The 144179-nt window shown below is 45.4% G+C and overlaps 3 protein-coding genes across 3 annotated transcripts in view; 2 read left to right on the top strand and 1 right to left on the bottom strand.

Annotated features, from left to right (window-relative positions):
* The first annotated feature begins 50083 nt into the window (after positions 1–50083).
* Positions 50084–101665, top strand: LOC311238570 (uncharacterized protein). Its single transcript, XM_084326669.1, has 14 exons — positions 50084–50135; positions 62636–62881; positions 63122–63388; positions 64997–65314; positions 65987–66174; positions 67338–67393; positions 67519–67742; positions 70789–71048; positions 81853–81981; positions 84026–84197; positions 95241–95294; positions 95970–96071; positions 98733–99017; positions 101272–101665. Exons 1-13 carry the CDS (start codon positions 50126–50128, stop codon positions 99011–99013), a joined length of 2307 nt encoding a protein of 768 aa, XP_084182795.1. The 5' UTR covers positions 50084–50125; the 3' UTR covers positions 99014–99017; positions 101272–101665.
* Positions 101666–112725: 11060 nt separating this feature from the next.
* Positions 112726–115150, top strand: ppp1r3g (protein phosphatase 1 regulatory subunit 3G; the record flags this gene model as incomplete). Its single annotated transcript, XM_084326769.1, is given in 3 exon segments — positions 112726–113438; positions 114866–115106; positions 115109–115150. Coding segments are annotated over 3 exon segments (996 nt in total).
* Positions 115151–136675: 21525 nt separating this feature from the next.
* cyb5a (cytochrome b5 type A (microsomal)) overlaps positions 136676–144179 on the bottom strand; it is a 12453-nt gene continuing 4949 nt past the window's right edge. The window contains exons 2-5 of the mRNA XM_084326681.1: positions 143983–144111; positions 140010–140039; positions 139833–139867; positions 136676–138709 (exon numbers count right to left, since the gene is read on the bottom strand). Of these exons, the coding sequence (XP_084182807.1) occupies positions 138604–138709; positions 139833–139867; positions 140010–140039; positions 143983–144111 (300 nt within the window). The 3' untranslated portion in view covers positions 136676–138603. The remainder of the gene's footprint in view (positions 138710–139832; positions 139868–140009; positions 140040–143982; positions 144112–144179) is intronic.

Genomic DNA, 144179 nt, shown 5'->3' with positions numbered 1-144179 from the left:
GCGGCTGCCGCGCTGCCGCAGGGCGTGTCGCAGCCAATCAGGGAAAACGCGGAAGCACTCGGCAGCACTCTTCCGCTGGGAATAAAGAATAGGCGAGCGGGTCACAAAACACACATCAACCAATCAGCCAGCGACCTCCCCCCAATTATTCCCATTACACAGTTACAGCTGTCTCTGATCATTGCAATCACAGGCATCGTTAACCCTTTCACTACCACACTACCAAAGGGTTAACCCTTTCACTGGTTAACCACCTGTAGTGTGGTGGTGAAAGGTTAACCTTCTGTAGTGTGGTAGTGAAAGGTTAACCTTCTGTAGTGTGGTAGTGAAAGGTTAACCTTCTGTAGTGTGGTAGTGAAAGGTTAACCTTCTGTAGTGTGGTAGTGAAAGGTTAACCGTCTGTAGTGTGGTAGTGAAAGGTTAACCTTCTGTAGTGGGGTACTGAAAGGGTTAATGTTCCTAGTGAGGCCTTCACACAACCTTTAAAAAAACGGTGGTACACACAGTCTTTAGTAAAACAAAATCCGTACCAGGGGAGACTTACGTCTGTATATTTATACCAGGGTGGGCTGTACATATGCACATATTTATATTATTGATATAGTACAGTATATATACACATGTTTCACTTATTCACTCACTCAGAGATCCAGTGCAGATTTCAAGGGAAAGCATCCCTGTTTTACTATATATCTTTATTTTATTATATTTGTATTATTATTATTATCCTAGCTTGTTTACTTTATCTTTATTTTATTATATTTGTATTATTATTATCCTAGCTTGTTTACTTTATCTTTATTTTATTCGATTTGTATTATTATCCTAGCTTATTTACTTTATCTTTATTTTATTCGATTTGTATGATTATTATTATTATTAGCCTAGCTTGTTTACTTTATCTTTATTTTATTATATTTGTATTATTATTATTATTATTATTAGCCTAGCTTGTTTACTTTATCTTTATATTTGATTATATTTGTATTATTATTATCCTAGCTTATTTACTTTATCTTTATTTTATTCGATTTTTACTATTATCCTAGCTTGTTTACTTTTGTATTATTATCCTAGCTTGTTTGGATTCTTATTCTCACCTGTACCTCTCCTGTGCTTCATTCTAAATGTTGCTTGACAGCTGCATTTGCCTGTGGAGATTAATGAAGGTTTGTCTAATCTTATTCACAGGAGGAGCGCACACACAGATGGCCTGGTGTGTTGAGATGTCAGGTTGTTACCCCAACCCCTATTCTCTGTGTCTCTCTCTGTGTCTCGCTCTCTGTCCCCCTCTCTGTGTCTCTCTGTCCCCCTCTCTGTGTCTCTGTCTGTCTCTCTTTCTGTCCCCCTCTCTGTCTCTCTCTGTGTCTCTATCTGTTCCCCTCTCTGTCTCTCTCTCTCTCTCTCTGTTCCCTCTCTTTGTCTCTCTCTGTCCCCCTCTCTGTCTCTCTGTGTCTCCATATTCTGTCCCCTCTCTGTGTCTCTCTCTGTCTCCCTATTCTGTCCCCTCTCTGTGTCTCTCTCTCTGTCTCCCTATTCTGTCCCCTCTCTGTCTCTCTCTGTGTCCCTCTCTCTCTGTGTCTCTCTGTCTCTCTCTGTCTCTCTGCCCCCCTCTCTGTATCCCTCTCTTTGTCTCTCTCTCTGTCTCTCTCTGTTTCTCTCTCTCTCCCTATTATGTCCCCCTCTCTGTCTCTCTGTGTCTGTCTCTGTGTGTCTCTCTCTCACTCTCACATATGGATTAGATGCTCTCCCTTTCTCTCAATCTATATTTGTTTCACGTGCGCGCACACACACACACACACACACACACTGAACAGACATGTCCATCAGATGAGGGCAAGGAGGGTCAGGCTGGGGGGTCAGGCTGAGGGGTCAGGGGGCTTTAGAGGGTTGATCTACAAGGCCCTGCTGGTTCTATTAATAGACGGTTGTATTGGTTTAAGGATGAGCACTGACCCAGTCTCTCTCTCTCTCTCTCTCTCTCTCTCTCACACACACACACACAGGTGTAAAGATCACATTACTCAACTACTGGTAGTTGTTTCGCCAGCTAAACACACACACACACACAGATCTTACCTGCATTTCCCAAAAGCACCATGGGAATTAACTCTATTTCTATTTAGCTTTTCTTGTCTTCTGTCCACAGAGCACTTTACAATTTATGCCTGACAATCACCCAAGTCCCTCACACACCGCTGGTGCTGGAGTCAGCCATGCAGGGTGACAACCTGCTCCTCTCACTTCCAGGAGCACCTGGGATTAAACCGTTACTCTTACGATTACCAGATGAGTACACAGTTTACCAAAATCACTCCTAATCACTCATTTCTGAATGGATCTTTATGAAAATGTGCTACATAAGGCTTCAGGCTATGGCTCCGTCTGGATTTGTAAGCCATACCACCTTCTGGGGAAATACTACCTCTGGACTACTAACTACTACAGAAAAACTTGAGTAACAAGTTCAGACCTATGTTACTCTATTACGTTAGCACTAAAAGTGATTTCTTTTTCTGGAATGAGAAACTTCAGAATGTCATCTTTCAAAAGAGACCAGGCTCATGGATGTGCTATAAGTATAAAGTATGTTGTTTTGGTTTGAAAAAAAAGTATGCAGTCTTCAAGTTCAAGTAAAAAAATTGCCACTTTTCTGCCCGCTTTTAAACCTTGGCAAATCAAACAGACAGATGTGCAAACTGCATCCTACTCAGAGGCCCTGTACTTTGGTCCCTGTGTTATGACTACTGGGCATACAGACAATATAAACAATATAAACAGACAGATAGGTAGGCAGACAGACATCCAGACAGACAGACATCCAGGCAGACAGACAGACAGACAGACTGTTACAGTACATGTTTACATATGAATACTGCATATTCTGGTTAAGGTCTTCGGGTTAAATATCCCTAGGAAAAACATTTAGCACATCACAAGCTTCTGCCATTTGACATATTTCTGAATGAAACAGACCTTTTAAAACATATATATATATATGAAACATTTACAGTTCTTGTACTGGACATTTCTTTTGGTGTTTGCCCTTAAGTGCAGAGTGACGCAAATCACAGATTATACATATAGGTGTGAGAGGTGTGATAGGTGTGAGAGGTGTGATAGGTGGGATCGGTGTGAGAGGTGTGATAGGTGGGATCGGTGTGATAGGTGGGATCAGTGTGAGAGGTGCGATAGGTGGGATCGGTGTGATAGGTGGGATCGGTGTGATAGGTGTGAGAGGTGTGATAGGTGTGAGAGGTGTGATAGGTGGGATAGGTGTGAGAGGTGTGATAGGTGTGAGAGGTGTGATAGGTGTGATATAGTGACCGTCACAGGCCCGGATTGATTGATTGATTGATTGATTGATTGAAAACTTTATTAACAGATTGCAGAATGCAGTACAGCTCAATACACACAATTGTTAAGGGGATGCAGACCATGACTGTTACATTTGTGACATACAGTAAATATATACAAGGGGGAGGGAACTGTACATTTATGATGAATTGAAAATGGGGGACCCTGATGTAAACAAGACGGAAGTCGTTCTCTGGTCTGCATCCCCTTAACAATTGTGTGTATTGAGCTGTACTGCAGATATATTTCAATTGCCTTACTTATTTACATAAGTATTATAGGCCTACAGCAGTATTGTACAGACAGTAACTATAGAGAGTGTGCTGACCTACGGTGTGTCTGTGTGGTTCTCCAGCTGCACAAAGGCAGAGCAAGAGGCTCTACAGAGGGTGGTGAAGGCGGCAGGCAGGATCGTCGGGACTCCTCTACCAAACATCACCTCCGTCTTCACCTCCCGCTGCCTCCACCGCTCCAAGTGTATCATCAGAACAGGAAGGATGTGGAGGCTGACGTCAGAGGAACGAGGCGGCGTGACGTCAGCCTGAAGTGTTCCCACTAGTTCCCATCGCTGGGGAGTTTGTTTTGATTGATTGAAAACTTTATTAACAGATTGCAGAATGGGTACAATACAGACAGTACGGCTCAATACAGACCCCAGGGATGCAGACCAGAGAAAGACGTCCGTCTTGTTTACATCAGGGTCCCCCATTTTCAATCCATGATAACATTTATGACATAGCCTACACAACATACAGATATACAGTACTACTGTTACATCCAGACATTTATGACATACAACATGATACAAGATATACAAATATACAGTACTGTTTATTTACAGACAGAGTTTCTAAAAGAGAATATATACATTTGAGGGGGAGGAAACTGTACATTGGGGGGTGTAACTGAGGGGTACAATTCCCTGACTGTATTGTTAGATATGATACTTACTACCACTACCTCTTGTACTTTAGACTCTGGCCACCCAGTACTAGGTATAAATAATTATGATAAACACTCCCACCTGATGAAACGGATCCAACACAAATGTACCAAGTCGAAAGTCTGCGTTTAATAATAATACATAGCAAAAGGTATGTACAACGATCACTTAATTACATTTATGATTTGAAATAGTATGCACTTTTATGGCAAATGAGTATTCGTAGGTAGATCAATATCGAATGTCCAATCTCTGATTGCGCAGGAAGCAAATATACAACCTGGAATATTTAGGGAACAATAGCAATGATACTTGAATGATTATATAGCTGGATACACTAGGGGAAGGTTCCGACTGCTTGTAGGACAGCTGGAGGGGGGGGGTAGAGTCTGGCTGTATCCCGTCTGGCCGAGGGTATCCTGGGAGAGCCCACAGTCGTGCGACCCGGTGCCCAGCGATCCTCGATCCACAGATGAAAGCAGTTGGACTCTCTGTGGCCGGCGTCCTCCGGTCCACGATGGAGAGACGTGAGGCGACCTCGTCGTGTAGAGCGTCTTCTCACCTGTCGTCCTCTCCGGGGGGGGTATTTCCAACACACCGCAGTGTTGGCCTTTATCCATAGAATAATCAAAGTACTCAAAGCATAATCCAAGCCGGGGAAGGCTAGCCGTCGTCGGTAGAATAATCCAATATACAGGTCCACTCGCTCTTTGGCCTGGAGCTCCTCGGGTGCAGCTTCACGTGGGGTCAACCACCCTGGATAAGCGTCCAGCTGATGCCCGAAATGATGGGGGTGCTGATTATTATAGAACTCTTACCGCACGAGGCACTACATATGAATAGACTATTATTAGCTTAATAGAATACGTCCAACTCGACGATATAGTGCCAAATATGACTATTCAAATATTAATATACACGATGTCTCAATGCCGATACTGGGCCGAATTGGCCTTACTGCCCACACGTGGTTCGCGGGGAGGCTTTTGCGTCTGTCACTCTGTTGGAGGGTAAGGAACTGGACTAAAAGAAAGCTCTACTTTAATAGCGCAGTATATATACGCACTATGAACAAATAGTACCATTAGTGGTGCGGTAGACATATTCCTACGCGGAACTAGGACTTGTCCATACATGTTGAGCGGTACGATTGAACCTGGTCTGAGGGGTATGGCGACCTGGCACCAAGGTCTCGTCCAATGGTAGAATGGAGACTATTATGGGATGTTCAGTAGACTAGAAGGGATATTCAATGCATATTGTACAAGGAATATACAAGGAATATCAGGGGGTATCAGGGGATATACAAATACAATTAAATATATATATATAAATAAATATATATATTCGGTTTAATCTGATCCTTCAGAACAGCCGCCCCCTAATTGGTCCCAACCCAATTAGTTAAGCAGAGACAGATTAACCGCACTGTCTACCACTCAAGGGTTCGCTGTAAGGGTCAGTCAACTCACAAAGTCATAGGGTCATGGTCATCATCGATTGTGTCTGGGAGTCGGGGCAGTTCTATGAGCCTCGCCACAGGACGGGTGTAAATGCGCCCCTGGACGAGTACTTCAGCTGCTCGGACCTTGCCATCGGCACCGGTGATCACTTTGCTTACGCGGCCAACCGGCCACATAGCTCTGGGTAGTGACTGGTCAATAATCATGACGACTGTTCCTTCCGTCAAATTGTCTCTCTCTTTTACCCACTTCTGGCGGGTCTGTAGAGACGGTAGGTAGTGCAGTAGGAAACTGCTCCAAAACTTGTCGGCTAATACTTGGCTGTACCTCCACATTCGTCGGCCGTTCGCTTCTTCAGGCCGGTACATTGTCTGGGGTAACGCGGGATCTAGCCGCCCCATCAGGAGGGTGTTGGGGGTGACTGGGTCGACATCTGCTACATCACTGGAGACGTAACCGAGGGGCTTTGAGTTCAATACTCCCTCAATCTCCGTGAGGACTGTCATTAGGACTTCTTCCGCCACAGTCTGGGCCCCAAGTACTGCGTACAGGGCTGTCTTTATAGAACGTACTTCTCGTTCCCAAGTGCCACCGAAGTGGGGTGCGTTTGGGGGGTTGAATTGGAAGTCAATCTGGGCTGGAGCGAGGTGGGTCTTAAGTTCTGGGCCCATAGCTTGGAAGCTCTCCCTCAGCTCTCTTTCTCCGCCTTTGAAGTTTGTCCCGTGATCGGACAATAATGTAGACGGTTTTCCTTTCCGTGATGTGAATCTTCGGAAGGCCATAAGGAATGAGTCTGCGCTCATGGTCGGAAGGAGCTCGATATGTATCGCTCTGGTGGTCATGCATTTGAATACAATACCCCACCGCTTCTCGGTGCCTCTTCCTTTCTTTATGTGCAGCGGGCCAAAACAGTCCATGCCTGTTGAGTGGAATGGCTTGTCGCCGAGTCGGAGGCGACATGGAGGTAGGTCAGCCATCCGTGGTATGCTGGGCTGCGCGCGCCACTTTCGGCAGTCTAGACAGGTTCGCTGGAAGCGTCGCACCGCCTCTCTTCCTTGAAGTATCCAGTAACGACGTCTGATTTCCGCGAAGACTCTCTCTGCTCCTGCGTGGTGTACATCCTCGTCGTATTTCTTTATAATCAGCTCTGTGACCTTGTGTCGGCTGTTCAATACGATCGGGTACTTAATGTCATCCGGTAAATTGGGGGCTCTCCGCAGGCGACCACCCACTCTGATGAGGGTATGTGTGTCACTCTCGGGGGCCAGATGAATCAATCTGCTGTCTGATGGGACGGGCTTTCCTCCCTGTAGACAGTCTAGTTCATCGGGGAACGAGTCTCTCTGGGCTCGTTGCAGTAGAAGCAGTTCTGCTTCCTCGTAGTCAGCTGCTGACATATCAGCGGGGGACTTAATCTCTGGGTGGTGCCGCAGGAATGTCCGTTGCTGCGCACTCTCTATGGTAATGCAATCGTCTATGTTGGGGTCAGCGGAGACAACAGTGCTCAATCCACAGAACATGGGTTTCTTATTCTCAGCCTCCTCGTCACTTGCTTCCCTCGGGGTGGGCGTGGGCCAATCTCCTTCCGGGAGCTTGAGGAATGCTGGTCCGTCACTGTAGATGTTATGACGGGTTAAGTCATCTAGGGACATTCCCCGGGTGATGACGTCAGCTGGGTTGTGTTTTGTATCAACATAGCGCCAGTTTGCTTCTCCGGTTAACTCTCCGGTTAACTCTTGAATCTCAGTGACTCTGACTCCCACGAAGACTTTGTATTTGCATGAATCCGATTTGATCCAGGCGAGTACTGTCGTGGAATCTGACCACAGGATTGTTCTATGCACCGGAATGGTGAGCTCACGTTGGATGAGCGTGGCTAGATGCGCTCCTGCGAGGGCTGCGCAGAGCTCTAGACGTGGGATAGACTGTTGCTTGCGTGGGGCTATTCTCGAGCGGGCGAGGATGAATGCTGTGTAGATCTCTCCCCCCTCTTCTTGGGCCCGCAAGTAGGCTACTGATCCGTAGGCGACCTCGGAGGCGTCACTGAAGACGTGTAAATCCATTTTACATGTCTCTGGCCTCACCGTGGGTGGGAAGTAGCTTCGGCGTATATTAACGCCTGGGAGTGAGTGGAGTTCCATCTCCCACTCTCTCCAGGTGGATGCGAGGTGTGCGGGAATGGGGTCGTCCCAGCCCTGGTCCTTGTCCCACAATGCTCGTACAATCATCTTTGCCCTGGTGGTGTACGGTAGTATACATCCTAACGGGTCATATTGTCGGGCGAGTGTTCTGTACACACTCCGTCTGGTGGTCGGTATTGCCGTCGACCTTCCCTGCTCCGTGGTCAGGGGTTTGTGTCTATAGTGGAGCGAATCTGTTTTGAAGCGCCACACTAGTCCTAGTGTCATCTCTTGGGCTTCTCCTGGGATTGTGGCCATCCAGGTCTCGCTGCTCGCTGCCTTGTCCTCGGAGGAGAGGCTGCGCAGTACGTGCGGATCGCTGCTGGCCCACTGCCTGAGATCAAAGCCGCCTTTGATCAGAGAGGCGCGGAGTTTATGTAGGAGAGCCTCGGCTTCTTCCTGGGTCGAAACGCTTTGTAGACAGTTATCTACGTAGAAGCTGTTCTTCACACTGTGTCGGACCTCTTCGTCCGCTGCTGGGTCCTCTGCGACATGTCTCTGTAGTGCAAATGTAGCACAGCATGGGCTGCATGTAGTTCCGAAAGGGAGGACTTCCCATTGGTAGATGGCTGGGTGCTCATCTCCTGGCCTCTCTCTCCATAGGAACCGCAACAGGGGCTTGTCCTCCTCTACTAATCTCACCTGCAGGAACATCCCTTTGATATCCCCGCTGATAGCCACCTTGTCCTGGCGGAAGCGGAGTAGTACGCCTAGTAGGGAGGGGCCGAGTGTAGGACCGGGCAATAGCTCTTTATTCAGATTTTGGGATCCGATCTGGTAGCTGCAGTTAAACACGATGCGGTCTTTGCCGTTGTGATGAACCTTGTGGTGGGGCACGTACCACGATTCAGTCGTCTGGTCGGCCTCTTTAATGTCAATCTTTGTGACGTGTCCCGCTGTGATGAGCTTCTCAATCTCAGCGCGGTATACACTTTCTTGGGCGGGGTCCTTGGCTAAGCGCCGCTCTGTGTTTAGTAGGTACCGCTCTGTGGCGTCTTTCTTTGCGTGAAAGGTAGGCATCCCTTCCCGCCGCAGGAGTGGCGTGGCGTATCTCAACACGCCGCTGACTGGGACTCTCTTTGTTCCCGTCTCGAGGAGGTTAATGGCGTAGATGTCGTCTTTAGAGCGAATGTCTTTCTTTTCGTTCTTAAAGGGCATTTGTTCTAAGGTCCATAGCCTCTCTACATGCTGCAGGAGTGCGGTGTCTCCCTCTGTGACTCGGGAGTGGAGACAGCTAGTGGCTGTGGTTCGGTTGAGAGATTTGGCGAGTGGGCCTTGGAGAGTCCATCCTAGGCGGGTCTCGACTGCTGCAGGACAGCCTCTGGGTCCGGTATGAACCCGGTCTATCGGGACAATGAGGTCTGCATGGTCGGAGCCTATCAACAGTGTCGGGGTAGCACCGTCTATGAGTGGGATCGGTAGCTTGCGTAGATGTACATATTTCTCCATCAGCTTGGCTACGGGGTATGTGTACCGCGAGAGTCCTATTTCTTGGCTGGTGAAAGCGTCTGTAATCCTGTACCGTCGCTCGGGCTGGCCGCTTGCTGCGATAGAGAATGAGACATTCTCGCCCTTTATCGTTTTCAAATCTCTTCTTATTGTCCGAATTGTCATTTGGTTTTCGCTCCCCCGCAGCCCTAGCTGGGCCGCAGCGGACGCAAGCAGAAGGGTCTTCTCTGACCCGTCATCAAGGACGGCGTAAGTGTCCATGACTTTATTCTGGTAGCTCAATGTCACACGGACTACCTTTAAGAGCACTCTGGCTCCGCTGCTGCTGGCGGGGTCGATGTACATGACGCTTGCTTTGCTGCTTGATGGTGCGGGTGGAGGCCGCCGTCTGTTACTGTCGTGGAGTATGTCCAGATGGGCTCCATCGCACCGACTGCACTTTTTCTTTAAGCGGCATTCGGCTGCCATGTGTGATCGCGCACAGCGAAAACAGCGTCTGTTGGACTTTATCCATTGACTCGCTTCCTCCGCATTCATCTTGGGGAATGAGTCACATTGTGACAGCCAGTGTTCTTTCTCACAGTAGGGGCACACTATCTTCCACTTCTCCTTTCTTGAGGGGGTACTGTGGCTCCTACTGCTTGGCACTGACTCCGATTGGTGCATGACAGTCACCGATCTTCTTCCATCATTTAGTCTCCTGGTTCCTTCTCTGGAGCCAGGGGTGCTCCGTCCGAATGTATCTAGCCGTAAGCTGCTGACTTCTCTCGCCAGGAAGTCGGCTAGATCGAGGAGGTTCGGTTCGGGGCCATTAGGGTCTCGGTGGTCTCTCTGCCGCCTAAAGCGCTCCTGTCGGGCGGGCGGTAGCTTCTCCAAGATCCTCTCTACATTTGAGTTGGCGTATAGTTCATGCCTACCCTTTTCCCTCTGCGCTCCCAGCATCCCTACCAGGGACTGCACTCTGATGGACAGGTCGTCCAGTGCTCGATTGTCTGTTGCTGGGGGTAGGCGGTCGATGTGCCTAATCTCCTGGATCACGTAATCCCATATACGTCCATATCTCTGGTCCAACGCTACCAGCGCTGCGGTGTATGGGGTCGTGGAAGTGGCGTAGGCGAGCGCTATGTTGTGCGCGCGGGGTACCTTTAAATGCTTCAGTAGTATCGCGTATTTATGGCGTTCATCAATGACATCCACCAACATTGTCTCCAGACACATGCGGAGCTCCGTATACTGGGCCCGGTTCTCCTGGGTGAAGTCTGGTACCATAGGTGTGCCAATGTATGACGCGGATTGTTGATACATCGGCGAGCGTTGGGGGAGAGGCCTCCTAGGCGAGTCTCCTCCTGCTCCTTGGCGTGGGCTGGTACCGGCTGTGTACCATGGCCCGCTGGTCCAGGTGCTGTTCCTCGGTGCGGGTCGTGCGTCGTGCTCACCCGTGAATAGCGTCGGGGGTCTGTAACGCAGCTCCGCGGGGGTATAGCCTGGGCTGTACTGGACCTCCTGGTCCGGTAGAGTACTGTGCTGTCGTCGGGCGTGGTTCTCCTCCTCTTCCTCTTCGTCTTCCGTTAGGTCATCCAGGGCTTGTAGTCTCTGATTTAGCCTCTCCGCAGTGTATGCTGCTCCTTCCCGGTGGCTGGGTCTCGCTTGGACCGGTTGGGGAAGGGGGTCTGCGGGGGGTATAAACCTCGTCTGTTGGTCAAGTTCAGGGTCGCTTACTCGGCTAGGGGATGCCGCCCTGGAGTGATGTCTAGACGAGTTCCTGGAGCCTCTGGTGGAGGGAGGGGGTGTTGTCCTTCTGATCAGCTGTTCTATTAGTTGCGCTTGTGCTCTGTCGCGCTCGGCTTCGCGCTTGGTGAGATCCGATTCTCTCTGGGCACCGGTGGCGGCGCGCTGGGCGTCGGCCCGGTCTCTTGCCATATTCTCTTCCATCTGAATGCGTCTTATTTCCAGGCGTATGTGCTCTTCTTCGCTCCGTTGCTGTATCTGCAATCGATCGCGTTCACCCTGGAGTCTATCGCGTTCAGTAGAGGCTTTCAGGCTGACGAGGAATGCCTGCTGTAGTGTCCTCTCTGCCTCGCTGGGAGAAGACGGTTGTATAGGGGAGCCGTCCCTTGGGGTACTCCGTGCGGAGTCTTGGAGCTCTATCTCCACGGTGCTCTCCTCATCTTCTTCCGTGCCGCGTTCTCTCTCGGTAGTGTTGTCTTCCTCCCGGGACTCGTCAGGGACTACTTCTTCGGTATTGGCGGGGTGTAAAGTCATGTCTGGTTCCCCCTGGTCCCCACCGTGAGCTGGGTCAGTTACGTTAGAACCCATAGGGGCCTCTATGGTCGGGGTAGCCTGGTTGTTAGGGTTAGACATAATTTTACTTTCTAGTTTTACCGCGTTTACTGTTGGTAGAAGACTAGGTTGTTGACTGACAGCGTAAGCCTCTAGGTACTGAGGGAGCTGTCGTTTGCGCCGCGGGCGTTGTTGGTTAGGAGGATCGTTTCGTGGAGTGTTCATCATAGGCCATTTTAATATTAATAACACTATATTAATATTACACTGATTACCATCCGGCTCGAAGGACCAATTGTAACTGAGGGGTACAATTCCCTGACTGTATTGTTAGATATGATACTTACTACCACTACCTCTTGTACTTTAGACTCTGGCCACCCAGTACTAGGTATAAATAATTATGATAAACACTCCCACCTGATGAAACGGATCCAACACAAATGTACCAAGTCGAAAGTCTGCGTTTAATAATAATACATAGCAAAAGGTATGTACAACGATCACTTAATTACATTTATGATTTGAAATAGTATGCACTTTTATGGCAAATGAGTATTTGTAGGTAGATCAATATCGAATGTCCAATCTCTGATTGCGCAGGAAGCAAATATACAACCTGGAATATTTAGGGAACAATAGCAATGATACTTGAATGATTATATAGCTGGATACACTAGGGGAAGGTTCCGACTGCTTGTAGGACAGCTGGAGGGGGGGGGGTAGAGTCTGGCTGTATCCCGTCTGGCCGAGGGTATCCTGGGAGAGCCCACAGTCGTGCGACCCGGTGCCCAGCGATCCTCGATCCACAGATGAAAGCAGTTGGACTCTCTGTGGCCGGCGTCCTCCGGTCCACGATGGAGAGACGTGAGGCGACCTCGTCGTGTAGAGCGTCTTCTCACCTGTCGTCCTCTCCGGGGGGGGTATTTCCAACACACCGCAGTATTGGCCTTTATCCATAGAATAATCAAAGTACTCAAAGCATAATCCAAGCCGGGGAAGGCTAGCCGTCGTCGGTAGAATAATCCAATATACAGGTCCACTCGCTCTTTGGCCTGGAGCTCCTCGGGTGCAGCTTCACGTGGGGTCAACCACCCTGGATAAGCGTCCAGCTGATGCCCGAAACGATGGGGGTGCTGATTACTATAGAACTCTTACCGCACGAGGCACTACATATGAATAGACTATTATTAGCTTAATAGAATACGTCCAACTCGACGATATAGTGCCAAATATGACTATTCAAATATTAATATACACGATGTCTCAATGCCGATACTGGGCCGAATTGGCCTTACTGCCCACACGTGGTTCGCGGGGAGGCTTTTGCGTCTGTCACTCTGTTGGAGGGTAAGGAACTGGACTAAAAGAAAGCTCTACTTTAATAGCGCAGTATATATACGCACTATGAACAAATAGTACCATTAGTGGTGCGGTAGACATATTCCTACGCGGAACTAGGACTTGTCCATACATGTTGAGCGGTACGATTGAACCTGGTCTGAGGGGTATGGCGACCTGGCACCAAGGTCTCGTCCAATGGTAGAATGGAGACTATTATGGGATGTTCAGTAGACTAGAAGGGATATTCAATGCATATTGTACAAGGAATATACAAGGAATATCAGGGGGTATCAGGGGATATACAAATACAATTAAATATATATATATAAATAAATATATATATTCGGTTTAATCTGATCCTTCAGAACAGGGGGGTTGGACATTTACCGGGGCCAGTTTCGAATTGCAGCCTCCCGTAGGTGCTCTTTTAGAGCGGTTTTGAAGGTGGGTATGGTTAGAGTAGACGACAGAGTACAGCAACTTGCAATGGGCCTGGTCTACAAGATACACACCACTAAGATACCCATGTACATGTCGAAAATACTTCCCAAAGGTCAGTGAATTCCACGACCACAACACCAGAGGGAGTTCCACAAATCATGTTCAACCCAGATTCGGCTCAAACAAAGGCCTACACACGTTTCGCAATTATGCCACGCTCTACCCACAGCCGTAAAATTATGTGAATCCCTACCCTCCTTCAAAACCGCTCTTTTTCAGCCGAGAGAGAGAGAGATCATGTTTACACTGACTGATCTTTCCAGCCATGATACTGCTGTTCCAATACATGTAGATACCACATAGGGTGTTTATAATGTAGTATACTATGTTTAATGTAGAGAGAGCGAGAGCGAGAGAGAGAGAGAGAGAGAGAGAGAGAGAGAGAGAGAGAGAGAGAGAGAGAGAGAGAGAGAGAGCGAGAGAGAGCTTTAGAACTGAATCAAACTCACTCAACCACTTCACTTTAGGACCAAAGATGGGTCACATGGGGTATGGAGCCTGGTAGTGCTGGTCCCACAGCCCCCCACATGGCAAGAGTATGTTTTAAAGGAACACACCATATGAGAAATGCATTTACCGTCTTCTCCAGAGTCAGACAAGAAGATAGATACCTGTTACACAAGTTAAATCCCTATCTGACACATAGCTATAGGACTCAAGATCCAATCTACAGATCAACAGAGTTATGTACACACGAGTTTGAGGTTTGCACTCTACTGCAGAGGGTCTCCAAGGCTATGGTTATCATTATGAATTGAAAATGGGGGACCCTGATGTAAACAAGACGAAAGTCTTTCTCTGGTCTGCATCCCCTTAACAATTGTGTGTATTGAGCTGTACTGCATTCTGCAATCTGTTAATAAAGATTTCAATCAATCAATCAATCAATCAATCCGGGCCTGTGACGGTCACTGTATCACACCTATCACACCTATCACACCTATCATACCTCTCACACCTCTCACACCTATCACACCGATCCCACCTATCACACCTATCACACCTCTCACACCTATCACACCTATCACACCGATCCCACCTATCACACCTCTCACATCTATCACACCTATCACACCGATCCCACCTATCACACCTATCACACCTATAACACCTCTCACACCTATCACACCTCTCACACCTATCACACCTATCACACCGATCCCACCTATCACACCGATCCCACCTCTCACACCGATCCCACCTATCACACCTATCACACCGATCCCACCTATCACACCGATCCCACCTATCACACCGATCCCACCTATCACACCTCTCACACCTATCACACCTCTCACACCTATCACACCTATCACACCTCTCACACCTATCACACCTATCACACCAATCCCACCTATCACACCTATCACACCTCTCACACCTATCACATCTATCACACCTATCACACCTCTATACCCATTCTGCAATCTCTTAATAAAGTTTTCAATCAATCAATCAATCAATCAATCCGGGCCTGTGACGTCACTGTACCCATTCTGCAATCTGTTAATAAAGTTTTCAATCAATCAATCAATCAATCAATCGGTCACTGTACCCATTCTACAATCTGTTAATAAAGTTTTCAATCAATCAATCAGATCAATCAATCAATCAATCAATCCGGGCCTGTGACGTCACTGTACCCATTCTGCAATCTGTTAATAAAGTTTTCAATCAATCAATTAATCAATCAATCAATCAATCCGGGCCTGTGACGTCACTGTACCCATTCTGCAATCTGTTAATAAAGTTTTCAATCAATCAATCAATCAATCCGGGCCTGTGACGTCACTGTACCCATTCTGCAATCTGTTAATAAAGTTTTCAATCAATCAATCAATCCATATGGCTTAAAGCCCAACCTCCAGGTTAAACCCTACTGATCAATTATGGGTAGTTTACATCATTGGTATATAATTTCATTATTTATTTTTTTCCATTTGACACCGGAAATGCCACTCTGAAAGAGTTAAAAAGGTCCACGCATGAATAACATGCACGCGCGAATCAAAAAAGCTTATCAAACGCCGACGTCACTACAGGTGCATATTAATGAGCCGAACCTAAAAGCTTATCAGACGCTAGCACGGCCGTGACGTCACTTCAGGAAATGCCTTGCCCGTCCGGGTCATAGTACTAGATCAATGGTGGCCCACTCGGTGCATCACAGTTAGCCTATAGCTCCGCCGTCCCTGCTACAGTCGGGACCACTACACTGACATTAGCCTATGGTTCTCTCCTCTTTGTGTGCCCCCGTCCTCGCGGGTGTCCTGCGGAGGAGCTTGTGGACGCGACAACAGCGGCGGCCGTAGGGTGTTTGAGCCTGTAGCGTTAGTTAGCTCATAGCTATCGTGTACCACTAGCCTTTACGGGCTCGAGCACCCTACAGGCTGCCACCATTGTCGCCGTTGTCGCGTCCATGGGCCCCCCGGCAGGGTACCCGTGGGGACGGGGTGTACAGAGAGGAGAGAACCATTTTGGGTCGGCCGTTCATGCCGGCCAGCGAGCCGGATGTCGGGATATGTTGTTAGCACAATAGCTACCAAGCTAAGCTATGTTAGCTACTAACGTTATAAACACAATATGTGTACAACGACACAATGATTTACATTATTACAAATATGGTAACGTGGTTGTGGCTTTTACAAATAGTGGTTAGCTTTAGAGATGGATGGCTATAATCACGGAGCAATAGTGTTAGGTGAAACAGATACATTTTCATTCGGCTAGTAGTAGCAAGCATATATCTATGGTAGCAAGGCTCTCTGCCTGCAGTGCCTGCCACTAGCTGTGTGTGACTCTCAGCGCCCCCTGGTGAGCCCCCTGGTGCCCTGCACCTGTTGTGACGAGATCATTTCTGTTACAAAGGGTCAGATTAAACCGAATATATATATTTATTGCTTGAGATATATTGTATAATATTTGTATATCGTTTGATATCCCTTGTATATTCTTTGTACATATACACGGAATATCCCTTTACCTAGGTACAGGCCAGACCATAATATTCGTTCTCCTATTGGACAGCGACCCCCTAGGCGCCACGGTCATACCCCCAATGTCTAGTTCAAAGTCACCGCTAAGACATGTCTCAACATGCCCAGGTTTGCGCAGGAATACGAGACAGAAATGAGGTTGGCACTAGATTATTCATCTTACGTATAAATACGTCGCAGGTGGATACAGAAGCACTTAGTCTTAGTTACCCTCAAACGAGTTAACCCAACAAGTTGAAGCCTTCATCACGAGTCAACGACCAAGTGAAGTGAGCAACCTTGCATCTAAATAGAGCACTTATAACCGCGTGCGAATAGGATAGTAAAAGTGTCAGAGCTTAGTGAAATAACGTCAAGTTCGACCTAGTTAAATGTGAAGTACCGTGCACCGGAAAATCTACACCGGTGAATGCAGAGCCTTTTCCGGCTGGATTATTGCTTTGGTACTGTGGCTGCTGGAGCAGAGAACCGTCTACCCCGCTGCTGTGTGGGATTTACCCGTGAGGAGCATCACTCGAGCCCGTCTCTAGGAAGAGGCTGGCTGGCTTTCACCTATGCTGTCGCGCATACTTGGATTATAGCTGCTGCTTTCGTCTGCCGATCAAGGGAGTAATGTACCGCCTCCCGTAGCTGGAGCTTATTGATTCCCCGTTGATCCAGACTTTTGCTCCCGAACATTCCTCTCCCCTGCTGGCTTACAACCGGAGGGAACCCCCTTAGTATCTCCAGCTGACCTACGAGTGTGCCTTATATAATTCTTATGCTACAGGTGGTATTAATTATCCCCTTCGTAATATGCTCATGGACTTACGCTCTTGACCTATTCATGCACATTCTTCGCCTTACAAGCGCAACTCTCAATCTTAATGAATGTAAGATAATCTTGGTGCTCTTCTAATAAATATTATTATAAACAGTACTTTCTTGTTAAGCCGTGTTATTGTGGGGGTGTTCATCACATATACTTGTGTACTGTATGGCCAGTAGTAATGTACATAACGCAGTAGTGGTTTAATGATACCATACTTATTCAATACAGTCAGGGAATTGTACCCCTCAGTTACAATTTCGATTACACACGCACGTTATGAACCATTGAGTGGTGATTGTGTTGGGCAGACAAAATGTTTGATAAAAACGCTAAAACTGGGTCAATTTCAATACTTTTTTTTCCCTTCTTCATGAAAGTCACCGTTGGCCTAGTCCACATTGTTTATTGAACAAAAATACAACGTGAAGGTTGGCCTTTAAAGCCCAACGCTTTCGCAAACGCATCCCTCAACCGCTACTACCACACATCTTCCCCTACAAAAATAATACACAAACCTAAGCAAAAAATTGAGAAGATTGGCATCTTGAATAGGAAAACACAATCCCCACTATGAGAGGGGGGGATTAGTAACCTGTTCTAAACACAAAAAATACACACTATGTATCGTCAACCCAGAACCAGAATTAATCTACAAATTATCCAGCATCACCTAATCCAGTATATAAACAGGAGACACTAACAAACAAATAAACAAGTTCACACCATACCCCTAAGCCACATTTTGTAAAGGCAGCTACTAAAAAGGATAAAAGGAGAGAGACAGAGAGCTTACTGAGTTCCTATCACTGTAAATTCCCATACCTAACCTAGTCTGACCTCAACTGTACACATAACTTGTATGAGCCACTAGGCATACTGAACTCAATCACTGGAGAGGGAGAGAGAGAAGGAGAAGGAAGGGCAAGAATAAGAGTGAGCGTACTACTGTACCTCATTGCACTCCCTAATGTACACCTGTGCTCCTCCAAATTTACCTATCACATCGCTCTAACCACTCTAAACGCAACACAACCAACTTAACAACGCTTGCTCCATTCCCTGAATCAACATCCCCAGTACTCAAACCCGGCCATAACTGCCTAGAACAGATATAGAGCCAAGCCTAAAACCTCAACCATTAACACCAATTTAAAAACAAGAAAAGAGGGGGGGGGGCACTACAAACAAGGAGAAATGAGTGAGAGGTATACCTGGGGCGTGGGGGCAAACACCATCATAGTCAAGTGAATTAAGGGAATTACATTGGGGAGGGGGGGGTAAACAACATTCTGACTAAATGAAGTAACCCCACTTATGGAAGGAGAGAGGGAGGGAGGGAGTGAGCAAGAGGGAGGGAAGAAGGAGGGAGTGAGAGGGAGTAAGAGGGAGGGATGGAGGGAGGGAGTGTGTGAGGGGAGGAAGAGGGAGGTGTAACGGACGTGCTGCCCGTGTATCCTGCTGCGTTGTGTTCTGGTGTGATGCTTAGGGACGAGTCGGCACACGTGGACACTGTTCAATCATTTATTGGATGGTCTGCAATGGAGGCCACCTGCATGAAACGGGTGGTCAATACCACAAAAGGAAACAGCGTCACACAATGTTCACTCGTCAAGTCTCTCACGTTGAGTTCTCGTTGCAAACCTTCGATAAACAATTATATTTGCACAATAAATCACATATTAAGGCACATACCTGCATGAAACGGGTGGTCAATACCACAAAAGGAAACAGCGTCACACAATGTTCACTCGTCAAGTCTGTTGACAGAGAACAATAGTTTACTATATTGCCTCTGTGAAATACACCGACTAAAACCTTCAATTGTGCATATTATATAACCACACCGTTCGTCACAACACTATCGAGTAATTATTATCTATCAACATTCAATTCTTATACAAAATATATATACAACAGTGTGAAACACAATAGTGCGGCGCGCCACAGTAATCACACATACCTCTCACGTTGAGTTCTCGTTGCAAACTGAACTCAAACCGGAAGGTTGCTTCTAACACGCGCGAATATTTGACCCGGAAGTGCTAAACTCTTGAACGTGAACTTTCCAAGTTACGTTCAGATAAAAGTGCCTTTGGTATAAAGAAATAATAAATAATAATAACCACTTGTAAACAATTGTAAACAGGATTTGGTAACATTTCAATCCTTAATAAAATAATAAACAATGTTCAATTGACACTTGTTACATTCACCCCTCCTGAAATTTCACCAACATCCTGTGTCAGCAGAGCAAGAGAGAAATAAAGAAGAGAAAAAAAATAAAAGTAGACAGTCTACCACCAACCTAAACTGGCACAAGAGACAAGGACCTAGTCCCCCAGTCGACTCAAAAGTCACCCCCCATAAGAGGTTCAGAGAATAAAAAAGATTGATCAAGTCTCAGAATTCCCTTAGACCAGCACGACGCCTGATACGCCACACCATTCTTGGCACTTATTAAAGAAACGATAGACATCTACTAAGAAGAAAAAAATCGAACCGGGTCCCTAGTGCTCCAGGCTCTAGCTCCATCCCTCACACTCGTTCCTGAGCCATCACTCCCGTAATAGAAGGTCTCTAGCATCTGAGTGTATCGAGAAAAAACAGAAATCCCCCACTAACACCCACTGGCTCCAAAAAAAAATTATATACTGGGTCTCTAGGCCCGGTCTCTAGCTCAATCCCTCACTCGTCTCTGAGCTATCACCCCTGTACAGGAGATCTTTAGCATCTGAGTATAACGAGAAGAACTAGAAACCCATTACCAACACCCACTGGCTCAAAAAAATGTATCACGAATGTATAATGCTGTACAAATTGAATCCATCATTATATTATCACTATAAATTAACCTGCAATGTCACCGTCACCAATGTCCCCTCTGCCATGCTCCTAACCCTCAAGAGACCTAATACGGTCTGTGCTCCTGCTAGACTGTAGCTTAGCCGTGATGGACTCACCAATCACCTCTGCCAGCTGTGTGATGAGTGCACTTAACCCCAACTGTTCACCTGTTAGCCGCCCACTAACTGGTGGTAGACCTGGCCTGGCACGGTCCACATACTTTGTGAAGGTAAGCTGTGGAGTGTCAAATGTTACTGGATCTGGTCCTGTTGCTTCCGTCTCTGAGAGCCGGTTGTAAAATCCCCCCCCCCCCCATTCAATTCAATATCAACTACTACATCTGTATTCCCCCCTTCTGCCATTGTCCTACTCTCACCCTTAGGTGTTTTGGCTTAACAGAAGAAGAAAAAAAATTTAATAACCTGTTCAGGTCTTTTAAATACTGTAGTAGAAAAAAATTTAAAAAAAATGAATAGGAATGAATTTACATAAGAGATTAACCAATTAAATTAATACCTAAATGTCTTCTACACATTCACTGGCATCATCATCTTCATGTCTTTTTTCTTCTTCACAAGTTCATTGTCCTCTTTAATTGTCTTTATTCACAATTTACAAAACAGTGGCCTGTCCACCTCTCCAGGGCCATTCACTGTCTATTGTGACATACCTTGCACTGTACTGGAGCCACGTAGGGTGAAAAGTTATTTTCACCGGCCACTAGATGGCAGCGTCTCACCACTGATGAGGCTGTGTTGGTTGACTGTGGAGACTGCAGCTCCCCGGTGAACGATTTGATGACGTTCTCCTTTCTTTGATCTTTATCCGGGTCCGGAACGGCACCAATGTAACGGACGTGCTGCCCGTGTATCCTGCTGCGTTGTGTTCTGGTGTGATGCTTAGGGACGAGTCGGCACACGTGGACACTGTTCAATCATTTATTGGATGGTCTGCAATGGAGGCCACCTGCATGAAACGGGTGGTCAATACCACAAAAGGAAACAGCGTCACACAATGTTCACTCGTCAAGTCTCTCACGTTGAGTTCTCGTTGCAAACCTTCGATAAACAATTATATTTGCACAATAAATCACATATTAAGGCACATACCTGCATGAAACGGGTGGTCAAAGGAAACAGCGTCACACAATGTTCACTCGTCAAGTCTGTTGACAGAGAACAATAGTTGACTATATTGCCTCGGTGAAATACACCGACTAAAACCTTCAATTGTGCATATTATATAACCACACCGTTCGTCACAACACTATCGAGTAATTATTATCTATCAACATTCAATTCTTATACAAAATATATATACAACAGTGTGAAACACAATAGTGCGGCGCGCCACAGTAATCACACATACCTCTCACGTTGAGTTCTCGTTGCAAACTGAACTCAAACCGGAAGGTTGCTTCTAACTAGGGATGTCCCGATCCGATCACGTGATCGGAATCGGCGCCGATCACGTGGTTTTCATTGGATCGGGGATCGGAGGGGAAAAATAAAAAAAATCGGCCGTCAAAAAAAAAAAGGGGGTATTATAATTTTTTATTTTTTTTTATTATTATTATTCAACAAACATGACCATGTTCACGTCTTAAACTCATACTGAGGGCTTAGTTTAGGTTTTAAATTACATAATATCATCATTCATTTATTTATTGTCACACACAGCAGAAGAAATGTCCACAACAAACACCTTCCCTTTAATTTACACCGTTGCAAGAGTGACGTATGCCGAATCCCTCAAGATACCTACACGCTCACAACAACAACACGTCGCTCCCGAAACACGTTATCCACGGAGTAGAAAAATGTCAGAGGTTTGGAAGCACTTTAAAGTACAAAGTCAAGCCAATCCATTTGCAACTTGCAATGTTTGCAAGGAGGAGATTCCGCGTGGAGGAAAAAACAGAGCCGCGTTCAACACCACGAATCTAATTCGTCACCTGAAAAAAAGCCACAAACAACAACATGGCGAGTACATCGCTGCAACTACACTCCGACACGTTGTACAACCGACACTTTCAGAGACTTTTAAACGGAAAGATAAACTGCCAGAGCAGGGTGACAGGGCGAAGAAAATAACAGCCAAGATAGCTGAATTCATCGCGTTGGATGACCAGCCGTTATCTGTGATGGAGAACGTGGGGTTTCGCCGTCTCATAGAGCACTTGGAGCCACGTTATCAGCTGCCTTCTCGGCACTACTTCACCGACAAAGCTCTGCCTGCGCTTCACACCAAGCTCCGTGACCACCTGCAAGCCATGTTAAGAGGTGTGCCTGCTTTATCATTTACCACAGACATATGGAGTTCTTCAGTGAGTCCAATGTCACTCATTAGTTTCACCGTTCAGTGGATTGACTCCGAGTTTGAGTTGCATCATGCTACATTGCATACGCAGAACTTCCGAGGATCTCACACGGCAGATCGTGTTAGAGAGGCGCTCCTGGGCATGCTTAACAGTTGGGGAATTGAGAAGTCACGGGTCCATGTTATTTTGCGGGACAACGCGCGAAACATGAAGAAGGCCATGGATGACATGGAAGTAACAAGTGTGGGCTGTCTCGCGCACACGCTCCAACTTGCCGTGCATGAGGGTCTACTGTCTCAGCGCAGCGTCACAGACACACTGGCCACTGCAAGGAAAATCATTGGCCATTTCAAACATTCGCCGTTGGCCTATTCGCGTCTGGAAGATATCCAGAACGACCTGAAGATGGACATCAAGCGTCTACAGCAGGACGTTGCTGTGAGGTGGAACAGCAGCCTCTACATGTTGCAGAGCATCTTGGAGCAGAAGCGGGCTCTCTGTGTGTATGCAGCCGACTACACCCTCCCAACCACCCTGACAGCCAGCCAGTGGACCCTGATGGAGAAGACAGCTGAGGTGTTGGTTCCATTTGAGGAACTCACAAGGGATGTGAGCAACCCCACTGCATCTGCAGCTGATGTAATCCCTGCAATAACAGGTTATTATTATATAATTAAATTAATTAATAATTTGCTATATTTTAATAATTTAATTTTACTATAAAATAAATGTATTTTATATTCTAAATAATAAACCATTCATCCATTTCATTCATCCAAACAGCCCTCAGACGTGTACTCTCTCGAGAGATGACCACTGACCAGGGGGTCAAAACCATGAAGAGCACGCTCCTAGCTGCAGTGGAGACCCGCTTTGCTGAGATAGAGGTGGAGCCACTATACACCATCGCCACTATATTGGATCCAAGATACAAAGACAGGCAAGAATAATCTAAAAAAAAAATTAATGCTAAATAATCTTATCTAAATAAAATGCTGTGTGTTGTCTTGCCATATGTTTGACTGACTTAGTTGTGAACTTGTGGGTAATTGATACATTTATCTACTTTCAGATTCTTCACAAAGTCAGACAACCTGAGGCTTGCCAAGGAGAAGCTCATCCAGGAGGTGGTGAAGATGGAGGACGAGAGGGCTGCCAGAGAGCCAGAGGCCGCAGACGCCAGCGCAGAGCCTAGAAGCAAGACACCACGTCTAGAAGAAGAAGCAAGCACAAGCAGCTGCCTGGGCAGGGTCATGGATGAGATTTTGGGAGAGAATCCGCTCGAGGCCCGGTCTGTGAGCAGTACATCAGCTGAAGTCCAGGTACAGACCTATCTCTCAGAGCAAACCCACCCTAGGAAAAGCAATCCTCTACACTACTGGAAAGCTAATGTCTCACGTTTCCCCTCACTGGCTGCTGTTGCAACCAAGTTTCTCGGTGCCCCCTGCACCTCTGTGGACAGTGAGAGACTCTTTAGTGCAGTGTCCAACGTCCTGGATGAGAAAAGGAATCGGCTCTCAGCTGAGAGGGTAGAGATGCTGGTTTTCTTAAAAAAAAATCTCCACTTAATTGTGATGCCAGACAGTGAGTAAGAATAGAGTGCAGAAAAAAAGAAAAAAAAGCGTGTTGGTTGCAATTTTATATCCCATGTTTAAATTAATATTTTATATCCCATGTTTACATTTTATATTTGAATTGTGAAATACGTAGTTTTTCACATTGCATTGAGCTGCTGCTTAAACTAGACTAGGTCATAGTCTAGAGTACATTCACATTTCAAGGGGTTAGGCTTCCCTTAAAAAATTTTAAAAGTGTGTTGCAATTTTATATCCCATTGTTTACAATTTATATTTGAATATATACATGTTGTTTTTCACATTGCATTGAGCTGCTGCTTAAACTAGACTAGGTCATAGTCTAGAGTACATTCAAATTTCAAGGGGTTAGGCTTCCCTTAAAAAAAATCTCATGTTTACATTTTATATTTGAATTGTGAAATACGTAGTTTTTCACATTGCATTGAGCTGCTGCTTAAACTAGACTAGGTCATAGTCTAGAGTACATTCACATTTCAAGGGGTTAGGCTTCCCTTAAAAAAATTTAAAAGTGTGTTGCAATTTTATATCCCATTGTTTACAATTTATATTTGAATATATACATGTTGTTTTTCACATTGCATTGAGCTGCTGCTTAAACTAGACTAGGTCATAGTCTAGAGTACATTCAAATTTCAAGGGGTTAGGCTTCCCTTAAAAAAAATCTCATGTTTACATTTTATATTTGAATTGTGAAATACGTTGTTTTTCACATTGCATTGAGCTGCTGCTTAAACTAGACTAGGTCATAGTCTAGAGTACATTCAAATTTCAAGGGTTAATTTAAAAGTGTGTTGCAATTTTATATCCCATTGTTTACAATTTATATTTGAATATATACATGTTGTTTGTCACGTTTCATTGAGCTGCTGCTGTTAATTTAATTTTAAAACTAGACTAGTTCATAGTCTAGACTAGAATTATTCTGCACTAAGACAATTTTTATATTTTATTTTATTATTTATGAGTCATTGAGTATGACTGAATGTAAAGTCAAGCTACCTCTGTTACTTGCACTACCAGACCAGTACATTTGTTATTGCTGCACTATTCTTAATTCTGCACTATTTGTTTTACATGGTTATTTTATTTTGTGGTGCACCACTGATATATAACTATACGCTTTATATTTATTTTGTTTGTGCTGCAATAAGTGAATCCTGTTGGATACTGTTAAATAAAAAAATAACAAAAACATTGATTGCATTTTCTTTAGCTGACGTCACGTGCAGTCACCTGGTTTTTACAGACGATGGCGCCATTGCTCTATGTATGTTATTGCCATCTCATGAAGCAACAGGCTGGAGCACATTGTGCTGGGAGGTAGGTAAACTCATACTGAGGCCTTAGTTTTGGTTTTAAATTGCATATCACCATTCATTTATTTATTGTCACAGACTCACAGTCACAGAGCAGAAGAATTTTGCCAAAACAAACTAATAGTATCCAGCTGTAGAACGGCAGACCAGCCACACTCAGACCCAAACGCATTTCCTTTGATTTAATTATACATCAAATGATTTATGTCAAGGATTGCAAATGCAAATGCCTCGCTTGAATGAAGTTAACTTTTCACCTGGATAACGTCAACATTCAGGGTGAATGAAATGTGAGAAATTAAGATAAAAAAAAAAAAAAAAAAAAAAATTATTTTTATTTTTTATTGATCGGATCGGGAATGATCGGGATCGGTAGATACTCAAAATCACATGATCGGGATCGGATCGGGAGCAAAAAAAGGTGATCGGGACATCCCTACTTCTAACACATGCAAATATTTGACCCGGAAGTGCTAAACTCTTGAACGTGAACTTTCCAAGTTACGTTCAGATAAAAGTGCCTTTGGTATAAAGAAATAATAAATAATAATAACCACTTGTAAACAATTGTAAACAGGATTTGGTAACATTTCAATCCTTAATAAAATAATAAACAATGTTCAATTGACACTTGTTACAGAGGGAAGAGGAAAGGAAGGGAGTGAAGGAGAGGGAGGGAGTGAGTAAGAAAAAGGAAGGGATGTGAGAGGGACGTAGAGAAGGGGCGAACGGAGGGAGGGAGATGGAGGGAGAGGGAGGGTGAGGAAAAAGGAAAAGATAGTGACTTAGAACATGAGGCAACATCGCCCTCTGCTGTATTGTCCTAACATCACACTTATCACGCTACCATACCCACAACGTCCTGTAGGAGGTGTCTTCACCATCTTACAACAAGTGCGTCATCACGCAGCCAACTATCACGCAACGTCAAATCTACGTGTTCACCCAACATGAACCCACCATCTCCAGAATCCCCCCACCCCGGGAGACCCTCTCCACACCTCTGTGAGGTCTTGCAGTCAGCCACTTAAAAGCAGCAACATTTATCAAGCACCACTATCACTCCTTAATCTAACCTACTATCAATGTAATATAGTCATCATAACTCAAAAGATAAGACCCCATGAACATAACACAACATGTGAAGAATTGAGTGTAATCTAGAACGGGAGCCTAGGCTATGGCTCTACCGCCCCCTAGTGCATTCCTAACCACATACCATTCTTACTGATCACGGCCTTCATCCTCCACACACATTTCACTCACAACCTAGTACGCATGCGCAGGCCTTTTGTACGGCCCATCAAATAGTCTTAACCATAATCACATTGCCAAACATTGAAAGTACACAATCACACTGCAATACACACACACACGACGCATTAATATCATTGTCATACCCATCCACACAACAATATCACCCATTCACAATATTAGCATTGAATAGTCCCAGCCGCAGGTAGCACCGCTAGGTAGCCTTAGCCACCGTTAGCCATGCTATAGCGTCCGCCATCTAATAACAGTAGTCGCAGTAGCCTATATTAGCTCCCAGCACCGCTCATTAGCTTGCAGCTTAGCTTAGCATTGTAGCCAGCCTAGCCTAACATTAGCTACGAGCGTAAACGGCAGTCTATTCCGTTCACCGAGCACCTATAGCAGACCGCGACGGCAGCGTTACAATGACGTCACCCATTAACTGGACTCTAATCCAACGTAAGCGCTATTTTACAGATTAAAAATATAAAAACATTTAATACGCGAACAACTTCCGGGCCAACCTCTGTTGACACCGGATAAGTGATTGCTAGTTTGAACTCCAAACCTGACCAGTCGTTAGCATCCGCCATTGTTCTAGCTTTTGCTTAGAACGACTTCCGGTTCAATGTCTTTGTTGTCATCCGTTCTCGAAAAGACTATCTTGACCTTTAGCTAGCCGATAGCTCCGCCGTTAGCTCCAGCATTATCCTAGCTTAGCATTAGCATTGCCACGCATTGTTACTTTTTTCAATAGTTTCCCCGCACACATTTCTATCGCGCTAAGAGCGTCCGTATTACAATACACGTAATGAACATTCACATTGTAAACAACCTAAATTAAACGATTGTTGCTAAGAGCTTACTGTACTTGTTTGTCGCGGCGTAAAACAGTGAAACAGACGCCGAAGCGAGCACACCCTATTGGGATTCTTGCCGACCATTGCCTTCTTGAATTAACCTTCTCATGGTTAACAGGCAACCCTGCACCCCCTTAATCAAACCTCAATAACGGATAGATTATGGTTAGGACAGCTGATACCCCCCAGAGAAATTCCCCATCCGTAGAACACCGGCATTCGGCTAGTCTGGTTGGTACTTTATAAGCTTACGTGCTCGCCTCGGAAGGCCCCCTCGTACGTCTATTTTACCACTATCTTAATATTCCCACGACCCAGTAACAAACTTATCATATTGGCGCTTTTCTACATAACCACCTGATCTCGCGATTTGTACAGTGTTGGATTGAAGCCTGGAAGTCCCAATCGCGTCTATGCCGACATACTCTGCACCCGCTTTCTGTCGCTTTGAGATGCGGCAGGCGACGGAGGCTTGATGTTTCACCTGCATTAACACACTCTCATACCCCACTCAGTGCACAACACACGAGAAAAATAACGCATCATACCTATACACCCCTGAAAAGACATGGCCTGTCTGTTGATCCAGGGTGTATACTATCGTACTTCTCAAACGCATAGATGACTTTGGCAACGATCAGGTACCATTCATCAAGCGCAGCACGGTCCCATCAATTACCGAGTGATGTCCTGGACATCCTCGCTTTAAATTGACTCTCCACAATATGACCTATCGAACGTTACGCATCCCCGCTCCCTCATCATCTACCCCACCTCAGACGGACCCCTCCGTCTCGGCGAGATGTTATGAGGTCATCGCGGGGCTTTCCACAACCCCAGTCGAACTGACCGCTTTGCATTTTTTCATTCATCACAGCCCCGTATCCCACTCACCTGATTTTACGTAGATTCGCAGGACGTTGTTGTGATGATCCCGATTTCCAAGCGCCGATTGTCAACGAGCCAACTGCTCGTTTCGTCGAAAAAAATCAAGCATAACAGGAAGGGTCACGTGCACCATTTATCGTAATAAGGAATAAGGATTTTACCTTAAAACCCTCTATCTAAGCTACTCTGCGTTGTGTTCTGTATATATACCTTAAAACCTATTACTAGATAAGACCAACACGGTCTGTAGGACGGCAGCGGAGCAGGAGAATGAAGAGGATTCTATTTCCCAGATCTGTTTTATTTCAAAGTCAAGAAGTACAAGAAATTCTCTGAGTCAAAAATGAATATACCGTGCAATAATATTAATGTATTCAAACACTATGCCGTTTGTCATTAATACTAGACTAAGAGAGTAGATTAAAGAATAATAATCTTCAATGGAGCCTCGATGGTGGAGCCTTGTTGATCTGTTGATTTTCTTTGTTGCCCCTAGAGACAAAGAGATTCGTTTTCTCGTTTCAAAGAGCTTCTTCTTCGTCTGTTCCTCTGCTCTCGTTCGCCGTCCTCTTCCGGTGGGGGTGGTGTGTGTTTTCTGTTTTATTGTGTTTCCCACACCCCCCTTTTATCAATGAGCTGAAAACTCTCAACGTGAGGTCATCAGTGACCTCACACAAATTGTTTCATCCAATCACCAGCATTCACAGTTCAAATCTCAATGGAGGTGGGACTTAGTCCAACTGCTTCATTTTTCATTGTTTCAAATCAAATTAATATAACTAGTTCAAAGTAGACTTAATACTTTTGGTATTAAGTCTCAAAACATTCATGGTTGAATTCTGCTTAATTCCCTAAACACATACATTCTATTTTTGTCTCAAACGCATTTGGTTCTAGATGAGAATCACTGTTTGTCTCATCAGCCTAGTTTTATAGCATTGTAATCATTCCTTTTAGCTTAAGTTAAATAGCCACTAACAGTTATACTTAGTTATCATTTAAAATATGTCCAACTTGATTCAACCAAGGCTTAATTGTATACTTCAATGATTCTTCTCTTATATACAACATTGTTTCATATCATCCCATTCATCTGCCTTTATACAGTCCAACAGTAATATTTGCAGGTTGTTTTACATTAATATAAGTATATTAAACCAGTAAAAATAAGTCTAAGTTACTGAAAGATAGTTTCTCCTTAAAACCTCCTCTGACCAGCTGTCTGTATCTGTGTCACAAGGCAGCTAGATAACATCTACATGATATGTGCTCATCCTTTGTTCCAACATTTGGCCAACACCCTGTAAATAGAGTCTCTGTTGACCTCCCATTGTCTCAGTGCTCACATTCCAAGCCCCCTCACACACACTATCCTGAGAACAGTTCTTAACTACATCATGTTCCCAGTATACTTTACTGTCTCACTTATTAATTATTAACTTTTATAGACTAAAAGTGTATTACAGTCATTTTCCCCCTAGTATAGCTTACTTTAATTAACTGACTATCTATTTCAAAATACCTATTCTCTGCATCCAATATCTGTTTCCCTGTAACTTGAAAAAACCTCTATCACTCTTTGCACTTAATATCTTTTGGGGACAGTTCCACCGTATGTTTTTAGGAGCTATATTTATCAAAATATACGACACAAGTATTAGTGGCCTGGACAAGTATTTGCACTACTGCGCGGATGAGGGGGGGGGGGGGGGGGCTCTCTCGCTCGCTCCCTCTCTCGTTTACGACACATACACAACTTAACTTTCGTCTCGTTTACATCAGGGTCCCCCATTTTCAACTTCACTTTCGTCTCGTTTACATAGATCCCCCATTTTCAACTTCACTTTCGTCTCGTTTACACAGATTCCCCATTTTCAACTTAACTTTCGTCTCGTTTACATAGGTACATAGACAGTAATGTTACATCTAGACATTTATGACATACCAGATCTAGTAATAATAGAGTATATACATTTGAGGGGGAATACATTTACATTTAGTCATTTAGCTGACGCTTTTATCCAAAGCGACTTACAAGTTCTGTACGACAAGCCATCAGGAAGGGCACAACTCTATCAGCTGAGTAACAATGTTCATAAAGAGATGCTGCTCCTGGCTGCCCTTGGGGGGAGGGAGTGCAGAGACTCAAACGCATCAGCGACCCAACTAACTGCGTGTCTGTCTGCATGCCGAATAAAGACTTCTCAAAGTCCAGTTATTATACTGATATCGAATAATTAATTCTGCCCCCTCCCTCCCTCAGGCGTGTGGCACAGGGCATAGATCCTAGACCCTGGACTGAGACGACGGCCTATGATTTGCAGGTGAAAAGCTAATACAGTCATTACTATTATCCCCATGATTTCTGCCATCATTGTTATGTTGTAAGATAACATATGTATAAAGCCCCCATTTTCTTTTCTTCATGGGCATTAATAACTTATTTCATTTCTAGCACATGTTCATTCCAAGACAAACAAATGGAATTGACTGTGGGATTTTTATGCTTATGGTAAGATTGTTTCATATTGGTATACATTGGTTTTACCCTTGAATATATATATATTAAGTCTTCTATTGAAGACGCAGAACATTACATATATTGCACCACGTTTTAGTGGAGTTAGGAAATTAAAAGCTCTCTTCCCCCACCCCTTTTTTCAGTACACCCTTTGCATTGTCGCCAACACCCGGTTCCAGTTCACAGAGGTCTGTATTTCCAACCAAAGTAAAGGGCCTATGTAACACATATTGCACAACTTGCAAGCAGAGATACTTGTGATTGCAATTACTTAAAAATACCACTTCATATCATTCTCATGACATCATGCCATTGCCTACCAATATAGCTCAATTGTACAACTCATTGGCCATTAATGATAATCCCATGTTATTGTTTGTCATGTCTGTGATTTTTAGTTGGACATGAACTCAATTCGTGAGTGGTGGTGTACTCTACTAATGGAGCGCTTCCAAACTGAGGGGTACGTTACAGTATCTTGGAGTATAATTAGTCAACATGTGTTGAAGCAATAATAACTTATAATTGTTTTTCATAATTTGAAAGGCATGGCAAGAGGTTTGCCCACAGGACCAGGGAGTCGAGGTGTCTGCTCCAAGGACTGCTACAACCTGTTTACAGGGTGCCTCGGACTTCAAGGATTACTACCAGTATCCCACAACACCTCCAGGTTGCCATGGACCGCAGTGCTGAACAAAAAAAGCTGGTGGACTTCATCATCACAGCACATCGGACTAAAGAACACCTAAAGGTACAGTATGTTGGCACCTGTTGCCAAATCTGTGTTTACCAAGCCTATCTGACTGTCTACATTGATTTGATCCTGGACGATTCTCTCTCCTTGCTTTTCTGTACTCTCAGGCCGTCGTAAGTGGCAGAGAACCGTCAAACTGGTTGCAGAAGTACATCCAGAGGTCACCAAGCAAGAAGCGGTCATAAATTTGAAATGGCGCTGCCCCGACCGGCTGCCTTTCTGATCGCTCCGTCGAGACTGTGCTTACTTTTGTTAATTTTTATAGTTTTAAGAGTTTTATTTGCACCAACTGTTGGTGCATTATATGTGTATGACCGTCAGTCAATCATTGACATTGGATTAAGGAAAACTTACCGATTGGATTGCTCTCTGGATCGGATTGCTGAACAGCAGCAGTGGCCCGTCGAGATCCTTTGTTGTGGCCGTGGCCAAGGCGACGACGTGGAAGAAGAGCCGGCCCGCCGAGATCCTTTGTTGTGGCCGTGGCCAAGGCGACGACGTGGAAGAAGAGCCGGGGTCCGAAACAGACTGAGGTCCAAACGACACAGAACCACATTGCCCAGCATATTGTTGGCCAATGTGCAATCGATAGGAAATAAACTGGACGACATCAGAGCACGGATCCAATTCCAGAGGGACATTCGGGACTGCAATGTCCTCTGTTTCACAGAAACTTGGCTGTCTACAGATGTCCCGAATCATGCAATAGAACCGGCAGACCACTTCTTCGTTCTCCGCAAGGACCGGACGGCAGAAGAATCACTAAAGACGAGAGGAGGCGGCATTGCCTTCATGATAAACAAGGAGTGGTGCGATATAGGCAACGCAAAGGAATTGGCTAACCACTGCTCCCCAGACCTGGAGTTTATCACGATCAAATGTCGACCCTTCTTTCTCCCGAGGGAGTTAACGTCCATCATCCTCATCGGAGTGTACATTCCACCACACGCAAATACTGGGACCGCACTTTCAAAGTTACACAACGAGGTAAATAAACTCCAGATAGCTAGCGTTGACGCTGCCATTTTGGTTCTGGTCGATTTCAACAGCGCGCATCTTAAAAAGGTGTTGCCGAATTTCTATCAGCATGTGACCTGTCTCGCAATTTAAGAATGGGTACAAGTCACAGGCTCTTAGCCCATTCGGTAAGTCCGATCACACCGCCATTTTTCTTTTGCCAAAGTATAAACAAAGTCTCAAGCGAACGCCGGTAGTATCGCGAGAGGTTAAGCGTTGGATTGTGACGTCAGAGGAGACACTCCAAGCTGCGCTTGAATGCACAGACTGGAGGGTATTCCATGATAACACAGCCAATATTAACGAATACACTGAAACGGTGCTTGACTTTGTCTGTACTCTGGTAGAAGAAACAATCCCCTCTACCACAATTAGAATCTACCCAAATCAAAAGCCCTGGGTAGATAAATCCGTCCGTGAGGCTCTGAAAGTGCGCACATCAGCCTACAACACCGGGCTGGTGACAGGCAACATGGAAGAACACAAGACGGCAAGATACAACGTCAGGAGAGCAGTAATAGAGGCAAAACGGCATTACAGGGATAAAGTTGAACTTCAGTTTGAACAGGCTGACTCTAGAGGAATGTGGCAGGGCCTCAGAACAATGACAGATTACAAAGGCACCTCCCTCAAACTGAACAGTGACATCTCCTTAGCAAATGATCTCAATTCCTTCTATGCGAGGTTTGAGGCTGTGAATTACAACACCAGCCTACAAACCACGGCAATGGGGGGGGGTCTGCTGATGGAGACTCAGTGTTCAGGGTAACAGAGCATGAGGTGAGGCGGATCTTTAAAAAAGTGAATATCAGGAAGGCAGCAGGACCGGACGGCATCCCCGGCCGCGTCCTAAAAGTCTGTGCCGACCAACTGGCCCCGGTATTCACTGACATATTTTTTTTTTTTTTTTTTACTTTATTTTTTAGCGTTTATCGCTTTTTCTGGTCAAGCATGACCGACAGAAACAGGTTGAAATGGGATGTAGAGCAGGGGAAGATTTTTTTTTTTTTTTTATTAATAGTTTGAAACACAAAACAGCTCAACATAAATACAGTACAATACAGACAAAACTAAACTCACAAACAGTACAATACAAATAATGCTAAACTCACAAACAATAAACAATACAATACAATACAGACAAAACAAAACTCACAAACGGTACAATACAGACAAAACATACTAACAAAATGGGGGGGGGGGGTGCAGATCAAACACTCCTGCTTTCAGTCATAAGTATTCTCCAAATATGTCCTTATATAGATCCAGGGACCGTCCTCTCCATGGTCATGTTCAGCGAGCGTTGAGGCTGCTCGTTCCATTGTTAATAGGTCCATGAAATCCCTCATCCAGGTGTCCATGCAGAAACAATTTGGCTTTTGGATCTTCCAGTTCATCATGATAGTACGCTTAACTGACATATGTGCTAGTGTAATGATGCGTTGCGTAAGTGCTGATTGTATACCAACTACCCCTATGCCCAAGAGGCAGACTTTTGGACATAAGGGTATCTTAACACTGATAATAGAGGATAGTCTTAAAATGGCCTTGTGCCAAAAACTCTTCACCGTGGGGCAATGCCACAACATGTGGATGAGTGTTCCTACCTCCCCACATCCATGCCAGCACAAATCTGAAATGGCTTGATCCATTTTTTTTATTTTACATGGTGTAATATAGGCTCGATGAACTACCTTTAATTGTATCATTTTATATCTTACACATTTTGATGATGTTGTTGTATTTTTTAAAACCGTCTCCCATTGTGGAGCAGTCAAGGAGACCTTCAAATCCCTCTCCCACTGCTGTTTAATGGAGGCCAGGCCATCTGATGAGCTAAGTGACAGTAACCTATAGATCTTAGATACTGACCTCCTTTCTGAAGCGATCCTTCTTAGTCTGTCATCCAAATCCTTATGTATCCCCATATCTCTATTTTTCATGGATACTGATCTTACTACAGATCTCAACTGAAAGTACAACATGAATTCACTATCTCTTAAATTATACAGATCTTTCAATTCATTAAAAGGTATCGTCTCTCCATCCTTCACAATCTGTCCTAGTTGATGTATTCCTTTACCCTGCCATGAAGTATTTACTAGTGTGCTGCCCCCAGCCATTAACAGGGGGTTAGACCATATGGGGCATGAAGGTAGAGAGATCCCTTTGAAGGCTAGCCGTTTCTGTAGGGTTTTGATTATCTCACATGAAAATCTTATTATCGGGTTATCCATTTTAAAGTTAGGTTTGGGGTGAAACCATAATGATACCAAGGATACCGTCTTACTAAGTTCTGATAAAATATTCTCCTCAATCCATTTCCAACTGCCTATTTCGGTCTTGCATATGTAACCCCATGACAGGGGGAATCTGGCATTATAAGAGAGATAGTATGAGTAAACATCCGGAATACTAAGTCCACCGCTATTTCTTGGTCTCATCAATTTCTTGTAGCTGATTCTAGGTGTCTTCTCCCTCCATAAGAAACCTGTAAATAGCTTATTCATCTTGTTGTGAAGGGCCAGATTAAACCGAATATATATATTTATTATATATATTTAATTGTATTTGTATATTCTCTAATATTCCTTGATATCCCTTGTATATTCCTTGTACAATATGCATTGAATATCCATTCTAGCCTACTGAACATCCCATAATAGTCTCCATTCTACTATTGGTCGAGACCTTGGTGCCAGGCTGCCATACCCCCCAGACCCAGTTCAAACGTACCGCTCAACATGTACGAACAAGTCCTAGTTCCGCGTAGGAATCTGGCTACCGCACCACTAATGGGACTATTTGTTCATAGTGCGTATATATACTGCGCTACTAAAGTAGGACTTCCTTTTTTCAGTCCAGTTTCTTACCCTCCAATAGAGTCACAGACGTAAAGCCTCCCCGCGACGCCACGTGTGGGAGTAAGGCCAAGTTCGGCCTACCATCGGTATTGAGACATCATGTATATTAATATTTGAATAGTCATATTTGGCACTATATCGTCGAGTTGGACGTAGTCTATTAAGCTAATAATAGTCTGTTAATATATAGTGCTTCGTGCGGTGAGAATACTACCGTAGTCAGTACCCCATCGTTTCGGGCAGAGAACTGGCTGCTTATCCAGGATGATCGACCCCATGTGAGATTGCCCCGAGGAGCCCCAGAGCCGACGAGCGAGTGGACCTGTATACCGGATTATTCTACCGACGACAGCCCGCCTTCCCAGGCACGGATTATGCTTTGTATACGTTGATTATTCCATGGATAAAGACCCCGACACTGCCGTGTGTTGGAACCCCCCCCCTGGAGAGGACGCAAGGTGAGGAGACGCTCTGCAAGACGAGGTCGCTTCACGTCTCTCCTCCGTGGACCGGAGGACGCCGGCCCACAAAGAGTCCATCTGCTTTCATCTGCGGTCCAAGGATCGCCGGCGCATTGAACGGCACTACAGTGGGTTCACCTGGGATACCCTTGGCCGGATGAGGCAGCCGGACTCTACCCCCCCCCCCCTTCCTACTCCTGTCGGCTTACAAGCGACCGGATTAACCCCCCCTAGTGTATCCAGTCTATAATCATTAAAGTATCATTGCTGTTATTCCTTAACTATTCCAGGTCGTATATGTACCACCTGCGCCATCAGAGATTGGACATTCTCTATTGATATACTGACGAATACTCTTGCCATAAAAGTGCATACTAATTCCCATTCATAAATGTGATTGATTTGATTAAGTGCTTGCTCTACACACCATCGCTGTGTAGAAATAAAGACCTATTTCTAATTCGTACATTTGTGTTGGATCCGTTTCATCTACGTGACAGTGTTCATCATAATATATTTATGCCGAGTACTGGGTGGCCGAATATTAAGTACAAAGGTAGTGGTAGTAAGTATCATATCTAGTAATACAGTCAGGGAATTGTACCCCTCAGTTACAATTGGTCCTTCGAGCCGGAGGGTAATTAGTGTAATATTAATATAGTGTTATTAATATTGAAATGGCCTATGATGAACACTCCACGAAACGATCCTCCTAACCAACGCCCGCAGCGCGAACGACGGCTCCCTCAGTACTTAGAGGCTTACGCTGTCAGTCAACAACCTAGTCTTCTACTAACAGTAAACGCGGTAAAACTAGAAAGTAAAAGTATGTCTAACCCCAACGCCCAGACTACCCCGACCATAGAGGCCCCTACGGGTTCTAATGTAACTGACCAAGTTCACGGTGGGGACCAGTGGGAACCAGACATGACTTCACACCCCGCCAGTACTGAAGAAGTAGTCCCCGATGAGTCCCGGGAGGAATACAACGCTACCGAGAGAGAACTCGGCACGGAAGAAGACGGGGAGAGCACCGTGGAGATAGAGCTCCAAGGCTCCGCAAGGAGTACCCCGAGGGAAGGCTCCCCTATACAACCGCCTTCTCCCAGCGAGGCAGAGAGGACCCTACAGCAGGCCTTCCTCATCAGCCTGAACGCCGCTGCTGAACGCGACCGACTGCAGATCCAGCAGCGGAGCGAAGAAGAGCATATACATCTAGAAATAAGACGCATTCAGAGGGAAGAGAATGTGGCCCGAGACCGAGCAGACAGCCAGCGAGCAGCTGCTGGTGCTCTACGGGACGCAGAGCGCGACAGACAGCAAGCGCAACTAATAGAACAGCTGATCAGACGGAGAACACCCTCTCCCTCCGCCAGAGGCTCCAGGAACTCGTCTAGACACACCTCCAGGGCGGCATCCCCTAGCCGAGTAAACAACCCTGAACTTGACCAACAGACGAGGTCTATACCCCCCACAGACCACCTCCCCCCACCGGTCCAAGCGAGACCTAGCAACCGGGAAGGAGCAGCATATCCTGTGGAGAGGCTAAACCAGAGACTACAAGCACTGGATGACCTAACTGAAGACGAAGAGGAAGAGGAGGAGAACCACGCCCGACGACAGCACAGTACTCTACCGGACCAGGAGGTCCGGTACAGCCCAGGCTATACTCCCGCGGAGCTGCGCTACAGACCCCCGACTCTATACCCGGGTGAGCACGACGCACGACCCGCACCGAGGAACAGCACCTGGACAAGTGGGCCATGGTACACTGCCGGTACCAGCCCATACCAAGGAGCGGGAGGAGACTCGCCTAGGAGGCCTCTCCCCCAACGCTCGCCGATGTATCCACAGTCAGCGTCATACATTGGCACGCCTATGGTACCCGACTTCACCCAAGAGAACCGGGCCCAGTATACAGAACTCCGCATGTGTCTGGAGACCATGTTGGTGGATGTATTGGATGAACGCCATAAATACGCCATCCTACTGAAGCACTTAAAGGTACCCCGCGCACATAATATAGCGCTCGCCTACGCGACTTCCACCACCCCATACACAGCAGCGCTGGTAGCATTGGACCAGAGGTATGGGCGCATATGGGATTACGTGATCCAGGAGATCCGACACATCGACCGCTTACCCCCAGCAATAGACAATCGAGCACTGGACGACCTGTCCATCAGAGTGCAGTCCCTGGTAGGGATGTTGGGAGCGCAGAGAGAGAAGGGGAGGCATGAACTTTACGCCAACTCAAATGTGGAAAGGATCTTGGAGAAGCTGCCGCCCGCTCGACAGGAGCGTTTTAGGCGGCAGAGAGACCACCGAGACCCGAATGGCCCCGAACCGAACCTCCTCGATCTAGCAGACTTCCTGGCGAGAGAAGTCAGCAGCCTACGGCTAGATACATTCGGACGGAGCACCCCTGGCTCCAGAGAAGGAACCAGACGACTAAATGATGGAAGAAGATCGGTGACTGTGATGCACCAATCGGAGTCAGTACCGAGCAGCAGGAGCCACAGTACCCCCTCCAGAACGGAGAAGTGGAAGATAGTGTGCCCCTACTGTGAGAAAGAACACTGGCTAGCGCAATGTGACTCCTTCCCCAAGCTGAACGTGGAGGAAGCAAGTCAATGGATAAAGTCCAACAAGCGCTGTTTTCGCTGTGCGCGCTCACACATGGCCGCCGAATGCCGCTTAAAGAAAAGGTGCACCAAGTGCGATGGAGCCCATCTGGACATACTTCACGACAGTAACAGACGGCGCCCTTCACCCGCACCATCCAGCAGCAAAGCGAGCGTCATGTACATCGATCCCGCCAGCAGCAGTGGAGCCCGAGTACTCCTAAAAGTAGTGCGTGTGACACTAAGCTACCAGAATAAAGTCCTGGACACTTACGCCGTCCTCGATGACGGGTCAGAGAAGACCCTTCTGCTCGCCTCCGCTGCGGCCCAGCTAGGGCTGCGGGGAAGCGAAACCCAAATGACAATTCGGACAATAAGACGAGATTTGAAGACGATAAAGGGCGAGAATGTCTCATTCTCTATCGCAGCAAGCGGCCAGCCTGAGCGACGGTACCAGATTACAGACGCTTTCACCAGCCAAGAAATAGGACTGTCGCGGTACACATACCCCGTCGCCAAGCTGATGGAGAAATATGCACATCTGCGCAAGTTACCGATCCCGCTCATAGACAATGCTATGCCGACCCTGTTGATAGGCTCCGACCATGCAGACCTCATTGTCCCGATAGACCGGGTTCATACCGGACCCCGAGGCTGTCCTGCAGCAGTCGAGACCCGTTTGGGATGGACTCTCCAAGGCCCGCTCGCCAAATCTCTCAACCGAAGTACAGCCACTAGATGTCTCCACTCCCGAGTCACGGAGGGAGAAACCGCACTCCTGCAACACGTAGAGCGGCTATGGACCTTGGAACAAATGCCCTTTAAGAACGGAAAGAAAGACATTCGCTCTAAAGATGACATTTACGCCATTCACCTCCTCGAGACAGGGACCAAGAGAGTCCCGGTCAACGGCGTGTTGAGATACGCCACGCCACTCCTGCGGCGAGAAGGAATGCCTACTTTCCACGCCAAGACAGACGCCACAGAACGGTACCTGCTGAACACGGAGCGGCGCTTAGCCAAGAACCCCGCCCAAGAGAGTGTATACCGCGCTGAGATTGAGAAGCTCATCACAGCGGGACACGTCACAAAGATGGACATTAAAGAGGCTGACCAGACCACTGAATCGTGGTACGTACCTCACCACAAGGTCCATCACAACGGTAAAGACCGCATAGTATTTAACTGCAGCTACCAGATCGGATCCCAAAATCTGAATAAAGAGTTACTGCCCGGTCCCACACTCGGCCCCTCCCTACTCGGCGTTCTACTCCGCTTCCGCCAGGAAAAGGTGGCCATCAGCGGGGACATTAAAGGAATGTTCCTGCAGGTGAGATTAGTAGAGGAGGACAAGCCCCTGTTACGGTTCCTATGGAGAGAGAAGCCAGGAGATGAGCACCCAGCCATCTACCAATGGGAAGTCCTCCCCTTCGGAACGACGTGCAGCCCCTGCTGTGCTACATTTGCACTACAGAAACATGTAGCAGAGGACCCAGCAGCGGACGAAGAGGTCCGACACAGCGTAAAGAACAGCTTCTACGTAGACAACTGTCTACAAAGCCTTTCAACCCAGGAAGAAGCCGAGGCTCTCCTGATTAAACTCCGCGCCTCATTGATCAAAGGCGGCTTTGATCTCAGGCAGTGGGCCAGCAGCGATCCGCAAGTACTGCGCAGCCTCTCCTCCGAGGACAAGGCAGCCAGCAGCGAGACCTGGATGGCTACAATCCCGGGAGAATCCCAGGAGATGACCCTGGGATTGGTGTGGCGATTCAAAACAGATTCGCTTCACTACAGACACAAGCCCCTGACTACGGAGCAGGGAAGGCCGGCGGCGGCGCCGACCACCAGACGGAGTGTGTACACAACACTCGCCCGACAATATGACCCGCTAGGATGTATTCTACCGTACACCACCAGGGCAAAAATGATTGTACGAGCATTGTGGGACAAGGACCAGGGCTGGGACGACCCCATTCCCGCACACCTTGCATCCACCTGGAGAGAGTGGGAGATGGAGCTCCACTCACTCCCAGGCGTTAATATGCGCCGAAGCTACTTCCCACCCACGGTGAGGCCAGAGACATGTAAAATGGACTTACCCGTCTTCAGTGACGCCTCAGAGGTCGCATACGGATCAGTAGCCTACTTGCGGGCCCAAGAAAAGGGGGGAGAGATCTACACAGCATTTGTCCTCGCCCGCTCGAGAATAGCCCCACGCAAGCAACAATCTATCCCACGTCTAGAGCTCTGCGCAGCCCTAGCCGGAGCGCACCTAGCCACGCTCATCCAACGTGAGTACTCGCCTGGATCCAATCGGACTCATGCAAGTACAAAGTCTTCGTGGGAGTCAGAGTCACCGAGATTCAAGACTTAACCGAAGAGTTAACCGGAGAAACAGAGTGGCGCTACGTTGATACAAAACAGAACCCAGCTGACGTCATCACCCGGGGGATGCCCCTGGATGACCTCACCCGTCGCAATGTCTACAGTGACGGCCCAGCATTCCTAAAGCTCCCGGAAGGAGAGTGGCCCACGCCTATCCCGAGGGAAGCCAGTCAGGAGGAGGCTGAGAATAAGAAGCCTGTGTTCTGTGGATTGAGCACTGTTATCTCCGCAGACCCCAACACACTCCTGATGGGGCGGCTAGATCCCGCGTTACCCCAGACAATGTACCGGCCTGAAGAAGCGAACGGCCGACGAATGTGGAGGTACAGCCAAGTATTAGCCGACAAGTTTTGGAGCAGTTTCCTACTGCACTACCTACCGTCTCTACAGACCCGCCAGAAGTGGGTAAAGGAGAGAGACAATTTGACAGAAGGAACAGTCGTCATGATTATTGATCAATCACTGCCCAGAGCTATGTGGCCGGCCGGCCGCGTAAGCAAAGTGATCACCGGTGCCGACGGCAAGGTCCGAGCAGCTGAAGTGCTCGTCCAGGGTCGCACTTACACCCGTCCCGTGGCGAGGCTCATAGAACTGCCCCGACTCCCAGACACAATCGATGATGACCATGACCCCATAACCCTATGACTTTGTGAAGTTGACTGACCCCTACAGCAAACCCTTATGTGTAAATAGACAACGCGATTAATCTGTCTCTGCTTAACTGATTAGGTCTGGGACCAATCAGGGGGTGGCTGTTGTGAAGGGCCAGATTAAACCGAATATATATATTTATTATATATATATATTTAATTGTATTTGTATATTCTCTAATATTCCTTGATATCCCTTGTATATTCCTTGTACAATATGCATTGAATATCCATTCTAGCCTACTGAACATCCCATAATAGTCTCCATTCTACTATTGGTCGAGACCTTGGTGCCAGGCTGCCATACCCCCCAGACCCAGTTCAAACGTACCGCTCAACATGTACGAACAAGTCCTAGTTCCGCGTAGGAATCTGGCTACCGCACCACTAATGGGACTATTTGTTCATAGTGCGTATATATACTGCGCTACTAAAGTAGGACTTCCTTTTTTCAGTCCAGTTTCTTACCCTCCAATAGAGTCACAGACGTAAAGCCTCCCCGCGACGCCACGTGTGGGAGTAAGGCCAAGTTCGGCCTACCATCGGTATTGAGACATCGTGTATATTAATATTTGAATAGTCATATTTGGCACTATATCGTCGAGTTGGACGTAGTCTATTAAGCTAATAATAGTCTGTTAATATATAGTGCTTCGTGCGGTGAGAATACTACCGTAGTCAGTACCCCATCGTTTCGGGCAGAGAACTGGCTGCTTATCCAGGATGATCAACCCCATGTGAGATTGCCCCGAGGAGCCCCAGAGCCGACGAGCGAGTGGACCTGTATACCGGATTATTCTACCGACGACAGCCCGCCTTCCCAGGCACGGATTATGCTTTGTATACGTTGATTATTCCATGGATAAAGACCCCGACACTGCCGTGTGTTGGAACCCCCCCCCCTGGAGAGGACGCAAGGTGAGGAGACGCTCTGCAAGACGAGGTCGCTTCACGTCTCTCCTCCGTGGACCGGAGGACGCCGGCCCACAAAGAGTCCATCTGCTTTCATCTGCGGTCCAAGGATCGCCGGCGCATTGAACGGCACTACAGTGGGTTCACCTGGGATACCCTTGGCCGGATGAGGCAGCCGGACTCTACCCCCCCCCTTCCTACTCCTGTCGGCTTACAAGCGACCGGATTAACCCCCCCTAGTGTATCCAGTCTATAATCATTAAAGTATCATTGCTGTTATTCCTTAACTATTCCAGGTCGTATATGTACCACCTGCGCCATCAGAGATTGGACATTCTCTATTGATATACCGACGAATACTCTTGCCATAAAAGTGCATACTAATTCCCATTCATAAATGTGATTGATTTGATTAAGTGCTTGCTCTACACACCATCGCTGTGTAGAAATAAAGACCTATTTCTAATTCGTACATTTGTGTTGGATCCGTTTCATCTACGTGACAGTGTTCATCATAATATATTTATGCCGAGTACTGGGTGGCCGAATATTAAGTACAAAGGTAGTGGTAGTAAGTATCATATCTAGTAATACAGTCAGGGAATTGTACCCCTCAGTTACACATCTCTTTAAACCAATACGAGGGGAATTTGAGTGGAACAGCTGATATTAGAAATGATATTCTAGGTAAAATATTCATTTTTATTATCTCTGCTCTACCCCATAATGAAATGGGTAACACTGTCCATCTCTTAATATCCTCCCTAATTGTCTTCAAGAGGTGTGGACCATTAGAATCAAAAATCGTGTCTATAGGTGTCCGGATGTTTATTCCGAGGTATCTCATACCTTGTGATCTCCACTGTAAGGGGGCGGGGAAGACATTCTGAGAAATGACGGCGGGTCCGGGAATCGAACTCGTGTCCCCCAGATCCGTGACGAGCACGGGTTTCCCCGACGCAGAAATAGCGCCGAGATATGCGGTGAGCTACGGGAGCTCCCTTCACTGACATCTTTAACCTGTCCTTGGAACAGGCTGTGATCCCCACCTGTCTGAAGAAGTCCACCATCATCCCTGTACCCAAAAAATCTACGCCCGCTTGCCTCAACGACTACCGCCCTGTAGCCCTCACCTCCATAGCCATGAAGTGCTTTGAGAAGCTAGTGAAGGGCTACATCTGTTCCTCCCTCCCCATCAACCTGGACCCCCTGCAATTTGCATATCGCCCCAACAGGTCCACGGAGGACGCCATAGCCCATGTGCTGCACACAGCAGCATCACACCTGGACAAGAGGCAGGGGAACTATGTGAGAATGCTGTTCATCGACTACAGCTCAGCATTCAACACCATAGTCCCCTCCAAACTCATAGCCAAGCTCCGGGACCTGGGCTTGAACTATGACCTCTGCCAGTGGGTCTTGGACTTCCTGACGGGCAGACCCCAGGTGGTAAGAGCAGGCAACTGCACCTCCTCATCCATCACGCTCAACATAGGGGCCCCCCAGGGCTGTGTTCTGAGCCCCCTCCTCTACTCCCTGTACACACATGACTGCGTGGCACAGCAGAACAACAACACACTCATCAAATTTGCTGATGACACAGTAGTGGTGGGCCTGATCTCTGCCAACGACGAGAGGGCCTACCTGGAAGAGGTAGAGAATCTGTCACAGTGGTGTCAGGAGAACTGCCTCTCCCTGAACGTCAGCAAAACAAAAGAGATGATTGTGGACTTCAGGAGGTCGGGGGTCAAGGACTACAGCCCCCTCAGCATCGACGGGGCACCGGTTGAGAGAGTGAACAGTTTCAAGTACCTCGGAGCCCACATATCCGAGGACTTGACATGGACCACACACATTGACAGTGTTGTGAAGAAGGCACGACAACGCCTCTACTTCCTCAGGCGCCTAAGGAAGTTCCAAGTCAGTCAGAAGATCCTTAGGAACTTCTACTCATGTACAATAGAGAGCATCCTGACTGGCAACATCACCTCCGGGTTTGGGAATAGCACTGCACAAGACCGTAGCAGACTACAAAGAGTGACACGTTCAGCCGAACGCACAATTGGAGGGGGGCTTCCCACCCTCCAGAACATTTACAACAAGCGGTGCAGGGGGAAGGCGAAGAGAATCATCAAGGACTCCAGCCACCCGAACAACTGCCTCTTTGAACTGCTGCGGTCAGGCAAGCGATACCGGAGTCTTAAGGCAAGCACAGAAAGACTCAGAAGAAGCTTCTATCCCCAGGCCATCAGGCTGCTCAACGAACAATAAACACTATGCAACAACCATCAAATGCACACAGCACACACACCCACACGCACACACTCACTTAAACAAACAACACACTGCAGCACCCACTCTCCACACTTTAGATCACACAAACACACTTTATATTTATTGATAAAGGATTTGCACTACAACTCGTACACCTACTGTAAATTGTACCTAAATTGTACCTCATCCCATTTCTGCTTTGCACTATATAGTATTGTATATTAGTACACTGCATAGTATATTGTTATATGGTAACTCAGTTACGTCTATTCTGCATCGAACATTGTACATATGTCTATACTGAACACTGTGACCTAATTTTTTACTTCTAATTTACATGCTATACTATGTTATTTTATTTCATACTTATCTTGTCTTGCACAGTCTCTGGAGCGTAACAGTAAGAAGCATTTTGTATAAAAGTATTCTGTACTTCTGTATGACAACTATTAAAGAAACTTGAAACTTGTCAACGTGTGCCCCAGTCTATTTTCAGGACGACGGGCATCAAAACCCAGTGTTTGACTTCTTGTCAAACATCCTGGCCAGCACAGTCTCATCTGTACCCATCCTGGATAATGTAGCCTATATCCTTGAGGTCTTGCTGCCTGAGGTGAATTTGTATGATATTTTTACTTTTCACTATGTATGAAACAAGCCTTTGTTGAGAGATTTCAATTCTAATGTGTGCAGTTATTGAAAAATAATGCATGATCCAGGGGCTAATTTACTTGCCTTTGTCTCATGGGGTAAACTGTAATCTTCTCTCTCCATGACAGGCCACTATAAGCGCTATTGCAGCAGTCAATGAGGTCACCAGTAAGAGGGCTGAAGAAATCTTCTGGACCCCGCCCAGATGTCGACAAAAGGCATGCCAACATTATCCTAATCATCAGATTCGTTTTTATTATCTGAAACATTTTCTCTTTTAAATGTCTTGTTTTGAATTTATTGTCACAGTATGTGTTGTCCTGGTCATATCGCTATTAGACCGTATAGTGGTACAGTGTAGAATTACCAGAATATTGCATTGTCAAACTTTTTTACATTTTCTATATATTATGCTTTTTCATATTAGTGAGTGGGAGGCATTCGATGACAACATCGACCGTGAAAGGAAGAAGCAGCGCTGAACTCGGCTGCAAGGGTCCTCACTCCTCACGCACACCAAACCCTGGCAGCACATCACCCCCACCCTGCAAACACTCCACTGGCTCCCCATCAACTACCGAATCCTAACCCGAACCCTAACCCTAACTAGGTTGAGAGCCTCCTCCTCCGCAATCATTAGAGTTTTTTTTTTTTTTTTTTTTATTATCTTTCCCCCCCTCCTTTTTCCGATTTTTCTCCCATCCCACTGTTAGTCGTTATGCCAATTCCCAACCCCCTTCCTGTTTGTTGCGCACCCCCCCCTACTGTTGGTCCGAGAGGCCGGAGACTGTCACATGCTTTCCTCCGACGCATGTACAGCCAGCCGGCAGCCAGCCTGGCCGCGCAGATTCTCACTGGGAGAGTGTAACGTGTGGAAGGTCGCACTACCTCTCTCATTGTACTGTACTTGTCTAATAGATGAACCCTTCAAGAGCAACGGGTACAGGGTTTTAAGACTGCGATTGTGACATGAGTACATGACACAAAATGATTGGTCATATTGTTGTGACATGTAGCCAGCAAACAATGTATGGACATACATTCCCAACCAACTGTTTAAGTTTGTCATGACTATAGCCAGGTTTACTTCAAATACTAAGTAAGTCAGCATCATGATCGCCCAATTTAACAAAAAAACAGAGGACGTCTCCTCTGTTTTGAGGCAGATGGAGGAGGGCAGGATAATTAATTGCTTTCTCTGCATTGCTCAGCGGCGGTGATTATGGCCTATTTAAAGAAGCTACAACTAGGCAAAACACCCATAGATCATTCTGTCAAGCGCCACGCCCCTTCTCTTCTCTGTATCGGTACTAAATACCTGTATGTCCCTATGTCGATATGACCCTGATGTAAACAAGACAAACGTCTTTCTCTGGTCTGCATCCCCTTAACAATTGTGTGTATTGAGCCGTACTGTATTGTACCCATTCTGCAATCTTGTTAAAATAAAGTTTTCATTCACACTCAAAAGTCGTACTTGTATTGAAAAACTGATTTTATATGTCTGAGGAGAAGACTGGTACTCATCATCTTCGTCTCCACAAAAAGAAAAATGACATGTGAAGTATGTTGTGTGCCAGGTTCAAACAGTGCTGTATATGTACAGTTTATTCCTACTCCTATCCAAGCTCCGGGAGGGTCATCAAAGAGAAGTCGCCTATTCTCAGTCCTTGCCCCACAATGGTGGAATGAACTACCCACCCCAGTTAGGACAGCCGAAACACGTCCAATCTTTCGCCGTCGACTAAAGACGCACTTCTTCAACCATTCTGAATAAAAAAATAAATCTAACCCTAACTAACCTTAGTGTCATGCACTTGTCCTAATAAACTAACCTACACTGTAGCACTCAACACTTTATGAACATTGTTACTCAGCTGATAGAGTTGTCCCCTTCCTGATGGCTTGTCGTACAGAACTTGTAAGTCGCTTTGGATAAAAGCGTCAGCTAAATGACTAAATGTAAATGTATTCCCCCTCAAATGTATATACTCTATTATTACTAGATCTGGTATGTCATAAATGTCTAGATGTAACATTACTGTCTATGTACCTATAAGTCGCTTTGGATAAAAGCATCAGCTAAGGGGCGCTCCAGTAGCACACCATGTACCTCGCTGCGTCGCGGAGTACCGCGCTGCGTCGCGGATCAGGCTGACCCCGAGTTCGATTCCCGGACCCGCCGTCATTTACCAAATGTCTTCCCCTGCTCTCTCTCCCGTTTCACCCTGCAACTGTCGGTCATGCTTGACCAGGAAAAGCGATAAACGCTTAAAAAAAAAGTAAAAAAAAAACGTCAGCTAAATGACTAAATGTAAATGTATTCCCCCTCAAATGTATATACTCTATTATTACTAGATCTGGTATGTCATAAATGTCTAGATGTAACATTACTGTCTATGTACCTATGTAAACGAGACTAAATTTAAGTTGAAAATGGGGGATCTATGTAAACGAGACGAAAGTGAAGTTGAAAATGGGGGACCCTGATGTAAACGAGACGAAAGTTAAGTTGTGTATGTGTCGTAAACGAGAGAGGGAGCGAGCGAGAGAGCCCCCCCCCCTCATCCGCGCAGTAGTGCAAATACTTACGCAGGCCGCGTGAATATTAAAGGCAACCAACTTGTGTTCAGCGTTTCTCTGATTGGCCACACGGCCACTAGCACACGCCCTTCGCGGCAAGAGAGACGCGAGAGACGCGGCAGAGTGGCCGCGCATGCGCATGAGGCTCCCCCAGGTGCTCTGAGAGGAGGTCCTTGTGTTTGCGTTAATGCCCTTGTTGGTTAATGCCATATCGCTATCGCCAACTAACTAACTAACTAACATACTGACATACAGTACACCTCCTATCTATGTTGGGATTATGTTTGGTCATGACAAAACAATAAAAATCGCTACTGTTAGTAACGCTGCCACCACCCACTTCAATGACAGAGCTCTCATATTTGCGAATGCATAAACTATATCTTAAATTATGGCGATGTGTCTAATATGGCTGTCGCAAAGTCATTGATAAGCGACAGCCATATTAGACACATAGCCATAATTTAAGATATAGTTTATGCATTCGCAAAATATGAGCGCTGTCATTGAAGGGCTTCCTACAACGGAGCACGGCCGCTGCTGCTGCTGGAGTTGGACCGAGTCAAGCCGCGGGCGGCGCACGGAAGCCGGGGACAAACCACTGCGTCGCCCCGCTGGCGCTTCAGCAGCCTCCACGGGCAAAATAACATAACGTTACAGCGTACAGTTCCACACTGATGTACAGTGAGTGTTTAATATGGCTGTCGCGAAGTCATTGATAAGCGACAGCCATATTAGACACATAGCCATAATTTAAGATATAGTTTATGCATTCGCAAAATATGAGAGCGCTGTCATTGAAGGGCTTCCTACAACGGAGCACGGCCGCTGCTGCTGCTGGAGCTGAAGTGATGTACAGTGACGAGTGAATCTGGTAGTTGGTTGTTAAAAACGCGAAACATAATAACGTTACGCTTTCTAGTTCAGCGCATTTCATAACTGTATGGGCTTTGTTTATACTTCAGAGGTGATGTACAGTGACGAGTGAATCTGGTAATTGGTTGTTAAAAACGCGAAACATAATAATCAGTCAGCAGCGCTCCACTGCTACCGCAGCTGAACACAAGTTGGTTGGTACAGCAGCTGAACACAAGTTGGTTGGTACACAAGTTGGTTGCCCGCGCTGCCGCTTGCTCCTTGGATTTCATTTGGGACGTGGGACGGCTGCCGCTTGCCTGCACGTGGGGGCGGGGGGTCGCGGCCAATCAGAGAAAAGCCGAACACAAGTTGGTTGCCTTTAATATTCACGCGTCCAGGCCACTAATACTTGTCTACGCCACGAAGCCCCGCCTCAAACCCGTCCACGCCGGCTCTGCGGCTCTGCAGATACCCCCTATTGCAATAAAACCTGCGCAGATCTGCGTCCGCCTCGCCAATCTCAAACACGCCTACATTTGATTGATTGATTGATTGAAAACTTTATTAACAGATTGCAGAATGGGTACAATACAGTACAGCTCAATACACACAATTGTTAAGGGGATGCAGACCAGAGAAAGACTTTCGTCTTGTTTACATCAGGGTCCCCCATTTTCAATTCATCAGGACATATATGACATACATGACATACAGATAGTCAGTACTGCTACATCTATACATTTATGACATACCAGATTTGCAAATACAGTACTGTTTGTGATACAGAAGGAGTCAAGAAAAGGGAGTATATACATTTGACGTAGAAACTGTACATTGGAGGAGGTTGGGTGGGGGGGGGTTGGGTACACTGGGATATTGACAACCATACTGGGTAATTTACATTGGAGGTGGTTGGGGGGGGGGGCACACTGTATAAACAAGCAAAACTGTACATTGGAGGGGGTTGGGTTAGGATATTTACAGGGGCCAGTGTTGAATTGCAGTCTCCCGTAGGTGTCCCTTGAGAGAGGTTTTGAAAGTGGGTAGTGATCCACATTCCTTTACAGCTTTGGGTAGGGCGTTCCACATTCTTTATTAACTACTTCCCGCACAGTAACGAGAGGAACCAGGAAGGACAGAACTAGCAGCTTGAAGCTTCACAGCAGAATGATGGAAGGTATGTTTAGAAAGTTGGGTTGTTTGGTCAATCTGCGATGTTATCCACAACTGAAAGGTGCTCTAGCTCTTTTTATTGTGTGTCCGTTTACTGTATATATTGTAATGACTGTCAACTGTACTGTGAGAGCTATACCTGCATGTCCCCAAGGGATGAATCTATCTATCTAACAGATATGCTCTGATCCCGATCACCGATTCAATGTGTAGCTATTATTCTAACAACAAATACCACTTTTAGCAACTTGAACCAACACACACTGTAATACAAGTAACACTTACAGCAACTTGAACCAACACACACTGTAATACAAGTAACACTTACAGCAACTTGAACCAACACACACTGTAATACAAGTAACACTTACAGCAACTTGAACCAACACACACTGTAATACAAGTAACACTTACAGCAACTTGAACCAACACACACTGTAATACAAGTAACACTTACAGCAACTTGAACCAACACACACTGTAATACAAGTAACACTTACAGCAACTTGAACCAACACACACTGATCCACACACGCACACACACACGCACACACACACACACACACACACACACACACACACACACACACACACACACACACACACACACACACACACACACACACACACACACACACACACACACACACACACACACACACACACACACACACACACACACACAGAGTCTAGGTCAGTGGTCACCAACCTTTTTAAGCCCAAGATCACTTTTTTTTTTGTTGAAGGCAAGATCTACATATTGAAGCGTTGAGAGAAAAAGACAGCCAAGATTGTACTTTAAACTAAATTACTTTTATTTGCCTGTATTCTAATTACATGCAATGCTTTGGTCCAACATTAAAACGTCAAAGTAGAACTATTATGTACTTTCTCAGTCAGTGCTAAGTGCAGTCATCTTATGCAGCATCACTTTTCACATCAAAACAAAAGTAGAACTGTAATGTGGACTTTCTCATATTATTAACATTGACAAACATATTTACAATTAGCATTTTATAAAGTAGAACTGTAATATGTACTTTCTCAGTCAGTGCTAAGTGCAGCATCACTTTTCACATCAAAACAAAAGTAGAACTGTAATGTGTACTTTCTCAGTCAGTGCTAAGTGCAGTCAGTGCTAAGTGCAGCATCATTTTCACATCAAAACAAAAGTAGAACTGTAATGTATACTTTCTCAGTCAGTGCTAAGTGCAGTCAGTACTAAGTGCAGTCAGTGCTAAGTGCAGCATCATTTTCACATCAAAACAAAAGTAGAACTGTAATGTATACTTTCTCAGTCAGTGCTAAGTGCAGTCAGTGCTAAGTGCAGTCAGTGCTAAGTGCAGCATCATTTTCACATCAAAACAAAAGTAGAACTGTAATGTATACTTTCTCAGTCAGTGCTAAGTGCAGTCAGTGCTAAGTGCAGTCAGTGCTAAGTGCAGCATCATTTTCACATCAAAACAAAAGTAGAACTGTAATGTGGACTCTCAGGGTAAGATCAAATTTTTTTTTTTTTTTTTCATGGAAAGATCTACAGCAGGGGTCAGCAACCTTTTTGACATGGAGTGCCTGTTTGAAATATAGTTGTAACTAGTGTGCCTCAACAATATTCCATGCATCGTAATTTTTTTCTTCTCATAATCAGGTCTTTTTAATGATCATTTTTACATTATTACATCATTATTGTTATTGTTATTATTAACAATATTATTATGATGGTTGTATCAACCCTAAATCTGAGTTGGGGGGGGGGGGGGTGCAATGCAGACAAACAGCTGCATACAGTGCGACCATTTCACTCACATTTGCCCATTCATTTTTGGACACATCACACACCATCGGTGTGTGTACTGTACGTGTGCTGTCATAGCGCCACCTACAGGCCTAATGGAGAACACCAGGAGAACACCAGGATGTGAATGGAGGGTGGATGTGAGGTATATCGTGTAAATAAGTTTTGATTGATCGCAAGACTACACTGTAAAATAAAATAATAATAATAAGTTACCAGAACTTACAAATATTGAGTTCAGTTACTGTGCATTAAGGTTTTCAGTTTTCAATCCATAATAAGTTAACAGAAAAATAAGTACACAACCACATAATTTCAACCTAATAAAACGTTAGGTTATGACTATAACCAAGTTCTGTTAATTAGGGGTGACGCTTGGCATCACTCTGCACTCTCTCGCGTACGTGCATGCGCACTGAATAAATTCCACAAATGTACCTTTAATACCAGTATTAGTCTGACCACACCCCTCATCAGCTTACCTTCATAAGCAGGTGTGTGGTCACCTGCTCTCCTCCTTCCCAAGCTTTCACCACAAGGTGAGGTCAAGGGCTGCAGCGGCCGTCGGATGCCAAGCGTCACCCCTAATTAACAGAACTTGGTTATAGTCATAACCTAACGTTCTGTATCATTAGGGGCTCTGCTTGGCATCACTCTGCACAAAGGGAGGCCAAGCGGAGCCACTGGCCGACAAATACACCCCGCTGAAGGCCCCCCACAACCCCCCCTAATGGAGGGCACCCCCCCTATTAGAGGTTTACCGGGAGGGCGACGGACCCGACCGTGCGAAGAGGCACTCAAGCAACTCAACGCACAGGGTGAGCAGACCGTGGCTTGACCCCACGACTACACACACGCACAACCCGCATGCCACCCGGGAACGAACGGAGGGAAACAACCTCGTTACTGCCCCCAGAATCACGGGATCAAGGGCAAACCCAACCCCGTGGCAAGGCCGTAGCAGCGGAGCGCGAAGGAAGACCCAGACCCACCAAAAGGACTGGACTCCCTGGAATGGGGGCCCGGAGAAGTCCATGATGCCAGCATCAAGACCCCACCAGGTGGGCACGTAGTGACCCCGCCCCCCACATCGCCAGCGTATTCGGACAAAGGCCCCTCAGCCGAGCGGGCCCTGTCCTCCCCAATAGTACACCGTCTGGCACACCGGCCCTGCAACAGGCAGACAGCATGGCCGTAAACACACAAGAGTTAACCAACGGAAGCAGGCAGTGCACCGGGAAAAAAGACCAGGCAACAGGCTGTTAACCCTAGCCTGGAGACTGCGGACGAGACAGGCGCCAGAAAGGACAGCTGAACACAGCCGCCCCGGCGGAAGGGGCGTATGCTGGCGTTGTCGCATAACCAAGCCTCCACAGAGAAGGCTGACACGATTGGCAGACGTCATGAACGTGCAGGGGCACCCTCAACCGGTGAACCCGGGAGTTGACACTGCAGCAACACACCAGAGAACCAACCACCCAGGCGTTAACCTATGCAATGGTTGGTCCCATAACCCCTCAGGAAAAAAAACCCAAAACACACCTGCGGCACTGCCGCAGCCCGTGTTCCAGTTTCCAACAGGGTTATCCCGGGCCTACGGGTCAACGAAACATTACCCCGGACCGGGCCCGGTGATACGGGGAGCACAGGGTCCCCCGAGGAGGCCAAAACCACCCCAACAGGCCCCTCTTCGCCATGCGTAAGAGAAGAGCGTAAAAAATGGAAGACCAGCCCCAGCACCCCGCACTCCCAGGAGGTCACCCAACCAAGTACCAACCAAGACCAACCTGCATGGCGGCCGAGATCCGACGAGATCGGGCGCGTACAGGTTGGCACGGCCGTAAGCCATTACGACAGTGTAGAATACAATGTACCCAACAAGGGTTCCATAACGCTCAACCCTGTGACACCCGGACCGACCTAGCATTTTTTCCCCCTGAAAAAAGCCCAAGTCCCTCAGGGTACCAGAACAGCAGATCTGCATCCCCGGCGGACAACGGGTGTAACTGATCTGGACCAGCGCGACCAGAACCAGTCCCGTGCCCTAACCACGCCGACCTGCCAACCCCAGGAGAAGGGGCAGATATGCGTGTTGATCCTAAAACATAAAAAGAAGGCGCCACCCAGACGTTTCGGTACGAACCGCGCCCGGCGGCCCACCCCCAGGGCGTGAGACCCTTCCCCATATGTTCAGATCCATTCCGTTATCATCCCCTGATATGAACGGGAACCCATCGACAACCACACAGGGTGTCGGAAGAGGAAAAAACCCCCATTCCAATTGCTTCATAAAAACGCTGTTTTAACCCCAAGCAATCAAGGCGCGCCAGTCAGCCAATGTCCAACAGAACATCCTGAGCTAGCACTATGTGTGCATTTTGACATACCCACATCAACAATAGGCTGTTTAGACCATCTTATTGAATCCCCAAGACGCCCAGGGGAACGACAAGAGGGGCGAGATGCAATCAACTCCATGAATGAATGAATGGAAACTTTACCCAACGGATTGCAGAAAGGGTACAACCCAGTACGGCGCAATACACACAATTGGTTAAGGGGAGGCAGACCTGAGAAAGGCGTTAGTCTTGTTTCCATCAGGGACCCTCATTTCCAATCCATATAGACACATCCAACTCTTTATAATAATAAAGAAAAAGCATCACCCGTATGAACCAACTGCACAGCTGGGAGTAAAAAACCTGTTTTCACATGATTTGAATCCAGTCACTCTTTTTAATCAGAGTGTAAGACCAGACCCTCCCAGAAACACCTTCCCACATGAGTTTATAGTCATGAAAAAGATATGCCAACTGTGAGTCACGTGACCAACCGACTCAAGTTTACACATAAATCGGGCGCAGCAGAACTGTGAGCCCTATGCCCTAACTCGACACCTTTAAGACACCGTAACACAGCATTGTGAGACACATATACTTAGTTCAAGCAATGGAATAACACCAGTTTCTACCTGCATGTGGAGCATCAAGCTAATAGAACCTATTACTGAGTGTATGTTGCAGACCTTGCTTAACCTCGTAACACAACACGACTCATCTCGCAACGTAAAAGTGCAGATTCATATATACACAACCCCACCATATGAATTGTTGAAGAAACACACAGTTTGTTCGGCCAAAACACAGTCCCCCTTATATCGGGGAACTTTTTTATTTATAATGTGTTCTAAGGCACAAAAACATAGAGGGGCCGGGGAGGGTGTAAAAGAGAGGGGATACAGAGGGGAAAAGTCACTCAGCGGCGTCTGCCACCTCGCGCCGCTCGAGTCTTGCCACCCCGAGGAGCCCCGGAGGGACGGTAGGTTACTGTCTGCTGGACACGACGTTCCCTACCGTCTCCTCCGATCGTGGATGGGCCGGTGGTGGCAGAAGCGCCGTCTCTTCCCCTGGCCCTCTTGGAAGGGCCAGCAGCGGCGGCGGAGGCAGTGGTAGCGGCGACGGAGACAGCTCGACGTCGCGGAAGCCTTCTGACTCCACCGGCAAAGACGGGAGGCGGAAAATGGGGTTGGAGGATGGATCTCTCCTCTGCCATCTCTCTGCATGTTGAGGTCATCAACCGCAGGGCCTTCCCGAACAGACCAGCGTCGGAGAGGGCGGCCGTCAGAAGAGGAGCTCTCTTCTTCTCTGGCACACGGGCCTGCTCCAGCCAAAGATGACGCTGGCCCAGGGTGGCCAGGGCGCGCACTTTCCCCATGGCTATGGCCAGCACCTGGGAAAGGTGCAGGACAGCTCCCGCAGCCTGGGTGATCTGATCGCATTTTACCTCGTTCAGATCCGTGCCGCCCGTCATGATCCCCGATACAAATCTAGCCAGGTGGGCGATGTTAGACGCCGCAGCCAGCGATTGTGTACCAGCGATGAATAACTGGTCACCCCAATAAGCCAATCGCCTAGCCGATTTCCCCTGGAGGACCGGCTTGCATAGGGGTTCCCACACCATATCCGGACAGAGGAGAGCGGCCATCGGACTGTCAAGCCGAGGCACGCCCTCCCCCATACCTTTGACTAACCCCGACACCTGCGTAACTGGTACGTAGGCGGGAGTTAGTCCCATGATGTTGGACACCGCCTGACCCCGACGAACATAGGCCCCCATTGAGGGGAAAAATGGGTAGACAGCGTCCACCCCTCTCACTGGGGGACGCTGCCAGGGATGACCTATGAGATCATCAGGGACAGGTGCAGGCAATGGCAGCGGCAGCGGCACGCCGTTTGCGGCGGCGGCTGCCGCCATGAGCTCGGGAAACAAAGCCCGCAGTTCCCCCTGCGGACCTTCCTCCACCGACCCCGCATCCCTCACATGCAGCAGGCTGCAACTGGTTAAGGAGCCACAGTCTGATGTGGCCGACAGTAGGGCATCCTGCTGATGAGGCCAAGGTGGTTCCTCGACATCCTCGAACAGGGAGCCCCATGGAGCCATTTCCCCCCCCTCCGGGGTCTCCTGAGGAGGGATACTCTCCTCCACGGGACCATCATACAAGAATCCGTCCGCCTCTTCCATGAAGTCCTCAGTTTCCATCGGAAATCCAGAGCCGGACGCATCCTCGCTGGTCTCCAGCAGTTCCCCAAACCCAGGCCGTTCGCGTCTGCACGCTACCATCTTGCGACGTGAACGGGCAGACGCGAAAGGTTTGCGTCGCAAATCCTCTGGCTCCAAGACAACCCCCCGTTCACCAACGGGCGATTCCCCGGAACCAGAAGAACCAGAGTCGAGATCAGGCCATCGCCGGAGCGACGGCACCGACTCCTCGGCTCTTCGGAGAGGCAAACTATCCATCGGCTGTCTCCTGGGCTGGGTCGGCAACCACGAAAGTGGCAACAGCCCAGCACCAAGGCGCACGACGGAGGCGGGAATGGAGAACCGCTGGTGAAGAGTAGGTCTAGCGGGTCTACTCTCCGCGGAATACATTATGACCCAAACTTTTTCTTTACAACAGATGTGAGAGAAGAAAAAATTAAGCACAATGTAAACTCGTCACAACTCTTTTCAACTAACAACACGTCAAGTGGGGTACTACCAGGCACTTCCTTGTGGTGAAAGCGAGAAGGAGGAGAGCAGGTGACCACACACCTGCTTATGAAGGTAAGCTGATGAGGGGTGTGGTCAGACTAATACTGGTATTAAAGGTACATTTGTGGAATTTATTCAGTGCGCGTGCATGTACGCGAGAGAGTGCAGAGTGATGCCAAGCAGAGCCCCTAATGATACAGAACTATGTTTATTGTCATTGTTTTAAGAACACAAGTTGACTTGGTAATACTCACATTTTGAGTAAAAAAAAATTGCTTTTAACATGTGCAATGTTCAATGAAATAGAAAAATAAATAATAAAATTAGTTGATTAATCCCACTGGTCACAATGGTGACCGTAATAATGTTTTTGTTATAAGGCTCTGCAAATGTTACTGAATGATGTAGCAATGTATTTCCAGCTAAATTGAAATAATAAACAAATAAAGGGTCTCAATTAAATATGTGGTAGTAAAAAGAACCTGTGGGAGGATTTCAACAAGATAAATGCGACAACAGTGCAAAATATTTCACTATAATATTTAATAAAAAAAAAATATATAATTTTTTTTTTTTAATGCTGCCCCCTGTGCCTATGGCAATGCCCCCGCGTGCCTATTCAGGCACGAGTGCCTAGGGATGCCTACCCCTGATCTACAGGGACAGTCTCAAAGATCGACCAGTCGATCAAGATCGACGGGTTGGTGACCACTGGTCTAGGTGATAAGTGCCGGCCGATACGGCGCGACGAGTCATTACGGCACGGGCACACTGCTGACGAATGAATTTCACGCGCGGCTCCCTCGTGAGATCGCGCGCCTGGTCGCGTGTATCACTTCCGCAACGGATTTGATTTCCGGGGTTGGCCTGATTGGCCGCGACGGCCACGTGACGCGCCGTGGCACGCCCCCCGCGGCAGCCGCAGCGGCAAGCGCGCTGCTGCTGGAGTTCACTTCGCCTTTCACATCGCTGCTGTTTAATAATATTGTCGCGTTGGCGAAAGCAGGATGAGAGAGCGTAGATTTCAGTGTGTATCATTTAATCATTTAACATTTGAAAGGCATACATTGTTGTCATACAGAAGTACAGAATACTTTTATCCAAAATGCTTCTTACTGTTACTGTTAGAGACTGTGCTAGACAAGATGAGGTACAATTTACAGTAAGGTGTACGAGTTGCAGTGCAAATGCTTCTTACTGTTGCGCTCCCGAGACTGTTACTGTACTATACAATATACTATGCAATGCAGTGGCGGCCGGTGGGTGCTTCGCCACTAGGGGCGCTATACCAAACATTTTGCAAACATGTACAGTACCACGCAACAGACTCATGGCAAGACGTGAGCGATTCGACTCACGCTCACGGCAATGAATCGGCTCTTATGAACGAGTCGCTCAGCTGTTACTACAACAACACACAACCAGTCAAATAAAGTATAGTCTAGACTCTAATTCACAACTTGAAACACAATATATAAATAGAAAAGTTAGAAACAAAACTCGCCCGTCTCCAAACACAGGCAGATCTCTCCCTCTCTCCTTCTCTCTCTCACACACAGCACGACGTGGAATCGATTCGTTACACAATCAGACCTATTATATACCAAGAATAACTTCAGTATGAGTACAGGGCTGTACACATTTTGCATATTGTTAAACGAGCCAAGGCTAGCTATTAAACTATAGATATGAATCGAAATCTGGGACCCTGATGTAAACAAGACAAACGTCTTTCTCTGGTCTGCATCCCCTTAACAATTGTGTGTATTGAGCCGTACTGTATTGTACCCATTCTGCAATCTGTTAATAAAGTTCTCATTCATTCATTCATTCAAACATAGACGATATTGAACAAGCCATAATCCACGTATTTTCAATCCGAGAGAGCTGCAGTAGTTAAATCAATGAGCCATCGACACAGTCAGTGTGGTAACGTTATTATTGCATCCAAGATTGATACACGGCTGGCTAGGCAGTTGGTAGTCATAGTCTTGTGTTATAAAATAAATAAACAATCAGCAATGTCTCGCTTCATGAATGGCCAGCAGTAGCCTAACAGTACTGCTCCTAAAAAAAACGATTTACAAACGTTAACGTTAACCACAGAGAGAGAGAGAGAGAGAGAGAGAGAGAGAGAGAGAGAGAGAGAGAGCGAGAGAGAGAGAGAGTCTCACTGTTTAGTTGACACGTCCAGGGCTTGCCTTGATAAAGTGTATAATCCACTGTTGATGTATTCCAGGACCAGACCACTGTCCACTGTGTCCAGACTGCATCCGCCATATAGCTTGTTAGCCAAGTGTTAGCTTGTTAGCAGTTGGTCACACAACACAAGTACTTCATTCCTTTGTCCATTTCCGAATTCAAACTACCTGGCGTTCTATCGCCATGCTCTAAGACAAACTCTAACCTTAACCAACTTTGAAAGAGTGCCTAAGCTTAACAGTCTAAAGAACTTGCAGTCACGGCACGCTCAGCTGCATGCATCTCACAACAACACAAATCTCTACCACCAACGGAGGACCAACCTAGGAATAACCTAGAATTGGAACATTAGAAATTGGATTCGGCCAATCAGAGATCGTCTCTGTGAAATTCTGCTACGGAAAAAAATACTGGCGTCGGCCAATCAGAGAGCGTCTCCGCGAAATGCGGCTACAGAAATTCTTGACGCTACTGGCTAGACCGCTTCAAATCGCGCCCGGATTCCAACATAATAGTCATATTTCAACGCACAACGCGTTATGCACTGATTGGCTGTGACGGATACAGCGATCAAACTGTGACGCACACTCAGAGCGCTATCGCGTCTAGCCCGGGCCGGATTATTGATTGTAAATTGAACCCTTGCACTGAAGAACCATTATGAATCTGTGTTAGAAAATGTTTTATATTATCGCGACGCGTCGTCACAGACTAAACAGTGTTCTGGATTTTCTTACAATGGATTATTGATTGTAAATTGAACCCTTGCACTGAAGAACCATTATGAATCTGTGTTAGAAAATGTTTTGGATCTAAATCACTTGGAGTTTGAAAGTGATATCAGAAGAAACGACTCAACCTCGGCTGTCTTTAACTATGAGTGAACACAACACTCTCAATTCCTTCATAGTTAAAGACAGTAGAGGTTATACTTTATTATCTAAACATGGTAAGTTAGAGTGCTGTGTTCACTCATAGTTAAATACAGTAGAGGTTGAGTACTTCATTATCTAAACATGGTAAGTTAGAGTGTTGTGTTCACTCATAGTTAAAGACAGCCGAGGTTGAGTAGTTTCTTCTGATATCACTTTCAAACTCCAAGTGATTTAGATCCAAAACATTTTCTAACACAGATTCATAATGGTTCTTCAGTGCAAGGGTTCAATTTACAATCAATAATCCATTGTAGGAAAATCCAGAACACCGTTTAGTCTGTGACGACGCGTCGCGATAATATAAAAAAATTTCTAACACAGATTCATAATGGTTCTTCAGTGCAAGGGTTCAATTTACAATATACATGTATTCCATAGTAAAGTACAGTTGACAGCTGCGTTAACGTTACAATGCGTTGTGTTCACTCATAGTTAAAGACAGCCGAGGTTGAGTAGTTTCTTCTGATATCACTTTCAAACTCCAAGTGATTCGTTGCAATGTACGCGGAAATGCTGCGTTGTGTTGCAATGTACTACATGCATTTGTCTGAGCGGGGCGAAAGGAAAGGCGCATTACCGTACTGGCGTGCGGTGACGAATGCGGAAGCATTCTTGCACTCTTCCGCTGGCAATAAGCTACACGCAGCCGGGAGCAGCACTGTGGCGCCTCGCTCTGAAGGCTGTGCGTGGTTCGCTCCCGCGAGAGTTCCGCGCCTCGTCAGATTTTCAGAGCAAGTCGGACAACATTCTAACCGTCATGCAACGTGCTTGGCGAGGCCGTAGTAAAACCTGCGCAGATCTGCGTCCGCCTATCCCATCTCGAACACGCCTTACCTCTCACCCGGCTGCTCCCGGCTGGGAAGCGACTTGCTATGGTCGCGCAAAACGCCTATTGGCTCAGAAAAGTTGTCAGTCACCAGCCACGTGACAGCCAGGGAGTTATGAGACGTTTGATTGATTGATTGAAAACTTTATTATGTTATGCGTTATCATCATATCATCATGATAAACTTCAAGCTGTCAGACACACACACGTTGTCTGTTTTGCCTCAATACTGTATATATAATTCTGTTTTGTCTCAATATACACAGTATACATATATATATTGATGCAAAACAGAATTATTCAGCAGTGTGTTGTGTGTGCGTGCGGCCAGGAGCGCGCAACAAGATGGTATACATTATGGTATATGAATAGTATATTCCACTATAGCAGTATATGGTGTGCTGTACATTTGAATCTGATCTAATTTTGCACACGGCCATCGCATTATAATGAGCTGGACAGGTGTGTAATGTGTGTGTGGTGACGTGAAAGCGTATCTGCCATGCGAGACTAGGCGAGAGGCTCTCGTGAAATCGGAAGTGTCCGCCTTTTTAACTCCTCCCCCGGCTTCACTCGGCTACTCTCGTCTACTTTCGAGGTGAACCGAAATCCATCTCGAACACGCCTATTTTTGTGTCGTCGCACTGTAATACAAGTAACACTTACAGCAACTTGAACCAACACACACTGTAATACAAGTAACACTTACAGCAACTTGAACCAACACACACTGTAATACAAGTAACACTTACAGCAACTTGAACCAACACACACTGTAATACAAGTAACACTTACAGCAACTTGAACCAACACACACTGTAATACAAGTAACACTTACAGCAACTTGAACCAACACACACTGTAATACAAGTAACACTTACAGCAACTTGAACCAACACACACTGTAATACAAGTAACACTTACAGCAACTTGAACCAACACACACTGTAATACAAGTAACACTTACAGCAACTTGAACCAACACACACTGTAATACAAGTAACACTTACAGCAACTTGAACCAACACACACATACAAGTAACATGGAGTGTATATGTCTCTGATATCTTGGTACAGTGGGCACACTGGGCAGGTTGTTAGAAAGTGTAGCTCATTTTCCACCTCTGCTCTTGAAACACTACTAACGTTATCTCCAAAGAGTCCAAACTTCCACTCCTTTTGAAACTTTATTTTGTTATATGCTCGCGCTGCCGCGGTGGGTTTTCTTTGTCCTGTACTTGTGCTGTATAATGACAATACATTTGAATCTAATCTAATGAAGTAACATAATAACCTATCTATAAAATAGCCAGAATCAGTGGAAAGAAAGATAGTAGATAAATATTATGACACCTACCTCCCTGACAATCTTGTTTTATGTTGTTAAAACAAATAGATATCCACTCACTCACTCACTCACTCACTCACTCACTCACTCACTCACTCACTCACTCACTCACTCACTCACTCACTCACTCACTCACTCACTCACTCTTTCACTCACTCACTCACTCACTCACTCACTCACTCACTCACTCACTGTCTCAGTCACATGCTATCATGGATATATCACAAAACTAGTCTCTTTTCTCACAGATGAGGCTGAACATCTTTTAGCTGAACACGTTACAATATCAGTGATTACTGACAATGGGTGAAATACCAGTTAAGCAATGTTTGACTTTCATAACATGTTCATTGCCTCTTTGTACCAGATCTTCTGCTAGAAACTCTTGAGAGGCTGGACACAGATGATCTGAAGAGGTTTCAGTCTTCTCTGACCACTGACCTGCTGCCTGGCTGTCCTACCATCCCTGAGAGCCAGCTGGAGAACACTGACATGAAGACCACAGTGGATCAGATGGTGGAGACATACGGCTCTGAGGGAGCTGTGAAGATCACAGTGGAGAGTCTGAAGAGGATGGGATTGTGTGATAATGCTGAGATTTTAAAGTGTAAAGGTAATGCATCGTATCTGTTCATTAAATGCGCGTTTATAAAAAAGTGTCATAATTTGCTGATGATCACTGATAGCAATTATTTAATGTCATAGACTAAAGAGAATATTTAGATAAACCTTAATTATTTTAACTTAAAAACACATGTGTGAAAAGATTTTTAAAAAGATTGCATGAATAATAAAAAAGTTAATAATTAAGAAAAAATGTACAGGTAAGATTAAAAGTCTATTGATTTCTCAGATCTTCTGCTAGAAACTCTTGAGAGGCTGAACACAGATGATCTGAAGAGGTTTCAGTCTTCTCTGACCACTGACCTGCTGCCTGGCTGGCCTACCATCCCTGAGAGCCAGCTGGAGAACACTGACATGAAGACCACCGTGGATCAGATGGTGGAGACATACGGCTCTGAGGTAGCTGTGAGGATCACAGTGAAGAGTCTGAAGAGGATGGGTCACTATTATCCTAATGAGAAGTTAAGACAGTATGTGGAGAGGTTAAGGATTAAAGGTAAGAGAAGAACATCTGCATTTCAAATACAAATGACAGTAAGCTTGTTGAATGTATTGTGAGAACTACCTCTGATAAAGAGAAGCTATGTAATGTGTCTCTGTTGAACAATACATCTCCAAACGTGGTGACCTCGTGGAAACCAAGGACCTCAACATCAACCCCATCAACATTATATATAATTACCACATATATATACATATCCATATCTGTCTTCATATAATCCTCCTATATACCTACTTATACACCTGCATACAACCCATATAACTCTGTATGGTAGCATGTACATTAATGCTGTATATACCATATATATATATATATCCATCTGTTTGTACATACCTGCACATAATGCTTTTTACATATCTGTAGATACTATATTTATATCTGTACATATCTATAGATAGATACTATATCTATATCTGTAGATACTATATCTATATCTGTACATATCCCTTACCTACTCTTACTAGTTATGCTGCTGGCCAGTATGACTACTACCATACTGTTTTACACCCAGTAGTACTAATTTATATATTTTATTTTATACCCAGTTTAATCACCTGTACATTGTATAGTACTATTGCACTTTACTGTTAGATTTGCACTCTGGTTGGATGCCAAACGTATTTTCGTTGTACTGTACTTGTGCTGTATAATGACAATACATTTGAATCTAATCTAATGAAGTAACATAATAACCTATCTATAAAATAGCCAGAATCAGTGGAAAGAAAGATAGAAAGATAAATAGTATGACACCTACCTCCCTGACAATCTCTTGTCTTTGTTTTATGTTGTTATACAAATAGATATCCACTCACTCACTCACTCACTCACTCACTCACTCACTCACTCACTCACTCACCCACTCACTCACTCACTCACCCACCCACTCACTCACTCACTCACTGACTCACTCACTCACTCACTCACTCACTCACCCACCCACTCACTCACTCACTCACTCACTCACTCACTCACTCACTCACTCACTCACCCACTCACTCACTCACTCACCCACCCACTCACTCACTCACTCACTGACTCACTCACTCACTCACTCACTCACCCACCCACTCACTCACTCACCCACCCACTCACTCACTCACTCACTGACTCACTCACTCACTCACTCACTCACTCACTCACTCACTCACCCACCCACTCACTCACTCACTCACTCACTCACTCACTCACTCACTCACTCACTCACTCACTCACTCACTCACCCACCCGCCCACGGTTTCAGTTTCAGATTAAAGGTAAGAGAAGAACATCTGAAGAGGATGGGATTGTGTGATAATGCTGAGATTTTAAAGTGTAAAGATAATGCATCGTATCTATTCATTAAATGCGCGTTTACAAAAAAGTGTCATAATTTGCTGATCACTGATAGCAATTATTTAATGTCATAGACAAAAGAGAATATTTAGATGAACCTTAATTATTTTAATTTAAAAACACATTGGTGAACAATTTTAAAAATAGATTGCATGAATAATTAAAAAATTAATTTGATCTACGAGAAGTATGGGAAAAGCAGTAAAAAAAAGAGTAGCACCCTTCATAATCAAAAGCGTTGTTAAAATTGTTTCTACAATGTTGCAGGCCTCATGTCAGACTCTCGTCGTGCCGCCAGCTCTACCTCCAGCCGCTCTGCCGCCCGCCATGGCTACCACTCTGCCTCTGCCGCCAGCTCTACCTCCAGCCGCTCTGCCGCCAGCTCTACCTCCAGCCGCTCTGCCGCCCGCCATGGCTACCACTCTGGCTCTGCCGCCAGCTCTGGCTACCCCTCTGGCTACCATTCCCAACTGTTCAATGAAGAAAGGGAGATGTACATCTCAGAGGATGACATGGAGACAGCGGAGGGTTCTACCATGCTGACAGAATATCTGGGTTCCTCTGGCCCTCAGAACATAACCACTGGTAAGAACATGGAGAACTTTAGAATAGAGAGTGTAAGAGCCAATTTACATGGTTGTAGTGCCATATGTTATATTTTATGCATTTGTTTGGATTTATGTATTTATGTTGGGTTCTGCCTATATACAGTGTGCCTGCAGCCTGCCAAATTGAGTTTGTGGCATCAGTACCCGTTGCTCACCAGTAGGTGACATACTCAGCTACTTAATGAATAACGGGACTGATGACAGCCAGGTGCGTTTGGTTACCGGCAGGGCTAAATAGTTTTTGACCGTCACGTCGACACGGCACGTTGTTTTGTTATCGTTTTGTTTGTAGTGTATAGTGTTTGTTTGTTCTTTTGAAGGTATCGTTGGCATTTGCTTTGTATCACATGCAATTGGTGCATACGTTAATTATGTGGTAAATAAACCCATTTGGGGTACTAGTGGAACGGACCTTGTGGACATTCATTCCTTTCACCAGACGGTATACAACAGCGGCCACAGACGCGTCAACTATAGGTTTTTAGCCGGTAACAGCCTCCTCAAGGGCTTATAGTTTTATTGTTTTTGTTAAGTCAAGTTGGCCCTTATCGAGAGGATTAAACAAATCACTTTAGTTGAAGCCGTCATAATGTAGTATTTACATAACTAACTATCTCAGTTTTAATTGATTGAAATGTAATTATGTTAGAAGAGCCTAACCAGCCAGCTCCCAGTCCCAGTCCGACAACAACGGAGGAGCCACCCAGAGGAACATCCAGACGCGTGTCTCGTTCTCACAGCTGTTCATGGCCTGGCTACGGCTCCGGAGAGGAGGGAGGCAAGGCCTCAAGATTAACCCGCTCTTTGAGTACACCTGACATGGTGATGGTGTTACAGGTATGATGTACTATCAGTACACCTCACATGGTGTTACAGGTATGATGTACTATGAATGAAGGAATAACTCATTTGCCTTTAAACTTTAAATTCTAGTGAGTAACTAGCAGACTCTTTCACAACAGCTGTCATCACACATGGGATCTTTTAATAATGTTTCAGGATGGCAGCTTGATCCCCTTAATAAATGTCAACGTGCCAACATGTGTTGGTACAACTCCGTCGTCAGGGCACATGTAAATCCTCCCACACGTTGGCATCATAACGTTTATTAAGTTCAGTGTGTTCGAGGCCCTATAGAAACCCTTCAGCTAGGCACTGTGCAGCTTTAACTAGAAACATTTCAGTTAAAAACCCTTTGGTTAGAAGGCCTTCAATTAGAAACCCTTCAGATAGAAGCCCCTCAGTTAAAAACCCTTTGGTTAGAAGCCCTTAAACCAGAAGCCCCTCAGTTAAAAACCCTTTGGTTAGAAGCCCTTAAACCAGAAGCCCTACAGATAGAAGCCCTTAAACCAGAAGCCCTTCAACCAGAAGCCCTTCAGATAGAAGCCCTTCAAATAGAAGCCCTTAAACCAGAAGCCCTTAAACCAGAAGCCCTTCAAATAGAAGCCCTTAAACCAGAAGCCCTTCAGATAGAAGCCCTTCAAATAGAAGCCCTTAAACCCAATGCCCTTCAGATAAAAGCCCTTCAGATAAAAGCCTGTCGGATAGAAGCCCGTAAACTAGAAGCCCTACAGTTAGAAGCCTTTCAGTTAGAAGCCTTTCAGTTAGAAGCTGTACCGTTACTACAGTTACAAGTCCTTCAGATAGAAGCACTTGAAGTAGAAGTCCTTCAGATAGAAGCACTTGAAGTAGAAGTCCTTCAGATAGAAGCACTTGAACTAGAAGCCTGTTAGATAGAAGCACTTGAACTAGAAGCCTGTTAGATAGAAGCACTTTAACTAGAAGCCCTTCAGATAGAAGCACTTGAACTAGAAGCCCGTTAGATAGAAGCACTTGAACTAGAAGCCCGTTAGATAGAAGCCCTTCAGATAGAAGCCCTTCAACTAGAAGCCCTTCAGCTAGAAGCCCTTCAGTGGTCTTATCAAGTTATGATCTATATGATTTAAGCGCCAGCACCTCATTGCAACTATGTTTGATAGTGCTTTGGTTTTATATTTTAGGCAACTCTGGAATTTACACCAATTTGCAGTTATCAAGATAACAAGAGGACATATCGGTATTGTACTGTTTTGTAAATTTTCATATTTATCCTCCCTTTTCTTGAAACATGTTAATTCTTCATGATTGAGCCTTTTGCTTGTTTAATTCCATGTTTGACTTCTCATGTACGCTGTGGCCCAGGTTCTCCTGCCCCCATGCAGGTCTGTTCGAGTGCAGTGTGACCGGTCTGGTGTTTGGGATGGAGGCGGAGGGAGAGGTGGTCTATAGGACGGTACCCTGGGACAGGAACTTTCTAAAACACACTGGCAAGAGAGCTGCTGGACCGCTCTACCAGTTAACCTGTCTGAGAGGCTCTGCCTTCCAACTGCACCTCCCACACTGTGAGATCCTAGATCTGTTCTCTAGTGAGTACCTACATACACTCTCTAGTGAGTAACTACATACACTCTCTAGTGAGTACCTACATACACTCTCTAGTGAGTAACTACATACACTCTCTAGTGAGTAACTACATACACTCTCTAGTGAGTAACTACATCACTCTCTACTGAGTAACTACATCACTCTCTAGTGAGTACCTACATACACTCTCTAGTGAGTACCTACATACACTCTCTAGTGAGTAACTACATACACTCTCTAGTGAGTAACTACATCACTCTACTGAGTAACTACATCACTCTCTAGTGAGTACCTACATCACTCTCTAGTGAGTAACTACATCACTCTCTAGTGAGTAACTACATCACTCTCTAGTGAGTAACTACATACACTCTCTAGTGAGTAACTACATCACTCTACTGAGTAACTACATCACTCTCTAGTGAGTAACTACATCACTCTCTAGTGAGTAACTACATCACTCTCTAGTGAGTAACTACATACACTCTCTAGTGAGTAACTACATCACTCTCTAGTGAGTAACTACATCTCTCTAGTGAGTAACTACATCACTCTCTACTGAGTAACTACATCACTCTCTACTGAGTAATTACATCACTCTCTAGTGAGTAACTACATCACTCTCTAGTGAGTAACTACATACACTCTCTAGTGAGTAACTACATACACTCTCTAGTGAGTAACTACATCACTCTCTAGTGAGTAACTACATACACTCTCTAGTGAGTAACTACATCACTCTCTAGTGAGTAACTACATCACTCTCTAGTGAGTAACTACATCACTCTCTACTGAGTAACTACATCACTCTCTAGTGAGTAACTACATACACTCTCTACTGAGTAACTACATCACTCTCTAGTGAGTAACTACATCACTCTCTAGTGAGTAACTACATCACTCTCTAGTGAGTAACTACATCACTCTCTACTGAGTAACTACATCACTTTCTAGTGAGTAACTACATCACTCTCTACTGAGTAACTACATCACTCTCTAGTGAGTAACTACATCACTCTCTAGTGAGTAACTACATCACTCTCTACTGAGTAACTACATCACTCTCTAGTGAGTAACTACATCACTCTCTACTGAGTAACTACATCACTCTCTACTGAGTAACTACATCACTCTCTAGTGCAGGGGTGGCCAACCCGCGGCTCGCGAGCCGCATGTGGCTATTTGCCCTTCAATGTGTGGCTCTTCCATCAAAAAAAAAAAATACAATATATATATATATATATTTTTGTATGTCACTCATTCCATAAGGACGTAGAATAAACATTTACAGATTTTTCTTTAAATGGTCCATTTACATGTTCTTGGTATCTGAATCTAGGGACATCTATGGATCTCAGGGAATGTATTCCCAGTGTCAGAAATAGTGTGTCTGTTACTAGACTTGAGTAAATTGTAATGAACCAAAGGAGAATATCAATTCTATTTAAAAGATTTTTTTTTATCTTTGACTGTGAATAACACCATGCTAAAATTGACCAGACCTGAAAAATCTAAGCAAATGAATAAAGGGAAGATGATTAAACAGAAGGTTTTGTAGATACAGTACTGAATTCTGCCATCTTTTTTATAATGTAAATATCTCCACCATTTTTCATCATATTGCCACACCGTTTTTTGCTAGACGTTCACAGAAAGGTAGAGAAACTAACTGCGTTCTGTTTTATGGCAATAACGTTCAGGTTTGTGGGAGATAATACCAAAAAATAAGAGAAATAAAAAAGTAAATCCAGAAGTCAGATGATTGACAGGGGCTGGCGTGAGCTGGGTAGGGTAGTTTTTCGAAATTCGAAAGCCCCGAGTCTCTTCCTTCAAAAGACTACACTCACTTAGGGCGGCTGGGTGGCGCAGCGGACTAGGCACTCGTCACCAACGCAAGAGACACTGGTATCGAATCCGGCTGTCAGCGTTGCCTCCGGCTTGGCAGGCCATCATACTGGCTCAATTGTCAGTCAGCAGGAGGGAAGCCGGTGGGGTGGTATTCTGGTCGTTGTAAACGGCGACTCCTACAGGTCGGGCGCCTGCACAGCGAGGGAGGGAGATGGTGAGGGTAGTGTGACCTCCCACGTGTTACATCTCACCAATGAGAGTCCTCGATGCCAGGTGAAAAGATGCTGCTGGCTGTCTCCTATGTCTCGGAGGAAGCATCTGATAGACTTCAGGGGGGCACATGCGAGCAACAACCAGGAAGGGGAGGGGGGAATTGGCATAACGACTAAATTGGGATGGGAGAAAAACACAGCTGCTCCACTTCCTCCCGTCAATATGCGCTGGTTTCCGACTCAATGCCCTGAGATTTCTATAATCTTATATTTCACTAATAACAGTTAAAATCATTGGTAAACAAGCGTAATGCTGAAAATATACACTTTTACTGTATATCTCGGGCTTAAGAGGTTAACCCTGTGAGGCCCAAATTAAAAAGACATTAGCGACTTCAGAGGCCAGAGGGTGGGACATATAAACACATTTACTATCCAATAGCACTGTGAGGCTGAACAACAGGACCAATTGACTATACATGTGCTTAACATTTTTTAAATAAACATTTACAGACTTTTTTTTTTAAATGGCTAAAAGTGTTTGGTAATTTTGCAACCGTGGGTCTCACAGGGTACTTTTAACCCTGTGAGGCCCAAATAAAAAAGACATTAGCAACTTCAGAGGCCAGAGGGTGAGACCTATAAACACATGAAGGGTGCCGTGACTGAAAAAAAAGGTTGAGAAACGCTGGTATATGGTGTGGCTCTTTGTGGTACCACAGTCATTTTTGTGGCTCTTAGTCTCTGACTGGTTGGCCACCCCTGCTCTAAAGCATAGGAAATAGGTTCACAGCTTTCTGTTGTGGATGGCTAAAATGTTTGCCTGTGTGTTTTGGTGTGGATTATCACTTTATTGTCTTGTGAACCCATTTGCTGCCTGTCTGAAGCTTCTCGTACACTTTGAACCGGGCCAGAACTCGTACTACTATTTTCAGACCACTTAGCGTCCAAAAATCTGACCTTTTGTTAATCTTTTTGTTTTCTCCAGAGGGCGGATGTGACTTCCTTTCTGTGGCTCATTTGGCCACAAATGGCTGCACCAGATTCAGACGTCCCAATATGATCACAAAGACACATGTCATAATCAACATCTGTGGGTTCTGTAAATACGGGCTGACCAAGGACGAGAAGGCTCCGGTGTGTCCAATCGGAGCTCTCGTGCTGCTGTTCTACCAGCCTTCAGAGGACCCCGATCGAAAGCCGCTCATCAAGGTGCTGATGCAACCGAGAAATATTGCAATAGACGAGGTACGTATTGCAAGTTATCTCCTTAAAAAAAAGCTTATGCCATCAACCGTCAACACTACATTATATGGCCCCTAGCATCTGCTTCGTATTGAGGTTATTTAAATAAAAAATATTTAATGGTGAAAATACATCTATGTAAAAACTCAAATGAAACCGCTCCTGGGATTCATAACATGCTCTATAACCTGACTACTTAAAGGTGCCAAAATTATTCAATGTTTAATATTGAATCATTTGGAATGAGCATGTGGTATATTCCGTTGTAGGAAAATATCTCAAGATACTTCTTAACACTTTCAAACGAGTCTGATTATCCTAACACTGATAACATAGATTCCTTACCTGACATCAGATGGTATCCAAATGGTATATTCCAATTCCTGATCACCATTCGAAAAAATCGATAAGTGTATAGATCCAACGTGTATACAGTAGAACACATGATCCGTGCGGCTCAGAGGCTCCAGAATGAACTCTGGTAGACCCCGGCTGCATCAGTGAGAAGTAAAATGTGGAGTCAGAAATCCGTTCTCCCATTCACTTTCATTGAGTCCATTCCAAAAGGGTGATTTACCATCTGGGAGACGATAGGGGGCGCTTTTTTCAGATCTGAGCGGCGGCGGTCCCTGGATCTCCAACGGTAGGCTCGCGTGATGCAATATGATTTCAGATCGCTAAAAAAAAAAGAAGAGAATACTCAGGGCGTGGCATTCAACGGTCAGGTCGTAAACCAGAGAAAAGCCGTGAGTGGCACTCAAAGTGTTAATATCAGAAGTTGCTTTATTAAAAAATACGGTTCAGTTCACAATAAGTGAAGTCACGATTTGACTTCAGGCTAAGTTAAAACTCACACACACAATGGCAGGTCTTCACAGCAGGCAGGAACCAGGCGTCAAATAGCAGGGAGCAGAGAGAGAGAGAAAGAGAAATTAACGTTAGGTTATGACTATAACCAAGTTCTGTTAGTTAGGGGCGATGCTTGGCATCACACTGCACTATCTCGCGTACGTGCACGCGTACTGAATAAACCACAAATGTACCTCTAATACCAGTATTAGTCTGACCACACCCCTCATCAGCTTACCTTCATAAGCAGGTGTGTGGTCACCTGCTCTCCTCCTTCCCAAGCTTTCACCACAAGGTGAGGACAAGGGCTGCAGCGGCCGTCCGATGCCAAGCATCGCCCCTAACTAACAGAACGTTCTGTATCGTTAGTGGCTTAGCTTGGCATCACACTGCACAAGGGAGGCCAAGCGGAGCCACTTGGCTGACAAATACACCCCGCTGACAGCCCCCCAAAACCATCAGAACAGGGAGGGCCGAGCCCCCCCGACCCCCCCTAATGGAGGGTATCCCCCCTATTAGAGGCTTCACGGGAAGGCGACGGACCCGACCGTGCGAAGAGGCACTCAAGCAACTTAACGCACAGGGTGAGCAGACCGTGGCTTGACCCCACGACTACACACACGCACAACCCGCATGCCACCCGGGAACGAACGGAGGAACAACCTCGTCACTGCCCCCAGAATCACGGGTCAAGGGCAAACCCAACCCCGTGGCAAGGCCGTAGCAGCGGAGCGCGAAGGAAGACCCAGACCCACCAAAAGGACTGGACTCCCTGGAATGGGGGCCCGGAGAAGTCCATGATGCCAGCATCAAGACCCCACCAGGTGGGCACGTAGTGCCCCGCCCCCCACATCGCCAGCGTATTCGGACAAAGGCCCCCCAGTTACTGCACCTGGTAATCCCAGGCGGTATCCCAACCAAGTACTAACCAGGCCAGAACCTGCTTAGCTTCCGAGATCGGACGAGATCGGGCGTGTTCAGGTCGGTATGGCCGTAAGCCGAGCGGGCCCCGTCCCCCCAACAGTACACCGCCTGGCACACTAACCCTGCAGAACAGCATGGCCGTAAGCACACAAAAAAGGTTAACCAACGGAAGCAGGCAGCGCACCGGGGAAAAACCAGGCAACAGGCTGTTAACCCTAGCCTGGAGACTGCGGACGAGACAGGCGCCAGAGGGGACAGCTGAACACAGCCGCCCCGGCGGAAGGAGCGTAAGCTGGCGGTGTTGCATGACCAAGCCTCCATTTAACAACCCCCACCCAGAGGGGTCGAGGCAGAGAAGGCCGACACGATTGGCAGACGTCATGAACGTGCAGGGGCACCCTCAAACGGTGAACCCGGGAGTTGACACTGCTCCAACACACCAGGGAATCAACCACCTCGGTGTTACCCAATGCGGTGGTTGTTCCTATAACCCCTCAAGAAAAAACTCAAACACACCTGCGGGTATACACCGGCTATACCGCAGTACAAGTGTTCCAGTTTCCAAAAAGGGTTAACCCAGGCCTACGGGTCGCAAACATCACTTCGGACCGGGCCTGGCGGTACGGGAAGCACAGGGTCACCAGAGGAGGTCAAAAAACCACCCCCACAGGCCCCTCTTCGCCATGCGTGAGAGAGGAGCGAAAAATAATGGAGAACCAGCCCCTAAGCACACCGTACCTGGTATTCCCCGGCGGTCTCCCAACCAAGTACTAACCAGGACCAACCTGTGTAGCGGCCGAGATCCGACGAGATCGAGCGCGTACAGAATGGCATGGCTGTAAGCCATGACGACAGTGCTGAGTAAAAACATACCCAACCAGGGTCTCCATAGCGCTTAACCCTGTGACACCCAGACCGACCTGGCATTTTTCCCCCTGAAAAAAGCCCAAGTCCCTCAGGGTACCAGAACAGCAGATCTGCATCCCCGGCGGACAACGGGTTCAACTGATCTGGACCAGCGTGACCAGAACCAGTCCCGTGCCCTAACCACGCCGACATGCCTACTCCAGGAGAAGGGCAGATATGCGTGTTGATCTTAACATGAAAAGAAGGCGCCACCCAGACGTTCGGACGAACCGCGCCTGGTGGCCCACCCCAAGGGCGTGAGACCCCACTACATATGTTCAGATCCATCCCGTCATCATCCCCCAGACATGAACGAGAATCCGTCGACAACCCACCCAGGTCATGGGATGTGGTCGTCGGAAGAGGAAAAACCCCCATCTCAGTTGCTTTATAAAAACGCTGTTTCAACCACAAGCAACCAAGGCGTGCCAGTCAATCGCCTGTTTACAGCGAGCTAGCACTATACGTGCGTCGGGACACACCCCCATCAATGAACAGGCTATTCAGACCTGTCATTGAATCCCCAAGGCGCCCAGGGGAACGACAAGAGGGGTGTGACACTCCCTAACTCCAACACTTCTGGAATAGAAAGAAGGAAGCATCAACAGTATGTATCCCAGTCTACACAGCCGGGGTAAAAAATGTTCACATTTTTACATCCCACCACCCTCCCATAGGAAAGAGACGGGGATCCCCAGAGAGACTTCCCACGCGAGCTGTACAGATTGAAAAGAATATATTGCACCTTGAGCCATGTAAAAAACTGGTTTTAGGGCCTCCGGGGAAGAGGCACTGAACCCATACACACTCAATAAACGAATTGAATCGAATATACATACAATAGAAAAGGACCCTTCTAGAGGGTCCACTCACTTTGACAATCTGAGGAGGAAGGCTCTGTACTCTGATGGAGGCTTCCTCCATGGAAGAAGGAGTCCGAACTCACAGAAGGCCTGAATAGGCGCTTGGTGAGGAGGAGCCCTGACCACCCCCCCTGAAAACAGATCCATCACATGGACCTGAACAGCACACGGAAGTCCTACCAACAGAGACGCGCACGGTGACGTACTCTATGGCGGGGGAATTCCTGCGGTGCACACGCCCAATATACCAGGCCGTGGGACCAGGAACTCCCTCCCCCCCCCCCCCCCCCCCCCCCCGTAACGTGCCGAACCGCCACGTGACGGGAACCTTGAAGGACAGGGGGTGTACCCCTGACCGACAGAACAATGGGGAGAGGAAAGGTTACCAGTTCACCCCTTTACGACCCCACACCCATGATACGACGTAACGACAAAAAGAGAAAATGACACAGTCATAGTCAGCTCTATGAAGCGTTTCACAGCTCCACACAGCGCATGAGCTAACCTGCTATCTGATTTTTACTAAGGAAAAACACAGAATAGAGAGGGCTCTAAGAACCCCGGTCCAACATACACATGTGCTTCTGTGGCCAGTACAACCCAGTTGTAGGTCGCATGACACACACATGACACACACAACCCATCATCACCTACAAAAAATGGCAAAAACACTCAACAGAGGAACGCCGTTTTTTTCACAATGAGAGAATACATCATTCTTGATTAGTATCGACCACAGGCCTTGCTAAGCACACATGACAGCAACCAAACCAATTTCCCTTTAGGAAATAAGTTTCTCCAGCAGATTTAGCACAACCTCAGCAATCAAGCTAAGAGTTACATCGTATCCCTACCACACAAAAGACACAATTAATGCACAACATGTCTGATAGGAGGTGATAAAGTCCCCAGGGAACCGGGGGGGAAAAACACAATCCTCCTATTTTACCCTCAATACGGCCAGTTAAAACAGGAAAACCTGTTAATGTGTGAACACACTGTTCATTGTCATTAGTCTGAGAAAGAACATTCTTTTACTCACTTGTCACCAAGCATAGCTTCATAGGTTAGTTGCCTTAGTAGTGAGTACACGGTACACATAAACACCATGATGTTTCTCACACAACAACCAGATCAATACATCACGATCTGCACGGAGAAGCTAACTGCCAGTGACAAAAACAGCCCACACATGACCCGCAACGTATCCTAAATGTATTGCAACAACACACGTTTTGGGAAAAAACACCGTTATTCACAATACACTTAGCAAAGTAAAACCAGAAGACGTGTTATGAGGTCTGGTCAACCCCGTACCTACCCGGAACGCAGATCAGCGAAGTGCAGTCACAAGACACCGTAGAACACAGCCGTCCTGTGTTGTTCGATCCGGGCAGCGTCGCCGCTCCAACCAGTCGCTACAGTCCTTTTTGTTGACGCAATCCCCGTCCAGGCTCAGGGCAGGGTCGACGAAACATCCCCTGTCAAGGATGACGTCGCGGTCAAGAGTGTAAAACATGTTAAAATCAAAGCACGTTCAACAGAATAGCATCAAGCCAACGGCGATCAGAAGCGAGCTCCCGGCGGCGCGCGAGAAGCTAAGCTACCCCGCGCCAGCCATGGCCATAGCAGCAAGCTAACGTTACCTAGCGACCACGACATGCTAGCCCCGCAGCTAACAGCTGACTGGCTAATAGTAGGCCTTAAGCAGGCCATGCAGCGATCCAGCAGGCTAACGCAGCAGTTAACAGCTGACTGGCTAACCGTAAGCTATGAACATGTAAACAATGACATAACACTCACCCAGACAGGCCGCCGTTCTGAACCTCTCCTCACTTTTTAAGAGAAAAGAGAAAACAAGACGTCAACACCGCTTCACAACGGTGACATTACCACATCCGACGGAAATCAGCACAGTACCAACTGGCCTGTGTAGCTGACTTTAAACATGAATCTGCCGCTATCGCACATTACATGCACATATCCCCTCGTGAAGGAATACTCTCATTTGGATATGAAAGATGGGGCCTTAACACGGTGACAGAGAGAATCCACTCGTCCAGAACACACAGGGATCACCAGTGTCAATGGTCGCGGCCCACTATAGTTAAAACTATAATGGTCTTCAGACCAAGGTCTTCTGTCGCCTAGGTGGCTAAAGAAAGGACCCTAGCCTGGGGCCGGTTTCCATAAACTTTGTCAAGTAGCCCCCATAGCACTAACAGACAAGTGGAGCCCGCCAGCAAACACTACTCACCCAACCTGGAACGCACCGCTTCTCACAACAGCGGCATGTCCGACAGTTCAGCTGTGGCCTGACAGGTTTCACCCCAACAAACACAGCAAGGAACTGCAGTTGAGAAGCATGCAGCGGCGTGCTCCCAATACGAAAACCGGTGGAGGGTTTTTAGAATGATCATCATCTTCCAAACACTCCAGTACGAAGACAATATCGCCGTATTTTCTCGAAAATAGTGAGAGAGAAAATAAAGATATGATGTCAACGTATCCTTGTTTCCCAAAGCTGTTCCTAATCCAATTTCTTCCATCATGGTGTCAAGTGTGGGGATCTACCGAGGCACTTCTTCCTTGTGGTGAAAGCGAGAAGGACGAGAGCAGGTGACCACACACCTGCTTATGAAGGTAAGCTGATGAGGGGTGTGGTCAGACTAATACTGGTATTAGAGGTACATTTGTGGTTTATTCAGTACGCGTGCACGTACGCGAGATAGTGCAGTGTGATGCCAAGCTAAGCCACTAACGATACAGAACTGACATTCTAACATTCTATCTCATACTATCAATGTATTAACGTATAATTCCTTATGAACAGATTAAATTATACCTCAAGCACCATGTACAGTCAACCACAAACAAATAATTTGGAATAAGCCCACATTTGGAATAAGGCCTGGCATATCGTGCAGCGAGGGGAACGGCTCCCTCCTACCTAATCAAATCAAATGTATTTGTAAGGCCCGACAACACACGTTAATGTCCCCATGGGCCGGATACGTCTTCTTTAACACATTGGGGACGGACCACGGATATATCCGGCTTTCGAATCCATGCGTTGTGGACAGAATCACAGAGATATCCGTGGGAAGTTGTTATTGCTTTTATTCCATTTTAATAACCTGTTCAAGGTCGCAGAGCGGCACTGCAGATCTTCCCTGCTCTATGAATTCGACAATGTGCAATACCGGCCAGATCCTCTTAGGGGCGCTATCGCGCTACTGCAATGTGCCCTGTGGGCGAACAGATCAGTCTCTTTGTTTTCTTTCAACAGAGATTTGAGTAGCACGATTCTGGATCTCCAGCCTGTAGCTTTGATTACGTTTCGAATCACAGATTTCACCATGCAATAAGAGGATTTATCATCAGCCAATGGACATATCGATCTACCAGATGGCGATCGATAACGGGGAAATGCTCTGGGGGATCAGCCCCGACCACGGTAAGATCCCCTTCACGTAAATTACAGCCCGATCGGACACCGTTCCGATAGCCGTTCGGGCTATGTGGCTAGTTAGACGAACACGGTTATTGCTAATTCAATGTTATTGAATGCATACATGAAAGGGGGCCCCTTTCATGCATACATGCTTTGGGATCGTCCGGATCATATACAGTTTGAGTTATTTCTGTAGCATCTGTAAAACGGAAATGCCATTGGATATAACGTTAGCAGCTATTAGCTCTATAACTAGCCTTCCAGAAAATATACTAGCCCAAATCCGCTATAAAGCTTATATTCACGGCGCTATAAAATGAGAACCTATTGATGCATTTTTTTTTCTTTAAGCCATTTTGAAGGGACGGTTTATGCACTCAATTGACAATGAGAATGGACGGATAGCAATACTGTAAAGTATAGATTTAGCTGTACAAAAAGCCACACGTTTGTTTACAAAAGCTGGCCCTCAACCATTATATTAGACGGGCCCCAGTGGCCGCGAAAGTGTTAAACAAGTCAAGAAGAAACATCACAATAAGTCAAGAACAAAACAAAAACACCATAAAGTCCCAAATTTTTTAAATAAATGCTAAATAAATGCAACACTCCCAGACATACCCCACACGAAGGTAAGGAAAAACTCACTAAAACCTAGCAATAGGAAAAAATTCACCACAGGCAATGTGGAGGAGAGAAACCTTCAAGGGGGGATCTCCCTTCTTAGATGTGGGTGATAGTAGTGTTGCAGTAAAACAGGCGCACAGTTGGTAAGCATGCACTCATATGTGTGGTGAAACACAGATAAGTGCATGCGATAGCAACTGAACATTTTGAAAGATTAAAGATAGAGCTGATAGCGGATCTATTTGAGGCAAAGGGGCGGCGCAGAGAGGGTCGCATCCTCCCGGTCATCATCACGGACGTCCAACACTCCGATCATCACTCCGAGACAGCCACTCATAGGGAGACAGGGAGACGGGACAGGCGTTAGGCAGTTTGCGTGATTGTGATGGGTGGACATAGCAATAGATACAAGTGGTAATCATATATGTGAATAGAATAGAAGTACTTAACCCAGCAATGAACTCCACTTCTAAACCACGTTGACGGACCACGGACAGAAGACGGTAAGAAGCTGATCCATGGCCTCGGTGGAGCATGTAGAACAGTCACTGCAATCTTGGCCAAGACCCCGAGACATCCACCACCTTGGTCAGCACTACGAGACAGCCACTACCTCCGGTCAATGGTCTTTAACTACTCACCCAATAGACAGATCAGCATAGTAGGTAGTCATAGGGGTAGTGGTCTTGATGGTGTGTAGTTGGAGACCATTGCCCTGGAGGGAGCCACTCCCCTCGCTTCATAATAATAATAATAATGGATTGGATTTATATAGCGCTCTTCTCTGACTCAGAGCTCTTCACAGAGTCCATTATTCGTTCATACACAGTCATACCGGTGGTGGTAAGCTACAATTGCAGCCAGAGCTGCCCTGAGGCAGACTCACGGAAGCGTGGCGAATAATCATCGCCTACGGCCCCTCCGACCACCACCAACATTGATTCACATGCATACACATTCATACGAGGCAAGTAGGTTAAGTGTCTTGCCCAAGGACACAACGGCAATGGGATGGACATGGGCTTGAGCGGGATTCGAACCACCAACCCTTCGATCATTGGACGCCCCGCTCTACCCCTGAGCCATAGCCGCCCCACATGGCCGCTTCATGGTATGCAAGCCCAGATTAAGAATTCAGAGGCCTCTGGGCCAGACTCTTGTGGAGGCCCCCACAGCCACACACACATGTGCCAGCACGCACAGTGGTGTTTTTTATATATAAAACTGGTGGGGCAGCCACCAACCAATGCTACATACCAGGCAAACTACAGTAATCAAAATTACAGTAATCCTGCTACTGATGCGTTTTTAACACGTCAACAAACAGCTATCCATCGAGAGAGAAAAGTATAGTTGAGGACTTTTTTTAAGTATTGAAAATTAATTATATTCCCTGTCTGCCAAAGTTATTGACAGGGTACCACACAATATATTATACTTTATTGTTCAGCTAAAAACAAGACTACAAACATCACAAAACAAACTGGTCAGACTACTGCTTGACCTTACTCCTAAAACCCACCTCACCCCTGCCCATTTTGACAACCTAGGATGGCTTAAAGTAGACGACAGAGTACAGCAACTTGCAATGGGCCTGGTCTACAAGATACACTACACCACTAAGATACCCATGTACATGTCGAAAATACTTCCCAAAGGTCAGTGAATACCACGACCATACCACGACCACAACACCAGAGGGAGTTCCACAAATCATGTTCAACCCAGATTCGGCTCAAACAAGGGACTAAACACGTTTAGCAATTATGCCATAACAATGTGGAACGCCCCATACAATGTGAATCCCTACCCTCCTTCAAAACCGCTCTCAAAGAGCACCTACGGGTGGCTGCAATTAAAAACTGGCCCCTGTAAATGTCGAAACCCCCGCCCCTACCCAACCCCCTCCAATGTACAGTTTCTTCCCCTTCGAATGTATATATTTCTGTTTCTCATGAATCTATGTCTCTTATACAGTACTGTATAGCTGTATGTCATGTATGTCATAAATGTCATGATGAATTGAAAATGGGGGACCCTGATGTAAACAAGACGAAAGTATTTTTCTGGTCTGCATCCCCATAACAATTGTTTGTATTGAGCCGTACTGTAGTGTACCCATTCTGCAATCTATTAATATAATTTTCAATCAATCAATATTTTTAAGTAACAGCAGTACTGTTAGGCTACTGCTGGCCATTCATCAAGCGAGACATTGCTGATTGTTTATTTATTTTATAAGACAAGACTATGACTACCAACTGCTGCCTAGCCAGCCATGTATCGATCTTGGATGTAATGATAACGTCACCACACTGACTGTATCGATGGCTTTAACTACTGTAGCTACAGTAGCACGCCAAGTTACTTACTGTTCTTTGTGCAGCAAAATGTTGAACGAAGTTGGAAGTTGTTGCATCTCCATCTGTTATTTCGACCTGCACGTTTTGCGTACTGCAATTCGTTTTTTGTTGACCACCACGTAGTTTTTATAAGCAAACGAAGCAATCTTTGGTATCATTTTTGACTGGATCCGTCGTTCTGAATTGTAACGTTACTTCTTCTCTCGCGGAAATTGATTGGATGCTGTCAGATTGTTTCAAACAAAGTGATAGAATCTTTGAGCCAAGACACAATTTACATTTAACTAAAACGTTATTTTCTTTGTGCTCAACAAAAGACAAATAGTGAGAATATCAAATATCCATGTGTAAAAACTCGACTAGTGGGCGCCGCCATGACAGTTTAGACTGCAGGTAAACAAAACACGCCCACAGCGTATCTCGGCAGGTGACACAGGACTCACCCCCTCATTATCGAACACAATCAATCATATTTTTATTTGCAATACAAAAAATGAAATAAAAATAGATAGAGATAAGATGATACTAGTAAGTCACTAATAGACGCTGTGAAAGTAAACGCTGGATCTGATTATATATATTTTTTTCCGTATTTCTTTTATTTTCTTTACTAGTGTAGTGGAGGCCCCCTCGTCACTAGGGGCTTGATGGTATGCCAGGTTAAGGACCTTGAAGCAGACTCGTGCAGCGATGGGAAGCCAGTGTAGCTCTCTGAGAAGTAGGGTAACGTGGGCTGACGTCGGTAGGTTGGAGATCAGACGGGCTGCTGCGTTCTGTATTTATGGGATTTACTTTCCCCTTGACAATGTTCCTCATTGTAGGTCCAAGTGAAGAGGGAGAAGATGTTCGGGGTCCGAGAGGTCTTCATAGATGAGAACCACGACTGTATGCTGGTTCCTGGCAGGGACTACCAGCTCTCCACTGATCCCAAATATAAAGTCCACCCCGAGGTACAGTCGCAGGGTTTACCCTGGTAGCTGGTTGATTCAATTCATTATACTTACAAATAGCGTTGCTACGGTGATGTGGAATTTCCTGTGACTAATAAAAACTCATGACAACACCGGTATTGGCGATGACACCGGACATTTGACAAAATTACGCTCAATATCTGTAGAGCGCTTAAATGGCAAAGTGCTTTGAAATTTGTTCCTCACATCTTACCCATTCACTCACACATTCACACACCGACAGCAGAGGCGACCGTGAAAGGTGCCAACCTGCTCATCGGGAGCAATTAGGGGTTAAGTGTCTTGCTCAAGGACACTTCGACACGATGACCGGGAGGAGTGTGAATCAAACTGGGAACCTCCGGATGACCTCTACCCCCCCCTACTTTGATCTTTTAACGTTATGTGGCTACATTGATCCTGTCTCTGTCTACATCTGTTTCTAATACATTGTCATTGATTAGTATCCATTTGTTGGACAGACAGAAGTTGAAGTTAGGTTCCAATTAAAAAAATTAACCAACGGACACTAAGGACGAGATCCACAAATAATGGATTGCACGGTGCTAGTTGCATCCTGCTTACAATTCATTATGAATAAAAAATGGGGGACCCTGATGTAAACAAAACGAAAGTCTTTCTCTGGTCTGCATCCCCTTAACAATTGTGTGTATTGAGCCGTACTGTATTGTACCCATTCTGCAATCTGTTAATAACATTTTCAATCAATCAATTTAGAAATTTGATTGATTGAAAATTTACTGTGAAATAATTGTCAACAAATTGACAAATAATCACGCCACTAAATTGACACGTATATCTGACTATATTCAAATTGTCACGGTTATCAATAATATCTAATAATTAAAGGTAGAAACATCTTTCAACGGTTTATTCCAAAGTGAAACAAGCATAAGTTACAGACGGGAGACGTGATTACATTCTGCCAGGAGCAGGAAGAACAAGCTCCCTTCATGTCGTCACTAAGCCAATGAACATGCTTCTTAAGAATAGCAACACAATACAAGCCTGACACAAGACCAAATAAAGAAATAGGTATTGGTCAGCTAGTTAGGATTGGATTACAAACATTTTAGGACACAGACTCGTCTCCTAACAGGAGCTGTTGTGAGGAATGCGAAGGCATTTGCTATTAAGTAAAGTCAATAGTTACAAAACTATCAAATAGCAATTTTATGAGTTTTTCCCCATCAAGGAAGAGGGGGTGGGGGAGAGGGGCAGGGGAAAAAAAGACCAAGCAACCAATCCAAACATTAGGGCGCGACAGTGGCTCAGGAGGTAAAGCAGTCGTCTGGTAATCGGATCGGTTCGATTCCTGCTCCTCCCAGGCAGCGTGTTGAAGTGTCCTTGAGCGAGACACTTAACCCTTAACTGCTCCCGATGAGCAGGTCGGCACCTTGCATGGTTGCCTCCGCCGTCGGTGTGTGAGTGAATAGGTGAATGTGTGAGTGAATAGGTGAATGTGTGAGTGAATAGGTGAATGTGTGAGTGAATGGGTGAATGTGTGAGTGAATAGGTGAATGTATGAGTGAATAGGTGAATGTGAGTGAATAGGTGAAAGTGTGAGTGAATAGGTGAAAGTGTGAGTGAATAGGTGAATGTATGAGTGAACAGGTGAATGTGTGAGTGAATAGGTGAAAGTGTGAGTGAATAGGTGAATGTGTGAGTGAATAGGTGAATGTGTGAGTGAATAGGTGAAAGTGTGAGTGAATAGGTGAATGTGTGAGTGAATAGGTGAAAGTGTGAGTGAATAGGTGAATGTGTGAGTGAATAGGTGAAAGTGTGAGTGAATAGGTGAATGTGTGAGTGAATAGGTGAAAGTGAGTGAATAGGTGAAAGTGTGAGTGAATAGGTGAAAGTGTGAGTGAATAGGTGAATGTGTGAGTGAATAGGTGAATGCGTGAGTGAACAGGTGAAAGCTAAAGTGACGCTTTGGATAAAAGCTGCTGTATAAATGCACCATTTACGATTTATATTAAGTGTAAAACAAAATGTAACCTTCTTATTTTGGACTCTAACGCAGGGCGCTCCATTCTATGAGGATGACCCGTACAATAACGTCGTTTCAAAGTTTAAGGTCTCCTTGACTGATAAAGTGAAGGAGGTGAAGTTGATCCTTGAGCTGAAGCCGACGGAAAACCACCAAAAGGAACAACCTGTGTGGACAGCTGACGTCAGAATACCCACTGCTGCAGGTGAGTGTGTGTGGACAGATGACGTCAGAATACCCACTGATAATAATAATAATAATAATAATAATAATAATAATAATAATAATAATAATAATAATGATGATGATGATGATGATGATGATGATGATGATGATAATAATACACTTTATTTGTATAGCACCTTTCATACAGAAACTGCAGCTCAAAGTGCTTCACAACAAAAAAAAGACAGGCATAAAATGAGCCGTCATATAAAATCAGTTTTTCACATTAGGATCTAACATTTTATTTATTTTTATTTTTATAAATTGTATTATTGACAATAATAAAAAGATTAAAGGGGAACTATTTTACTATTTCTTTCACTATTTGGGCACTTTTACACAATTCCTGTGAGTCTATGGAACACCTCTGTAATATATATATTTTTTTTATTCATTGTTTTGTATTTCTAATCAAGTCCTCAAAAACAGCATTTTTCTACCTCAAGATCTCGAGCCGTTTTGAGCCTGGGCTCCAACCACTGTGTGCAGCTCATCATGTACCTCGCCATTATCATGCAGCGGTGTCTCTCTGACATCACAAATCATCACATTTTCAGATGACTCAGTTCAGTGAGGGTGAATATTGTGAGAGGAGAATTGGAAGAATGCGCCAATATGAGAATTAGAGACATAGATCATATTAATATAAGTCCACATAGCTAGGAAACAATGCTAAACACTCAAAAAGGCCATTTATAAGATAGTTCCCCTTTAAGATAAAATAGACAGAGTAAAATAGTGCAATAAAATATTTTTTTTACAGTGCAATAAAATAGTTCTGGATTACTGTTCAACAGTTCAAAGTCGTCTTTACCTTCTCTGTTTGGTATCCACAGTTTAAAACTTGACAGTCTTCCCTCCTGTTTGATACCCACTTTGACCCTTTGAACCTCCCACCCAGGGCAAACCTCCCTCTCAGGGCGCAGTTCCCTCTCTCAGGGTGCAGTTCCCTCTCTCAGGGTGCAGTTCTAGGCCTGGGTCCTACACAGTTTTAAAGCCCGACAGTCTCTTGTTTTTTTTTTTATCCACTTTTTCTCCTCCTTTTTCTATTTTTCTCCCATCCCAATTTAGCCGTGCCAATTCTCCCCTCCCCTGTCTTGAACGTTGCTTGCATGTGCCCCCCACTGGCCGGTTGTAGGGAGGATAGAAGCCCGTAACATGTCCCCTCTGGTACATGTGCAGGCAGCCAGTCGCATCTTTTCACCTGCCAGCGCGGACTCTCATTTGGCGAGGAGTAACGTGTAGGAGGCTCACACTGCCCCTGCCATTTTCCTGTCTCTCCTGTGCAGGCACCCCAACCGACCTGTAGGAGTCTGCCAATCCCACCCGCTAACTCTGCCAATTGAGTTAGTATTACGGCTGGCCCAAGCCGGAGGCAACGCCGACAGCCGGATTCGAACCCGGTGTCTCTTGCGTTGGTGACGAGCGCAATGTACGCTGCGCCACCCAGCCGCCTTGACAGTCTCTTGTTTGATACCCACACACTTTAATACCTGACAGTTTTGAAAGAGTAAAATAATACAGTGCAATAAAATAGTAGAATAGAATAGATAGTAAAATTATGCAACAGTGCAATGCAATACAATAGAATGGACAGAGTGGAGTGTATTAGAATGCTATGGTGAATTCTAGGGCGGCTGGGTAGCGCAGTGGAGAATGCACTCGCCTACCACCGCAGAGACTCTGGGATCGAATCCAGCTGTCAGCGGTACCTCCGGCTTAGCCAGTCGTCCCTACTAACACAATTGGCAGTGTTCGCGGGTGGGAAGCCGGCGGGGTATGTGTCCTGGTCGTTGTAAACTGCGGTTCCTACTGGTCGGTCGGGGCGCCTGTTCAGCAGGGTGTGTGAACCTCCGCACGCGTTACATTCCCCCAGTGAGAGTCCTCGCTGTCAGGTGAAAAGAAGCGGCTGGCTGACTCCACATGTATCGGAGGAGGCATGTGGTAGTTCTACACCCTCCCTCCCGCGCAACGACCAGGAAGGGAATTGGCATAACGACTAAATTGGGATGGGAGCAAAAAAATAAATGAATAAAAAATGCATAATGCTATGGTGAAGAGGTACGTTTTTAGCTTATTTTTTATATTTCATGCCAACTGTTGAGTGCCAGAAACGAGATATGCCGTTTTTCAATCGTTATTTTTTTTATTAGTGATTTCCATTCATATTTCATCAATCTAGCCTCACGTTACCACTGGCACTCTCTCTGAGCTCGAATTGGGAAAATACCGCCCCCTATCGTCTCTCCGGATGGTACTGCACCCCATTGGATTGGACTGAATGAAACGCATGGGAAAAAGAGTCCGGATTCCACATTTTACTTGTCAGGCATGTAATCTGAGCCTATTGCAGTCATCGCCCACCATCAGAACAGCGTGGAATATGTCTTTCGACCACCCAGCGTTGGATCAATAAACGCGATCGATATTTGGAATGGTGATCAGGAATTGGAATAATCTTTTTGGAGAACATCTGAGGTAAGGAATCTATTTTTACCAGTATTGGGATAATCAGAGCTGTTTTCACCTATATATCAACGTGTCCCGTATGTGTGTGTGCGATCAGGAAATAAGATAATCGATTTTCAGCCTGCTTCTATAGCGTGCATAAGTACACATATACTATCGATAATCTAGCGTTTATTTGAAAACTATTCATAAATAGGCCGGAAAAAAATGACAACGTGTTTTGTGTATTCCACTAAAGGGCGATTCATGTGGAATCTTACATTTTTTCTGAAACTTTCAAAAAACAAGCGTTTTTCAAAATGGTATAAAACGGAAATGAACTGATTAAAAAACAATCCGTTTCGCCAATGTTGACTGCAAACAAGTCATTGATAAGCGACGGTCGTATTAGACACATAGCCATAATTTAAGATATAGTTTATGCGTTCACAAATGTGAGCACTCTGTCATTGAATAGAGCGTTGGCACTCAACGGGGTATATAGGACTGGCACGGCTGGCACGGAAAGTGTTAAGAGATCTAGTTTCCCTAATGTCCATAGGTTGTGCGTTCCATAACTTTGGTGCATAGTTTGCAAAGGCTGCATCCCTAATTTTCCTTAGACTGTGGCTTTGAACCTTCAATTGACCAGTAGTAGATTATCGCAATGTTATAGGAGGCACATAGTTGACTAGAGAATTTGCAATGTAGCTTGGTCCTGTTCCATTTAGTGCTTTGTATATAAGGAGAAGGACCTTGAAATCAATTCTAAATGTTACCGGAAGCCAGTGTAGGTTAGCTAATACAGGACTGATGTGGTCTCTCCTCTTGGTTCTAGTTAGTAGCCTAGCTGCCGAGTTTTGAATGAATTGGAGTCGTTCTGTGTTTTTATTTGGCAGGCCGGTGAGGAGTGCATTACAGTAGTCAAGTAAGCTTGAGATAAAGGCATCGATCAGTTTTTCAGTGTCTTTTTTATTTATAAACGGCCATACCTTAGCTATGTCTCTAATGTGGAAAAATTATGTTTTTGTCACCTTGTTGATGTGTGATTTAAAGCTTAGGTCTGAGTCTATTATAACACCAAGACTTGTAACTTTGGGTTTGATCCAAGGAGTAAGTTGCCCCATATTGCTCTGTAACAGTTCTCTTTTTGTTATATGACCGACTAGTAGGATTTCAGTTTTGTAATTTTAGGAAGTTGTTTGTCATCCATTTGTTTAATGCTAAGAGACAGGCGGAAATGGAGTTAGTAGCTGTGTGATCATTTGGTTCAGCGGAGATGTACAATTGTGTGTCATCTGCGTAACTTTGGAAACATACATTGTGTTTTCTAATGATGTCTCCAAGTGGCAGCATGTATTTAATCATTACATCACGCTTAGGAGTGGGTTGTGACAATTAGACCATGCCTAGGGGTGGTCGTTAGGCCCGAGGTGCAGCCGAGGGTCGTTACCAGGAGGTGCTGATCGGCAGATCTGAGTGAGCGGGTGTTGGTGTAGGGATGGATGAGTTCAGTGATGTAGATAGGGGCCTGACCGTGAAGTGCTCTGAAAGTGAAAGTGAGGACTTTGAAGTGAATTCTATAGTGTACCGGGAGCCAGTGCAGGGATACCAGAATGGGAGTGATGTGACATGATTTTTTTGACCTTATGAGTAGCCTGGCTGCAGCATTTTGGACCATTTGTAGTTTGTCTGTGGATGATTTGGTGAGACAGGTGAAAAGTGAGTTGCAGTAGTCAAGCCTAGAGGAAATAAAAGCATGCACGGACAGTTCTAGTTCAGAGTGAGATATGATGGTGCGTAGTTTTGCAATGTTTCTGAGGTGAAAGAAGCAGGTGCGTGTGAGTGTTTTGACATGTTTGTCTAGGTTCATGGCCTGGTCGAAGACAACACCCAGGTTTCTCAGATGGGGACGTATGTTGTCTTTAAGGGACCCCAAGTGAGTGGCCACTCTAGCTGCAGTCTTTTCAGCTGCTATGATCAGCACCTCCGTTTTTTTTGCATTTAACTGGAGGAAGTTAATCATATCATAGTTTGAGTCTTACGCCAGTGGTCTATTGGAGGAGGAAGGGGAAGCATTGAGCTGCCAAAATGTATCCTAGGCAGTATGTTAATTTTAATTATGGGCCTGCAACGAGTTAGGAAGGTTGGACCATCTATCCAGGTCCTGATGTATATATGTGCCTGTGAAGTTAAATGTTGTTGTCTGATTCAGTGTTGGGAAAATCTCTATGCCTAAGTACTTAAAATGTTCAACTATGTCAGCCGGTAGTTGCACCGCTTTGGCCAACTCATTAACTCAATCAGCGCCAGGCCCGAGTAAAGTTGGGTTAACTCGCCAACCGTTCAGCGCCAAGCCAGAGTATAGTCGGGTTTTCATCGTTATTTCTTTTATTCGATATTTCCATTCATTACAGGCACACGGACTCTGGGTTAACATGGGGAATCATCCTGAGAATGCCATAGCGCAATACCGGCCGCATCCACCCAGGTGGCAGTATCGAGCACCCTTTGAAACATTATATCTTGGCCTCTGCGTCGATCAAAAGTCTCCGGTCAGACTTTTCTTTGTTGGGCAAGTGGAGCGGTTGTCGGATTGGATTGAGAAGCGTGAGATGCTCCCGATGCATGATGTGTGGCGGATTATGTTGGCGACACGATCGACACCAATACTGGGACTTGCGTAGTTTTTTGGAATCGTCAGATAATTGGAATATTCTTTTTGGGGTACCTCCAGTGGTGCGTTATTGAAATCATCTGGGGTTGCACGCACCTAATGGCGCCACATGCACGCACGCTCCCGCGAATGCGCATTTAATGTCCCCTCGCTTGAGCACAGACTAAAGACAGTGCCTAATTGCCTCTATGAATGGAATGTAACACATGTCATTCACAACAAGTTAGGTGTGAATGTATCTGAGAACGTATTTAACACACCTGACGACCGGCGCTATTGATATGCAAATAGCGAGTACTTATCTGGGGTTCAAAATGACTTCACTTCGATCACAAGATATGTGTGTAACGTTACTCCACAACGTGTGCCGTTGGTGACGATCAAAGCATCAATAAACGACCCCCCCCCCCACCCTTTCATGCATTCATGATGAGACATAATACCGATAATATAGATTTGATTTCGAAATAGTAGCGTGTACAGGTGAGAAACGGCAACGCTTTTAGTGAAATGCATGTATTGCTGGATAGAGTCGTTTTCTGGGATTAGACAGGTTTACTCTAAAACTATACTCATATTCACCACGGTATAAAACGGGAATGTATGGATGAAAAAATTATTTCTTTAACACATATTGAACGATAGATAGTCGATGTCAAATGGGCCATAGTATTGTATCCATAGCTATAATATAGAATATAGTTATAGCCCTGCAAACACAGCCACTTATTCCTATCTCTTAGAGCTTGGCGTGGTAAGTACTGTAATGGGAATTATTAAAGGACAAACGATGAGCCGTTTACATTAATCATTCTGAGTCATTATTTATAATAATAAGAAGGTTTATTCAATAAAGAAAGTTCATGACAGCGTGGCCACGCTACCAGGCCAGTCACCCGCCAGAGACAGACATGTTAACCCACTAGCGTCTGACAGGGGACTGACCCAGAGGCTTGGTCAGACATACAATTGAATACATGAAATGACGTAGAAGAAAACAAAATGGCTGGTTAGAGAAATTAATAATACGACTATGTTATGGCTAAGCCTGGAAGGAAAACAGCTCCATCTTACAGTTCCCATGACCTTGGGTTATGGCTCTATGGCTGGGAGAAACAGCAACTTCGTTATGACTGAGAGAATATCAGAGTAATCTTAAAGAGACATACACACATTAACCAGTAAATCTGGTCGGACTGAAACTCAAGCTGTATGACATGATAAAATAACAAAGACTCATAATGACATGCTAATATATTCCACAACAGTACAAACGATGCTCAACTGCATGGCGTCCATTGAGATAAGAGGTAGCTGATTTGGGCCAATTCATCTTGAAGCCCGATAATTTTACCAAGTCATCGATTACGTTAAGTAACTTTGGGGCTGATTGGGAGGAGTCTTCCATGAAAATTAATAAATCATCCGCATATAGAGCAATTTTGTGTGGTGTCTCATTGATCATTATAGGGGCGATTTCTTCTGATTGTCTAATGAATTGGGCCACGGTTCGAGGGAAAACGCGAATAGTCCCGAGGCTCAGAGGACAACCCTGTCTGGAAGATCTAGACACCGGGAAGAGTGTGGAGCATAATTTGCCTTTCATTATCATTGCTGACGCATAGAGAACCTTGATCATGTGTATACATTGCTTTCCAAGTCCCATGGCCTCCACTACCGGCCAAAGATATGACCATTCCAGTCTGTCGAATGCCTTCATGGCATCCAAAGACAGAACCGTGGCCGGAGTTGCATTGTACTGTTGTCAATGTTATTCCCCACGCAGAGCTAGCTATTAGTTCCGTAAATGAGCTCAACACTGGCCTCACTCAAATCCGCTGATGGCGAACTCGCTAATCCCATCACTGGAGCGTTTAGATGCCATTTTTAGTGCTCAAAAAGGTGTAAACTTGACATGTCTTGACAAAATACTGTATAAAAAAACTAAAATAAAAGAAAGAATAATGGTTAAAAGTATGTAAACGGAGCGATTCCTGGGGAGCTCAATGAAACATGTCTTCAGTCCATGACGCCGGCTCCGCCCCTCAAATGAGTGTTTAATATGTAATCATTATAAGCTTTGATTCTCCTCTGGGGGCTCAGCTGGGGTTGTTGCAGTTGATGCTGTGATGTTGTGTTGTGATGTGAACAGTAGGGGGAGCTGTAGGGTGGTGGGTGTGAGTTCAGAGCAGAAATTATGCTGGCAGAGTAGGAAAGGTCTATACAGTAGACCTTTAGACCAAACATATACAGTATTTTCTAAATGATATGCAAAACTAAATAATTACTCCAGCTTACCCCACAGTGGTGGAAAGTATTTTTAAGTACAATTTCGAGCTACTTGTACTTTTTATGGAACTTTATACTTTTACTCCACTACATTTCAAAGGGAATATTGTACCTTTTATTCCACTACATTTATCTGTAGTTACTTTGAAGAAAAGCATTTAGCATAGAAGACATGGTCAAAATGTTTGAAGATTATAATACTTTCACATTTGAAGCGTGTCCACTTCAAGAGGACGTAATGAGAGCAGCATAACTGGACCACATACCACGTTAACATAACCTTTAATCAGAGCAGCATAACTGGACCACACACCACTTTAACATAACCTTTAATCAGAGCAGTATAACTGGACCACATACCACTTTAACATAACCTTTAATCAGAGCAGCATAACTGGACCACACACCACTTTAACATAACCTTTAATTAGAGCAGCATAACTGGACCACACACCACTTTAACATAACCTTTAATCAGAGCAGCAGAACTGGACCACACACCACTTTAACATAACCTTTAATCAGAGCAGCATAACTGGACTACATACCACTTTAACATAACCTTTAATCAGAGCAGTATAACTGGACCACACACCACTTTAACATAACCTTTAATCAGAGCAGCAGAACTGGACCACACACCACTTTAACATAACCTTTAATCAGAGCAGCATAACTGGACTACATACCACTTTAACATAACCTTTAATCAGAGCAGTATAACTGGACCACACACCACTTTAAAATAACCTTTAATCAGAGCAGTATAACTGGACCACATACCACTTTAACATAACCTTTAATCAGAGCAGTATAACTGGACCACATACCACTTTAACATAACCTTTAATCAGAGCAGTATAACTGGACCACATACCACTTTAACATAACCTTTAATCAGAGCAGTATAACTGGACCACATACCACTTTAACATAACCTCTAATCAGAGCAGCATAACTGGACCACATACCACTTTAACATAATCTTTAATCAGAGCAGTATAACTGGACCACATACCACTTTAACATAACCTTTAATCAGAGCAGCATAACTGGACCACATACCACTTTAACATAACCTTTAATCAGAGCAGCATAACTGGACCACATACCACTTTAACATAACCTTTAATCAGAGCAGCATAACTGGACCACATACCACTTTAAAATAACCTTTAATCAGAGCAGCAGAACTGGACCACATACCACTTTAACATAACCTTTAATCAGAGCAGCAGAACTGGACCACACACCACTTTAACATAACACATTTTTCATTAAATAAAATGTAATTCAATAAAAGTAGCTCAAACTACTTTGTGAAAAATTATCCACTTATGAAATTTAACAGAATTATAAGAAAACATAATACAGTCACATTATGGCATAATATACCACTCAATTGAGTTAATTGTAAAGTGCAGCTTCTCACTTTAATAGCATGCCTACCAGTCAGACATGAAATAGCACCAAATAACCCTAAAGTCTGGGTTCTTCACAGAAAAAGAAAAGTCCATGGAATGTGTGCAGGTAAAACTGTCGACAACATGTTGAACTGACAGCTTTTCAGACCATTTGCTAACTTGATCTGAACTGAACGATGGGCTTAGTCAGCTTAGTAACCCTTAGCAGAATCACTTACTTATATGACTTATGTCACAAACGGGTCAATTCACATGTGAAAGCAATTTAACAAAATAATTTATTTAACCTATCTAAACAAACAAATATTTAAATAACAACAAATATGTATGTATAAGAATCAGTGATTAATGCCATGTGTGGATGAGTGAAAAGTGTAGTGTGGTGTAAGTAGGAATAGTCAGAGATCAAAGGGGTAGTTGATAACCTTTTTACACTGTCGTGTGGACGAGGATTTTTTTTTAACAGAGCCTAAAAATATCCGTTTGGCAAAAGATCCAGATACTTGGGGAGCAGACTGACCCATTAGCAGGTAGAGTGGGGGTCACAGACTCACCCATTAACAGGTAGAGTGGGGGTCACAGACTGACCCATTAACAGGTAGAGTGGGGGTCACAGACTGACCCATTAGCAGGTAGAGTGGGGGTCACAGACTGACCCATTAGCAGGTAGAGTGGGGGTCACAGACTCACCCATTAGCAGGTAGAGTGGGGGTCACAGACTCACCCATTAACAGGTAGAGTGGGGGTCACAGACTCACCCATTAGCAGGTAGAGTGGGGGTCACAGACGACCCATTAGCAGGTAGAGTGGGGGTCACAGACTGACCCATTAACAGTTAGAGTGGGGGTCACAGACTCACCCATTAACAGGTAGAGTGGGGGTCACAGACTGACCCATTAACAGGTAGAGTGGGGGTCACAGACTGACCCATTAGCAGGTAGAGTGGGGGTCACAGACTCACCCATTAGCAGGTAGAGTGGGGGTCACAGACTGACCCATTAGCAGGTAGAGTGGGGGTCACAGACTCACCCATTAACAGGTAGAGTGGGGGTCACAGACTGACCCATTAGCAGGTAGAGTGGGGGTCACAGACTCACCCATTAACAGGTAGAGTGGGGGTCACAGACTCACCCATTAGCAGGTAGAGTGGGGGTCACAGACTGACCCATTAGCAGTTAGAGTGGGGGTCACAGACTGACCCATTAACAGTTAGAGTGGGGGTCACAGACTGACCCATTAACAGGTAGAGTGGGGGTCGCAGACTGACCCATTAGCAGGTAGAGTGGGGGTCACAGACTCACCCATTAACAGGTAGAGTGGGGGTCACAGACTCACCCATTAGCAGGTAGAGTGGGGGTCACAGACTCACCCATTAGCAGGTAGAGTGGGGGTCACAGACTGACCCATTAGCAGGTAGAGTGGGGGGGGAGGAGTAGAAACGGCTTGCATCTACACATGCAACCACGACATACAACAAACAGCGCTGTTGTAGGGTATTATATATATATATTAGCGCCCGGCTAATACAGGACAGTTGGCAACCCCAGGAGGTCGCAAGATTATTTTGGGGGGGGGGGGGGGCGGCACAAAAATACAGTTTGACAGGGGCTGGTGTGAGCTGGGTTGTGTAGTTTTATGAAATGTCTATGTCCATTGAAAGCCCTGGGTGTCCTCTGTTTTAGGACTACAGCGCCTTCATGATGAGTTATCTCCTTGTGTCTAACTCATCCGGTTTCCGCCAGGATGCGCCGAGATGATCAATTAATATTTCGCTAATAACACTTAAAATCCTTGGTAAACAAACGTAGTGCTGAAAATATACACGTTGACTGCTGTTTTGATAGGGTTATGATTTTTACTCTTGGCTACATTTGGGGAAAAAACACTACATTAATTAATAGTCATTATTCAATGCAATTTGTGACCCTTATTGTAAAGTTGAAATCATATATTTTTCCCGTCATTGAAGATTTAATTCAAATTGGTTTTCATTTGCTATATACCGGTAGTAGGTCTATAGTAGGTCTAGTATGCAACAACTGCATGATTACAATTACTGCTATATTATTATTATTATTATTATTATTATTATTATTATTATTATTATTATTATTATTATTATAGTATATATAATAGTTGTTTATTTATTTCTTTACATTTTATTATTTTGTTTTTCTATTTGCAGAGAAGGAAAGAAGTTTTCCAGCCTGGTGTCTCAAAAAGCTGAAGAAACTGTTCGGTAACAGTAATCTATATACAGGACCAGCCAGGGGGGTGCATGTGGGACCAGCCAGGGGTGTGCATGTGGGACCAGCCAGGGGTGTGCATGTGGGACCAGCCAGGGGTGTGCATGTGGGACCAGCCAGGGGGGTGCATGTGGGACCAGCCAGGGGGGTGCATGTGGGACCAGCCAGGGGGGTGCATGTGGGACCAGCCAGGGGGGTGCATGTGGGACCAGCCAGGGGGGTGCATGTGGGACCAGCCAGGGGGGTGCATGTGGGACCAGCCAGGGGGGTGCATGTGGGACCAGCCAGGGGGGTGCATGTGGGACCAGCCAGGGAAGCCTAATATACGGGACGTCCTGACCCCAGGAGGTCGCAAGATTATTTTGGGGGGGTCACAAAAACACATACAAATACGCCATTATGTTTATATTCTTTGGTACAGGTGCTTTTTTTCTTTTAAAATAAGGACTATTTGAAGTCTAAAGACCTCCTCTAATTATTAATGAAGTAATAGCCTGAGAAGGAATACTAATAATCATCCTTTGGTGTCAAAGGTCACCATTCTGTCTCTGCTCAACCAAGTTCAAAGCCGTTCATCTGTTCGTAGGGGTCAGACACCAGAAAGGTTTCGAACCACTGCTCCAGCTCAGGACTAAGTAAATAATAACGGTTTCTCTTTCTCTTTACAGGCCATGATATGAAGAGAGTAGACGTCGCTCCCCTCCCTCTCTGTGGCTCCACGGATAGCAGCAACATCCAGGCTTCAAACAAAGAAATGAAAAGTCAAATGGGTAATACTTTACAATGAGGGTACATTAATCAACATTGGTTAATACAGTAATAAGCATTAACTCATTGACCGCCACTGTTAGGGTTTGTAACCGACCTCAAGCGCAACGGCACAGAGAGAGTTGTTTCAGAGTTAGCCAAAGCAAGGGCGTATTTATTCAGAGTCACAAGATTGAATTAAGTTGAGCAACAGAACAAACGGGGAATCTGGCATGTGAAGATTGTTGCGGCTCTGCAGATTCTCCCAGTAGGTGGTGGTGAGGAATTAGCTTGTGACGTCTGAAGCCGCTCTGCAGATCCTCCCAGCTTTCGCTCCAGGTGGAAACTAGGGCTGGGCGATATAACGATAACGATAAATATCGCGATATATTTTAATAATCGATATCGAATATCGAAATAAAAAAAAATCGATTTTTTTTTTTTTTTTTTGGACCTGCAACAGGGCAGTGGACAGACTTGTCTTTCTTGCCTGCAACTTAAAGTAATGGCTTTGCTTGTCCAAATGACAATACTGACCAAATTGAGATTTATTTTTCTCTTGTCCATTTATTTTGTTTGCTTTCTAATTTAAAATACATTTTGAAACCGTCTGTACACAGTAGGCTATGTGTGCTAGCAGAACTAGACTCCAGTCACGAGTCACAGTGCACATGTGCGGTGGTTTGTCCACCAAAAAAGCGCCAAAAGATCGAAAATAAACTAACAGAGCCAGAACTGTTCAACTCCTCTGGAGCCACAGCCAGCAGAGAAGCCGGTTTACTTTTAAACCAGCTGCAGCCTGAGAACTGGAGTGTGAGGGGATGTAACACTAAAGATGGCGGCAACGACAAAGAATTGCTGCAAAATAAACATACATCTGTTGTTAAAAAAATAAAAATAAAAATGCAATACTTATAACAATTCGATAATTATCGATATCGAGAAATAAAATAAAATTATCATATCGTTATCGCGATATGATTTTTTTCCATATCGCCCAGCCCTAGTGGAAACGGAGAGAGAGAGAAATCTCAGTTAGCCCAGCGCACAACAGAAACAGAGAGGTGACTGATCCAAATAAATATCCAAGTGACTTGATCTTCGGTGTAACACACACAGTTAGCAGAGTCCAGAGAAAAAACAATACGGTAATCCAAAGTGTAAATCCAACACAAAAAATAGGTGAGAACAGTATAACAAAAACGGGATCTCTTCGGTGTTTCACAAACACACAAAAAATTGGTGATCCAAAAAGAACTGTTTCCAAAAACTCACCAGAGCGCAGCGCGTAAAGCGGGCAGATAAACGAGGCGCAGCTTCGTACGGGGAATCAGGTTCTCCACAGGGATTACTTCACGAAAGTCCTGGGGAGCAACAAACAGGGAACAGCGACGGGAAAGACAGGCAAATGCAGGAGAATATTCAAAACGATCCAACATCGATAGTAGGGGGATCAGGGTATATAAAGCCACAGGGCGCTGATGACAAGCTGTGACAGCTGCGGGATGAAATTGATCATTGCTCCAGAAGCGTGTGGTGGGGAGAGCGCCAATCAACACGGCTCCTTACAGGAACGGAGCGTGTGGCGGGGAATGCAATTAATTAACAAAATACCTTAAAGGAACGGAGCGTGTGGGTGAGGAGCGGACCAATCATCACAGTACTTTAGGAAGCCTGTGGTGGGGAAAGAACCAATCCTCACAGCCACGCTGTTTTCCCATCTCTAATCCCTGGCGCCAGCGTTTCAGACCGTTTTAACGATGTTTGTAGACCCATCGTATATTCTATATTATAGCTATGGAGACATACTATGGCTCATTTTAAATGCTTATATTTATACTCCAACAGGGAACAAACCGTTTGTTTCTACAAACATCCGTTCCTGTGCAACCCCAGCCTAAAGACTGTTTAACAATAATTCATGCGACAGTGGCTCAGGAGGTAGAGCAGTCGTCTGGTAATCCGAAGGTTCCCGGTTCGATTCCTGCTCCTCCCGGGCAGCGTGTTGAAGTGTCCTTGAGCAAGACACTTAGCCCCCTAACTGCTCCCGATGAGCAGGTTGGCACCTCGCATGGTCGCCTCCGCCGTCGGTGTGTGAGTGAACGGGTAAAACGTGAGGAACAAATTGTAAAGCGCTTTGTATAAAAGCCGTTATATAAATGCAGCCATTTACCATTTACCATGCTCATTTACTAGGAAGAGAGATATTGCGTCTTTTGTGCGCAGCATGCGCAGTTCGTGCTTGTTGCTCGACACGAATACATTTCCAGGTCAAAGGACCAACGCCTCATGTTGATACATAGATTGTTCTATTCAGAAAACCACGATGGGTATTCTTACCTGCTTCTCGACTTGGCATCCTCGGCCGGTTTGACTTTAGTATTTTTATGATTTAATGCCGAGTCTGCTGAAAACGCACCTTATGGATGGATCATCACCTTTTTTCCCTCTTCATAATAATCTCCAATAGTGCGCTACACACGATCATCGAAGATTTAATTCAAATTGCTTTTGAAATAGGTTTTTCATTGGCTATATATAGTAGGTCTAGTATGCTGCTACTACAACTGCATGATTACAATTACTGCTACTACAACTTATTATAATTATATATACTATATATAGTAGTCATAGTATATTAAAATAATTAATTTTACATTTTATAATTGTTTTTCTATTTGCAGATATGAACAGGGGTTTGCCAACGCTGTTGTTCGTCATTCTGAATCAGCTGAATGCTAAGTCGCTAGAGAACTTTATATGGCTCCTCACTCAGGCTGAGGCGGACGGCCTCTCAGTGATACCTCCGGCTGATCTACCTCCTGAAGCCCCAGTTCGTGAAGTTGTGGATAAGATATGGCAGACCCATGGAGGACATGGTATGTCTGTCACCTGTAGGATTCTGGAGAAGATTAACCAAAATAAACTGTCTGAAACACTGGCAGACAAAGCAGCACGTCTCTAAACAGGTATGTCTTGCATTCATTTACACCCCTTTAGAAGTTTAGCCTACACAAACAAGACGGATATATCTGTTAGCTTGACGATATTAATGGCCAATATATATATATATATATATAATGATAGCAAAATAAATGCATAATTTGAAAAATCCTGAATTTCCCCAAGGGGGTTAATAAAGGAACACTTGACTCTACTAATTACCTCCACTGTAGTCTGACTCGCATGCTTTTTTATTATTTTGGTGACCCCATGACCTTTGGTGACCCCATGACCTTTCCTCTAGTGACACCTTCAGGTTAAAAATGGAAAATGAACATATCTCCTGACATTTGAGTTGTTACAGTCACACATTTTTTATGGGAACATTCATGACTCCTAAAGGAATAAACCTACTGATTTTGGTGACCCTGTGACCTTTCCTCTAGCGCCATCTTCAGGCCAAACTGAAAGTTATGTCCAGACTTCCATAAATTACTTCTGTGAACATTTATGATCATCATATATTTTTACAAATAGTTTCAGATTTGACTCATGACCCTTAACTCAATCAGCACCGGAGCGAGATGTGTGGTTAAAAGGCCAGCGTTCTAAAGTATAGGAATACGTGGCGGTGTTTGCAGGGCTATAACTATATTCTATATTATAGCTATGGATACAATACTATGGCCCATTTGACATCGACTATCTATCGTTCAATATGTGAAAAAGAAATAATTTTTTTATCATTACATTCCCGTTTTATACTAGGGATGCACTGAATGGGAAATTCTTGGCCGAAACTGATACCGAAAATAGGAAACAGTTGGCCGAAAACCGAATGCCGAAAGGCCGAAAATTATTCATAGAATAGAATTTTTTACCAATGTTGTTCAGCTACCTGATTATGGAAAAATATATGATTATGGCAAAACTTAACTTAAATAATAAATAATCACTATTATGGGTCCATAAAACATTTATTCAGCACTTCTGAATGCATACAGTACATTAATTCCAAGTCAAGTGGCAGACATCTGTGCTCTACTGAGCGCACCTTTCTAGTCCGCAGATGAATGTGCTCTCTTGACTTTGGCACAGTAGACGCGCGACGTGTATTCTCGAGAATGATAATAATAATGCTCTTCAGATTATATTATCAACGACAGACAGCGTCAATGTGAGAAACACAATCCCCCCCCTCTTAAGTTAACCGCAACGGGCATATAGTAAATAAGGATATAAAGCATGTTAAAGACTCATTTATTGGACGCTTTGCGCGCTGAGTTTATATAGAAACAGCGCGACACATAGAAACAGTGCGCATGTGGGGAGCTCCAGTAGCTCACCGCATATCTCGGCGCTATTTCTGCGTCGGGGAAAACCGTGCTGCGTCACGGATCTGGTGGACTCCGAGTTCGATTCCCGGACCCGCCGTCATTTGCCAGAAGGTCTTCCCCTGCTCTATATCCCGTTTCACCCTGTATCTGTCGGTCATGCTTGACCAGAAAAGCGATAAACGCTAAAAAATTAAGTTTAAAAAAAAAAGAAACGGTGCGCATGTAATGACTGAAGCCACGTTTTGATGACATCATCACAACAACACGCGTTAGGTTACAGGTTGTTTCTGTTTCGGTGATATATTTTCGGTGAAAAAACTCTTTCGGCCGAAAGCCGAAAGGCCATTTTTGGTCATTTTCGGCCGAAAACTTTCGGTGGCCGAAACTTCGGTGCATCCCTATTTTATACCGTGGTGAATATAAGTATGGTTTTAGAGCGGTCTAGGGTAATTCCTGGGAGGCTGGTAATAGCCCGCAACGTGTATTATACTAAATGCATTGGCGTTCCGTCCCTACACATGCTACAATTAAAAAATCCCGGCTGTCAGGAGATGAAATTATATTAAATATATGAAATGTTTTTGTATTCAAGTAGTTTTCTGCGGAGCTACTGGGGTGTTGGTGCGTCTGGCGAGAGCTTGTGAGGAACGCGCAATCATTTAAATTGCCGTGCAAAGTGCAGCCGCTAGTTCAGTGTTGCTATGCGTTGTTGTTGTTTTTTTGCTAGCATGGCCGTGAAATTGGTATTACATTTTGCTCTAAGTTGTATTAAAAAGTCTTCAGTTTAACTTGTTGAAACCTGCCGATTTCATTCTAATAGACCATGCCTAGATGATTATTGATGGATCTTACAATATTACAGTTCCGAGGTTTATGCTATACTGCAACAACACTCACAGAAACTCACTGACTAATATGAATATATGTTTCAATTGTCCCACAGAGACGGCAGAATCACACCCATCTGGCCATTAAGCAACTCCATGTTGGATGTGGAGGGAACTGGAGAAGAGAAGTGGAAGAATGTTCACCCTATTTGTCTTTTTTCTTTTTATTTTTTATCTCATTATGTTAAAGGAGCTGTAAGTGGTATTTCTTTGTTTAAATAAAGTGTTAAATAGCTCTACATTCAGACACCCATCACTGATGTAGAGTGTCTGGTCAGTAACATGGGTCTCCCAGTCCCTCCACTCTGCAGTAAACAGCCATCACTGATACAGAGTGTCTGGTCAGTAACATGGGTCTCCCAGTCCCTCCACTCTGCAGTAAACAGCCATCACTGATATAGAGTGTCTGGTCAGTAACATGGGTCTCCCAGTCCCTCCACTCTGCAGTAAACAGCCATCACTGATATAGAGTGTCTGGTCAGTAACATGGGTCTCCCAGTCCCTCCACTCTGCAGTAAACAGTCATCACTGATATAGAGTGTCTGGTCAGTAACATGGGTCTCCCAGTCCCTCCGCTCTGCAGTAAACAGCCCTCACTGATATAGAGTGTCTGGTCAGTAACATGGGTCTCTCAGTCCCTCCGCTCTGCAGTAAACAGACATCACTGATATAGAGTGTCTGGTCAGTAACATGGGTCTCCCAGTCCCTCCACTCTGCAGTAAACAGACATCACTGATATAGAGTGTCTGGTCAGTAACATGGGTCTCTCAGTCCCTCCACTCTGCAGTAAACAGCCATCACTGATACAGAGTGTCTGGTCAGTAACATGGGTCTCCCAGTCCCTCCACTCTGCAGTAAACAGTCATCACTGATACAGAGTGTCTGGTCAGTAACATGGGTCTCCCAGTCCCTCCACTCTGCAGTAAACAGCCATCACTGATACAGAGTGTCTGGTCAGTAACATGGGTCTCCCAGTCCTTCTGCTCTTCAGTAAACAGACATCACTGATATAGTGTCTGGTCAGTAACATGGGTCTCCCAGTCCCTCCGCTCTGCAGTAAACAGCCATCACTGATACAGGGTGTCTGGTCAGTAACATGGGTCTCCCAGTCCCTCCGCTCTGCAGTAAACAGCCATCACTGATATATAGTGTCTGGTCAGTAACATGGGTCTCCCAGTCCCTCCACTCTGCAGTAAACAGCCATCACTGATACAGAGTGTCTGGTCAGTAACATGGGTCTCCCAGTCCCTCCGCTCTGCAGTAAACAGCCATCACTGATATATAGTGTCTGGTCAGTAACATGGGTCTCCCAGTCCCTCCACTCTGCAGTAAACAGCCATCACTGATACAGAGTGTCTGGTCAGTAACATGGGTCTCTCAGTCCCTCCACTCTGCAGTAAACAGCCATCACTGATACAGAGTGTCTGGTCAGTAACATGGGTCTCCCAGTCCCTCCACTCTGCAGTAAACGGAACTGGTATCCCTTCCCACTTTATCCAACCAGGAGAGAGAACCCTAGATATTTTGTACTTATTTTGAGAAATCTTGCCAAGCCAAATTAGTTTACTGCACTGGCAGATTATTTGACTTGTTTCATGTGAGCGGGTCAGGGTCAGGGTTACCGGGCCCAGCAGCACGAGCCACAAGTCTCCCTCTGTCATTTTTCATATTTTTACAGATAATATTTTGTATCTAGTTAAATCTAGTTAAACCTCAAGTCTCAGAGCAGAGGAAAAACAGAGCCAATCCGATCTAAAGTCTGGCTGCATTTTTAACACCTTGGCAGTCAGGTGATAGGTGTGAACAATAGTCCAATTGTGTCCACCCCTAACCACTCCCCTAACCACTCCCCTAACCACTCCTCTAACCACTCCTCTAACCACTCCTCTAACCACTCCCCTAACCACTCCCCTAAGCACTCCTCTAACCACTCCCCTAACCACTCCCCTAACCACTCCCCTAACCACTCCCCTAACCACTCCTCTAACCACTCCTCTAACCACTCCTCTAACCACTCCTCTAACCACTCCCCTAACCACTCTAACCACTCCTCTAACCACTCCCCTAACCACTCCCCTAATCGGAAACCTACCATCCTCTGATCTGGGTCTCCTCTCCATCCCTCGCACCAGGTTGCGGACTTTCGGGGACGGAGCCTTCAGCGTGGCGTCCCCCCCCCTCTGGAACTCTCTCACAGAGCCTTCAGCGTGGCGTCCCCCCCCCTCTGGAACTCTCTCACAGAGCCTTCAGCGTGGCGTCCCCCCCCCCTCTGGAACTCTCTCACAGAGCCTTCAGCGTGGCGTCCCCTACCCTCTGGAACTCTCTCACAGAGCCTTCAGCGTGGCGTCCCCCCCCCCTCTGGAACTCTCTCACAGAGCCTTCAGCGTGGCGTCCCCTACACTCTGGAACTCTCTCACAGAGCCTTCAGCATGGCGTCCCCCCCCCCTCTGGAACTCTCTCACAGAGCCTTCAGCATGGCGTCCCCCCCCCCCCTCTGGAACTCTCTCACAGAGCCTTCAGCATGGCGTCCCCCCCCCCTCTGGAACTCTCTCACAGAGCCTTCAGCGTGGCGTCCCCCCCCCTCTGGAACTCTCTCACAGAGCCTTCAGCGTGGCGTCCCCCACCCCCCCTCTGGAACTCTCTCACAGAGCCTTCAGCGTGGCGTCCCCCCCCCCCCCTCTGGAACTCTCTCACAGAGCCTTCAGCGTGGCGTCCCCTACCCTCTGGAACTCTCTCACAGAGCCTTCAGCGTGGCGTCCCCCCCCCCCTCTGGAACTCTCTCACAGAGCCTTCAGCGTGGCGTCCCCCCCCCCCCTCTGGAACTCTCTCACAGAGCCTTCAGCGTGGCGTCCCCCCCCCCCTCTGGAACTCTCTCACAGAGCCTTCAGCGTGGCGTCCCCTACCCTCTGGAACTCTCTCCCCCCTGAAATCCACAACGCCCCAACCCTGGACACCTTCACATCTGCTCTCAAGACGCACCTTTTCACCGCTACGGGACACACAGACACCCTATCTGCCCTGGAGGCCCCTAACACACAGACACCCTATCTGCCCAGGGGGCCCCTAACACAGACACCCTATCTGCCCAGGAGGCCCCTAACACACAGACACCCTATCTGCCCAGGAGGCCCCTAACACACAGACACCCTATCTGCCCAGGAGGCCCCTAACACACAGACACCCTATCTGCCCAGGAGACCCCTAACACACAGACACCCTATCTGCCCAGGAGGCCCCTAACACACAGAACAGAAGCCCTATCTGCCCAGGGGGCCCCTAACACACAGACACCCTATCTGCCCAGGAGGCCCCTAACACACAGACACCCTATCTGCCCAGGAGGCCCCTAACACACAGAACAGAAGCCCTATCTGCCCAGGGGGCCCCTAACACACAGAACAGAAGCCCTATCTGCCCAGGGGGCCCCTAACACACAGAACAGAAGCCCTATCTGCCCAGGGGGCCCCTAACACACAGAACAGAAGCCATATCTGCCCAGGGGGCCCCTAACACACAGAACAGAAGCCCTATCTGCCCAGGAGGCCCCTAACACACAGAACAGAAGCCCTATCTGCCCAGGAGGCCCCTAACACACAGAACAGAAGCCCTGTCTGCCCAGGGGGCCCCTAACACACAGAACAGAAGCCCTATCTGCCCAGGGGGCCCCTAACACACAGGGACGTTATAACAGCCATATCTTCAGCTGATAGTTGATTCCTTGATTAGCCCGGTCAGGGGCGTAGCTGGGGGGGGTAGCTATGTTTGTTTCTGAAGTGTGTGTGTGTGTGTGTGTGGGTGTGTGTGTGTGTGTGTGAGATATATAGAGAGAGAGGGGGGGCTTTGTTAGACTATTGCATTGGTCCATTCATTGAAGATGAACGCAATGCGACATCCTTTACTAGGCTCACCCACCAACAGTGCAGGTGCTGAACTGCTGATCCGAATGTATAGGTAAAAACCATATTATGCGTTTTCATCAATAAAAAACAGACACCATTTTTATAATGCCCAACGATTTTGAAACCTTCTTGCAAACAATTTCACAATGATTCTTAAAGCAGAGTTTCTCATCGATATTGACACCTAAGAATTTCACTGATGAAACTTGTGCAAGTTCATTGTTATTGATACAAATCTTGGTTCTGTCTGAAATGTTTTTGTTCTTATTTCTAAAAATAATGAAGTTAGATTTTTTGACATTGAGTGATAACTTGTTTAACTGAAACCAATAGGAAAAATGAATGAGTCCAGAATTTGCTTTATCAATAAGGGAATCAAAATTCTTGTCGGTGACGAAGAGATTTGTGTCATCAGCAAATAATATAGGTGACAATAAACTGGATGCATTTGCAAGATCATTCACATAAATCAAAAACAACAAGGGTCCTTGTGGAACACCACATTTTAGTACAGCCAGCTGTGATCGATTACCATTGAAAACTACAAAGTAATTCTCAACCCATTGTATAACCTGTTTTTTAAGACCATAACATGACATTTTTGATAATAAAATTTCGTGATTCACTGTCAAAAGCCTTTGATAAATCTAAGAAAATTCCTAACGTATATTCATTTTTCTCCAGTGCAGCTGTAATTTTTTCTCTAAGGTGCAAAAGAGCCATATATGTAGAGTATTTTTTTTTCTAAAGCCAAGGTCCTTTACTCTTCTCCCTTTACATGTTACGTGATATCATCAGAGAACATAATGTAGATTTCCATAGCTATGCGGATGATACACAACTATACATATCTGCTGAACCAAATGATACAGCGATTAGCTCCATTACAGACTGCTTACTGGCAATAAATAAATGGATGAGTAAGAACTTCCTGAAACTAAACGAGAACGAAACTGAAATTCTAATTATCGGCTCAAACTAAAAAATAAACATTAATAAAGAACCTGGGGGGACTAACCCCTTGGATCAAATCTGAGGTCACTAGTCTTGGGGTTATCATAGATTCAGAACTGAACTTCAATTCTCATATTAGCAAAGTGACGAAAACATCGTTCTTCCATCTCAGAAATATAGCAAAAGTACGACCATTTATTAATCAGAACGATGCTGAGAAGCTAATTCATGCATTCATATCTAGCCGGTTAGACTACTGTAATGCACTTTTCACAGGTCTCCCTAAGAAAACCACAGAGAGGCTTCAGCTAATCCAAAACTCTGCAGCCCGACTGCTAACTAGAACCAAAAGGAGAGAGCACATTAGTCCAGTTTTAGCTGCTTTACACTGGCTTCCTGTAACATTTAGAATTGACTTTAAGGTCATTCTCCTTACATACAAAGCTCTAAATGGACAGGGACCTAGCTACATCGCCAACACTCTACGAAATTACACACCAGCAAGAACACTGCGATCATCAGCTGCTGGACTACTAGAGGCTCCCAGAAGCAGTCAAAAGAGGATCGGTAATGCAGCCTTTATCAACTATGCCCCAAAACTATGGAACAAACTACCCCAAAACATCAGGGAAGCCAACTCGCTAGACATCTTTAAAAGACAGCTTAAAACCTATCTCTTTGCTCAGGCATTTCACTGATAGATATCTGCTACCACCTAGTGGCAAGAGGAAACATCAGGGATATCCTGACACAACTTGTATTTACCTGCACTATTCTTACCCTGCCTACTCTTATACACTGCCTATCAAATTCATGTGTCGGTTATTGCACTTTTACTATTTTTAAACTGAATCATTTTAAACTATTTGTATTATTTGCTAGATCCAAATGTGAAACACTGTGATTAATTGTATTACTGAATAGAGAGCCTATTAGGATGCTAGATCCTAATGTGAAACACCGTGATTTACCATACCTTGCTATGCTCGCTCATGCCTGTATTCTATTTTATAATTTTTAGACTATTTTTAAACTGAATCATTGTAAACTATTTTTATTATTTGTGTTACTGAAAACTGTAAGCGGAGAGCCTATTGGGATGCTAGATCCTAATGTGAAACACTGTGATTTGCCATACCTTGCTACCTGTATCTTTTTTATGCCCGCTTATGCCTGTATTTTTTACTGTTGTGAAGCACTTTGAACTGCAACCTCTGTATGAAAAGTGCTATACAAATAAAGTTGTTATTATAAAGTTATTATACTGATGTTCGAACAAGATATTGTTCATCTAGATGTTTCATGATTCTACTATATACCAGCTTTTCAATAATCTTTGAAAAACAAGGTAGTATCGATATAGGACGATAGTTTGAGAATACAGAGGGGTCATCAGCTTTAAACAGCGGTATAACCTTGGCAATTTTGAAGGCTTGAGGGATAGTGCCTGATTCAAGGGACATGGAAAAAATTAAGGATAAAGGATCAATAATTGAAGATGCAACCTTTTTGATCAAAGAGGCTGGAATTTCATCATGGCCAGGAGAAGAGTTTTTTAGGCTCATAATAATATCAAGTACTTCTGAGGTCTTTACAGGCTCAAAAGCATTTAGAGAAGCATACTCATAACTTATAAAATCAGTTGGAGAACCATGAGCATTGCCTATATGTTTTGCAAGACATGGTCCCACATTCGTTTCAGACAAACGATGGAAGGTATGATTACAAACACTGACCAGAAGGTTACTTTTATTTGTGGTGATTATAATATAGATTTTTTAAATCCTAACAAACTATCATTGATAGACGAATTTAAGGATGCAATGTATAGTAGGAGTCTATTTCCTATTATTACACAACCGAGTATAATCACATGTCACTCAGCAACATTAATAGATAATATACTTACTAATAATTTAATAGATAATATAGAGAGAGGACTATTAATAAACGACATTAGTGACCATTTATCGGTGTTTGTAGTCTATCATTGTGATGTTAAAGTGGTTGATAGTAAAGTAATCATGCAAAGGAGATTAAGAACGGAGGACACTTATGGCGGCTACGTGGCGTAGTGGGCAAGGCGCTCGCCACGAATGCGGAGACGCTGGGCTTGCCTGTTCGAGCCCAGCGCTCCACATTGCTTTCAGTTTAGCTGGTCGTTCATACTAATACACATTGGCCGTATTAGGAGGTGGGAAACTGATGGGTGGGGATCGGGCGTTGTGGACAGCGACTCCTACAGGTCGGTTGGTGCGCCTGCGCAGTAGAATCAGGAAGTGTCGGGGGCAGCGTGAGCCTCCCACGCGTTACTCCTCGCCACTGAGAGATCGAGCTGCGCAGGTGAAAAGATGCAACTGCTGTTACCTCAAGTACCGGAGGGGACTTGTGCTATGTATGACTTAGTCCACATTGCAGCCGGCTTGTGGGAGGCAAGAAACAGCGTTCGTGACAGGGGAGGGTTGAATTGGATGATACGAAATTGGGATGGGAGAAAATGTAGAAAATGGGAGAAAAAGTGGATAAAAAAAAAAAAAAGAACGGAGGACACTTTAAATAGGTTCAGAAAAGAACTATTATCACAGGATTGGAGAAATGTATATGAATCAATAGATGTGGATTCTGCTTATGATTCTTTTCTGAATATGTTCCTGCTGTTATATGACAGAAGCTGTCCAATGCAGCAAAGTAGAACAAATGCAAAAACCTTATATAGAGAATTTATAAAGCACAGAAATAAAGAGAAAGAAATTAAGTTTATACTTAAACTATATAAAAATAAACTAACTGATATTGTAAGAAAATGTAAGAGAGTACTATAATAATGTATTAGAAAAAAAAAATAACATAAAGGGAATATGGAATATATTAAACTCAATTATAAGAAATAAAGCAACTAGTTCTGGCTTTCCAGATGAATTTATAGATGAGGGAAAGTCAGTAAGTAATAAAAATTAGGTGGCAGAAGGATTCAACAGTTTCTTTGTTAATGTGGGGCCTAAATTCTCCACTTGCACAAATTGAAAGTAGGCACTTCCGGCTGACTTCCGGTTGCCAATGGTACTTCCTGTCCCATCCAAATACATTGGTTTTAGCTACTTTTCTCCCCTTATTTAAACAACTTTGTCGGCACAGAGAGGCAATGAAACGTTTGTATTATTATAGTATAGAATGTATTTAATAAGCAAACGTTTGTCAGCAGGGTTTTTGGGCTGTATTTCATGTAAAAACGTTTACTGTTAGTTTCCTTGCTCAGCCAGCATTAGCTAACAGAAGCTAGTGGTTAAACAGGCCGGATTAGCTTTGAGCTAACTATCTTTCCCGACCCATGTATTCATTCCATTCTAAACATAACGTTAGTTTACAAAACATGACATGTCTATATAACGTTGAGGAACAAATTATAAGTGTGTGGGTGTGTGTTTTGGTGAACATTGGACTGCAAACAGAAAATGCATCACAGTTAGACAGTAGCTACTGTTAGCTGCCCTTCCGGATTAGCTTTGAGCTAACTATCTTTCCCGACCCATGTATTCATTCCATTCTAAACATAACGTTAGTTTACAAAACATGACCAGTCTATATAACGTTGAGGAACAAATTATATAGACGGGTAATGTTTTGAACAACTAACGTTACGTTTAGAATGGAATGCATCGGCAAAGATCCGTTAGCTCAAAGCTATTCCGGCCAGTTTATCAACTTCCTGTCATTTAGAAATATGATTTTATAGTGAAAATCATTACCAAAACGTCCGGAAAAACCTAACGGGAGCATTATAGACTGTCATACAAATGTACAAATGCTATAAGGTGGCAAGAAATGCACTATAAACAATACTTTGGGTCGGGAAAGATAGTTAGCTCAAAGCTAATCCGGAAGGGCAGCTAACAGTAGCTACTGTCTAACTGTGATGCATTCGACAGACAGACCGGCCCAGGCAGTTCAGCGTCGCGGAGCATTTAGCCAACATTTAGCTACATTAGTTAGCCAACCAGCCAGGCAGCGCCGTTATCTCACGGGACGAGTAGCTACATTAGTTAGCCAACAACCAGCCAGGCAGCGCCGTTATCTCACGGGACGAGTAGCTACATTAGTTAGCCAACAACCAGCCAGGCTCCCGATGCTGGTTGAAGTGGAGCTAGGTAGCCAGCAGGCTAAATGCTCCCGACGACATCAACAAGCTGCTGGAGCCAGCTAACGTTAGCTTGACTGGTTGCTGGCTAACTAATGAAGCTACTCGTCCCGGGAGATAACGGCGCTGCCTGGCTGGTTGTTGGCTAACTAATGTAGCTACTCGTCCCGTGAGGGCGTGAGATAACGGCGCTGGTTGTTGGCTAACTAATGTAGCTACTCATCCCGTGAGATAACGGCGCTGCCTGGCTGGTTGTTGGCTAACTAATGTAGCTACTCGTCCCGTGAGATAACGGCGCTGCCTGGCTGGTTGTTGGCTAACTAATGTAGCTAAATGTTGGCTAAATGCTCCGCGACGCTGAACTGCCTGGGCCGGTCTGTCTGTCGAATGCATCACAGTTAGACAGTAGCTACTGTTAGCTGCCCTTCCGGATTAGCTTTGAGCTAACTATCTTTCCCGACCCAAAGTATTGTTTATAGTGCATTTCTTGCCACCTTATAGCATTTGTACATTTGTATGACAGTCTATAATGCTCCAGTTAGGTTTTTCCGGACGTTTTGGTAATGATTTTCACTATAAAACCATATTTCTAAATTACATGAAGTTGATAAACTGGCCGGAATAGCTTTGAGCTAACGGATCTTTGCCGATGCATTCCATTCTAAACGTAACGTTAGTTGTTCAAAACATTACCCGTCTATATAATTTGTTCCTCAACGTTATATAGACGGGTCATGTTTTGTAAACTAACGTTATGTTTAGAATGGAATGAATACATGGGTCGGGAAAGATAGTTAGCTCAAAGCTAATCCGGAAGGGCAGCTAACAGTAGCTACTGTCTAACTGTGATGCATTTTCTGTTTGCAGTCCAATGTTCACCAAAACACACACCCACACACTTATAATTTGTTCCTCAACGTTATATAGACAGGTCATGTTTTGTAAACTAACGTTATGTTTAGAATGGAATGAATACATGGGTCGGGAAAGATAGTTAGCTCAAAGCTAATCCGGCCTGTTTAACCACTTAGCTTCTGTTAGCGAATGCTGGCTGAGCAAGGAAACTAACAGTAAACGTTTTTACATGAAATACAGCCCAAAAACCCTGCTGACAAACGTTTGCTTATTAAATACATTCTATACTATAATAATACAAACGTTTCATTGCCTCTCTGTGCCGACAAAGTTGTTTAAATAAGGGGAGAAAAGTAGCTAAAACCAATGTATTTGGATGGGACAGGAAGTACCATTGGCAACCGGAAGTCAGCCGGAAGTGCCTACTTTCAATTTGTGCAAGTGGAGAATTGGCAGAGGAGATAACTCCGCCACAAGGGGGAGGTGTTTCGAATTATTTTGAAGAACGAAACCCAAGTACTATCTTCTTGAGAAATACGGATAAAATGAAATTATGGATACTGTGAACAATTTTAAGAATAAAATATCAACAGATTGGAACGGCATTGACATGACCTTAATTAAGCAAGTAGTAATAGCCATAGCAGACCCTTTACTAGTGCATATTTGTAACCTCTCATTCAAACTGGGTGCCTTCCCCACCAAAATGAAAACTGCAAAAGTGATACCGATCTTCAAAGCCGGTGAGAAAAATCTATTCACCAACTATAGGCCGGTTTCTCGCCTTTCCCAGTTCTCAAAGATAATGGAAAAGGTATTTGCTGCACGATTGGACAGTTTCATTGATGAACACGCATTACTTATAGACGGTCAATATGGATTTAGATCGAATCATTCAACGTCATTGGCACTAATGGACCTAGTAGAAGAACTGACGAGCATAATTGATAATAAGAAGTATGCAATAGGGGTCTTCATAGATCTGAAGAAGGCGTTTGACACTATAAATCATGATATTCTGCTACTAAAATTGGAAAGGTATGGGATCAGAGGAGTAGGGCTCAAATGGTTAAAGAGTTACTTAGAACAAAGACAACAGTTTGTGCAATTGGGGAAGTACAGGTCCACTCAGTCAAACATAATCTGTGGTGTGCCGCAATGACGCATAGACTGTCGCGGCGAGAGATATTTGTCTAGACTCTAGGGTAAATGTCATGATGCACCTGCACTACAGTAGCCACGAGTGAATGCTGTTATATAATTACATTTAGTTTTATTTTTTTTATGCACTGTTTGTAACAACTTTTCAATAACAATTATAAAGTTACATGACAATTAAAGAACTGAACGTAAGCCATGTGAAATAAAAACATGCATGCACACACCTACACACACGCACACAATAAACAGTAGAAGTGGAAAGTTAATGTTTGGTAAAAACCTGGTACATGATGATGTCATAGTGACGTCCCAGCCCTTAACAAACAGCAGGTTGCCGAGTGGGAGGACAGCCAGCCAGCCACACATCATCATCAGGGGGGGGGCGTGTCTCACCAAAAAGTGACCCAAAATACACCTACGTGCTGCTGGACTTCTGACCGGCGGGGGACAGACAGACCACCACCAGGGGCCACACAGCAGCAGGGCAGCAGGACCGGCTAAAAGACATGTCCGCGTCGCCTCTCCTGCGTTCCCCCCGGGGGGAGTCACCACCAGAGGGGGCAGCGGGGGGCGGAGAGGCGCCTCTCCTGCGTTCCCCCAGAGGGGAGTCACCGGAGGGGGCAGCGGGGGGCAGAGAGGCGCCGCCCGGACGGCGGCAGGACGGAGGAGGAGAAGAAGAGGATGATGATCTCATGGGAAACGACACGGAGGACGCGTTACAGTTGGAGAGGTACATGAGAGACAGGAGGAGAGCCAAGTCTCTACCCGCCTACCCGGGGCACGTGTGTCTTCTGGAGGAGCCGGGCATCGACGACGGTAACAACGGGGGGAGAAAACGCCGGGTGACGTTCGCGGACTCCCTGGGTCTGGACCTGGCCAGCGTCAAACACTTCAGCCGTCTGGAGGACCCCCAGATACCGCGCAAAGTGCTCCAGAGACTCACCGCGCGCTTCCCGCCGCGCCGCCAGCAGCAGCTGCTGCAGGACGAGGACCTCGACGGACTGTGCGCGAGCTTCCAATCATCCTCCAGACTGACCGCGCAGGCGCAGCGGCGCCGGCTGGTCCCGCGCTTCCTCCTGGTGGCCGGCGAGGAGCTCGAGGCGAGGGTCAGAACGAGCCGCGTCGCCCTGGAGAACGTAACCGTCACGCAGTTCGACGTCCGTGGTCAGATTCGGGTGTTTACCTCTGGCGACTGTCCCTGGAAGGAGGTCGGTGTGAGGTATATGTCGTATATGTCACAAATGTAACAGTACTATATATACCTGTATGTCATGTATGTCCCTATGCCATAAATGTCATGATGTCATGTATGTTGTGTATGTCATAAATGATGTCACTATGAATTGAAAATGGGGGACCCTGATGTAAACAAGACGAAAGTCTTTCTCTGGTCTGCATCCCCTTAACAATTGTGTCACGTGTATTGAGCCATACTGTATTGTACCCATTCTGCAATCTGTTAAATAAAGTTTTCATTATTCATTCATTCACTCATTCATTCATTCAAAAACTTTGGGTGCCACGCCCCTTCCGGGAAGTGCGTAGGCCTTGCCACCTTAAAGAGCACCTACGGGAGGCTGCAATTCGAAACTGGCCACCGTAAATGCCCAAAACCCCCACTACCTCCTAATAGACAGTCTCCTCACCACCGCATGTATATATTCCCTCCCCGCCGTATGTATATTTCCCTCCCACCCACCCACCCCCTCCTAATGTACAGTCCCCTCCCCATCTTATGTATATACTCTGTCAGGATCTAGGGGTAACAGTACTGTATATTTGAATACCGCCTATGTCACAAATGTATCAGTACTAAATACCTATATGTCCCTATACCATAAATGTCATGTATGTTGTGTATGTCAGAAATGTCTATATGAATTGAAAATGGGGGACCCTGATGGAAACAAGACAAACGTCTTTCTCAGGTCTGCATCCCCTTAACAATTGTATGTATTGAGCCGTACTGTATTGTACCCATTCTGCAATCTGTTAAATAAAGTTTTCATTCATTCATTCATTCATTCATTCATTCATTCATTCATTCACCCATTAACCCCATGTAAGTGCTCACCTTGTTTGTAGAGCTAAACCTATATTTTATATTATAGCTATGGATCTAATAACGCCGTAGATTGTCAGTGGGATATAATCCAATTATCTGATCGCCATTCCAAATATTCATCGCGATCGTTTGTCCGACGTTATCCAGCATTGCACATGAACGGCCGGGCGGATGAACTCGTCGAGGCAACCGCGGCGACCGCTTGTCTTGCCGGAGTGTTTAGAACCCGCCCCCACGCCGCAGCTCGGCCGAGAAAACAAACCACATCGTTTCAAATGGAGTGCAATAGCGGACGCAAGGCGTTAGGCGGCGGTAATGCCCGTCTGCGATCCCAGACACATTCAGGACAGCATGCACAATAAGGTGCCTTGATTGATTATGAATGGCAACAGTAGCGAATAAAATAAATAACGAAACAGAAACGTAGATCTACGTTTCCGGCACTCAACGGTCGGGCCACAGAAAAACGTAGATCTACGTGAACGGCACCCAATGTGTTATAATTGTGTCTATTGAGCCGTACTGTATATTGTACCCATTCTGCTAAATCTGTTAAATAAAGTTTTCATTCATTCATTCAGGTACACCTTCAACGACTGGCTCTCCAGCGTGGACGCGCAGGCCCTGCCGGTGCCCGTGGGTAGTTTTCGTGAGCCGACGATCGGGGAGTGCTTCGCCTTCACCATGTACACACCGCCGCCTTTCGTGGACACCGGCTCCGCCGTCCATTTGGCCGTGTACCTGCGGAGCGAGGAGGGGGAGTTCTGGGACAACAACCACGGACAGAACTACACCATGAGATACCACCACTGCGCTCCCGGCGTGTGACGCCTCTTCTTGTGAGCGCCGCTTTCCACGCCACCTGAAAGTCGTCGGTGTGCGTCGCGCCGCGTAAAAGCTCTCCGTCCACCAGAGACAGTGCCGGCGGAGGAAACGTCTCTTTGGAATCTGTTTCTCTACAACTCGTGAACGAATCAAACATGTTTCGACTAAAGTCACAGTTTTTGTATTTTCGACACCGTGGCCACGAGTGGGTTCTTCACAATGATGATTATTATTTGTCAATTGTCCTGGTTTTGATATAATATTTCCTATTCTAGAATAGAATATAATAGAAATACTTTATTTATCCCGAGGGAAAATTCGGCACTACAGATCGCTCTCAGTAAACGGTAAACATTTAAATAGTCAAAAACAAAAGTCACGAATAAGAGTAAAAATAAGAATAAGAATAAAATACGGTCGGGGATATACATGACATGTTCTATGTTATGTATATATACATTCTAAAATATAAAATATACAGTAAGTGTACAGTAAAAAGTGTACAATTGTACAGTGTCAATTTAAAAGTAAAGTAAAAGTCCAGGAAGATTTGATAGTACTGTCACCCTGTGGTCAGCGATGCGTGATAGAGTCTGATGGCTGTCGGAATGATGGACTTCCTGTGCCGTATTGTGTGATAGGCTACTTTGGCCTGTCAGTCAATCAAAGTGGATATGATTGGAGGAGGTACACTGCAACCACAAAACCTGGATTGTTTGTTAACAGTGGTGATGACTGTGTTTGTTAACTGCTTAAGAGGGTGGTGACTGTGTGTGTGTGTGGGGTGGGGGGGATAGAATGTTTATGCAGATATCTCTTCCAACATGGCTGCCTGTAACCATTGCAAAGCGTGATGTTTCTGTTCCACTGTGACTTGTTTACAATATCCAGCAATAAAACACCAATTACATTTCTTGTTGATATAATATTTCTCATACTGTAGTAGCAACTGTCGTCTCTTCCAACATGGACGAAACATACTGTGCAAGGCCTCTATTGATTATTATTATTGATATATATATTAAAACATATGAAAGGGGATTTGAAAACACAACTACAATACAAGTAGTCACACAACTACAATACAATACTGGGAGTTTGACATGGAAGTGGCCAACCAACCCATGTTAGTAATATTAGTAACGTATTTTCTCATCAAATGTTCCAATGTGTTGGCCAGTTAATCAAATCAATCAAACTGTATTGCACATTGCATTTTACCCACTGCTGAACATTTGCACATTGCTCATTGCACATCATACAACATACTTTTTTCCAAGTTGGGACTGTACATACATAACCTTTTGTTATTTAAAATTGTATAATATCTATCCTGTTATCTGCACTGCACACGTTTTAGAACTGTACTGTATATATAGTCATCTTTATTTTAGTCATATTTTATCTTATTCTATGCTAATTTTATTTTATTTATATTATTGGATGCTGCTATGGTTGAGGGACCACAGCAAAGTGAATTTCACTATTTTTTTTGCTGTAAAGTACTGAATGACGGGACAATAAAAGGAATCTGAATCAGATGAGGGGTCACATTAGTGCCATTAGCCAGCCTGCATGGCATGGACCACACAGTAGAACCGGGTCACAGCCTGTATGGACCACACAGTAGAACCGGGTCAGAGACTGTATGGACCACACAGTAGAACCGGGTCAGAGCCTGTATGGACCACACAGTAGATCACTGCATGCCTTTTTATTTCTAAAGAAATCCATTGTTTTCTCTTCCTGGAAAAACAACGTAATCTGTGATTTGCGTCATTCTGCACTTAAGGGCAAACACCAAAAGAAATGTCCAGTACAAGAACTGTAAATGTTTCAGATATATATATATGTTTTAAAAGGTCTGTTTCATTCAGAAATATGTCAAATGGCAGAAGCTTGTGATGTGCTAAATGTTTTTCCCAGGGATATTTAACCCGAAGACCTTAACCAGAATATGCAGTATTCATATGTAAACATGTACTGTAACAGTCTGTCTGTCTGTCTGTCTGTCTGTCTGTCTGTCTGTCTGTCTGTCTGTCTGTCTGTCTGTCTGTCTGTCTGTCTGTCTGTCTGTCTGTCTGTCTGTCTGTATGTCTGTCTGTCTGTCTGCCTGTCTGTCTGTCTGTCCGTCTGTCTGTCTGTCTGCCTGTCTGTCTGTCTGGATGTCTGTCTGCCTACCTATCTGTCTGTTTATATTGTTTATATTGTCTGTATGCCCAGTAGTCATAACACAGGGACCAAAGTACAGGGCCTCTGAGTAGGATGCAGTTTGCACATCTGTCTGTTTGATTTGCCAAGGTTTAAAAGCGGGCAGAAAAGTGGCAATTTTTGAACTTGAACTTGAAGACTGCATACTTTTTTTGCAAACCAAAACAACATACTTTATACTTATAGCACATCCATGAGCCTGGTCTCTTTTGAAAGATGATATTCTGAAGTTTCTCATTCCAGAAAAATAAATCACTTTTAGTGCTAACGTAATAGAGTAACATGAACTTGAGTTGTAGAAAAACTTGTTACTCAAGTTTTTCTGTAGTAGTTAGTAGTCCAGAGGTAGTATTTCCCCAGAAGGTGGTATGGCTTACAAATCCAGACGGAGCCATAGCCTGAAGCCTTATGTAGCACATTTTCATAAAGATCCATTCAGAAATGAGTGATTAGGAGTGATTTTGGTAAACTGTGTACAAAGAAAAACTCAATTACTTCTTGTTCCTCTTCCTGTTTTTTTTATTTTTTTTATTATTATCTTTTTCCCCCTCCTTTTTTCCGATTTTCTCCCATCCCACTGTTAGTCGTTATGCCAATTCCCAATCCCCTTCCTGGTTGTTGCGCACCCCCCCCTACTGTTGGTCCGGGAGGCCGGAGACTGTCACATGCTTTCCTCCGACACATGTGCAGCCAGCCGGCAGCCAGCCTGGCCGCGCAGATTCTCACCGGGGGAGTGTAACGTGTGGAAGGTCACACTACCTTTCTCCAGATCCTACCCTCGCTGTGCAGGCGCCCCAACCGAACTGTAGGGGTCGCTGTCCACAACGCCCAGGACCCACCCACGGCTCCCCTCCCCCTAACTCAGCCAAACGAGTTAGTATAGCGATCAGCCCAAGCCAAGGCAATGCTGACTCTCCGGGAGTCGAGACCACAGCCTCTTGCACAATCTCCACTACGCCACCTGACCGCCCTTTTCTCTTCCTGTTAAAGAATTTCGTTTTTCACCTAGATCCCTGATTCATACATCCCCACGTGGGGTATCATTGGAAGTCACACTTGGCTACAACCCTCCACAATAATTTTCGAGATCGGATCTAGGTTGACGGAACTACTGCGCCAAGAGTCGGGGGTGGTATTTTGCGCAATACCGTGTACTTTGCACAAGCCTCAAATACCGGCATGTAACTCGAGAACCGCTCAATGGATTCTGTCACCTGAAGGGGCTATCCACAGGCAACAAATGGGGCTTTAATTCGTTATATATATTGTATTACAAAATATGCACAACCGAGCCACTAGGGGTCGCCAACGTGCCGGTTGCAAAAAGTCCGAAAAACTTCCCATATGTGGGACGTTGCATGCTAAGAGTTTTAATTAAAAGAAGATTTAACCTTTTAAGCCTAAGCCTGAAACAGTCCACCTGGGTATATGTAGTTGTTATTGCTGTGTAATTGTCAGAGAATGTGCTGTGAGTAAGTGCTTTTCACCCTTTTTTCAGAACTAGCCTACTTCAGCTTTCAATGTTTGTTATTGTTTGAACTTACTGTATGTTTTGAGTTTGTAGTGTAATGGGAAATATCTAAGGACTAAACGATGAGCCGTTTACAAATCATTCTGAGTCATTATTAATAATAGAAAAGAAAAGTTATTTCACCGTGGCCACGTATGAAAGGACAGTCAACAGCCAGAGACAATATGTTAACCCACTAGCGTCTGGCCGAAGACTGACCCAGAACGCTGTTCACACGTATGCCAAATACACAGTTGTCAGCCATAACATAATATACCAGATATGATGATGAAGGTAAGCAAAATGGCTCTCAGTCAGTGGAAGCAACAGCAACTTTGTTATGACTGGTAGAATGTCAGCGTGCTCTTAAAGAGACATACACACATTAACCAGTCAACCTGGTCATACTGAGAGTCAAGCTGTATAACATGATATCTCCACACAGGTATATCAGAACATGATAATATATTTCCACGACAGTAGCAAACTGTTATATATCAACTGGCTATCGCGTCCCGCTTTGCCTACTGAGATATAACTCATTATCTCCAGCACCTAGTGTGCTCCAGGAAACAAAACAAATGCACCCACTTGCACGCCACTCCCATGCGCCCTATATTACGCCGGAAGTGGTCACGCCTCACCCTTCCTCATTCGTTTCCAACGCGGAAGCAGCTAGATGCACTTCGGAACTGGAGATTGTTATGAAGCAGAAGGTGAAATTACACAATATTGGGAATTCGCCAGAAGTTCGCCGGCCCCCGGAACCTTCTCGGCACGTCCTAACAGTGCAGGGGGCGGGATATTGGTGCAGGGGGCGGGATATTTGGGAAAACATGGTCGTCATGACTCTTTTGGATGTTTTTCCAAGTATCCTAGCGGGCAGCTAATGCTAATGCTACAATGTTGGGGCGCCGTTCCCCATGTACCCCGCCGAGGGCTGTCTTTACTGTCTTCCCTCCTCTTAACCATTCATCCTGACGGTCAAACGGTGTCTAATGTTGGGGGTTTAGCAGGGGCTTATATTTACCCTTTACATGGGTGGATGGGCTGACGACAGGGCTCAGGGCAGGTGTGCTTTTTGTGAATCTATGAGTTGAAAATGGGGGACCCTGATGTAGACGGGACTAACGTTTTCTCTGGTCTGCATCCCCTTAACAATTGTGTGTATTGGGCTAGCCCATTCTGCAATATGTTAATAGAGTTTTCGTTCATTCATTCATTTATCCCTTCACGGGTGCACACCGCAGTGGAGGTTGTTACATGACTACTAGTGGAGCAGTGCTTCACTAGTAGTAGACTTTGGTCAGCAGCCACCACTGGTGTTCCGTGCTTAGTGAAGCAGGTGGCATCAGTCCTTTGCCCTGACATGGTGAAACGGTGTCCCGCCCGGCAGACGCCATGAGGCGAGTCGGCCCGGCAAATGGCTGGTGGGCTGATGAAGCTTATGCCGCCGCGGTACAGAATTTAGCAGCAACTGACAACATTGCTCAATTGGTTGCTTTTCTGTAAAAAAAGGTGTCGGTGGTGGGGCCTTAGGGCCAGCCGACGTCAAAACCATCGCGCAAGGTTTTGAGGTTATTCAGCTTTTGACCCAGTTGCAAACTATAACCGCAGGGAGGGCTAGGATGCTGTCAACGGTTGTTCACAGGCATCTTTGGTTGGAGCAATCTCCCTTGAGGAGGGGAGGGGTCTCCTCCTCAGGGCTCCCCTCTCCGCGGGTGGACCTTGGTCTGTCCACGGAGGCGCGGGCGGTATTTGACCTGGGCTCCACGACGCCCGACACCGCGCAGCCAGAGGTGAGAGCACGGGGTTAGACAGTGCCTGAGGTAGAGCGGTCATCTGGTAATCTGAAGGTTAGGGTTAGCAGTGTTTTAGGAGGTAGAGCGGTCATCTGGTAATCTGAAGGTTAGAGTTAGCAGTGTTTTAAGAGATATAGTACTCATCTGGTAATCTTAAGGTTAGGGTTAGCAGTGTTTTAGGAGGTAGAGCGATCATCTGGTAATCTGAAGGTTAGGGTTAGCAGTGTTTTAGGAGATATCAAGTCAAGTCAAGTCAAGTCAAGAGTTTTAATTGTCACGGCATACAGGTATACAATGAAATGCGGGTGGTCTTGCCCGCAACGATGTGCAATACAGTGGTACAACATATAATAGAATCAAAAAAAGAAAAAACAACATTGTGCAGTAAACAGGTAACAGGTAACATGGAGTGACATCTCGGTATCTGTACATAGTTATTTACAGAGCATATGGGACATGCTAGTTAGCTTTGGTAGTGCAATACACTGTTCCTGTTATTCTAATTTAAAGTGTCCTTTCCTTTTGGCCATAAGTGTGCGTGTGTGCGACATGAGTGTGTGCCCGCTCATGTTAAAGTGTTAAGTGGCTGCTCGTGTGTGAGCGTGCACAGCGTGCATGTCGTGTGTGTGTTCATGTGTGCTTGTGTGTGGATAGTTCAATGTTCTGAGCACTCAATGTTCATTGTTCAGGGCTCTGATGACCTGGGGGAAGAAGCTGAGCCTAAGCCGCTCTGTCCTAGTAGCTGGGGTTCGCAGGCGTCTGCCTGACCTCAGCAGCTGGAACAGGCTGTTGTTGGGGTGGTGAGGGTCTTTCATTATCCTGCAGGCTCTGGATTTGCACCTCTTGTTGTATAGAACCTGCAGGGGGGGTAGTGCAATACCCGTGGTACGCTCGGCTGAGCGCACCATTCTCTGTAGGGCCTTCTTGTCCTGTGCCGTGCTGTTTCCATACCAGGCAGTGATGTTTCTGGTCAGGATGCTCTCTACAGCTCCTGAGTAGAAGGACTGGAGTATCTTCCCCGATACTCTGAACTTCCTTAACTGTCTCAGGTGGTAGAGGCGCTGTTTCGCCTTCTTTACTACTGTGTCTATGTGTGTTGACCATGTCAGGTCCTCTGAGATGTGGACCCCCAGGTACTTAAAGCTGCTCACCCTGTCCACGGTAGCCCCGTTAATCATCAGTGGTGTGTGCGTCTCCTGCTGTCCTCTCCTATAATCCACGATCAGCTCCTTGGTTTTACCAATGTTCAGGAGCAGGCTGTTGTCCTGGCACCAGCGTTCCAGTACCTCAACCTCCTCCCGGTAGGCCTTCTCGTCGTTGTCCGAGATCAGCCCCACCACCACCGTGTCGTCTGCGAACTTCACTATGGAGTTGGAGCTGAACTTGGCCACACAATCGTGTGTGTAGAGTGAGTACAGCAGGGGGCTCAGAACACAGCCCTGGGGGGACCCGATGCTCAGGGTGATGGTGTTGGAGGTCTGACCCCCCACCCTGACCGCCTGGGGTCTTTCGCTCAGAAAGTCCAGTACCCAGGCGCTCAGGGCGGAGCTCAGACCTAGCTCGATCAGCTTGTCCACCAGTCTGGTGGGGACTATGGTGTTGAACGCTGAGCTGTAGTCAATGAACAACAGTCTCACATAGCCCCCCTTCTGACGGTCAAGGTGCGAGAGGGTGCTGTGCAGTACCTGGGAGACCGCGTCGTCGGTGGACCTGTTTGTCCTGTATGCAAATTGCATAGGGTCCATATCACTGGGGAGAGAGGCACAAATGTGGTCCTTGACCAGCCTCTCGAAACATTTCATGACCACAGAGGTGAGTGCCACCGGTCTGTAGTCATTTGGACATGTTGGGGAGGGTTTCTTCGGTACAGGGATGATGGTAGACATCTTGAAGCAGGCAGGGACCACTGACTCCGCCAGGGATTGATTAAATATGGCGGTGAACACTGGGGCCAGCTGGTTGGCACAGGACTTGAGTATGCGTCCTGTTATGCCATCTGGGCCAGCAGCCTTTCTGGTGATATAGTACTCATCTGGTAATCGTAAAGGGGTCCCCACACGGCGAGCGATTTTAGCCAGGCGACCGATTTTTTTAGCGAGCCGACAGACAGAATTGTATCGCCTTCATTGTTATGAATGAGAGAACACACACGGCAGGAGATTTTGAAGCGACGGTCGGCAAGCTATTTCTGTCGCCTCGCTAAATATCACCTCAATTGATTGATTGATTGAAAACTTTATTAACAGATTGCAGAATGGGTACAGTACAGTACAGCTCAATACATACAATTGTTAAGGGGATGCAGACCAGAGAAAGACTTTCGTCTTGTTTACATCAGGGTCCCCCATTTTCAATTCATCGTAACATATATGACATACATGACATACAGATAGACAGTACTGCTACATCTATACATTTATGACATACCAGATTTGCAATTACAGTACTGTTTGTGATACAAAAAGAGTCCAGAAAAAAAAAAAAGTATATACATTTGACGTAGAAACTGTACATTGGATTGGGTAGGTGGGGGTGGGGGGGGACTGTACATTGGAGGTGGGGGGGCGGGGTTGGGTAGGAGTGGGGGGGGGGGTTGGGTAGGAGGGGTGGGTGGGGGACACTGTACAACTGTACAAACAAAACTGTACATTGGATTATTGACAAGACCATACTTGGTAATTTACTGTACATTGGAGGGGGTTGTGTTCGGACATTTACAGGGGCCAGTTTCGAGTTGCAGTCTCCCTTAGGTGTTTTTTGAGAGTGTTTTTGAAAGTGGGTAGTGATTCACATTCCTTTACAGCTTTGGGTAGGGCGTTCCACATTGATGTGGCATAATTGCGAAACGTGTTTAGTCCCTTGTTTGAGCCGAATCTGGGTTTTACATGATTTGTGGATCTCCCTCTGGTGTTGTGATCGTGGTATTCACTGACCTTTGGGAAGTATTTTGTCATGTACATGGTTACCTTGGTCGTGTAGTGTATCTTGTAGACCAGGCCCATTGCAAGTTGCTGTACTCTGTCGTCTACTCTAAGCCATCCTAGGTTGTCAAAGTGGGCAGGGGTGAGGTGGGTTCTAGGAGTAAGGTCAAGCAGTAGTCTGACCAGTTTGTTTTGAGATGTTTGTAATTTTGTTTTTAGCGCCTTTGAGGTGCTTTGGTACCATGAGGTGCAAGCATAGTCGTAGTACCCTTGAATGAGTGCTCCTGCTAGAGTCTTCAGGGTATTCTTGTTTACCAGTGAGGATATCCGGTACAAGAATCGAGTTCGTTGGTTGACTTTTTTTATTACATTGGATGCCATTTTGTCACAGGAAAGATTTGCCTCTAGGATGGAACCCAGGTAGGTGATATCTTCTTTCCTTGTGACAATATTGTCACCCACTGTAACTGAGAAGCCGTCGGTCTTGCTGAGTTTGTTATTTGAACCGAAGAGAATGGACTCTGTTTTGCCCATGTGTAATGATAGTTTGTTATCAGCGAGCCATATGCAGATTTTGCCTAGTTCTGAGCTGAGGGTTTTTTCAACCTGTAACTTGTTCTTGTCAGAGACCAGCAGGGCTGAGTCGTCCGCAAACAGGAACAAGTTGCAGTCACAAGCTGACGACATGTCATTTGCATAAATTAGGAACAGTAGCGGACCTAGTATGCTTCCTTGTGGAACACCACAGCTTACTGTGAGGGGGGGGGATAGGGTACCGTTTACCTCCACCATCTGCTCTCTCCCCTCCAGGTAGGATTGCATCCAGCTCACTGATAGACTATCAAAACCAATTGCTTTTAGCTTGTCAATCAGAATGGTGTGATTGACAGTGTCGAAGGCCTTTTGTAGGTCCAGCATGACCATGCCGCAGTATTTGCCCGCGTCCACCTCTTGTTTGATGTGGTCGTTTAAATAGAGAAGGCATGTGTCAGTGGAGTGGGATGTTCTGAAGCCAGATTGGAATTCGTAGATTAGATTTTTTTCTGTAAGGATAGAAACAGGGCGGTAGTTGCCTGGGTCTAATTTACTGCCTTTTTTGTGCAGAGGGGTCACTCTCGCAATTTTGAAGTCCTTGGGGACGTGTCCCTGTTTTATGGAGAGGTTTATTATGTGTGTGATGACTGGGGTGATGGCGGCTGCTGAGTCTCTGATCCCAATCCTATTTTTTGAGGCGACGGCAGGCAGGACAATGAGGAAATAACATGACTTCTACAGTAGAGGTAGTGCAGAAGTTCTACTGGTGTATCATTTGTACACCTTTAATGTATCATTCAATACATTCATTGATCAATAACCTACGTATTATTACCATGCTACTTGTTCTGAAGGTCCAGATTAACACTGAAAGTCTGCGTTTATTATTTTGTATAACTTATATATTGTTTATATATATATAAGATATATATATTTTCACGTCATCTGTTTGCCTAACAGTATTCGTCATTTGCTCTTTGTATATGTCCCATGCTTCACGCCGTAGGCGCCAGTGCGCGCGCCCCTCTAGACAGGTTTCAGAACATGTTCAGACATGCCCGGACAATTGAGAGAGCGCATTGATCTGTGTGAGTGAACAGGCTCAGCCCACAGGAAAACTAACAGAGTGAGAGAGAAGTAATGTTTTGCAGTTGTACACAGGACGACCAGACAACGTATCGTTATAGAGAGCCGCACGGCTACTTAGATACAACCATAATATTGGCGAGCCATTATTAGCACAGTATAGTGACTTGTGTAAGCGAAGTAACGTGGAGAGACTTATAGTTGAACCCAGCGACGTTCTGGACATAACTACTCATTGAAGACCTCATGCGGGTTAGCTTTAAGTACAAACGGAGCTAACTAGCTATCATCCATGCCAACGGGCTTCTTGGACTAATAGCTATTAATCCTGCCATCGGGCGCTAGGAATACAAGGACCCGGTCCGTACGAGACCCCTTTCCCAGCGACGACAGGATTATCCCACCAGTCCGCAGTTTCTCTGGAGTCGGAGCTCCAGAGAGAATTATCGTCTCCAGCCACCATCTTGCTTTTCCCTGTGCCGCTTCGTCTCAATCCACTCCATTCAGAGCTCCACCGGTCGGGTACCCGTAGTATAGGAACTATCGTTACCTTTGACGTTTATGCACTGACATTCTATTATTAAAAGAGAACTGTGATATATAATATGTATGTTTACTATCAACATTAAAATGCTTGTTTGACCAGTATCTCTGTCCCCGCGCCGTTAATAGAGTGTCCGCCATTTTGTGTACCTATACTGTCTGGCTAATTAATATTCTTTCGTAGTGGTTTAATCTAACATTTCAATACAGTCCGGGTTGTGTAGCCCCTTAGCTACACTACTTATGTTCATTATTATTAACGGGAACCATTTAAATAAATAACGTTAGTTTGAGAAGCTATAGTGGCCGCTTGTCATTAACTAATAAATGAACAATGCGCCACGATGCACCTACTAGTGTTTTAATACTCGGGTAACAAAAGAAGTTGTGGATGTTGACAGTTTAATGTCCAGGCTGTAGCTGATGTAGTTTGTAAGGTTTATTGTCCAAAGAAAATGATGGTTGAGAACAAAACAGTTTGAGTCTTCCGTGAAAAAAACTCTTTCAGCTGCATAACAATACTTGTCCAATCGGTGGTAATGAACGTATCGTAGCGATCAGGCATGCAGTAATGTCAGGAAGAATGAGGAGAGGTTGTAACGTTGTATTCGTATATGGTGGTTTAATTCCAGCTCAATATGGGTTTTACAGGTTAATACTCTCTCGTATTGCACAACACAGCTACCTGCTAACCCGCTTCACGACAACGTCCGGGTCCGCCCTCCTATATCTCCCGGGGGCGTGTAGCTTTATGCCAAGCAAGCAGTGCAAAAATTTACCGTAGTGGCGTGCAGTAATGCGCCTTTCATTTTCCGCCGCCCAGCGCCCAGGTCGCGCGGAAATAGGCTGTCTATTGCCATTCTCTTTGACAAACTCTAACCTTAACCAGCTCCTTAACAACGCCTAAACTTAACCGTTCTAACCTTAACCAACTCCGAAACAATGCCTAACCTTAACCTTAACCTTAACCATGCCTAACCTTAACCATAGAAATTATATTGCCATTCTCTTTGACAAACTCTAACCTTAACCAGCTCCTTAACAGCGCCTAAACTTAACCGTTCTAACCTTAACCAACTCCGAAACAATGCCTAACCTTAACCTTAACCTTAACCATGCCTAACCTTAACCGGCGAAAGAATACACGTTAAAAAAAAATCACGTTAAAAAATATTTTCGATGGGATTCGAACTCGCCAGCAAACGAGCCATAGGATCCACAGCCATGTGGCCTTGCCAATTGAGCTATTGCTAGATACTGAATAAGGGGCGGTGACTTATATATATTGAGCTCCGCTCGTGTCGAACCAAGGCGGGATCTCATGCGCATGCGCGGGCACCTCGCGCGAGCACGCCGGCGCACGCACGCACCTGAGCGAGCACGCCGCCGCCGGTGCACGCACGGTAGCATTTGTCTGAAAAGAAGGGCGCTTTACCGCACTGGCGTGCGGTGACGAATGCGGAAGCATTTTTGCACTGCTTGCTTGGCATTAAGGAAAACGCCTCCCGGGGGGAAACACCCCCAGCTAAACAGAGCGACACATAGCTTATGCATCTCATTATACCTGAACGGTCGCCTCTGGTGTGGGGGGCTAAGCGATTGTCATTGAGCGACAGGCAATCACATCGCCAGGCGACGTCGGTCGCCCGCCGTGTGCAGACCACTTAAGAGTAACGGTTTAATCCCAGGTGCTCCTGGAAGTGAGAGTTGATTGATTGATTGAAAACTTTATTAACAGATTGCAGAATGGGTACAATACAGTACAGCTCAATACACACAATTGTTAAGGGGATGCAGACCAGAGAAAGACTTTCGTCTTGTTTCCACCAGGGTCCCCCATTTTCAATTCATCAGGACATATATGACATACATGACATACAGATAGTCAGTACTGCTACATCTATACATTTATGACATACCAGATTTGCAAATACAGTACTGTTTGTGATACAGAAGGAGTCAAGAAAAGGGAGTATATACATTTGACGTAGAAACTGTACATTGGAGGAGGTTGGGTGGGGGGGGTTGGGTACACTGGGATATTGACAACCATACTGGGTAATTTACATTGGAGGTGGTTGGGGGGGGGGGGGGGGGGCACACTGTATAAGCAAGCAAAACTGTACATTGAGGGGGGGGGAGACTCTGTACAAACAAACAAAATTGTACATTGGACTATTGACAAAACCATACTAGGTAAATGACTGTACATTGGAGGGGGTTGGGTTAGGATATTTACAGGGGCCAGTGTTGAATTGCAGTCTCCCGTAGGTGTCCCTTGAGAGAGGTTTTGAAAGTGGGTAGTGATCCACATTCCTTTACAGCTTTGGGTAGGGCGTTCCACATTGATGTGGCATAATTGCGAAACGTGTTTAGTCCCTTATTTGAGCCGAATCTGGGTTTAACATGATTTGTGGAGCTCCCTCTGGTGTTGTGATCGTGGTATTCACTGACCTTTGGGAAGTATTTTGCCATGTACATGGGTACCTTGGTCGTGTAGTGTATCTTGTAGACCAGGCCCATTGCAAGTTGCTGTACTCTGTCATCTACTCTAAGCCATCCTAGGTTGTCAAAGTGGGCAGGGGTGAGGTGGGTTCTAGGAGTAAGGTCAAGCAGTAGTCTGACCAGTTTGTTTTGAGATGTTTGTAATTTTGTTTTTAGCGCCTTTGAGGTGCTTTGGTACCATGAGGTGCAAGCATAGTCGTAGTACCCCTGAATGAGTGCTCCTGCCAGAGTCTTCAGGTGAGGAGCAGGTTGTCACCCTGCATGGCTGACTCCAGCACCAGTGGTGTGTGAGGGACTTGGGTGATTGTCAGGCATAAATTGTAAAGTGCTTTGTGGACAGAAGACAAGAAAAGCTAAATAGAAATAGAGTTAATTCCCATGGTGCTTTTGGGAAATGCAGGTAAGTATTTAGCTGGCAAAACAGCTACCAGTAGTTGAGTAATGTGATCTTTACACCTGTGTGTGTGTGTGTGTGTGTGTGTGTGTGTGTGTGTGTGTGTGTGTGTGTGTGTGTGTGTGTGTGTGTGTGTGTGTGTGTGTGTGTGTGTGTGTGTGTGTGTGTGTGTGTGTGTGTGTGTGTGTGTGTGAGAGAGAGACTGGGTCAGTGCTCATCCTTAAACCAATACAACCGTCTATTAATAGAACCAGCAGGGCCTTGTAGATCAACCCTCTAAAGCCCCCTGACCCCTCAGCCTGACCCCCCAGCCTGACCCTCCTTGCCCTCATCTGATGGACATGTCTGTTCAGTGTGTGTGTGTGTGTGTGCGCGCACGTGAAACAAATATAGATTGAGAGAAAGGGAGAGCATCTAATCCATATGTGAGAGTGAGAGAGAGACACACAGAGACAGACACAGAGAGACAGAGAGGGGGACATAATAGGGAGAGAGAGAGAAACAGAGAGAGACAGAGAGAGGGACAGAGAGACAGACAGAGACAAAGAGAGGGGGACAGAGAGAGACAAAGAGAGGGGGACAGAGAGAGAGACACACACAGAGGGGGACAGAATAGGGGGTAACAACAACCTGACATCTCAACACACCAGGCCATCTGTGTGTGCGCTCCTCCTGTGAATAAGATTAGACAAACCTTCATTAATCTCCACAGGCAAATGCAGCTGTCAAGCAACATTTAGAATGAAGCACAGGAGAGGTACAGGTGAGAATAAGAATCCAAACAAGCTAGGATAATAATACAAAAGTAAACAAGCTAGGATAATAATACAAAAGTAAACAAGCTAGGATAATAATAATACAAAAGTAAACAAGCTAGGATAATAATACAAATTGAATAAAATAAAGATAAAGCAAACAAGCTAGGATAATAATAATAATACAAATAAAATAAAATAAAGATAAAGTATACAAGCTAGGATAATAATAATACAAATATAATAAAATAAAGATATATAGTAAAACAGGGACGCTTGCCCTTGAAATCTGCACTGGATCTCTGAGTGAGTGAATAAGTGAAACATGTGTATATACTGTACTATATCAATAATATAAATATGTGCATAAGTACAGCCCACCCTGGTATAAATATACAGACGTAAGTCTCCCCTGGTACGGATTTATTTTTACTAAAGACTGTGTGTACCGCCGTTTTCCCAAGGTTGTGTGAAGGCCTCACTAGGAACATTAACCCTTTCACTACCCCACTACAGAAGGTTAACCTTTCACTACCACACTACAGACGGTTAACCTTTCACTAGCACACTACAGACGGTTAACCTTTCACTACCACACTACAGAAGGTTAACCTTTCACTACCACACTACAGAAGGTTAACCTTTCACTAGCACACTACAGAAGGTTAACCTTTCACCACCACACTACAGGTGGTTAACCAGTGAAAGGGTTAACCCTTTGGTAGTGTGGTAGTGACCGGGTTAACGATGCCTGTGATTGCAATGATCAGAGACAGCTGTAACGTTAGGTTATGACTATAACCAAGTTCTGTTAATTAGGGGTGACGCTTGGCATCACTCATGCACTATCTCGCATACGTGCATGCGCACTGAATAAAGACCACAAATGTACCTTTAATCGCAATATTCGTCTGACCACACCCCTATCAGCTTACCCATATAAGCAGGGGTGGGGCCACCCACTCGCCTCCTTCCCAAGCTTTCACCACAAGGCGAGGTCAAGGGCTGCAGCGGCCGTCGGATGCCAAGCGTCACCCCTAATTAACAGAACTTGGTTATAGTCATAACCTAACGTTCTGTATCATTAGGGGATCCGCTTGGCATCACTCATGCACAAAGGGAGGCCAAGCGGAGCCACTGGCCGACAAATACACCCCGCTGAAGGCCCCCCACAACCAACAGAACAGGGAGGGCCGAGCCCCCCCGACCCCCCCTAATGGAGGGCACCCCCCCTATTAGAGGTTTACCGGGAGGGCGACGGACCCGACCGTGCGAAGAGGCACTCAAGCAACTCAACGCACAGGGTGAGCAGACCGTGGCTTGACCCCACGACTACACACACGCACAACCCGCATGCCACCCGGGAACGAACGGAGGGAAACAACCTCGTTACTGCCCCCAGAATCACGGGGTCAAGGGCAAACCCAACCCCGTGGCAAGGCCGTAGCAGCGGAGCGCGAAGGAAGACCCAGACCCACCAAAATGACTGGACTCCCTGGAATGGGGGCCCGGAGAAGTCCATGATGCCAGCATCAAGACCCCACCAGGTGGGCACGTAGTGCCCCGCCCCCCACATCGCCAGCGTATTCGGACAAAGGCCCCTCAGCCGAGCGGGCCCCGTCCCCCCAATAGTACACCGCCTGGCACACTGACCCTGCAACAGGCAGTCAGCATGGCCGTAAGCACACAAAAAAGGTTAACCAACGGAAGCAGGCAGCGCACCGGGGAAAAACCAGGCAACAGGCTATTAACCCTAGCCTGGAGACTGCGGACGAGACAGGCGCCAGAGGGGACAGCTGAACACAGCCGCCCCGGCGGAAGGAGCGTAAGCTGGCGGTGTTGCATGACCAAGCCTCCATTTAAAAAACCCCACCCAGAGGGGTTGAGGCAGAGAAGGCTGACACGATTGGCAGACGTCATGAACGTGCAGGGGCACCCTCAAACGGTGAACCCGGGAGTTGACACTGCTCCAACACACCAGGGAATCAACCACCTTGGTGTTACCCAATGCGGTGGTTGTTCCTATAACCCCTCAAGAAAAAACTCCAAAACACACCTGCGGGTATACACCGGCTATACCGCAGTACAAGTGTTTCAGTTTTCAAAAAAGGGTTAACCCAGGCCTACGGGTCGACGAAACATTACTTCGGACCGGGCCTGGCGATACGGGAAGCACAGGGTCACTAAAGGAGGTCAAAGACCACCCCAACAGGCCCCTCTTCGCCATGCGTGAGAGAGGAGCGAAAAAGAATGGAGAACCAGCCCCTAAGCACACCGTACTTGGTATTCCCAGGCGGTCTCCCAACCAAGTATTAACCAGGACCAACCTGTGTAGCGGCCGAGATCCGACGAGATCGAGCGTGTACAGGTTGGCATGGCCGTAAGCCATTACGACAGTGCTGAGTAAAAAACGTACCCAACCAGGGTCTCCATAGCGCTTAACCCTGTGACACCCGGACCGACCTGGCATTTTTCCCCCTGAAAAAAGCCCAAGTCCCTCAGGGTACCAGAACAGCAGATCTGCATCCCCGGCGGACAACGGGTTCAACTGATCCGGACCAGCGTGACCAGAACCAGTCCCGTGCCCTAACCACGCCGACATGCCTACTCCAGGAGAAAGGGCAGATATGCGTGTCGATCTTAACATGAAAAGAAGGCGCCACCCAGACGTTCGGGCGAACCGCGCCTGGTGGCCCACCCCAAGGGCGTGAGACCCCTCTACATATGTTCAGATCCATTCGGTCATCATCCCCCAGACATGAACGAGAATCCGTCGATAACCAACCCAGGTCGTGGGATGTGGTCGTCGGAAGAGGAAAAACCCCCATCCCAGTTGCTTTATAAAAACGCCGTTTTAACCACAAGCAACCAAGGCGTGCCAGTCAGTCGCCTGTTTACAGCGAGCTAGCACTATACGTGCGTCGGGACACACCCCCATCAATGAACAGGCTATTTAGACCTGTCACTGAATCCCCAAGGCGCCCAGGGGAACGACAAGAGGGGTGTGACACTTCCTAACTCCAACACTTTTTGAATAGAAAAGAAGGAAGCACCAACAGTATGTATCCCAGTCTACACAGCCGGGGGTAAAAATTGTTCACATTTTTACATCCCACCACCCTCCCATAGGAAGGAGACGGGGATCCCCAGAGAGACTTCCCACGCGAGCTGTACAGATTGAAAAGAATATATTGCATCTTGAGCCATGTAAAAAATTGGTTTTAGGGCTCTCCGGGGAAGAGGCACTGAACCCATACACACTCAATAATCGAATTGAATCGAGTACATACACAATAGAATAGGACACCTTCTAGAGGGTCCACTCACTTTGACAATCTGAGGAGGAAGGCTCTGTACTCTGATGGAGGCTCCCTCACATGGAAGGAGGAGTCCGAACCCACAGAAGGCCCGAATAGGCGCTTGGTGAGGAGGAGCCCTGACCACCCCCCCCGAAACAGATCCATCACATGGACCTGAACAGCACACGGAAGTCCTACCAACAGAGACGCGCATGGTGACGTACTCCATGGCGGGGGAATTTCTGCGGTGCACACGCCCAATATTCCAGGCATATTCCGTACACCCCCCCACCCCGTAATGTGTCGAACCGCAACGTGACAGGAACCTTGAAGGACAGGGGGTGTACCCCTGACCGACAGAAACAAGGGGGAGAGGAAAGGTTACCAGTTCACCCCTTTACGACCCCACACCCATGATACGATGTAATGACAAAAAGAGAACATGACACAGTCATAGTCAGCTCTATGAAGCGTTTGACAGCTTCACACAGCGCATGAGCTAACCTGCTATCTGATTTTTACTAAGGAAAAAACACAGAATAGAGAGGGCTCTCTAAGAGCCCCGGTCCAACATACACATGTGCTTCTGTGGCCAGTCTAACCCAGTTGTAGGTCACATGACACACACAACCCATTATCACCTACAAAAAATGGCAAAAACACTCCAGAGGAACGCCGTTTTTCATAATGAGAGAATACATAATTCTCGATTAGTATCGGCCACAGGCCTTGCTAAGCACACACGACAGCGACCAAACAATCTTTTCTTTTAGGAAAATAAAGTTTCTCCAGCAGTTTTAGCACAACCTCAGCAATCAAGCTAAGGGTTACATCGCATCCCTACCACACAAAAGACACAATGTAGTGCAACAACATGTCTGATAGGAGGATGAAAAAGTCGCAGGGAACCGGGGGGAAAACACAATCCTCCTGCTTTACCCTTAATACGGCCAGTTAAAACAGGAAAACCTGTTAATATGTGAACACACTGTTCATTGTCATCACAGGCTGAAAAAAGAACATTCTTTTACTCACTTGTCACTAAGCATAGCTTCATAGGTTAGTTACCTTAGTTGTGAGTACACGGTACATACAAACACACATGATGTTTCTCACACAACAACCAGACCATTTTCACATCTGTAACAACAACCCGATTTGCACGGAGAAGCTAACTGCCAGTGACAAAGACAGTTCACACATAACTCGCGTCGTATCCTAAATGTATTGCAGCAACACACGTTTTGGGAAAACATCGTTATTCACAAAACATTTAGAAAGGTAAAGCCAGAAGACGTGTTATAAGGTCTGGCCAAACCTTGTCCTACCCGGAACGTAGATCAGCGAAGTGCAGTCTCAAGACCCCGTAGACAACACAGCCGCTCCTGTGTTGTTCGAACTGGGCAGCGTCGCCGCTCCAACCCGTCGCTACAGTCCTCTTTGTTGACGCAATCCTTGCCGTCCTGGCTCAGGGCAGGGTCGACGAACATCCCCTGTCAAAGATGACGTCGTAGTCAAGAGTGTAAAACATGTTATAATCAAAGCACGTTCAACAGAGTAGCATTAAGCTAACGGCCGCTCCAACCGTCGGTCGCTATTGCCCCTGCTCGCGAGACGCCGAGCGAACGGCGCACGCGACCAGAGGGGAGCTCACGGCGGCGCGCGAGTAGCCGGAGCTACCTCGCGCTGGCCTTGTCCGATAGCAGCAAGCTAACGTTTCCTAGTGATCACAACAGCTAGCGCCGCAGCTAACAGTAGGCCCAACCTCTGTAGGCCACGCAGTGATCCCAGCAGGCTAACGCCGCAGCTAACAGCTGACTGGCTAACCGTAAGCTAAGCAGCTATCACCTGAACTTGTACACAATGATATAACACTCACCCAGACAGGCCGTCGTTCTGAAACCCTCCTCACTTTTTAAGAGAAAAGAGAAACAAGATGTCAACACAGCTTTACAACGGTGATTTTACCAACACCCGACGGAATCAGCACAATACCAAACCGGCCTGTGTAGCTGACTTGAACATAGATCTTCCGCTATCGAACATCTTATGCACATATCTCCTCGTGAAGGAATACTCTCATTCGGATATGAAAGATGGGGCTTAACACGGGACAGAGAGATACCCACTCGTCCAGAAAACACAGGGATCACCAGTGTTAATGGTCGCGGCCCACTAGTTAAAACTAAAATGGCTTCAGACCAAGGTCTTCTGTCGCCTAGGAGGCTGAACAAAGGACCCTAGCCTGGGGCCGGTTTTCATAAACATTGTCAATTATCCCCCATAGCACTAACAGACAAGTGGAGCCTGCCAGCAAAACATAACTCACCAAAACCAGGAACCCACCGCTTCTCACAACAGCGGCGCGTCCTACAGCCCAGCTGTGCCTTTACCGCAACCAGCACACAGCAAGGACTGCAGTTGGAAAAGCATGTAGCGGCACGAACTCCCAATACGAAAACCGGTGGAGGATTTTTAGAATGATCATCATCTTCCAGACACTCCAGTACGAAGACAATATCGCCGTATTTTCTCGAAAATAGTGAGAGAGAAAATAAAGATGATGTCAACGTATCCTTGTTTCCCAACTCTGCTCCTAATTCTTTCTTCCATCATGGTGTCAAGTGTGGGGATCTACCGAGGCACTTCTTCCTTGTGGTGAAAGCGAGAAGGAGGCGAGTGGGTGGCCCCACCCCTGCTTATATGGGTAAACTGATAGGGGTGTGGTCAGACGAATATTGGGATTAAAGGTACATTTGTGGTCTTTATTCAGTGCGCGTGCACGTATGCGAGATAGTGCATGAGTGATGCCAAGCGGATCCCCTAATGATACAGAACTGTGTAATGGGAATAATTGGGGGAGGTTGCTGGCTGATTGGTTGATGTGTGTTTTGTGACCCGCTCTCCTCCTTCCTATAGGACGATGATGACATCATGGGCCTAAGCCTTGGAATTAAAACCAGGAAGGAAATAATAAAAGATATGAATAAAATATATTAATGTTTCTCTGCATATTTTCACACCGCCAACAAAGTACTGTTGTCTGGGAATGGATTTTGGTGCATCTCCTCTCATTTCTGTGCGTCTTCTCTCAGACAGAGAGAACACAGACACCCATCCTATTATTATTATTATTCTAGTTTACATTTAGCGGCACGGTGGTGTAGTGGTTAAACTGCCGCTTAAAATTCTAAATGATGATAAAATGTACCAATTACAATTAATGACCACTAGATGGCAGCATAAGGTTTAAACATTTTTTAACATCTCTCAACTCAAAGTCTCAAAGTCCTGCCTCAAGTCAAGACCCATCTCTTCTCCACTCGCCCACCCATCCATCCTGTGTTTGTTATACTTTTCTGTTGTTTGTCTCACTACCATAAATATAATTTAAATCTAATCTAATTTATTATTATTATCTTCCAACGGTGAGTTGTGCAAATAAGTGATATTTCACATTTTAACCAATCTACTCATTGTTATTACTTATTATTGTTGTTGTTATTATTATTCTATTAAATAATAAAACAATGATCCCAGGAAATAAAGGTGTTTTACTGTGTAATCAGTAGTCATTGATCTAATGGTATATTGTAACTGCCAACTTCTCTTTTATTAATTAATAGGATACTACTACTATACTACTAATAATTATTATTTTTACTCTGGTGTTTAAATTTGTGAATATTGTTTGTATTATGTACCGTTTACATTTTTGTACAATCGTCGTTTCTGTAAATGAGGGAAACCTCAGATGCTTACGATTTTAAATAAAGGTTGAAATGAAAAGAAATATCTCCCCTACAGTACCAGTCCATGCTAGACTAAAAATCACATCCAACAAGGTGGGGGTCCCTGGTACAGAACCGTATCACGTAGGGGTCCATGACCCGTTAGGTCTGGGAGGTCCATGACATGACAGCGGTTGAGAACCAAACCATATACAGTACATTACTATTTCACCATTTCAATATGACATGAAAAGAAAATTGGCATGATCCTTTAATAGCTGAAGCACATCAGATGAATTATCATACACAAAAATCGATATGGTGCTGCCATGGCACTCGCAACGCTGGCATTTACATGATTATAATATGTCATACATTTCTTTTAATTTTTTTCTGTTTTCTTTTTTTTTTATACAAAGATATATAATAAAAATAAAATTATACAAATAATTTAATTTCTACAAAATTATCCACAAAAAAATATATATAATATATATTTATATATTCATGTATAGCTGAATCAAACATATTATACCATGGCCTGGGTGTAATGGACACTCACAAGTACAACACAATAGAGCTGCGACGTCCCTCCATGTCCACTGGACCACCACGGGACCCCATTTTGTGAAAAAATATGTACAATAAGGTGGTCAAGGGACAACTTTTTTTTTATCCCGTTCGAGTTGTGCCATGAATGACCAATTTTAAAAGTGTAAATGTCAGCTAGCTAACGTTACATTACAGCATCAAAAGCTATCGATAATGTTAGCTAACATTATAACTAACTTGCTTGTCAAGCTAATTTGTATTTATTGACAAAATGTCACATGTGTAATTCATGGCACAACTCAAACAGGATTAAAAAAATATATCTGTCTCTCGCCATCAACTACCGTACATATCTTTTCTGAAATAGGTTGTTAGCGGAAGGGGAGGGATTTGCTAAGCTAATGTTATGCTAGCAGGCGTTACGGTTACTAGTGTTACCTAAGGTTTGCAAAGAGTAAATATGATCGAACAGTATATTTAACACAAAGCTTAGGTAACTATCCAATATGCTGTATGGAATGTCACACAGTCAGCAGCAGATTCAAGTAGAAACACTGAAGAAAAAGCTACCTAAGCTTTGTATTAAACATACTGTTCAATGTTCATACATATACTGTTCAATGTTCATACATATACTGTTCATACAAACATATTCAATGTTTGCAAACCTTATGCAAGGCTAGTGACCATGATGCCTGCTAGCATAACATTAGCTTTAGCGTGTCACAAGTGTTAATATTGAATACAAAAAGCATGGAAACATGAATAAATGCTCCTTATTTTAATTAAATCATTTGTATCTTTGACCATTGGCCATGGTATAGTGGGATGATACCGTTTGAGCTCCACATGAACACATTTGAATGGACTCAGCGGATGAAATATGTTATTCAAATATGTTAATGTGCAGCTCGTCTGGCATTATCCCTTATGGAATGCATTAATATCTTAAATCTCTGAATGCAAAGGACAACAATAATAACAACAGGAAATGACTTCATCGAATGATGCTGCATGATTGGTTGGTTAAGTAGCAAGAAATGAATCTTAGGTATTGTAGCAAGGCATTGTGAATGAACTGCTGTCGCATAGAGTTAGTGTTCCTAGAACAGACATGTCGGACCTGAGGTATGGTATTTAAACATTTACACTGAGAGTCAATGGGTACATTTAATAGACAAGACACAGACTTAAGATTACATGGACATTGTGACTGGGTCATCTATTACACTTGTTTTTTTATTATTGGAGAAGCTAATATGCCCTCACATATTGACTCATATTTGTCTCCACTTTCAAATGTAAGAATTAATTACATGAAATTGGTGAGAATGAATAACTTTGTTATGCTAACAAGCACAAAGAAAGATCGGTAGTAATGCCATGCCATTTGTTGTGTAACCCACAAATACAGCATACTGTATTATGTATCTATCTGTCCATAATTCCTTCGACTCAATACCCACTGAAATGAATAGGCATGTCTGTTCTAGAAAAGCGGTTTCTATATAATGTATAATGTTCCAACCCCAGCTATTGGTCCGCGCAGCTGTCAGCTTGGCGCTGGTGAGTTTTGATTGATTGACTGGCGTAAGAGGCGGCGGCGGTGCCCGTTGATGACATCATGGTGGCGTGTCTGACACTGATGACGTCACTGGTCCTCTGTGGTGGTCAACTGGTCCTCTGTGGTGTATAGGCGGTACATCAGGGTTACTACGGCCGCCGTCAGAGCAGGAATTAACCAGTTAGCCCACCAGCTAGAAACACAAACCACTAGTTAGAAATACTGTACGTTACCAGATCCTCCATCTTAATAAACCCCACTATGAGGGGAGAGTGTCATCATGTGCAACTAAGTAACCACACACAATATTTCTAATAGACCTTAACAACAATAAGGTTTATAGGTGGATGGATGGACTGATAGTGAATCAACAGTCCCAGAGTGGAACCGATTTTAGGAGAGAGAGAGAGAGAGAGAGAGAGAGAGAGAGAGAGAGAGAGAGAGTGTGTGTGTGTCTGTGTGTGTCTGTGTGCACGTGTGTCTGTGTGTGTGAGTGTGTGAGTGTGTGTGTTATGGCTGAGCCCAAACATTCGAACCTTCGTTCGTTACGTTGGCATTCGAATTCTAAATCAACATTCGAATTTTTTTTCTATTAATTCTGTTTAAACCAATGGGGTTTTTCTTCACAGTTGCAGATAAAGATTAGGCTACACTAATATTATAGTATTAAAATAAACTGATGAGTTATATTCATTAAAGAAAGTTGATTTAATTGATTTAGTTGGGCTGGGGCTTCTCCCTGGGCTGGCTGGGTCTGGGGCTGGAAAGTTGATTTAATAAAAGAAGAAAATACTAATTTAATCAGATTAATCACATCATTCAAATTGAGGATTTAGTTTGAGGATATAAAAAAAAAAAAAAAAAAAAGCAGCATTTTAATTAGAAATAAAAAAAAATTTAAAACGAAGGTTCGAACGTTTGTTCGAAAAACCCTGACGAAGTTCGAATCCAAAAAACAGGCTTCGGGGACAGCCTTAGCGTGTGTGTGTCTGTGAGTGTGTGTGTGTGGCGTCTATACTTTCCGTAGCCGCATTTCTGACAAGACGCTCTCTGATTGGCCGACGTGTCTTTGGCCGATTTGTCTTAGAGCGTGGCGGCAAGTTCTTTCGACGGTTAAGCTTAGGCACTCTTTCGAAGTTGGTTAAGGTTAGAGTTTGTCTTAGAGCATGGCGATAGAACGCCAGGTAGTTTGCAGGCTGTTCAACGCGGAAATGGGCAAAGACACAGCTCGTCACGCGATTGGGCAACAGTGGCCAATCAGAGAGCGTCTGCCAGAAATGCGGCTACGGAAAGTATAGACGCGAGTGTGTGTGTACCTGGGCTCCTCACGAATGGTTGTCACAATGGATTCCTGCAGACATGAGGGGCAGTAAGCAATTCATCTTAATGAAAAACATGTTTAGGTTAAATATACTAACAATGGTATATATGTATATATATAGCTTATTGTAGCTTTGATTATCGCAGTGGTTGATTTAATTTGATTAACTTACTGATGGCTTGGCGATTTTTTCTCTGTCGTTCTGCAGAAAGAGAAAGAGAGAGAGAAAGAAAGAGAGGGGGGGTTACATTCCTTCATCTTTTCCTCTTTAGACAATGTAATTAAGGAGGACTATGAGTGAGTGAGCAAGCAAGAGAAAAAGGATTTAACGAGGCTGAATTCCTTCTTTAGAATAGATAGATAGGAGAGAGAGAGTGAGAGCCCAGTAGCGTCTATGCTTTTACCAAACAGTTCGTTTTCCGCGTTCCCGTTTTGCGCTTCGATTGGCCACGCACGTTTCTGGTCATGTGACATGTGCGCCCAATCGCATGACGCGCCAATTTCCGCCTCGACCAGCAGCAAACTACCTAACGCCTACGATCCACACTCTAACCTTAACCAACTTCGAAAGAATGCCTAAGCTTAACCGGCGAAAGAACTTGCGTCACACGATATCGCCCTGCTCTAAGACAAACTCTAACCTTAACCAACTTCGAAAGAGCGCCTAAGCTTAACCGTCCAAAGTACTTGCCGTCACACGATATCGCCACGCTCTACGACAAACTCTAACCTTAACCAACTTCGAAAGAGCGCCTAAGCTTAACCGTCCAAAGTACTCGCCGTCACACGATTGGGCGCACATGTCACATGACCAGAAACGTCAGTGGCCAATCAGAGCGCAAAACGGGAACGCGGAAACACTAACCGTTTGGTAAAAGCAATCAGGCAGCCCAGTATGTGTGCTGGTCATAGTTATCACAAGAGAGCTAGAGAGCATGACTCTCTGCTGGAGGTCCACCGTCTAACGAGCCTCCAGCCAGGAGAGAACCATTGAGCCTAAATCCCCAGCCGGCAGCACGCTGAAGAAATCAAACCCTACTACTGGGACTCGACACGGACAGCTGGGGCATGAATGTGGACACGGACTGTGTTGCTTTCAACATACAGTAGACCAGTTCCTCTAGTCTACAACGTGTGGACAAACAGCCAGGCTGCAGGAAGACTTTAGACAAACAGCCAGGCTGCAGGAAGACTTTAGACAAACAGCCAGGCTGCAGGAAGACTTTAGACAAACAGCCAGGCTGCAGGAAGACTTTAGACAAACAGCCAGGCTGCAGGAAGACTTTAGACAAACAGCCAGGCTGCAGGAAGACTTTAGACAAACAGCCAGGCTGCAGGAAGACTTTAGACAAACAGCCAGGCTGCAGGAAGACTTTAGACAAACAGCCAGGCTGCAGGAAGACTTTAGACAAACAGCCAGGCTGCAGGAAGACTTTAGACACACAGCCAGGCTGCGGGAAGACTTTAGACAAACAGCCAGGCTGCAGGAAGACTTTAGACAAACAGCCAGGCTGCGGGAAGACTTTAGACAAACAGCCAGGCTGCGGGAAGACTTTAGACAAACAGCCAGGCTGCAGGAAGACTTTAGACAAACAGCCAGGCTGCAGGAAGACTTTAGACAAACAGCCAGGCTGCAGGAAGACTTTAGACAAACAGCCAGGCTGCAGGAAGACTTTAGACAAACAGCCAGGCTGCAGGGAGACTTTAGACAAACAGCCAGGCTGCAGGAAGACTTTAGACAAACAGCCAGGCTGCGGGAAGACTTTAGACAAACAGCCAGGCTGCGGGAAGACTTTAGACAAACAGCCAGGCTGCAGGAAGACTTTAGACAAACAGCCAGGCTGCAGGAAGACTTTAGACAAACAGCCAGGCTGCAGGGAGACTTTAGACAAACAGCCAGGCTGCAGGGAGACTTTAGACAAACAGCCAGGCTGCAGGGAGACTTTAGACAAACAGCCAGGCTGCAGGAAGACTTTAGACAAACAGCCAGGCTGCAGGAAGACTTTAGACAAACAGCCAGGGGGAACGTATACACCTCTCTAAAGAAATACCTATCTCTCCCAGGGGGGACGTAAACACCTCTCTTTGATCTATTCCCCCCTTCATCAGAACAAATCTGTCCTCTTCATTGCTTATCTCAGATATGAATTAAAAACAAATCAAATTTTAGATCAATATGTCAACTGGCAATTTATTTTTGCATTTTTATACGATGAGAAGAACGTATTCCTGAAGTCCAAGAGGTCAGCAGCAGTGAGATGGATTTCCTGCCAGAATGCTATATTTATTCTCCCTTTTTATTTTAGTTTAGCAAGTAAAGAAAACTTGAAGAACTATTATATACAGAACATTGAGCTTACAACAAAGAAAAAGTGGCACGTCTGCCTTTGGCAATGAGGGGAGCTGGCCACCAGGTGGAGCCTCTCTGTAGCAGAAAAGGTATTATGGCTCTCTCTGTCTGTGAACAGTAGGCATCAGCCTTATTGAGAAAATAATTAAACAAGAAAACATTTTAATAAAAGGTTATTAGTGTATTCCAACACAATAGAAGGAGCATCTTTGGATCCAGGAAATATATATATATATATATATTGCTCATGTCCTCCTGCTGCTGTTACACAGGACGGTTTCAAAGACACTGCCTTCTGGTCAGCTGAGTCTATAAGCCTATTCCATTCTACTTCAGCGACTTGCACGTCCGTTGCATAATAATGGTAGAAATACTTGCTTTGAGGACGGCTGGGTGGCGCAGCGGACAAGGCGCTCGTCACCAACGCAAGAGACACTGGTATCGAATCCAGCTGTCAGCGTTGCTTCCGGCTTGGCCGGCCGTCATACTGGCTCGATTGGCAGAGTCAGCGGGAGGGAAGCCGGTGGGTGGATCTGGGTCGTTGTGGACAGCGACTCCTACAGTTCGGTCGGGGCGCCTGCACAGCGAGGGAAGGATCTAAGAGAGGTAGTGTGACCCTTCCACACGTTACACTCTCTCAGTGAGAGTCCGTGCTGCCAGGTGAAAAGAAGTGGTGGGCTGGGTACACATGTGTCGGAGGAAGGATGTGATAGTCTCTCCCGGACCAACGTTAGGGGGTAGAGTGCGCAACGACCAGGAAGGGGATTGGAAATTGGCATAACGACTAACATTGGGAGGGGAGAAAAACGGAAAAAGAAGGGGGGGAAATATAATAAAAAAATAAAAAATAAATACTTGCTTTGGAGTTTGGACACTTAGCTCCTTCTTCCAAACAGTAAAGAGAATGTTCTCTTTAACTGGTGTGTGGTAGACCACAGAGCGTGGTGGGGCATAGAGCGTGGTGGGGCACAGAGTGTAGTACCTACCTACACCTTTTCGGTCATTTTATTTATGTTTTCGTATATATATATTTTTTTAAATGTTCTACTACTATGCTTTGTAAAAGAAGTCCGAAATAAAATCATTCATTCATTCATTCATAGTAGGACATAGAGTGTGGTGGGAGGGACATAGAGCACCAAAAGTAAAGAAATACAAAAAAAAAAAAAAAAAAATCTGCTCAGATTCATAAATACTCCACCAGCCGTTGTTACAACAGGAACTATTGTTTAGGCTGTTGCTACAGGGGGGGGGGTTGTTGGTTGGTGCACCACGAGATGAGTACAGGACACCTGTGTTGTAAACTCGGCTGTACAAGTTGAATACATCTCATGCCCACTTGGGTAGAAATAAGGAAAACGGTAGTCCTCATCTGTATAATATGAACAGAATAAAACATGGCCGTTAGCCATTAGAGACACCAGACTCTTATATAGTTCAGATATTAGGGTTCCCAAATGTTATTAAATTGGTGGGGTTTTGTAACGTAATATACATGTAAGGTATTCTAATGGCACTTTTTTTTTTTATGAATGTTTTAATCATGTGACCTTGAATGAACCCTCTGGGCCTCCTCTCCTGCTTGTTAACACAAATGTATTACGGTGTGTTATTTTATCATAACTACTAAATAAATATAAACTAAACCAAACACGCAAACAAAACACACAACACACACAGATTAAACACACAACACACACACAGACTAAACACACAAGCACACCAAACACACACACATCTGCCCCCCCCCCCCCCCCCACACACACACACACGTCACACACACAGTTGTACTTACATGATGCAGTTCTCCTATCAGCATGCCCTGGCAGAGCTCCCTGGCGTCAGTCGAATGTCCCACGTCCTCGAAGCTCTCAGTGGCGTCTGCTCCCGCGTGCTCCCTCAGAACCTCCTCTCCTCCTGGGTGCTGAGGAGTGAGACACAGGGTCCAGTCAGAACCACAACAACACCCGACCCACCACCTCCCTCAGAACC

The sequence above is a fragment of the Notolepis coatsorum genome (assembly GCF_963971535.1).
Source record: "Notolepis coatsorum genome assembly, chromosome: 12".
Lineage (NCBI taxonomy): Eukaryota > Metazoa > Chordata > Actinopteri > Aulopiformes > Paralepididae > Notolepis > Notolepis coatsorum.
The sequence above is the reverse complement of the archived record's forward strand: the minus strand, read 5'-3'. Positions and strand labels throughout refer to the sequence as shown.

What these genes read in the sequence shown, in the direction of transcription:
- LOC311238570 (XM_084326669.1), top strand. An exon ending in CAGAATACCCACTGCTGCAG is followed by an intron (nt 84,198 to 95,240) that starts GTGAGTGTGTGT and finishes TTCTATTTGCAG; the next exon opens with AGAAGGAAAGAAGTTTTCCA. An exon ending in AGAAATGAAAAGTCAAATGG is followed by an intron (nt 96,072 to 98,732) that starts GTAATACTTTAC and finishes TTCTATTTGCAG; the next exon opens with ATATGAACAGGGGTTTGCCA.